General features: G+C 32.5%; 1 protein-coding gene across 1 annotated transcript; it reads left to right on the top strand.

Moving 5' to 3' along the window:
• Positions 1-15,239: 15,239 nt before the first annotated feature.
• LOC129231672 (uncharacterized) lies at positions 15,240-103,926 on the top strand. The gene is made up of 16 exons (XM_054866035.1): positions 15,240-15,361; positions 44,569-44,709; positions 48,994-49,066; positions 59,169-59,277; positions 60,538-60,703; positions 70,275-70,347; positions 75,394-75,589; positions 76,456-76,555; positions 78,111-78,244; positions 78,330-78,456; positions 82,100-82,213; positions 84,587-84,790; positions 86,613-86,782; positions 88,320-88,395; positions 93,818-93,984; positions 100,813-103,926. Exons 1-16 carry the CDS (start codon positions 15,307-15,309, stop codon positions 103,924-103,926), a joined length of 5,019 nt encoding a protein of 1,672 aa, XP_054722010.1. The 5' UTR covers positions 15,240-15,306.
• The last annotated feature ends 2,484 nt before the right edge of the window (positions 103,927-106,410 follow it).

Below are 106,410 nucleotides of genomic sequence, written 5' to 3'. Positions count from 1 at the left end.
TCTAACTGAGTGACCCGTCGTCATGGAGTGATAAGTGAGCACTTTCGGTAACTAAACTTTCGGTTCTTCCTCGACGTAGGATATGTTTGAAAAAATAACCGGTTAACCACTTATAAAGTTTTAATTCCAGTTTAGGTTCTAACCAAGGTTGCGTTCGAAGAAACTCACCGGTCGACCGATAAGTAACTGGTTACTAACCGAAGCGTTCTATGATCAACCGGTTACCACAGCGGTTACCATTCTAAGCAGTTGATTGGTTGATTGGAGCAAGTGATCATTAGCTGTCACGTGATTAATTAACCAGTCGAGCTCGTCGAACGCAACCCAAAAGTAAGGAGGATGACTTTTAACTGTAACCAGTTTCAGTTGTTAGTCTTTTTGCGCTGCTGTATTGTTTTTGCTCTTGCAAGCGATACCGGTTCTCATTTCTTTTTTGTTCTCTTTTGTTTTCACTGTTCATTATACTCAGGTATGATTCTTTGTTTTTTCTTTTATTTCTCTAGAGAAATTAATGCACCATGTTCTTGTCTTTTGTACTGAATAAATAAAATATATGTCATTGTGTATGCTGTTTTTATGTGTCAATCTCTTTTTACCATTAGTAATTGAACATTTATGGATAAGGTGTATAGTAGGACTCGACCGACGTATTTTTCACAGCTATTTACAATGAAGAATGATCAGAAAACATTTTTGGTTTTATCAATTTGTTGCTGGTTCCCTAATTGCATGGTTGATTTAATTTTTATTGGAAAAGGACAACTAGAGCATACCTTTCATGTGACGAAAGTTACAGATCTATTCTTTCTCGAGAAATCATGTGAATTTTTCAGAAAGATCTGAATTTTTTAAAGTGTCCCAATTATAGTGTACTTTCACGAAAAAATAAATATCTTATTTCAATTTCAGATTAAGGATATAAGATTTAAGGATATGATCAAAAAACATTCGTTGTTTTTTCAATGTGTTGCTAGTCCTCTAAATGCATGGATGATTTACTTTTTTATCGGAAAAGGATCGCTGGAGCAGACATTTTATGTGACATTATGTTACAGAATAATTAGTCTCTTACTTCTCGAGAAATCCGTAAAAATGTGAATTTTTGATTGGTTCAATACGTTTTGTGATATAATGTACATGTTCAATAGAGATAGTGTACTTTTATGTGTAGAAACATGTCATCAAAGTACTATTACAGTGGCGTATATATGTTTTTATTTTCGAGGGGGCCCAAACAACCAAGATTAGCTTTCCACCCCACACACTTTTTTTTGTAATTTCATTTTTTGAGGGGGGGGGGGGGAGTAACAGTGCCCTGATCTTCTCATTTTTTCGATGCAGGGAAAGGACTTCATACTGTCAGTCCTTTTTATACTGTCATACAGTGGCGCAACCAAAAAATAGTTTTTGGGGGCATTCTTAAAAAATTCTCGCTTCTGGTGGTAGTATAGATCGGTGGTCCTCACCCAGAATGTTTTTGGAATTGCAGTCCTAAGAACGCAGTTTTAGACGGTCTCTGGTGATGCTACGCGGAGGAAGAATTCGAGGGCCCTTCAGCGTAAATTTTTAGAAATTAAAATCTTAAAAACGCCATTATAGGCTATATTTGTTAAAGTTAGTGTAATGAGAGGAATAGGACTTTTTGAAGTTGCCCCGGAATGATTTTTTTTTAAAGTAGAGCGAAATCCATCACCCCTCAGCCCATTTTTACGAATTGAAGTTTTAAAAATGCAGTTTCAGACTGACTTCCATAATTTTACGGGCAGGGCAGTTCTGGAGCTCCCCCCAAAAACTATTTTGAAAGTGAAGTCCTGAAAAAGGAGAGATATTCAATTATACTAGGTGGAGGGATTTAAATGCTCTCCACCCTAAATTTTTCGAAATTGTAAATTTTTCATTTTCAGATTTCATACGTTGAGCAGTCGGACCCTCGTCCGAAATTTTTTCGTAATTGAAGTCTTAAAAGCGCGACTGTGGACCATATTTGCTAATGTTTGGGGCTTCAAAATTGAAGCTCCATAAAAGTAATCTTAAACGATTTTCGATGCTTTTAGCAGGCAAGGCGTTTGGTAATTGTCCCCTGGAAATTTTTCGACATTGAAGCCCTGAAAACGAGGTTTGAGAAGCTCTTTAGTGGGTGGAGAGGGCTTACGAAGTGTAGCACTTTGAAGACTTAGGAAAAAGAAAAAAATGGGGCGGAAGGGGTAAAGAAATAGGAAGTGTTGGACGTAATTACCTGATCAATAGTCAGTAACTATTGAAAATTTTATTTTAAGGTTCTTTTCAAAAGCAATTCAGATTTTTCCCAACATTAGGCAATCTTTGGAAAGGAATAGTTCGAGAATCCTCCCCTGAAAGGTAAAACGCAATTTCAGGTCGTCTTTGGAGACGTCTGGAGGTAAGGAGTGGTTTTACAGTTCCCTCCGCAACTTCTCAAAATTGAAATCTTAAGGCACAATTTCAAACTATTTTTGGTAGTAACCTTAGTGCATAGGGATTGGTTCGGGGATCCTCCTCCAGAAATGAACGAAAAACGCTTAAATAAATGCATTTTTAGAACATCCATTTCCATTATTAGTTCAACCGAACAACTAAAACTTGTTTTAAATTTCTTGCTGGGGACGGGAGTTAAAGAGAGATATTTTGAAAACCCTTCTTTTTAGAAAGACAAGGAAGAAAAAAATGGGAAGGGGGGGGGGGGCGAAGATAGAGGAACTTTTTTTCCCTAAGCAATAAACTGCATCTGTTAAAAACATTTTAATTTAAAGATTTATTTTGAAATAATTGATATTTTTCTCTAACATTATTTGCTTTTCTTTTTGTAAAAATAACTTCGCTTTCCCAAGACACGTTCTTTTCTTGAGTATGGGGTACAGATCCCCTGACCCCTTCTAAACACCATTGCCTGTTGCCATGTAACGCAGAATTCCCAAACTTTAACAATTCGCGGCAGCCTTTGAAGAATTTGAATTTTCTCACGGCATCCTAATCTAGTTTTATATACATATTATTGTTACCATGGACACCTCTTCCTGCGGCACCCAGTTCGGAAATCTCTGATCTAACGTATTATAATAGTTATTTCTATCATACTTATTTATTTATTTCTTTTTTTTTTTTTTTCTTTTTTTTTTGTAGCTAAAAATTTGGAAATTGTTTGTGAGCAACTAAAACCAAAAATAACTACCTTTACTTATTTTTTTTCTCCAGATTTTGGAGGGGGCCTGGGCCCCCTCAGCCCCTTCCTTATATACGCCTTTGTACTTTTACATCACTATTGAATATACACCTAGTGTAGAAAAAAAATAGAAAACGCTTTAGTAATACATAAAGAGGAATAGTTAAATTTTCAACTTTATTTCTACATGTTACTGTTATTTACGTATACACAACCTCCATTCTATTTTTTCTTTCAAACCATTTTTAATAACCATTTGAAGTCGGGGCCTCCTATAAACTACTACCTAACGTAACTGAGTGGGTTTAGTTTTAAAGACTTTCGCGTTTTGTTAAATTAGTGTTTAACTCAGGATTTGGTGGGTCGTCAGTTACGTTAGGTAGTAGTTTATAGGAGGCCCCGACTTCAAATGGTTATTAAAAATTAAGAGGTCGTATATATTTAGTTAGGTATTAAAATAATTCATCGTATAGTAATTAAAATCAGTGTTTATTTAAAATTGGGTGTTTAGTTTAGTTGATTTTTGTACTGGAATTGTAAAAAAAAAATTTGATTTATGCGTTTGGGTAGGAAATCGTATGTAAGTAAGACCAATTATTTTTTTACTTTTTAGTTCCTCTTTGTTTTTTGAAGTTGGTTCTTTATATATTTGAAAATAATTTTTTTTTACTTTTTAGTGGTATAAACATAAAATAAGTACGTAGGGTAGAGTATGCGGTAAATTCCTTACGTATATCTCGAGTGAGAAAGCGTCGAGCACAGGAGTCTGAAAATAGCTAAGATGAGCAAAATAGAGAAAGAAATAGAGCACAGCGTCTGGGAGACTTCCGAAGACTGAAGAAAGGCTTTTTCAAATGTGCAATTATTTACAAAGAAAGTTGTCTTCATCATCAGTTTGATCTTATCAAAGTATGCTTTCCGAAAAAAATTCACGAGTCAGTGAAAAAAAAAAAAAAAAAAAAAAAAAAAAAAAAAAAAAAAACAGAAATCGCTTTAACTTTGCCAGTAGAATTTGAAGAGTTTTCTTGATTTTTCAAGGATCCTATCTTCAGATACTGACCTGATGACCATGAAAGCTGTTGGGAAGTACTATATACCTTTTCAAGCGAGAAGAAAAAATCCAAATTGGTCTATACGTGTTTGAGTTTACGGGGCACATACATAAAAAGACTCCGACGAATTGAGAAAAATCTTAAGAAAAACCTTTAATGCGCATAACATTTTATACGACTGGCACTAAAAACTGATCTTTGTTCCTCTCCAGGATTTATTGGTGCGCTAAATTAATTAGAACCATTTAAACGTTAATGGTTTTCCTAACTATTTTATATTTCACAATAATACATGTCACATAACTCGTGAAAAAAGTCACATTTCTCTTTACTTGGCCCCGTTATAGATCAACAACACACTAGAAAATGAGTATCTACTGCGATGTTGTACATATGAAGATCAAAATACTACTAGAGCAATGATACTAAATGAATTTCCTGTTTGCTTCAGAGGAGTCTTCATTTAAAATTTGCGATATGACTACAATGATTAATACAGGGGAAATATTTAGGGGGAGGGGTACTGCCTTGAAGCAAGAGCCCCCCTAAAAAAGGAAAAATACCTGTCAAAACATTCCTCCCGACCCTTAAGGTGGCACCCCTGATTAATATTAAAGTTTTTTGGTACTTTCTTAAACACTGAGTAAAGAAAGTAACTTTGTTTTATGGGACACTTTCTTTAACAATGGGTTTTATTAAAATTTAATGAAGTTTATTGTGTTTTACCCATAACTCTTTTCTAAAGAACAAATATGGGGAAGTAAAGGTTTGGTATGTAAGTTAGATCACTCCTATTCATTAAACAAAAAAACCAAAAAAAAATGTTTCACTAAGTGAGACGCTATGAATTTACACACAACAAAGCGCGAGTATTAAACTTGAAGAGTTCCCTCGATTTCTCCAGGAACCTTCATACCCGGACTTGAAGACCATTAGATGACCGGGAGAAGTATACCGTTTCAAAACAGAAAAAGAATTTTCCTAATCGGTTCAGGCGTCTTCTAGTAATCGGGGAGCATGGTACATAAAAAAAAAAAAAAATTACAACGAAGTCTGTTAATTAGTATTGCCATAACTGTAAATTAAACTGACGGCGTCATGAAATATTGAATGTAGAATATATGTCAAACTTCAGAAATCGGACACCAGGTACGATATATTTATAAAAGAATTATAAATTTAATCGTCGGAGGGCAGGGGGATTTTTGTTTTCAATTCCCTTTGAATTAAACACTAATTTTCGAAACCGAAGTATTTTTTTAAAAAAAGGACTAAATGAAGTTATTTATTAGCAAAAAAATTTATATTAAATTAATTAATTCAACTATTTTCGTAGCAAAATACATTTAGTTTACTGGTTTGCTACATGAGTAATAAATACATTAGTAAGGCTATAGCTAAAATTAACAGACGGCACCGTGAAAATCAAACATCCCGATGCGTGAGAATTAAATATTGTTTAAGACAAGATTCCTCCGTTGAAAAAAATACACCGTTCACGCCAAATCCATCTGACCTGTGACGTTTTGCTCAGCTGATGAAAGCTGATCTACGTAGCCACAACTTATGAAATTTGAAGTTTCTTATATTTCTCTGAGACCCCTTATCAGATCCAGACAAAATTAACATGGAACCATCTGGAAAGTATACCCTTCCAAACAAAAATTTTTTTTTCAAATCGATCCAGTATTCTTGCAGTTACACGAAAACATACATAAAAAGCTGCAGTACGAAATCATTACCTCCTTTTTTGAAGTCGGTTAACAAACTATTGTTTAAAGTTAGTAGTCACATTTAAAATATCCACTATAATATTAAAATCTGTTCGCGTCCGTCTGTCTGTCTGAAGATCGATCTTCTCGAGAACCACTGCGAATAGAGAGTCGAACGAGATACCGATCAATTCGAAATTTTCCAAAGAAAAAACAGTAGGATAAATCTCGAAATTGTGCGACTTTAATTAGCGGAGTTATTAATTAAAACGTTAATTAACATAACGTTATTCAGGAATTTTTATTTCTTTCCTGTTGCCATTTTGCATATGGGTGAGCAAGTAAAATTCTAATAATTGTTTTAAAAGTGATTTTTTTTGGCTGATGTCCAAATCTTAAAACAACGTTTCCATCTAAAAATTTAAAATTGGTTGCTCTATACGGACATAGCCTTTATTTTATCGTCTGTCTTTTTTTTATTTTTTACATTCAACGTTCTTAACTCTTTTCAGCATATGAAAGTTGTTTCTTTAGCTATGTTTATTGATTGTGGTGTAAGTTTATCATTCACCGGCCTCATATTTTGGTATATTTAGGATGTGCGACTAATTATGTTCATTTTGTTGGACTTTTCCCCGTCACATGGGTGAGTTTTTGAATTGTAATTACTCTATTTTTCCTTCCTGTTTCTATTTTTGAAATACAGTTTGTATCGTTAAAAGAACATGTTAAATTAAGATTGTTTGAATTTCTTTAAGTGAAACAGAGTTGAACAAAAAAAGTTTTTAAGGATTTTAACTAAAGCTAATTTATAATCTGATGACTTGGCATTAAATTAATGCTTATTGATATTTATTTAGTCTTGGTGCTTTAGTTTCACGTAATCAACCAAAAATGTGTGTGTCTTTTTATGTAAAAAACTGATTCTAATTGTACATAAATATTTCAGGTATAGTCTATCATAACGTGAGCACAGATTATAGTTGATAATGCATATATTTTGATCTTTCGTGCTAATAGAAAATACACATAACTTGTATCATTGATAACTATGATTAACGTCAAAGAGATTTTTCCAAAAATATGCTCTACTGGTGTTTTGCAAACCTTGCATTACGCGTATTTATTTACTCCTTAGCGCTTTAGAAACTGATGTCAGAGCAATACAAAAATATCAATTGGACATCTTTTTCATTTTTTAACTAGCCCGTGCAACGCCGGGCACGCAGCTAGTAAATAAGTAATATTTGTACAAAAATTATGTGAGCTTTTATTTAAAAAATAAACTTTTACTTAAAAAAAATGTTTAGTGATTTTATTTCTTCTACTGTATGTGATGAAAATCATGAAAACTACACTTAAAAACTCCTAAGCATGTGAAAATCATTTTGGTATAACATGTTTGTGATATGACAAGCCAATTCAAGCAGAAACATATGCTTAAAAACTTGAAATTTATATTAGAATGTACTACTATTGAAATATTACAGTTTCAATATAATATTGAAACTGTTTTTACTTTCTTCTATATCTAATATATAGAAGAAAGTATTGGATTCGTGCAAATTTTCGAATTTTGATGGATTTGAATGTTTTAAGGTGTGCTGAGTCCATTTCGACTATTTTTGGAAAATGTCTGTCTGTGTGTGTGTGTGTCACGTATGTGTGTGACCGGTTTTTTGTGGCAGCTCTACAGCAAAAACTACTGCATGAAATCGAACGAGATTTGGTACATATATGTGCCCCTATGTGAACTTGTGCCCATTGGGTTATGGCGTGAATTTCTCCAAGAGGGGTGGTGCGATGGACGTTTTTTGAGTTATGCGTGCCTGCCCTGTTACCCAGGAAGTAACTGGCGGAATCAAACAAAATTTGGTCCATATGTTGCCCCTAACAAGAACAGGTGCTGATTCAATTTTGGTGTCAATATCCCAAACGGGGGCTGAGCTATAGAAAGTTGTTTGTGGTCATTTGTGACTGCTGTATCTCAAGAAATAATGAACGGAATCAAATAAAATTTTATCGACAAGTAGCCCTTAGAGGGTATAAGAGCTGATTATATTTTGGTGTCAACAGCTGAAAAGGGGTGGCGCAATCGCACGTTCTTTTTTTCCATTGTGAGCGCCATATCTCAAGAAGTAATGCTACGTTCTAGATGAAATTTGGAATAAATGTAAATCCATATGTAAACAGGCGTTGGTTCAATTTTCGCGCCAATCGCTCCAAGAGATGCTGATTTTTTTTTTTTTTTTTTTTTTTTTTTTTTTTTTTTTTTTTTTTTTTGCGAACAAAAATAGCTTTATTAATGAAACAATAAGAAAGATAAATCGTAATAGACTGTCGTCTGCGTATTTCTCTTGATTTTAATTGTATGGAAATGATCGGAAATATTATCTCAATGATTTAAAGTTTTTAACTGTTGCCATCTTATGTTTGTTAACAAATAAAATATTTGTAATTAATTCAAGCAAGGCTGTTAAAATAACTTTCAATTTTTGGCTTTTTGCTTTGCTTTTGCAATAATTCAGACATTGGGACGGCCGTCAAGTTTTTGCTTGTGTAATTTTATTTTTGTTTTGAACATTGCTTCTTCGTCAAGCATGGGGAGGGATCAGAATTATAAGAAAAATATCGAAGAAAGTTTCGTGATGGCCACAACATACTAGTTGGAAAATGTCTGTGTGTGTGTGTGTGTCACGTATGTGTGTGAACAGTTTTTTGTGGTTGCTCTACAGCAAAAACTACCGCATGAAATCGAACGAAACTTGGTACACATATGTGCCTCTATGTGAACTTGTGCCCATTGGTTTTTGGCGCGAATTCCTCAAAGGGGGGTGGAGCAATGGAACGTTTCTTGAGTTATGCGTGCTTGCTATTACCCTAGAAGTAACAGGCGGAATCAAACAAAATTTGGTCCATATTTTAGGCCTAACAGGAACAGGTGTTGATTCAATTTTGGTGTCAATAGCTCAAACGGGGGTTGAGTAATAGAACGTTTTTTGTCGTCAATTGTGACAGCTGTATCTCAAGAAATATTGAACGGAATCAAACAAAAATTTATCGACAAGTAACCTTTAGGGGGTATAAAAAATGATTCTATTTTGGCGTCAGCAGCTGAAAAGGGGGTGGCACCATCGAACGTTCTTTTTTTTTCCATTGTGAGTGCCATATCTCAAGAAGTAATGCCACGTTCTGGATGAAATTTGGAATAAATATGAATCCATATATTAACAGGTGTTGGTTCAATTTTGGCGCCAATCGCTCCATGGGGGGGGGGGCTGATTTTTTTTTATTTGTGTGAATAAAAATAGCTTTATAATTGCAACAATAAGAAAGATAAATCGTAATAGACTGTCGTCTGCGTATATCTCATGATTTTAATTGCATGGAAATGATCGGAAATATTATCTCAATGATTTAAACTTTTTAACTGTTGCCATCTTGTGTTTGTTAACAAATAAATGTTTGTAATTATTTTAAGCAAGGCTTTTAAAATAATTTTCAATTTTCATTCTTTGCTTTGGAGATAAATCAGGAATTGGGATGGTCGTCAAGTTTTGGCATGTGTAATTGTTTTTGTCGGGAATATTGCTTCCTCGTTAAGCATGGGGAGGAATCAGAATTATAAGAAAGATATAGAAGAAAGTTTCGTGATGGCCGAAACATACTAGTTTAGATTTGTTGCCACAAGTCACAGGAAAGGACTGTTGAGAGCATTGATTTAACCGTTAAACGCACTGCGAAGATATCAGTAAATTCATAGATCAACTTTCAAAAGGATGGAGAAAAAGAGGATCGAAAAAGATCCATTCTCATCCTGACACACAAAATATGCACTATTTGAATCCTGTAACAAGTTATGTTATTGAATGTAGTAAGTACTTCAACAAATCGAACGAGATTTCACTTCAAAGTCAACAGATTCTCAGTTATAAATAATGTTAAAAACAAAGATACTGCTGAATCAAAAACACCAAATCATAAGAATATGCCAAAGGATTCATTAACGTTTGGACAGGTTTTGTTAGTTGGAGGGAAGGGAAAGAAATTAATAAAGAGCAATGTTGGACAGGTACTTCATATAGAAGATGAAGGAATATAAATAACTTGTTTGAGAATGCATAATAACGTGGGAATGATCTTCGTGTTTGCTGAGAAAGAAGATAAATGTTCTATGGATTATGATAAAATTATTGAGTTTTTAAAGAATTCAGAATTGTAACAGATGCCTCAGGCCAATAGATATCATTGTTTCAGACTGCTGTATTAGCTGAATAAATGTTTTTTAGTTGAAATTTACCAAGTTTCATTGCTTTGAAATTCTTGTTCTTCCGTTACCCTTAACAAATGCATGATTTATATGCTTAAAATAATTATTTTTTAAAACTAGAGGTGGAATTGTAATGACTGAGCACTCCTGTATGTGCTCTAATTTTTATAGAATTTTCCCTTTCATTTCCCTTTTATAGTTTAGCTGATCTTTTGGGGAGAACATGATAGTTTAAAAACCATGTCGCAAAAATTTCCTTCCGTTACCGTTTTTCAAATTTGATTTTAATAAAAAGTTACTAGCAAAAAATTCTCGGCTTTGTCTTTTTTCAGCAACTCACTATGATGTGTATAAAAGTCTATGCATCAGTTTTTGAAAAGATATGTATTTTGATATGCTCACAGGCAGAAATACATCGATTTTTTTTTTTTGTAAAACTGTCCTTCCGTTACCACTGGAATTCACCCACTCTCTTCCTTACCTAAAAACATATTTTAAGTTAGTCAACTAATTCTAAAATTAACTATTGCAAACCATTATATGAACATTCAAGCAAATTTATGACAATGTTTGAATTTTTAATTAAATTAAGAAGTCTTTATTTTTCGAAATTGGTGAATTCCAGCGGTAACGGAAAGACGGTTTTTACAAAAAAAATCGATGGATTTCTATCTGTGAACCGATCAAAATACACATGTTTTCAAAAACTGATACATATGCTTTTATTCACATAAAGTAAGTTGCTAAAAAAGCCAAAAGAATTTTTCGTTAGTAACTTTTTTTAAAAATCAAATTTAAAAAACGGTAACTGAAGGACATTTTTGCGATATGATTTTCACGCTATCATGTTCACCCCGAAAGTTCAGCTAAACTATAAAAAGGAAAAGTTTATAAAAATTAGAGCACATACGGGAACGTTCAATCATTACAATTTCACCTCTAGTTTTAAAAAATAATTATTTTAAGCATATAAATTATGCATTTGTTAAGGGTAACGGAAGGACAAAAAGTTCAAAGCAATGAAACTTGGTAAATTTTAACTAAAAAACATTTATTCAGCTACTAAAGCAGTCTGTAACAATGATATCTAATGAAAGAATTATCTGTTACAATTCTGAACTCTTAAATACTCAATAATTTTTTCAGAATTTATAGAACATTTATCTTTTTTCTCAGGAAATACAAAGATCATTCCCACATTATTATGTGTTCTCACCAAACAAGCTATTTCTATTCCTTTTTTCTTCTATATGAAGTACCTGTCCAATATTACTCTTTGTTAGTTTCTTTCCCTTCTATCCAACTAACAAAACTTGCCCAAACGTTAATGAATCACTTGGCATATTCTTTATGATTTGGTGTGTTTGATTCAGCTGTATCTTCATTTTTAACATTATTTATAACTGTCCTCAGTCCTGTTCCCACTTTGAAGTGAAATCTTCTTCGATTTATTGAAGTAGATTTGTTGAAGTACTTACTTATATTCAATAACATAACTTATTACAGGATTCAAATAGTGCATATTTTGTGTGTCAGGATGAGAATGGATATTACTCCATCTTTGTGAAAGTTGATATTTGAATTTACTGATCTCTTCGTAGTACGTTTAACAGTTAAACCAGTGCTCTTAACAGTCCTTTCCTGTGACTTGTGGCAACAAATCTGAATGCAGTTTCAAAATATTGTATTGTTCCAATATAAATTTCAAGTTTGTAAGCAAATGTTTCTGTTTGAATTGGCTTGTCATATCACAAACATGTCATACGAAAATGATTTTCACATGCTAAGGAATTTTTAAGTGTAGTTTTCATAAGTTTCATCACATAAAATAGAAGAAATAAAATCACAAAACATTGTTTTAAAACCAAACATTGTTTGCCATCAAACTATTTGGAAAAAACAAGTTAAGATTTAAGAAATTCATTTATTTCTGAATAGAATGGTATATGGCAAGTGGCAGAAGATTACTTTTTAAAATTCAAGTGTCATGTCTCCTTTTTCCAGGAATTCACCGATTAGTTCAAAAGCAGAGGACGGGGCACTTGAGAACAGTTCTATATCCTCTCCGTAGTATAATATTAGTGTAGGGTAATTATAAATCTTAAAAAAAGGTGTAAAGTTTTATAATTAATATTTTCGTGCATTCAGCTTGTAAATTTATTGTTCATTATTATAACATCATTATTATTTGTTTATTTATTTTATTATTTTTCATTTTTTAAATTCTTTTCTTTCTAAATAGTTGGTGAACAATTTAGTGTTACATAATATTTATAAGTGGAAAAAAGACAAAATATTTTCCTTTACCTATAAAGTTTAAAATAGTTTTTAAATTCATCATCATATTCTGTAGGAAGTTTAAATAATGTACCATATAACAAAAATATTCTTTACATAATAAAATATTCTTTATCTTGTTTAGTCTTATAAGTTTTTTTTTTTTCTTGTCGATCCAGTGATTAGAACATGCTACGAAACTTTAAAATTTTGACGGTTAAAAGAGTTTTATAATTCGGCAGAAATATTTACTCTTGACAGTTACTACACAATTTAAACTGACACAGTGTAGATTACAAACCCTTCAATATAATTGGTATATACGTATATGTTTCATATTATAGAATTTTTCGTTGAAATGCGACTCTTAACCTGCATTTTTCAATCATGTTCATATCTGTCCTAGGCTTGTTCACATGTACTCCTCAATAGGGGTACATGAGAATAATTGAAGACATTTAAAAAAAAAATTATAAAGTAAAGAAATTTACTTTTTAAAAATCGGACAAAAAATCTAGGGCACATAGAAAAGACTGTTCAATCATGGGGACACTTTTGCTCTGAGAAATTGATAATAATTTTTGAAAAATTAAGAAATGAAAAAAAAAATTACTCTTATGGCTCCCTTTCCCGTACGTGTTTTTGGTCTATGCTCAAATTTTCAGTATTTTTCTTTTGTTTTACATATGAAACATGACAGAGTTAACCTAGAATGTTAGTACAAGTAAGTTTACGCATCCCATCAGCTTGGCTTTTATTGGTCCAGAAAGTTCTTAGGTCCAGTAGTTTCTCTACCTTATTTATCTGGCGTCAGACTGGGAGTTCATTCGTATGAAAAATGCGCTCCAAATGTTGCAGTTCCTTATTTATTTATTTCCTTTTTTTTAACACCGGCAATGACTCCGGTTTTTGTTTTACCGTTCTTATACGGAAGTGCCGTTTCACCCAACTGCTATTAGTTAAGAGATAGTAACTTTGTTCTTATTTAAAAAGATTTACCAGCGGTTGAGTTTTGAGTTACTCCCGTTAATTTTGAACGCAAAGCAAACAAAGAGCTGCACTTAGTTTTCTGATAGTATACTTCAAATTAAAAAAATTATAAGCAATCAGTATGCAATATACCAGACAGCGTAGTTCTGCCTTAGCCCTTGCTTAGGGGCGGTAACTTACTGCTAAGCAATCAGTAGTTAATTTATAACACGCCAAGCATCTAAAAATTCATCTTATGTGATAAACTATATACAGGATTTGCTTTTAGTTTATGTGAAAATGCACCAGGACCACTTTTTGTAGAACCGTCTCGCTTCAAATTTTATTAAGACTTATGGATGTATCTGAAGGTTTGTTTTCCAAATATCAGTTTAAAAAATTGATTTTTTTCACATTGAAAAGTGCGTTTTTTCTCAAAGTATTTTCAGTAAATAAAAGTTAAGAGAGCTTCAATTTTAATAATTAATTAACAATTAATTTGTTAGCATAACTTTGAGCGATGATTGCAAAAAATCTCCCGCAGATACAAAATTGATGATAAGTATTGCGCCATACGCTGCTCTATGTTTTAATCTTAATAATACAAATACAATTTATAGTTTTTGCAGCACGATAGAGTTCACAGTTCATATAGTCGTATAGTCGTATTGTTTTATCTGAATTGCCCTTGAAAGACCCAAATTTTTTCTACAACAGTACCTACAAACACTTAGCTTCAGATAGAATTATATTTAAAAAATGTTTCTTTTCAATCGCTCAGAATTTAAGCTCGAAACATCAAGCGATTTTTATAGATTTTTAAGCAAAATAATAAAAATATTATTTTAACTGGAATTATTACTGATGAATGGAATGCAAAACAGCAGAATTAACATTTTGGGAAGAAATAAAAATCGTTTAACGTTTTAAAAGAGCACTTTTCACAATAAAAGTGAAATTTCGAAAAAGCTAATAGGAGATATTTTGATATCTCCTATTAGCTAACGATTTCGCCCATATTTTAGATGATAAATAAAAAGGAATAAAATGTTGGCTTTTGCGATTTGACATCAGTTTGTATAAATGAATGCATTAAAAGTATCTCTTAAAATTCTTTTTTTGGGGGGAGGGGCAATGCGCCAGAGCTGAGGATTTTCAAAGCTGACATTGACTTCATAAGCATTAAGTTTCTGACAAAGCCGTAAAAAGACATAATCAGAGACCGACAAAAATTGTAAAATCATAGAAATCAAGAAAACAGTTTAGGTGCCAGTCAAATAATTTATCAGAGTTTTGGGTAAAATTCAGAGTAACATGACTTTTGAAAGATTTTTGTTCTGAAAAATCTAGTCGCCATGGTATTTTTTTAGCTACCCCGCGCGAACCCTGGTCAAAATAATTCAGATAACAGTTTTTTAAAACACAATATTGTACCCATTATAGTCCCAGCTAGGTTTTCTCGCTATACTTTACTTCTATGATTGTTTCTCGGCTTCCATTTCTTACGACACACATACCTTTAAATAGTGTCAAAAAATACGAATCGGCTGCATTGAAAGCAGGAATCGGTCAGTTTTTTATTTAACTCATAATCAATAAAAAGAATAACGCATCCTGCTATACCTTGAGTTCAATCACGAGAAAAAACTTGGCGCCTAAAGGTGCGGATTCGCTTGCGTATGATCGCCAAACCACACATTACGCGAGCTGTAATATAGGCCTTCACCGGCTCGTACAAAAGAGCAGGTTTCTCAAATATTCGGTCATTGCCTCCGTTATTTCGCGAATTGGCGGAGAAAGAGCGAATCCGTTTTCGCTCGTCGATAGAAACTTAGTTTCGGCGGCATTATGAATTTTCTACGGATGATGAAGAATAATTCGTTGATTTTTCTTCTATTGATAGGTATTTATAAAAAAAATTTCAAACTTTTCTGACTTTTAATTTCTATTTTATGAATTTATATTAGAGTTGCACCGAATATCATATTTTGCTGAAAACCGAAAACCGATAATTCGGTTAAAATTCTAACCGAATATTCAACCGAATACCGAATATCTCGTTAGTTTTGTTTTTATTTTATGCCAGTTTAAAATAGTTTATTAATTTTGTGCCGAACATGAAATTTAAATGTAGTTCCACTTAAAATCCTAAATTTATTTGCATTAAAAGTATAATTATTAATTTAAAATAAATCTTTCCAAAAAGCAAATTAATATATAGTAAATGATTAATTTGGTTTATGTTGATCAGAAATTCTGCTTAAACTGATCATTGGTTTCATTCCTGACATGTGATCTCATAACTGATCTCGTTAAGCTATAAATAAATAATTTTGTAGAAACCCTAATGTCCTAATGTTCACGCACCATAATATACTAGTATTGATTGCTATGATTTGTTTTTAAAGAGTATTTAATATCTCAGATGGTGTAAATATTCAGTAATTAAAATACTGCAAAATTTAATATCCAAGTGTTTGTTATTATTAATCACCTTTTCAATAATTTGTGAAATAGCTTTTTTTCAGCTCCAAATATGAAGAAAAAACTAGCAGTTGTCTCTTTAAATATGGAGCTGAATGTTTAAAGAAAGCTCCAGTGTTCATAAATATGTATTTGTCATTATATATTTATGAACACTTAATATCTCACTTTTTCTGGTACTGTTTCGTATTTTAATGAGTTTGTAATAGCATAGTTGATGTAATGTGTCATAAGATTTAAGAAGTAATGAAGAGCAGTAAAGTTGAAATACAACATCTGCGTGCTTTCTTTTACATTAAAATCACTTTGAATGTGATAATATTAGTTGTACTTTAGTGCTACAGTATAACTTTCATTTATTGTACATAAAAATATGTGTTCGCTTTTCAATAGTCAAATATTCAAATTTGTTTAATATTCGGTTACTGAATATTAAAAGTATTCCTCCGAACCAAGTATTCAGTTTGCCTACCAAATAGGCAGTATACCGGATACGAACCGAATATTCGGTGCATCTCTAATCTATATATTCATTTTTTATTTTGCTATGAAAAAATGTATTGCAAAAAATATCGCGAGCTACAAATAAATTTTATAACTAATTGTAATTTCAGTATTCTTACTCCTATAGTTAAAATTGACTCACAATAGTTCATTAAATTTACGAAAATAAAATTTTGTTTCTCTTAAAACAGAAATGAGTTAAATTAGCAGTAAACAAGCAAATTTTAATTGTTATAAATCTTTCATTTATAACGGCTTGCTTGCATGTATTTGAATTTATGAAAAGTAGTACTGATAATGTGTTTTAAGAATATAGTAGTTTCTTTATGTTATTGAATGCATTTTATATCTTACAATTATTTTATTTTATTTTATTCCCAATTTTTGAAATTATTAGTTTTTGCTGCGGAAATATTTGGTATTTTACGATTCTGTACAGTTGCACAGTTGCAGTATTTTTGCAGGAAAATTGAAATATATGAAAATAAGTTATATGTTTAAAAACAACAACAACTTTGTATGGAATCTAAATATGTATTGAGAAATTAACATTATGTTATACACAGTGGCGTAACGAGGAATTTTTTGTGAAGGGATGGTTCACTTATTAACTCACACACATATCATAGGTAGATTATATAAAATATTAACCTTGATTTCTTCGTTGCAACTGGGAAGTGTGAAACTGGGTTTTTGAATGAAAATTTTTCAAATAATATTTTTCTTGAAAATTAATAAACATGATAAAAATTAACACTTTTTTTTTTATTCAGTTTTTTAAAAACTTTGTAACAGAACGTAGTGATAATTGCATAATATTTACAACTTTGAATGCCATACTTGCGCAATATGTATACCAATAGATATTCTGGTTTCTGGTAGAATCACTATAGATGTTACAAAGAAAAGAATTTAAGAAAAAAATAAGTACTTAAGAAAATAATGCAAACTTTGTTGAACGAATTAACTAATGCTGAAAGTCTATTTCTCATTACAGACGTTTTTATAAAAGAAAAATTATAAAACAATTTTGTTACTAGTGGCAATGTATTTATGAATACAATAAATGATGATTCAAATCGGAGCTTTTATCGCATCAATATTTCTTAAATGTCATGAATTTGTATTTGCGTGAATAACATATACATGGCAATAAAACGATCGAACTCTAGATTTTCAGAAGCAAACATGTTCTTACATATACACATCCAAACAGTTTTCAGTCAGTATGAAAGCAGAAATTTCCAGCATGTGAGGGGGTAAGGAAAAGGTATAGGTATCTTTTCTTAACTTTATTTCATTTCCCAAAAAATATAGAGTCTAAAATTCTTAATTTATAGAACATTGTAGCTTTGTAAAAATTTAATTTTCCCGGAGAAGTTCTTTTAAAAGGAAACTTCTGCACGTATCATCTTATTAAATTATTTCGTTCATACATTGCTTTTTTGCAGTAGTAAGTATTTACGAGAATACTTTTATGACTTTCAGGCTAAATGAAAATGTTGCAATCAGATTTTATTTAACGTTATTGTAGTTGGTTAAATTAGCTGAAACTTACTCCCCAATCTGTATAAAGCTGATATTACCAATCAAAAGAAGAACATGTTTAACGTATTTATCGGCAACTCTTCCCTTTATATAAATGGCTTTAGAAGGCAGAAAAAACATTTTTTAACTCATGTGAATCATTTACAAAAGACTTTAAGGATTTTCCTTGACCTAATTTTCCTCTCATCTATGCAATTTTTTGCTCGTATCTAATTATTATGCTCTCTGCAAAAGAATCAAAACCGAAACTTCCAAGTCCAAAGATACTATGAAGGAGAGACGATTCATGAAACATCTTTTGTCTCAACCTTCCAGTAATGAAAAAAACTTTTGTTTATCCTTCACCGCTTAAAAGATAATACGTTATCCAATATCGCACCAGGAGGGAAACTTATGATCTAGTGATGCGAGAAACCTAATTGCTCGCTTTAAATGCAAAGAAATAAGTTATCTCTTTAGCAGACTTTTGTTAAACACCCTAAAGCTCTTGCGGCTTTTACTTCCTTCCATGATTCCGAAGCTATTACGGTCTACTGCGTAATCGGGACACTTCTTGCAGTGATAGAATCCGCACCCATGCTTCGTGACGAGCCGGCATTACGAAGATCCTGAATTCTTGTAGCATGAAACTTAGAGACGCCCACAGACCAATCTAGACGTCCTTGCGTCAAGTGACATATGACGATTGTCCACAAGTAAAAGCTATGAGGTAATACGATGAATTTTAAACAGAAACGTTCCTTGCTCATAGAAAAAAAAAGAACAAGTACGAGAAAAGAATGATGAAGTGAAATCATTTTTGAAATGGGAAGGGAATTGTAGCCACTTAACTCCACAACAGAGTTTGTATTTACCAACTGTTATGATAATTTTGAATTCTAAAGTATATGAAATGCAAAACATTAAGATTACATCCATGTTCTTAATTAGTGCCGTAGTGTTAAAACAATAAGATGACATCCGTATTGTTAATAAGTGCTATTCAGACCAAGTAAGTGTTAATAAGTGCCATTCATAACAAGTGAATGTTAATATGGGCCATCCATAAGTGATAAAACATTGATATGACATTCATATTCTTAATTAACGTCATTCATAACAAGTAAATGTTAATAAGTGTCATTCGTAAGTGCTAAAACAGTAAGTTGATATCTATATTGTAGACGCGTTTGAACTTGCCGTTGCAAATCAGGAGCAAGATTTGTTCTGTCTAGCTCGAGTAAGTTACCAACAACATGTTTCTGAAAACAAAAATTGCATAAAGTTAATTCTTGTTCCTTTGACGAGACACATATTCAACTATGTGCTCCAGATTATTAAAAATGGTTGAGGAAAACACGAGAATATGAAGCTTATGATAGTTTGTATTTTTCATCATGAGCAAAGTGCCAGGTCCTTGAGCCCAGGCTATTTATCTTTGAACGCGACCAAAAAAGAAAGAACGAGAAAGAAAAATCCTAACTTTAAAGACTTTCCCATACAGACGATATTTACACACACATTGATTTAAAAGTATCATGTCTGCTTGTCTTTTTCAAAGTTTCATTTATTACCCACTCAATTCTCACTTTTTTTCCCTTTTCAATAATTACAATGAGATTTCCCCCCTCCTAATCACTTTATTTTTTATTCCTTGATTTATATGTTGATTTTTGTTTTTTGATTCTGCTAATACTGTAAGCGCCCTGAAGAAAAATCTATGCGACATTAAGTTAAGATAATCTTTTTATGAAGTAATGGATTACATCATCACATAATAGTGTACATGATTCAAGCATAATGCCTATGTATTTTGAAAAGGGTGTAGTGAAGAAAAATAACACGCGGTTTTAGAAATGTTAAAATTATACAAGGTGTTCCGTTTTAACCTGCAAGACCATAATTTTCGCAACCGTTAGTCCTAGATGTATACTTCCAATTGCAAAAATGTTCAAAATCAGATGCAGAGTTAAGATATTGACAGTTTGAAGCAAAATGAAAAATAGGTCAAAAAATACGAAATTTAACTTTTTATACAGTTCTTAGGTCCTCTAACTAATATTTAGAGAAATATTCTCCATTGAAAACTATTACTAAAACAAAAAACTTCACATTTGTGCGATCAAAACTCAAGGAGATAGTCCAGTTTAAAGTTTTAAGGGATCATACAGAAGATGAGGTTGGAACTTATCGCTCTTTCAGAAGAATGACAGGTCGTCAAAGTAAGAAAATCAAAGTATATTTATATTTTTCTTTGCTATTCAAAAATAAATGCAAATGTTATGCAAAACACACTAAAAAACTTCGAATAATTTGAAAAATAACACAATGTGTACATGTAGTTTTAAACACTTGTTAACCACTATATTTTCCCCCAAAAGGTGTTATTGACGGCGGGTGAAAAGTGGTGTAAGTCACAAAACGCTGCGTTTCATATCTCGGTGAATATTGTTCGTACTAATTTCAAAATTGTTTTGTTGGAATTATTTTTCAATGGACATTATTTCCCTAAATATAAGTTAGAGGACCTGGGGCCCGTATAAAAAGTTAAATTTTGTATTTTTTGACTCATTTTTATTTTCACTTCAAACTTTCAATATCTTAACCCTGCGTCTGATTTTGAAAATTTTTGCAATTGGAAGTATACATCTAGGACTAACGGTTGCGAAAATAAAGGTCTTGCAGGTTAAAACGGAACACCCTGTATGAATTCATGTGTAGTAAATTTCAAAAAGAAAAAAAAAAACTGATGCGAATTGGTATGAATAAATAATATCATTTAAAACTGATATTTCTTTAATCAAGACTCTCGTAGGATATAACATCTATGACATTTCAAACCAACCGCATTCCCCTCACCTCTTAAAATTAAAAAAAATATACTCATTTCTTTTATATTTTAACAGAAATAAAATCTTTGTATTTATAAGAAAAATTTTTTTTTTGCCATAGTAGCTCACAGAAAACTATTATAATCGAAATAAAGACTATTTTACTATCTCCTTTTATTTCCGCTGCATTAAATTCCAATAAAAAAATGAAAAAAGCAAAGTTTTTGCAGAACTTTATATGTACTTATTTATTTATAACGTATTGCACACTACAGAAAAAATTCAATCACAGAGGCAAATAACATAAAACTTGCAATTAAAACAAATTATACACTTAAAATATGAAAACATCTATACTTAAAATTATAAAATGTCATGTTGAAAATATCTAAATCGCGGCAATAAATGTTAAAATGTTTGTAAAATTTAAAAAGACAAAAATATATAGTTAAATTTGGTAAAAATATTTTTAAAACATGAATGACGCCTAAGAGTTTTATTTGGGACAGCAAATTGAAAGGAATTAACAATATCGGAGCAGTCAATTAAATTATAAAGGATCATATAGAAAAAAAAAAACGACACAAAAGTTCACGGTGTGATTAAGGCATTATAAATATTACACAAATAAGAGTAAGAACCAATCAAAAATACGTGATTATCAGTTCTGTAACACAAGTAATAAATAAATTTGGATTGAATCTGCTCGAGAAGAAATTTAAAATTTGAAAAAATGTCAATGGATACATTTTCTGAACATAAAATTTACCGCAAAATATGTTTAATGAGGGATTAAACTGCTTTTCTTATAGCTTTTTTTTTTTTTTTTTTTGGTCAGATGAAATTTTGGCATAAACCTCTTTTCACTTAAACAATATATTTCATGCAAAAAAAAAAGTTGCTGCGAATAATGATAACTCTAATGTTTTTACTTTCTCAATGTGAGAGCTTTTGCTTTTGAGGAAAAGAAGATTTCGACAATAAAGTTTCTTTAAATGATGTTTTTCCTTTTTACACTGCTTTAAGAAATTTGCGATGAATTTATCAATACGTTAGAAAGCTCAAAGCAAATTCCACCAAATTTTATGTGTTGCTCAAGCTCAAAAAGAATTTAAAAAATAATCGACACTTTTCATACAATTTCAGAATTTAAAAAAATTAGTAACGTAAATGTTTAACTATTAATCATTAATTATTTCATGAGTTATGCTGAACACTTTTCAGGAAATCTCAAATAATCATTAGTATTTTGGTATTACTGTTGTTTCCGGAGAGAGACAGACGCTGCTTTTAATTAAAATAATATTTGGTGTCTAAAAGTTTTTTTCTGATGTTTATCCTTTTTTATTGCTTTAAGAAACTTAAGATTAATTTGTTAATTCGTTTACAAGCTAAAAGCAGAATCATTTCCCACCAAATTTTATGAATTGCTGAAACTCTAAAGCGATAATAGTAAAAAAAATCTGCGTATAAAAACAATACAACTTCGGTTTTTAATAAATGTAAGGTAAAAGTTCCTACTATTGTTTTTAAAACTAGTTTATGGGTAAGGTTTTAAAACTTTTTACTACTGCTTTTGATGTCCAAATTTTTTGTCTCTATGCTTATATTTTAGTAATAGTATAATACGGAATTTTCCTCGAATTTAGTATAATCAAGTGTGTTGAAATATTTCGGGATATTTTTCTAGATTGTATTTTCAATTGATGTAAGCTGCTATTTACAATCAAAAATATTGTTATTGTAATTAACAATGCATCAATTTGAGAACTTTAAAGCTCTTAATAAAAATATTAAAGCCGCAAAACAAATGTTAAACATTACTCTACGCACAATTAATTTTCATTGCATTTTTTCGTCGGTATTTTTCACAAATAGCTCTCAATAATTCTCAGACTAAAACTTTATAAAATGGTTCTTTAGAGATTCGTCCATTTACATACAATTTTTGTGGTGATAATTTGCGATTTGTTAAAATTAATATTATTCTCATTCATTCAAAAAAGATTTTATCTCTAATGATTCATTAGACTTTTCCTCCTAAGAGCTGAAAGTGAGTTTACATAACTTAAGTGCCAAAAAAAAAAGTGATGACTTCTTTTGTCTTGTAATACCCTGTTTAGCATTCCTTGCTGGATTGTAAAATACTTGCATTTTCTTACTAACTCGCATGGAATTTGAAACGAAGACCTTGAGCTAGCGAAGGTTTTAAAACCACTTGCAATTCCGTCGGTGTAAGGATTACTTGACAACTGATTGTTTTGCTTCTTTAGTGCCAGCAAACATTTCTTTTTTACAACTAGTAACAGAAACACAGCAAAAAGACAAAACGAGCGAATTTGATTTTCGTACTAATGGTAAAATATAGTATTTTCTGCATCATGTAAAATTATTCTCACTTTGGATAGAAAAAGACACAAAGACAAAATAATTCAATAAATTAGCGTTTCTATAAATAATGCAATAGCAATTTGTAGATTAAAAAAGGTCTCGTCTCTATGCAGGATTTAAGGATGGATGGTTTTATCCAATTTCTTCATATTTCTTTTATGTTAGCAACAGTTGTTAGATAAATAGATTTTTTTTTTTTGCATTTTTATTGAATATTTGTAATAGAATGCTGTTAAATACTGCCTCTTAATCATTACTATTATCGTTTTGAAAAGAGAAAGTGAGTTTTCAGTAAAACACTAGAAATGTTTTCACTCTGTTCATAAATTTTATGCAAGCAATTTATTGTGGTGCTAATTTGATGTTTAAATTGGACAAATGTGTGTGTGTTGTTTAGTTTTTTAAAAAGCATGAAAAGTATGAATTATGCAGTTGTCATTCGTTAACTGAAGAGAGAGAGGGGGGGGGGGGACAGAGAGAAAAAAAGGAAAAGTTTAAGCGAAAGAAAAAACATACAAAGCTCTATGCAGAACGTCTTCTATATAGGATTTCAGAGGCTATTTTGATCGATGATTTTATCGAACTCCGACTGGCTCCTTTCCTATGTTTGCAGTCGTCTTCAGCTATATACATATATATATATATATATATATATATATATATATATATATATATATATATATATATATATATATATATATATATATATATATATTGCATTTTAATTCAAAATTCTATGATTAACTACTGTTTAATGTTGCTTCTTTCTTTCTTTATTTTTTTTATTATAATTTCTTTTCTTTTCTTTTTTTTTTAAGTAAAAATGTTTTTCAGATAAAGCAGTAAAAATATTTTTACTCCGATCATAGATTTTACAAAATTTTATTAATTTGATGCTTAAGCTACCCAGCGTGTGATTTGGATTTTTAAAAACATGAGAACGTATTGCTGAAGTCTTTATTTCCGTTGTCACTAACAATGGGTGCTTTGAAATTTCATTTTCCCCTGGCTTCTTTCTTTTTTGTTTTGATAAAACTTTTGCGGAAAATTTTGAAAATCAGCATTAAACATCTTCAACCAACCGATAAAGATTTTTACTGTTCCATTCGTACATTCGCGTGCGAATTTTTAAACGCTAAGAACCAATGCTGTTGGTTATAAGTCATCACTTCCTTGTATTTAATATTATAAAGACGACATTTTTTTCACCGTTTTAAATGCAACAAATAACATTCACCGGTTAACTTAAAGATTGTTGGGAAAAAGAAGCTCCCATAACCTCTTATCGAAGGAACTCGGTAAATCATGACTCATTTCCAAATCTATGAACGTTTAAAAGTGGCACAGAGATCAACCGATCCGCATATCCAATGAAAATGCTATCACTTCTCATTTGGACATGCATTAAACAACAGTAACACAAGGAAGGAACTCAAGTTTTTCCTAGTATTCTTAATTTATCAGAAACAGGACGCAACCTTTCTTTTGCTACACATTTGTAATTATCGTTACCTAGGGCTATAGGTGAACTTGTATTGGCTCTTAAAACTCACGACTGTTATTTACCAACAATTCTAACCCTAAATGACTACAAAGGTCAGGTTTTTTTTTTTCTTTTTGTTTAGGAACTTATGAAATCGAGGTTGAGAATTTTATATGAAACTATTTATTATGTCTAGTTATGCTGGCATTTTCATTTCGGTGCAAGCTAAGATCCTCTTGAATAGGAAATGGGTTGGGAAACTAAAATACATATTGTCTCAAACAAACTTCCTGATACATTTCAAAAGCAACGTGACCGACTAAAAACGAACCTAAATGTCTAAAAGATTTAAGAGGTTAAAGTTTAAGTCGGGGATTTGACATAAAATTGGGAAAAATATCTCTAATTTTTTTAAAATTCTTCTCAAGAAGCCCAAGTAAACACATTTATTTTCACTCCTGATAAAACGTATAGAAAAGGTTTTATACTATTTTTATATCTGTATTTTAAAAAAGTTTGATATTTTCTTTTATCTAACTAAGATGTCCTAAATATAGTGCCCACTTTTAGTGAATACTGTTTTTCGCATTCAGTTTTGTTAGAATATGATGGACGTAAATGTTATTATAATGAGCTCTATCAAGATCATTATTAAATAAATAATTTTATAAATAAACAATAAGATTAAAAACTTTAATTTAATACATTATTAAATTTTCATTGTTTAAAATCACTAAAAATTAAAAAAAAAAACTGAACAAAAACGAACAAACAAACAGTGGAAGTAGTGTTGAAACGGCAGCTGTATTGAGCGTAATAAGAGAAGTCTAAAACTACCCTGACAGAAGTCGGAACTAAAATTGATGGTTTACTACCGGCATATTTTCATTACACAACTTTGTGTTGTTAATTATGCATCCGAATTTATTTTTTTTTCTGTGATCTTTAACAGATCATTGTCTGTTTTTACATCACCAAAATTAAATTTTGATGTAAAATTTTATTTTCATAAAGAGAGAAAGACTGAGAGAGATAGAGAGAGTGCGGAGGCTAGCAGACACTTTTTGAACTCGATTTCTTCTGTTTAAGAGTTTTTCAAATAAATAAATAAATAAATAAAAATAAAAAAAAATCAGGGTTTTTGTGAGCACAATTCAAATACAAAAACCATTGGTCATTTTCTCAAATACTTCCTTTGAACTAGAAACCAGTTTTCATTGTGTTTGCTATCTTAGTGCGTTTGCGATTTCAATCACTATATGTAGCTGACATTTTCATACACATTTTTAAGATTTAACAAAAAATCGCTCTGCTAAAATAATTATTCCCTTTCTAAAGTCAGTCAGAAGCTTTAATGTTCCTTGTGACAACTTATGCAGATGAATGATATAAGTCTAAATATGACTGAAAATCGCACTCAAAACATAGCTAACTTAATTTAGAATTTTAAATAAGTTATTTTACGGTTCTCAGCTGTGAACTCGTTAATGAATTACTGTGTTGTTTTAAAAGTTGTGCAATTTTGGGTTTCATCTATCCCGGATGTAAGAAGAAAAACACTATTACGAAGTTGCATTGCGATTAATTGAAAAATTTTGGACTGCTCTTGAATCACAATATTAACTATCCTCTGCTTTTAAAGTTTTTAACAATTTTATGCCACATCTAACTGTGCAATGCATTTGCACAAGTATTCTGCACACATTTGGGTGGGTGAAAATCTCCGAAATGTTTTGCAAGAACTTCAATAAATATAGCATGTTTGTTTCTTGAATACTAAAGTGTAAAATTAATGTGCTTCATAACTCATTTGTTGCTAATTAAAAGTCATACTCTTGTTGTATGCACTATGTTAGTATATACATAACATAGCATATTTTGCATTTGACTTTTAGGTACTGAAACTCAAAATGCAATAGATGACTTTGAAGGAATAATTTAATTTAGAAATTTTACTTCACAAAGCTTTTCTCTACTAATTCAATCTTTGAGTGTCAAGTATTACTTCATTATTACTGTGTTTTGGTAGATTTCATTTCTCTTCATTTGTTTTTAACTATTTGCTGTTACATTTTTTCATAGAGTTTGTTTCATTTTTATTAGTAATTGAACCAAACTTCGGGAGGTTAGAAATCGTAAAAGAGCATTAATAACGATTTTGATATAATCAAATTACTTTAAAATATAACCACTCTTCGTATTATTTTTTCCGACCGAAATTCTCCTGTATTTACATGAATAATTATTACAAGTCTGAAGCAATCTGATAAATTTATTATTATTGAGCAATCACGATTGCTTATTGCTTTCACTTGACTGTTTTTTGATGTCCTATGATTTTATCCCCCCCCCCCGCCACCCTCTGCAGCATCACCGTCGACCGGCTCCTCACGATGCTGCTCCTGTAGCGAAACCCGTCTCCAGGTTGCATCCATATCCTACACACACGCGCATACACAACTACACACATACACACACAAACACATACACACACATACACAAACACATACACACACAAACACATACGTACACGTATACATACAGACACCTACACATACACACATACAAACTCACACACACATACACACAACTACCCACAAATTCATGCCTGCACAGGCGCAAACACATATGCCTACACACACATACACATACCGCGCCCCCACGCACAGAAACACTCATACACACAACTACCCACACACTCATGCCTGCACACAGACACAAACACACATGCCTACACACACATACACATACCTTCTACACACAAACACACATACCTCCCCTCAACACACAAACACACACGCCTACATACACAAACACACTCGTGATTGCGAAAAACATAATTTGAATTCAAGATGACAAAATTCAATTTAATTTTTTTTTCTTGTTTATGTTTTTAATCTGGTTTTCAGAAAAAAAAATTCCTGCATAAATCTTTATACTTGTTTTTTTCTCTTTTATACGTTTTTGATTTTTGGTCTTTTGATTCTGCATAAAAAGAAAAAGGTCATCTGCAAAAAGAGCGGAAGTTCGTTGATTTCAGCTTTTATGCTTCGTTCAAAACGAAAGAATAACAATGATTGAAATTTACAGTACCTTGACAGCTTGAAATGCGGGTAAAAGTTCAGAGGTTCAGGGAAGCGAAAAGTATTCTTTTAAGAAACTGCGCTTTTCGCAGTTTCCTTAGACATACGCGAAGCGGGTACCACTTAAACAGTTTAAGAATCCAGCAGGAATCGTTTGTTACGATGCGTAATAATAGTATCTGACCTCACGGGAAAGGTTTTAGATATATTCAATATTGGGATTTAGAGGTAACGCTTTGAAATTTAGATTTCTTAATAGGAATTCTATTTTATCTCAGTAAACGAAGTTCTTGAAAAAAAAAAAATCAAGAATGATTGAAATTATGTACTTTATAGTTGTAACATACTTTTACTTAGCCACCTAAGAAGTCAGTTTTATTTTTTCTTCTCAATCTTTTCTGCTTCACGTTGATGGCCCGGAAAGCATTCAGACCATTTCCTGATCCATCATAACGTAAGACGTTCCGTTAACTTATACGTGTTTACCTGGACCGTAGCTTTCTAAAAATAAATAAAGCTAAACGTTTCAATTGTTTTCATCGAAAAACATTCAGTTTGGTCGGCATAATACTATTGTTATTTTTTTGGGACTGGGTTTTGCTTTTTATACTTTTTCTTGATAAAGCGTATTGCTTACAGAAAATCCATCGTTTATGAACGTGCGAGCAGCAGCTAGCGATTGTGTACCCCAAGAAGATCATTTTACAAAATCATGAGAGTGAGACAACATGAAATGTACAAAAGTAAAATTAGTGATTGCTGAAACATATTCTGCTGTAATTATTTACAGCAGAATGATAAATGCATCGAAACAAAAATAACGATTTTCCCGTGACTCCCAGAGAACGTTTAGGTTATTTTCAAGAAATTCGGAAAACCTTTCTTTAAATAAGTTAAAATTTCAACACAAGTTTTAAAAATTAAACTTTAAAAAAAAATTGTTTTTGAGAAATAGTATGCCATCCATTTTCATCTGAATTCTTTCCCACTTTCACAAGATATGTTTCCCTTTTATTTTTTTTATTCAATAATTTTTAATGGAGAAAACATTATGAGTTAAAATTATTACTTTTTTCCACAATTTTTGCTTTCCAGTTGAATATTAGTAATAGCTTATGTTTTAACAAAGTTTTATCTCATGCTTCATCAGTGGTTCTTAACCTTTTTGAGCCCATCGCTTCCTTTAGAGATTGACTAACACGTATCACCCTCTTTTCCTCGGGAAAATTTAACTTTACGCTAATGAGCATCGATGCTAATGAAAACATAAATTGAAGTAAAATGTAAAGGGTGTTCCAAAATTAACACAAGATTTGAATATGCCGCCATTTTTGTAGTAAATTGCTGGCAACTCTGACAAAAGAACAATTTTACTGCTGAGAGTTTAGGGTTATTAAAAATGGAACGTTATACGATACAATAACGCGCTTTCATTATCGAATTATTATTTCAAAAATAATGAAAGTTGAAGCTGGTCCAGCAGTTACTGATTTTGGCGCTCGATATCACAACACAGTAATGCACGGGTGGTTGTGGGCTTGTTGACATAGACTTTTGACTTCAAATAGCACCATAAAAAGAAATCTGAATTCTAATGATGTTAAATCACACGTTCTAGGGTGCCAATTCTGATCACCAAAACGAGAGAGTACACGACCACGAAATGCCTTATGCAGTATAATTAAATTGTTTCTCTGGCTGTATGCAGGGCCCGACTAACTAAAAGTGAGGCCCTAGGCTCACAATAATTTCGAGGCCCCATGAAAACTTATTTTTTGTGGGCCCCTTTGTCTATCACAAAAATATATAATTCATTTATCACGTGCATTCATGGATCCCCTTCGGGGCATCTTATGATTGTAACGTGGTAAACTCACTACTGGTAGAATTAATAAAAATTATCCTTTAAGTAAGTTCTTTTCCAATAGTTTTTAGTAGTACTTTAAAAATACATGTATTTTTTGTGTAGTTGTAATGCTATGCATAATTCTTTGAATAATTTGGGGCCCTTTAAGAAAGATGGGGGCCCAGGCCTAGTTGGCCTGTGCGGTAATCAGGCCCTGGCTGTAAGGTAGCATATCACTTCATTTTTACTAACCCTAAATTCTCAGCTGTCAAATGTTCTTTTTTCATTGCTGCCAACAATTTACGGCAAAAATTGTTGCAAATTTAAAACTTGCGTTAATTTTGGGACACCCTTTATGTTTATATATATATATATATATATATATATATATATATATATATATATATATATATATATATATATATATATATATATATATATATATAAATTTCATCCAATCACTCTTATACTATATAAATAAAAGTACATTTTTTACGATTTTATCTTTATTTATTTATTTTCTTTCTTTTCCAAAACGAACTGATATGTATTTTAAGGGAAATACTTAACTAAGATCAATGGGACTTCCTGTTCAAAAACAGAATTAAATGTTTTACGAAATTATTTTCTCTTTTAAATTGGAATCTGATGGAAACACTGACACTAAAAATTTTAAATTGAAAATAAAAGAAAGAAAAAAATGAAAGTGAAAATTCAAACTTGGGGATGAATAATGAAGTAGGGGAATGTGTGGCAAAGTGAAATGGTAAAATATTTACTCTGCTTTCAGCGCCTCCTATCTGGTAATATTTTAGAAATGATAAATTATTTTAACATTTTAATTGAAACCTTCTAATAGTCGGTACACTATTGATTTAGTTAATATTAAGCTTATTTGTATTTTGAATATTTTGTACAATTAGTCAAGTACATGCAGGGCAAAGTGGAATAGCTTATTTCGTTTACTCACTCATTCATTTATTAAATCACTTACATATTCATTTATTAATTAATTTTTTTTAACAGTCCTTCATTTAGTCTTATTTATTCATTCATTCACTAATTTTCTTATTCATTCAATCTTTTACTCACTCGTTTATTTTTCTTCATATATAATTGTTAATTAATTTATTTAATTATTCGTTCATTGTTTTATTGTCTTTTCATTTATTCATTCAACATTTTATTTACTGATTCATTTGGTCAAAAATACTTTTGATAATTGAATAAAAAATCATTCATTAGATAAATATTTTCTTTTTCACTTTGCCCTATGAAAAAAAAAGTGAAAATTTTCCACATTTTTTTGAAGGCGCAAATTTACTGCCAAAAATAAAAAATAGTTTTTCAGTGCAAGTTTATTATAGAATACAATGTTTCCTTTGTTTTGTACTGTAATTTTCAAAACAAATGTCCAACATGTTAATTTTGAAAAAGGTCAGTCATCTTAGTTTGCCCCACATTCCCCTTAATGCTTGAAGTTTAGTGTGAGGCGGAAGCTACTGAGCTTTTATTTGTTTCTGTTTTAACTTGTAACTTCTTGATTTTCGATTTTAACGTGTGATTTCTTGACTACAAAAGTGTAAAGTTTAGAAGTTTCATAACTCATTTGTTGTTAATAAAAAGTCAGACTCTTACTATGTACATTACGCTATCTATATTATACATAACATAGAATTGAGTTTTAGATACAAAAACTAAAAGTGCAAGAGGTGACTATGTAGAAATTAAAACAATACATAGTAAATAATAGGCTTAATCGGAAGTTATGAGTTTTTTCTTCGTGATCCGGACTGCCATTTACTCAAGTAGCATCCACAAATGATGTCTCGCTTTGAGGAAGGAGGGGTGGGGGTCCATGAAATAGTGACAGTTTTGACATGAGAGAGGAAGGGGTCAACAAGAAGTGTGACATCACACATAACGTGATTTTACTGCCGAAAAGATGCATTTTTAAATAACAATATAATATTATGTGACATGTGACAAGGAGAGGGGATAAGATCAAGTGTGACACTTCGTGATAGAGAGGGAGGACATGAAATAGTGAAAATGAATAGTGAGAGTTTTGACACGGGAGAGGAAGGGGTCAACAAGAAGTGTGACATCACACATAACGTGATTTTACTGCCGAAAAGATTCATTTTTAAATAACAATATAATATTATGTGACATGTGACAAGGAGAGGGGATAAGATCAAGTGTGACACTTCGTGATAGAGAGGGAGGGGGTCAAATATGTTGGGAAAAAAAGTGATATCATTTATTAACAACCCCTAAGTTCAGTATTGCAAGCACCACTCTCCTTGTGATGCTAAAGTAAGTTAGGATAATTAAGACTTCTTCTTCCATTTCAAGCTTTGTTGAAGAGTTTAAAATTTATAAAATGTACTGGAAGTAAAAGGAAGTGATAGCTCTAACGCAATTATCAATGGAACTGTAGCCTGTTTTTGAAGGACTGACTGAAGGACCTTGGTTTTCTCATTTTACATTAAACAAGGATTACCTTTTTCTATTAAAATGTTTGCCATAAATTGCTTGCTCTTTTCTCTACAATTACACATAAAAAAACTGATCTTTCAATTAGTTTACTAATTTCCTGCCCAGATTTGCTACAATAAAAGTATGCATTAATGCTCTTGCAAGGGCGTATCCAGCTCAACATGGAAGGGTGGGCAGGCCCAGGGGATCCCCGATGGAAGGTCACGAAAGGTCACTGTGACCTCCAAAAATTTTCCTCATTCAGTAAATGTTGCCCGACGATTTGGCAAAAATATCATCATTCGGCAAAAGTTGAAGTTCAATCAGGCAAAATTATCATCATTCGGCGACAATTTGGAGTTCCATTCGGCGAATTGAGATTTTCAGCCCTCTCAAAAATGTAAGTTCGGAGCGCCCCTGGTCAGGACAATGATTTGGGCAATTAGAGGAATACCCCCTCCCCAAGCCAAGGTTTTGAAAGCAATGTAATTCTAAAATGATAGCGGTATTAACCCATCTAAACACCAATAACTTTCTCTTTTTAATGAACTCCCAAAGAAGATGTATACACCTTCAAACGCAATGACCAAATTACTACAGCTGAATTCATTGATAAATTTAGAAATTGAAGCAGCCGTCAATTTGAACTTTTTTTTTTTTTTTTGTTTCGTTTTATTTTAAACTATTTTATATTCGAAGGGAGGAGGGGGGAGTTGTCCCCTCCCCCCTTCTGGAAACGCTCATGTGCTCTTAGACTACATCTTTCGTTTATCGATCGCGAAAAATGTGATTAAAAAATCTTGAATTCTGTACATAATAACTTTCATGTAAATCATGTTACTTTGTTTTAAGCAATTTTTTTTTACCACAACATTATAATAGTCACTCAAAAGGACAGTGATATTTTATATTTTATTGAGCAATTGCCATGTTTACATGTTAAGAAAAACCTAAATTTTTATGCTTAAAGCTAGTTATAAACGAAATTTTATTGTTATTATTATTATTTTTTTCAATCTTTTTAATGCATAGCGAGTGAAATACATGAAACTTTTTTCGATTTCACCTTGAAGATGTTTTTGTTTTGCTAATAAACCATGTTTCATAAATTAATTTTTGCCACTGCATGGATAAAATGCAAAAGAATTAAATGCCTTTTCGATACTCGGCATGATTAGGCTGCTAACCATTTTGCAATTGCCTTATTAATACGTATGAAGTTGTTTACTTCCTGATTTATTTGTCTACGTATATTTTCTCGCATTTTAGGAGACCAAGAATATCATTTTTTTTCAGCAGCACAGCAGTTTTTATTCGTCTCCCTTAGAGATCTACACGGAAATAAAATACCTCCTCGTACTTCCACAACATGGAATATTTTATAAAACTCAACAAGTGCGCTACGTTCAAGGGCACCCCGATGGGGGGTTGCAGGTTGGTGTGACCGCCCAGAAAATTTCCTTATTCGGAAAGTTCTGTTTGACTGTTCGGAAAATTTGAAGGCATAGTATTACAATGTTTTTTTTTTTTTTTTTTTTTTTTTTATAATGATCGTTCTTTATTATTTGGTAAAACTTTGTTTTGTCTGGTAGATTGAGATTTTCCTCACTCCCAAAAAATTTTAGTTCGAAGCGCGCGGACTATTTTTAATTCAGATTTTAAATAATAATTTCATAAATTAAAATATGTTCTCGGTTATAATTTCATCCAAACATCTGTGGAGTTTTCAAAGGTAATACTTAAAATAATATCTTTTTTCCTAAAAAAGAGGCAACAAGTATCTAGCTAAGAAAAGTTTAGTCAGTTCAATATTTGGCTGTTTTTACTTGAGGGAAAGCTTTGCACCAGTTTTCATAGGTTTTCATTTTTTAAGAAACTTGAATCTAATACAAAAAGTAATAATTGATAAAGAGATGTAACTGACTGAATATGTTTAGCAGAAATAATATTATTGATGACTAGGACTGAAGAAAGACCTACTTTTTCAAATTCAGTGTCATAAAAAAGAGGTTTCTAGTTGCGCGCCGTTACATTCTTGAACTAATTGACCTCCATTAATATCCGCTTTGATAACTCAAAGAAACTGGTTATTAATTACAAAGGTTACGGTTTCTATTTTTTGCGCCGAATAGATTCATAAATTTTACTATCGAAATGCAGAATCTTTACTTCAAGGTAATTTTAGCAATAAAGAAACTTCATTTCTATTTCAAAAGAGTCGTTGGATGTTGTGAAGTAAAAAGCCGGTAAGAACATGCATCTTGGAACATGTAAAATGTTTTTCAAGACCCCTCGTGCCCTTCTCTTGGAATGATTCGTTAGAGATTGAAAGGATGAAACCTGTTAAGGATATGATGCATCCTCGAAGCTCTAGACGAAAATCTGACATATTTTGTTAGAACTAGTACATTATTAAATGTCGAGACAAGAGGGAAGAGGAGCTTGGTAAGGACTTAATTTATCATCGCAAATAATACATATTTTAAAACTTGTCACTCCTTTCACTGGGACTATTTAACCTGTTTCTTATAGCGATTTGTTTTCCTATGACCATTAGTCTATATAATAATGAAAAGTTATAATGTTTTTATTAATTTATTAATTATAATAATAATTATTATTATTGTTATAATAATGATTGTTATTATTATAGTATTATTATTATTATTTAGAATTAAGACATACAAAAAAAATGTGTATTGTAATTTTTTAAATTGTGAATGTCTCAGGATTGCATAGTTTTAAGAAATGTGTAAGTCTTTCAAAAACTGACAAAGTTTAATATTAATCAAGATTACTGAAAGTCATTATTGTTTGTTGATTTCATTGGGAAACTTTAAGATTTAAATTTATGCAGTTCTTTACTTTCAATATTAAGTGAGTAGTTATTTAATGTACGTATTATAATTACTAATTTTGGGTTGTTCATTCCACACTACTAGTTTCATAAATATCTGTGAAGCAAAGTTAAAATTTAGGTATGTTTTTTAGTAAAAAGGTGTAAACTGAGCAGGATGACTTTTGCTGAAGAAAGCATATTTTGAGGCTATTTTAAGACCAGTTGATCGCCACTTACGCTATAATCCTTCGACTGCAGGTAAAATATATTTAAAAAGCTATTTTTATTTCATTAAATTAAACTCGTTTATTCTAGTTTTCGCAGCAAGAAATCATGGAGCCTGGAGGAAAAAGTTTTGAAATTAAATTTATAACCTACTAAATAAAATTACAGTAAAAGCGAAAGAATAATGTATAAATGGGCTTTTCTCTTTTACCTCTAAAGAATAAAAAAAAAAAATAGATACTGACATCATCCTTCTGTACTGAAACAAAAACCAACGTATAGCATTAGGATCATTGGTTTGCCCATCGGCGATCTTTCAGAGAACGAAAAACTTCAAAAACCGGAAAATAATCTAGCGAATAACAAAAATTATTCTTCGCTAATTTTATTCACTTTCACCTTAAAAAAAGTTCTTTTTTTTTTCTTTATAAAATATAAATCTGAAACTGTAACCTTTACTGTTTAAGTACGATAAATTAGCAATAATTTTAATTTCTTATAACTATCTCTATAGAGAGCGATGAAAGACATCCTGGTACGTAACATAGAATTTCCTATCATTTGAGATATATTTAAAAAAAAAAAAAAACTGCACTGTTTCATCGAAGAACTTGCGCCCACTCATCGAAGATTTTAAAAATTTCTGTCAGGGCCTGGGGGGTTCTTCTGTCGGGGTTCTGTCGCCGCACTAATTTCCTTAACAGATGAAAAAATATGAATATTCACTTAAGGCTACTTTAAATTTGGATTAACCAACTTCTTGAATTCTGCACGTTTGAAAATTTTCTGGTAACGAATTGTTACATTAGGACACATAACGTTACAAACATTCAGACTTATGAGAGTTACAGAAGACGTACCGTACTCATTTATCAAGAATTTTCTCCAGCTCACCGATGATCCGACAGTAAATACACAACACCAATGTAAACACAATATGAATGAATCAGCACGAAGGTATTCAAAATTTTACCAATCAATTTCTTCCTGCATTCTAGGGACTGAAATATTTTTCTCTTAATTGATAAAAATATTTGTATACGTAACGTGTTTAATTTATATGGGTTAAATAAAAAATACCACTCTTTCATCCAGAAATTTGTGCTCTGTCAAGAAACATAAAGCACCAATATGAATACAATATGAACGATTAACACAAGACTATTTCTAATTTGGACTAATCAATGTTGATCACCGAAAAAATGGGAGTAAGCAAGGGCCTCCGGGTGTTCCTCGACCTTCAACCGTGCTTTCCGGAAGTATATTGCGACGATATTTTGCACTGTTCAAGGTCGACAGGTAACAGAACCAGTCGTTGACTTCGATCTTCGATTTATGAGCAAGGCTATTTACAGGTGAAAGCTGATCTCAAACAACTATTATCATAATTGATGTGGTCAAATTGCTCTTGAATTGAATTCGTGCTCTTTAATGGATCTCCAATGCATTATAAAAGAAAGACTGAAAAAGTATAAATTTTTTAACAACTTCAAGAGTCACGATATGACATTTAGCACATTCATTGCGGCAATAAAGTCGTATCATCTTGTAAAAATTTCGTAAAAACATAATCCGGTCTAGTGGGGGGGGGGGGGCACTGAGAAGATAAGAAATGAGTCACTAGGCAAGTTAATGCAACGGGCCCAGCTTCTGGTTTTGAAGGGGTCATAAGTGTACAAATTCGGAATCTGGTTGAATTTTTCGCAAAAAAAAGTCCTCAAAAGGCAGCTTTATGCTATCTTTGGTCGTTCAGAGGGAAGGTTATGTGCCATGACCTCCCTCTCCCTATTAATATGAGTTTGAATACAATACAGAAAACCATTGTATAGAAGACATATACAAAACCATCCCTAGCGCACACATCGACACACACAATCAGGAAAAAAGAGATATCTGGTCCTTAGTAATGAAAGTCTTGATAGAAATTTTATTCTTTATTATCGATGAATCCAATAAAATTTAAATCATATAAAACTTACGATTTTTAATCATATAAAACGAAAGTTTAATGTTTTTGTGTTTGAAAGTTTCATGGTCTCTTTGTATAAAGCAGCAGTGTTAATTTCGAAGAAGAGATGAACCTTTAGCTCAAAATGTCCGATTGAATGCAGGGCTCTTTGATGACAATCTTAAACGATCACGGTTGGGTGTATTTATCGCTCCTACTGTCATTTTGTCGATTCGCCGTGACAGAAAATAAATACAGAAGTGATACAAATGTTTAACAGCTTTCGATAGAAGAGTTACGTATTTTCGTTGAAAGTTCTGTATTTTAGTACTTTACCAGGGCTTTCCAAATTATAGTATTATTAATTATTAGTATTTTACATGCGCAGTTTCAAAAGTAGTTGTTCATCAGTGTATCTCAAACAACTGTACACTAAAAATCTATTGTATTGATTGAGCTAGTACTGTGAATGCTCTAGATTAATCAATACAATGCAAGCTATTGTATTGTATAGAATATTGATAGATCTAGAGCCTTAGGAAATCTTTGCCCAATAGAGCACACTATGTGCTTCATATGTACTAAAGATCAATTTTGTACCTTTTTTTTTAAACAAATTTTAAGTTTGTTTTTGAAGCCATTGTCTCTTATATGATTTTAAAAATATATTTCACCAAGAAATAATCATTTTACTAATTATCATTTTAGCGTTTTTTTTCGTTAATGAAATTTTGATTCTACTGTCTTGATAAAATTATTTATTTTCGTCTTTACTGTGCAAAAATGCGTCGTGTATTAAGAAATATTCAAACAAAAATATGTGGCAATTGATTTTTCAAAAACAGCGAATTTTTTTAACTTGAGATCTTCATGCTATCGATGTTTCACATTTTATTTATTGATCAAAAGGAAACATTGTCTTCATAAACACGAAGTATTTCTAGATAATTTCATTGATGCATATTTTACATTTGCTTAAAGCTTGAGAGTGAATATCGATACACATGGTTAACCGGCTGTGAATAAGATTACGAAAAAATTCAAGTAATAATGTAGTACTAAATATGAGTTTGTTTTATTTTTATTTATTTCCAAAATCAAAGCTAAGCTTATAAAGGTGATTCAGGTGATATTCTGATATTCCGGGCCCCAATAGTCTGTTATTTTGAGCCTTCAGTAACACGACAGGAAAAGTGCAGAGTAGGGATAAATTGGAGTTTAGCAACTTTTTTAATTTTTTCCTTCGTGAAAAACAGAAAAATATCGTTTGAATTACCGTTGTTTGCTCTTCATTTTGCATTGTAATGAAACTTTATTGTTTGCTTTTTGATTGCATAATATTTGCATTTGTTGGACTAGTATTTAATGTTGTTTAGTTAAGTTGTTAGATTATTTTACCTTTTAATGGATAAAATAATTTTTTATTTGATTATTTTACAATGAATGGAGCTCTTAAACCCATATGACTTATTTTATTTAAAAATAACTTAAAAAGACAAAAAAAAAGGGGGGGGGGGATATCGTCAAATAAGTAAGATAACGGCACCAGTCACAGACATGCTTAAGACATCCCTTTCAGGTTAACTCAGTTTTCTGAGCCTTTTAATGTATTCAGACTTTTAAAACTATTTTCCTCTCACGCAAAAACATCATCTCTAACGTTTGGCAGCTTCTCGGTCCTCTGAATTAGTTAATTCTATTTTTATTTGCTCAATTTCGAAAAAAAGTCCGCCCACCAGTTACAGACACCTAAAAATCTGATGATACCCAGCAACAGACAGGATGAGGAAAGGATGAGCAATAGACAAAATTCCCCTTTTCTCTTCAAAATGTGCAAAAATTCTTTATTTTTAGAACTAAAGCCTTATTAAATTCAAATAAATATGAAACACCAGCTGATCTCGTGGTGGCTGTTCAGAACCTTTCACCACTGCCTTGCAAATACCACTAGCTCATGAAATTCACTCTGATAAGACCAGATGACTACACCGTATTCATGGGCCACTGAGACATCAATTTTACCCGCCTAAAAAGCTCATTATTTAAATCTAAACTTATAACTGTTTGTTACTGGATCCTTGTCTGTTAATGGTGACCTTACCCTATATACAACACTATACTAAAAGAACTACGAAAGCAAGGTATCATTTTCTCACTGTCATCGAAAAAAAATGAACAAACAATTTATAAGTAAAAATATATATTACAACGTATTGTACATGTACAAATAAAATCAATTGAAAAGAGTTTAAGAAAAAAAAGTTTTTGAGTTGCAGAGTTTTTTTTTTAACTCGTTTTAATTGATTTAACTCTTATTAATTGATGTAAGATTTGTACACGTACACACAACACGTCCTATATTTTTACTTATTTCATTGTAGAAAGTTTTCGACTGTTTCTTTTGCATAAACAATTCATACTTTGGCTGTTTTTCGAAAAAATACCCCTTAAAATCGGAGTTTTAAATTACCGCATCCAAAGGCAAATACTGCGCACGAGTAAGCTAGTTTACTAATATTTGCATATTTTGCTTGCCAATTTAAGTAATTTTTTTCATCAAATTTAATTTAAAAAGTTTTCATTTCTTTCGCTTTTTATTAAACCAATGTCCTTTACTCACTCTATAACCACAAGACTTCATGGTACCATACAGTATGAAATCGTTTTCATTCTGCGCGTGATTTCATCTTACGGTATTATTTCATAGAGCAATTGACAGCGTAAAGCAAGATAAGAAGCACTTTTGAGATGAATACATAATTTATGCATTGCTACAACAAGTAAATAAAAAAAATAAATATATAATAAGAAATAGACAAAAAAAAATCGTAATAATAGTGTTTTGGTTTAAATCAGTATATTGCATCTGAAAATGGTCGTATAGTTTTGTTTTCTAAGGATCAAACTTTATTAAAAGCATGTTTGTTCACAGACGCCGGAGTTAAAATTCCTTTTTACATTTGAAAGATAGTGAGCATTTTTATTTCTGAAATGTACATATGTGCATATGAGATATAAAATACATTATCTGCATTAAATTTTACATGCTTTGTTATTGCTGCTTCCAAAGAGTTACATTTTAATGCTTAAGTAGGGGCTACGTTGATTTATGTTTTTGCTTGAATTTTTAGTACCCAGCGTTAATACTTGTGCGCATTTGTGTGCATTTGTGCTCTTTTTTCTTGGTACCATAAGTAATTGTACTATTTGTCATGAACTAGACATGTTAACAAATACTACATATGTTAATTAATAACTTTGAAAAAGAGTATTGTAAATACTGTTGATTTATTAAAACTAACGTACTTTGAAACCATACATACATGTTTATTTAATCCTTTGTTAAAAAATGCTTTTAAACAGAGAAAGACCTAGCAGATTTTACCCATCCGTTGAGTGATAATATTTGCACAACTTCACTTTGATCAATGCTGCAACTGCAGGTTCTTCCTGTTGCGCATTTATTTACACATTTACTGACTGCGTGACCTGTTATGTTAACCTCTTCAGGGCCCCTGACACGATTAAAGCATACGACTTGGTTTCTCATAAAATTCCCTTTTTTTTTTCTTGTGAAACTGATTCGAAGAAAAGTCAGTTATTCACGATTTAAAAGGAGAAGCTCCGTAGAACCTCGTTTATCCGGCCCCCGTTTATCCGGATCTCCGATTTATTCGGATAAAATTTGTAGAGTTAAAAAAATATATATATATTCACTTAAATGATTATTTTAAATTGTCATAGCTAGACCGGAAATATAAAACACCAAAAATTCGCATTTTATGTTGATTAAATGTAGAGCTCCTGCATAGTACAGTATTATAGTAATGTAACAGCATGGCGTACTTTGGAGAGTCAGTTCGACACCACTGCAGCTGAACTATAAATGATAAAGTGTTTGTGAGAAACGATCTTATGTAATTTTCATTTAAAACATTGCTTTTTGCTCTAATAAATGATAAGTCTGCTTATTTAAGAGTGTGTTTAGCTTATTTCCCATCTTACCCAGATTATCAGGATTTTCGTTTATCCGGATTGCATTTGGCCCCCCGTTAGTCCGGATAAACGAGCTAGTACTCTACACGCTTTGCTAAGCCGAACGAAGGTATTCTTGTTCATTTTCGAAAAAAATCTTACTCTAATGATTACTACTGCTTTTTAGTTAGGGTTTTTAATTTTGAAATCACTGAGTTTTAGTTGTAGTTGCAAGCATAAAAATACGACACAGTTGTCTTACATGCAAAGTATTACGTACTATTTTAGAAGCAGTTCCTTTTAACGATGTAATGCGTATAGCATGCATTATGTTTTTTAATTAAATTTATTTTTTTATACTTTTGTTCGGTGTTTGCTGATATTGCTGAATTGAAAGCAGTATTAATATATGTCTCTCAAAGGCGTTAAATGTGGAATCATAATTTAAAAAAAATATTTATATTGCTCTTCAGTCTCTTCCAGGAGTCCACATATATTATGGAGTCCCCTTGACAGTTCGTGCCACTGGCCTGTCCCATTTTTATCAATAGGTGTACAAAAATATGTTTTAGTTACTTTTTCTGCATCCCGGACCTCTTTTCAGTCCGGGCCCCATTGCTGAAGTACTTCATCTCCCCTCCCCTCATGTCAAGGCCATTTTCTCTACAAAATAACAAAATTTCTGCTCTAATTCTGACTGTAACAAAGTACTAGCTAGAAATTACCGGTGATCAAGAAACAAGAATATTTCATCAATGATAAGTTAAAAAACGAAAGTGTGATTTTTTTAAAAAAATAAAATGAATCTACACCAAATTTGAGAAATGTTGTGTGTCAGAATAGCAACTGATCAGGAAAGTGATAAAATTTTTGCAATCAATTTTTTTCTCCCTCAATTAAACTTTTGCTCACCCACAAGTTTTTAATTTTTTTCTGGAAAGGCTCAAAAGTTCGATACTCAGTGCGTATTATGTCGAAAAACAACAAAAAAACGCCCACGTGCTTGTAAAGACATTAATTTCTCAGTGACAAGCTGGGGCGCATTTATGGCCTCAACGCCGTTCTGGTACTGGTTTTCTGGAAAAATAATTTACTTGCGACAGTAAAATGTTAAATTACTTGCGACTCAGGGTAAATATAAAAAAAAATTATTAATATTACGTTTCCGATTTCTGACGGAGATCAGCCTTTTTGATATGATACCAGATATTTGTTTCATCCTGAGATTTTCCTGAATGAGTATTTTCTGCTTGAAAAAGATAATGACTGACAATGCTTTAAGACAGTGATTCCCAATCTACGGCACGCGGGCCACTTCCGGCCATTAAAGCTGATATGAGTGGCCCGTTGTTTTGTTCCATGTTATGAATCTATAAGCACGATTAATGAAAAGTTCAAAAACTTGGAGCCAAATATTCAGAAATTGGTTTCTGAAAAACAGATGCATTTAATAAAATGAGCATCAAGTTATTGATAACAATAATAATTGATTTTAATTTTTTATCTTTTTCCATATTTTCCCACAAAAATATGGAAAGTATTTCATGCAAAAAAATGAAATATATTTTAAAATTTAATTTGTGTTCTGGCCCGTGGAAATAATTTTAATTTGATGCGCGGTAATCAGGCAGAAAAAGGTTAGACACCGCTGCTTTAAGGGATTTCCTTTTTTTAAAACATCAATGAAAGCTCAAAGTATTTAAATCAGATAAAATTAAACGGATGCAAATATGTGTCAATAAGAAGCCTAGATATGCATTTGGAATTTGTCTGAAGTACTTTTATCAACTAACATAGTTTTTCACCTATATTATTGAAGACCTACTTTGAAGTTAATAATGCATTGCATTTTCAATCAGCTAATCTGAAAATGAAAGTCAAGAAGCATCATGAGCTAACCTTGAAATAGTTTTGAGATAATCTTTAGGGAATTTACTTTTCGCTACTTGCTTTCGGCAAAACCTCACTCATGCGGAAAACGGGTCTTCCTTTTCAAACTTCCTTTGCTTTTGTTTTTAACTTAAGTCTTTCTTTTCATTCATTATTTATAGGTACTTTTAAACTATAGTGTTTAAACACAAGCTTTATTTAACTGTTCTCATTCGCTATTTTCGATGATATTGATGAAACATATATATGATGATATCTATTTTAACTGAAATGTTAAGATCTTAATGGATGAACTTATTTGCTTGCGTAGCTTTTGAGAAAGCGAAACTAAGTGATAAAACAAAACTTGATTTTATTTTAGTAGTCGAAGAAATCCTAAGTACTTTTAAGTGCACCCTAAGTACTCAAGTAAAATTAATTTATTCCATGTTTAAAAGTTGCACAAAATAGGATCTTTAACGTCAACGAAAATTATTTTTTAGCATCTTATTTAAATTTGTTCTCTGAAACTTTTTGAGCTGTAAGCGACAAGCATAGAGAGCCTTTCCACAAAGATATTTCTGCATAAGATGGTCGGAAGGTTGATATCAAAGCAGAGGCAATCTCCACTGTTCTTATTTTATTAAAGAAACTATTGTAAATATGAGAAAGCATTCACAGTTAATGTATTTCATGTTAGATCAAATATAGAACTTGATCTTTACGATTATTAATTATTTGCAAGAGATATTTTATAATATTTCAAAGATACATTCAATAAGGAAATTTTTCAGTATTTGTCTTAGGTTAAGCTTTATAAATGTTCAATGAACCTTTCATTAATGCTAAAATGCTATTCTTTAGGCGAATGCATTCAATAAATGTTAATGAAACGCCCAAAGTACATAAAGTAGGTTGTCCCTAATCGCTATAAAAATTATAATAACAATCTCCTCCGTGGACAACGAACTTAGTTTGCTCAGTAAAAGTTAGTAACGCATACCAAAGAGTAAATTATAGCAATTTATTTTATGAGGCAATCCTGTTTTAAGTAACTCTTTCCTATGCGCGGAAAAAGAGAGAGAGAGAGAGAGCGAAAGGGCTAAAAAGTTGCGTGTACCGTAATTTCGTACAAACTTTTATGTTAAATAAATATTCGTTAATAAACTCAACTGTCGAATTATAAGACGTAGAGTTATAAGAGAAACAATACAAGGGAGGGAATTAGTCACTTTAAAAAATATTACTCTGATAAAGAAAAAACAGCTGTTTAAAAGTTTTCTTTAATAAATATGAGTAATTTTTTTTCTATAAACAGGGAATTTTTTTAACAGAAATAAATTACAGATAATCGTTTCTGCATTTTCTCGGCATCACTTAATTATGTCAGTATTATAATAAACCACTCTAACGTAGAAAAAATATTTTATCGAGCATATTCAGTAATTTTCAATTTTAAGTTAGATTGAATCATATGCAATGTAAAAAATTTAATTTAAATGTGATTCTCGCAATTTCGGAAATTTTTAGACGTATTTAAATATGTTAGCTGAAAATGTGTTGCTGCTTTGTAGAAATAAGAGCACGATAAAAATGTACTGAAGCAAATATTTTACTTTTGCAGGAGTAGTGACATCAGTACCTTATTATGGAGCACGAATTGGAAAATTCAGCACTCATTTTCATGACGTAAGAGGAGAAGTGTATGCTGTAGATGACAAAACTTTGTTCATTAAAGGATTTAATTACGGTGGAAAAGGACAAGGTAGGTATCATTAATTAAATAATCTCCAAAATATATTTTACTTGTTCTCTGAAACACTTGGAGTCAAGTCACTGAGGAATTTCTTTTTCTTTGAAAACTGAACACATAGAAAAAGTTTGATTTAATGCATTCGCAGTCCTTCTGTTATATACTATGAATATAATACAACAAATTTCTTAACGTGTTAAAACAAACCTGTTACTTTGGTAATTGCTGGCCTAGCGTCGTAAGTTCAAGACTTTTTCTACATTGAAAAAAGTAATAGTTTCTTATTGGTAAAACACATCCGTGTGGAGCAATTTTGCCGATTTTGCTGTTTAGCAAGGTGGATATTATCCCATGTTTTAAAGCAAACTGTTTCAAAGCATTTTGTACCTATAGTGAAAGCTTTTGGCTTTCGAACTCTTGCAGTAACCCCTCTGACGCATGTTGGAGCTAATGTCCTCCGGATCGTCACTGTGCTCCCTACACCTAATATATATATATATATATATATATATATATATATATATATATATATATATATATATATATATATATATATATATATATATATATATATATATATATATATCAAAAATATCAGTTTTGCGAAGGATGGTAGAAGGGTTTCTTAATTTTTTCTGACTCTGTGTAACATTCACGCCCGAGCTGAGCGAAAGTTTGAACACTTCTAGAGATTATTTTCTCATGCTCCGTTGAAAAATCTAAATATTAATTCAATCTGATTTAAATACACTCATATTACGATGGAAATTGATTATTTTATATCTAAATAAAAATACTGATAGTTGAAAAAAAATATAAGAAAGGATTGATTAAGGTAGTCTCCATATTTCGTCTCGATGTCCGGTTTCGTTTCCTCCAGTTTCACTGCTCTGACGATAGGCGTCGCCACCGGTGATATTATTTGTTTGCTGCGCTCTAGAACACTAGTTAGTTGTGGAAATTACATAAATCTTGTCCGCTGCGTTGCCGTTTTTGGAAGCACTTTTCCTGATTTTTGTAAATGTGATTGTTTGGAACACGTTTTGTAAATGCTCTTCTTTGTTTTATTTATAATACGTTTAGTTTGTGGTATTTGACATATATTCTTAAGGTAAGCCATAAACTGAATGATCTGAGTGTTTTGACATGGTTGGTGTCATTCACGAAGGGCAGATGCCGCCATAGTGGCAGATAGGATGTTCCTATTTTCGTCCCATACCAAGATTTGAGTGAAAACAAAGAAAGTGACGATGGTGGAAAGTGTCATATATGCAACAAATGCTTTTCTGGAAGCAAACACGGAGAAATACGGATGTGTTGCATTAAATGTGTCTCGTGCTTCCGCGCAAAGAAAAAAAATAATTTAGTGACTCTTGTTTACAAGGTTAAAAATGAAATGCAAAATTAAAATTTTGGAGATAACCAGTACAAAAAGTAGGGAAACCTCTCCTCTGTCTTGGGGCAAGAGAGAGTACTAGTAGCCTTGATAGGTTCTGCTGTACAGCATGATTCAGTAAAAAAAAATCAATGAAAGCCGAACTAGGACGTTATCTTTAAACGCATTTTACTCAAAACATGAACATGTCAACTTACATCCCTTTGCTTCTCACTGCCTCGTCAATTAAATAATTTGTACTAAAAACGTACAAATTGTTGATGTTTTTCTTCAAAACAAGTCTTAATTTATTTTTTAATGAGTACTTTGTTTTTAAACCACTGTTACTTCTTTTGAAAGGTGTATTAGTAGGGGCAACGAAAATAAGAGACGTTTTCTTTTTTTCTTTTTTTTTTTTATACGTATTTTTATTATTATTTATTTACGTATTTTCTTTTTGAAATTTTTTTAAACATAATACGAAGTGTTTTTCATGTATTTAAGCCTAAATACCATACGTAAGCTTAGATGGTGGTGCCTATTAATATATTACATAGATACATATCAAAACGAAAAATATCTTTTAATAAAACTAAAAACAATTTCACATTGTGTAAACAATATATTAAATTCGTTTTCTCCAGCTATCACCAAGTTACATTTCTGTACTGTCGAATTATTCAGCAGAGAAAACTTAATGCCAAGCACATTTTTATTAACGTAGGGAAATGTGTAGAATGAAATCTCAGCAGAAATACCTTTAGTTATCATAGCTCGAAGCTGAGAAGATAAAATAAATCAATAAGCGAATTAAAAGCAGTACAATACTGTAAAAGGGCTCTTAATTTATAGCAGAATATGTATAGCATGTAATTGTGCCAAGTTTATATGAAGTCGATCGACTCATTTATAATGCTCTTTACACAGTCAAAAAGAAGAAAGTCGCTAAAATCAAACATTTTCTTTCGGCAATGTTGTGTATTACAATCAATCTTCTCGTAGTAAAAATAAAATAAAATAAAATAAAAGATAAAAAAAAATGTGTGCATTAAAATTTTAGAGAATGAAAATCTTTTTCTTTTTTTTCATCTCAAAAATCATCAATCGTTTGCATCTATTTCTATTTCATGGAAAGTAAATGAAGTCACTTCACTTAGATTCAATCCACCAATCTTTAACTTTTGCCAATAATGAGTTCATTAAGAAATATTTTTTTTTTCAACAACTCTTTTCTTTCTTGGGAAAAAAAATGAACAAAAAAGCAAATAAAACATAAACAAATAAATACTCAGAAGCTCAGCAATTTTCTGATTAAAAGGAATAATTTTTAGCGATATTGATTATTGTTAAGATAAAAAGATTGAATTTCTTTCTAACGTTAAAATTAAAACTTATCGAATTGTTAAAAATAATATAAAACTTCACGTAGTAAAAAATATATATATTTAAGAAATTAACAGCAATTTACGTTTTATGTTAACGGTATGGATTAGGAATCCGTACTTGGCGTAGCTTGTTTTGACCAATGTTTAATTACTAGGCTGAAAAATTTCTATATCTTGGTGTTTTATCGAGTTATAAAATTTTTGCTAAATGGCCAAGAATTTCTAATCATGGAAAAAAGTAAATTGGATAAATTTATTATTGTGGAGCTTTATATCAAATATGTCGTGAAGAAATATGTGTTAATTTTTTTAATGTACTTTTATTTTGCATTGTAATCAATTATGACTACAATACGAAATTGAAGTGCAAGAATGGATTCCAAACAGGGTGTGAATTCGTAAATTTTCCAGTTAGAGATAGCCGATAAGAAGTAGTACTGGAAAAAAAAAATCGGGTATATAGGACTAGTAGGAGTGAGGTCGATGCTTTGGTTTTGCCCCGAGATAGAGTGAAAAAATTGTGGCAAATACCACAGAAACAAAAGATAGGTTTTGGTGATTTTTTAAATATTTAGGGAGGAGGGGCGCACTCTCCTAAGTCTCCCTTCTTCACTTCTCTAGCAGGTTAGAAGAATGTTGATTAATAAAATAATGCCCTTGCAAATCAAAATAACGGCTATCAAACTGTAGAAAACTGAAAAGGGGGGCTATCTGTCTCCAAAAAAGTTGTGGGTGGTGGGGGAAATAGGATTCAGGGAGTCATTTTACATAACAATCAGCAGGAATAATGTTAGAAGCATTTTTTTTTTTTTTCTTGCCGCGCAGCGCTAATATAAGAAAAACTCCGTAGCTTATGTTTCCCATTTTTTAAAATGAGAAGTGTTTTAAGCATGAAAAGTGCTGTGAGTGCTTTCTGAGCACCCTCGTATATATAATAGCCAATGATCGAGTAACACTCCTGACGTCATCAACAATCAAAAGCGCGCCACGACATGATAATTGATTATATGTTATGATCACGTTTAAAATGCAGGGGACAAGGCTGAACTCGATCCGGTAACTCAACTGTTTTACTGGTAAGACTCATTTCAGGGGAATGAAGAAACGAAATAATGATCAACAATGAAAGCTACTGGAGTTTAGGGTTAATCTACTGGAGTTAGGATCAACATTTCAACTGTCTAAATATCACTAAACAGGCACAATGGCTTCGTTCAAATGTAGAAGCAATTTTCACCCGTCATATCTTGACGGGCGATTTTCTAGTTGTTAATAATCTTTAATAATTACCGAACTTAAAAACGTATTTCTCAAGGCATTATTTTACATTTTGCCTTGAGTTGCCTCCGTCCTTTTTCTTAAAAGCTCCGTTAATGCGCTTTTATTGCATTATTTTATTTAAAAAGAGTTAAATTGTGATGTAATTATAGTGTACCAAACCTTGAGTTGCATTTTCACTTCCATTCAAGACGGTGCTAATTGGCTTTTATTAGTTTTTGTTGTTTTGTGAAGTAAGATTGTTTTTTCCTCTTTCAGATGCTGTCTTTTGGTCTGGAAACTCGATCAGGCCCGACACCACTGGATTTATCATTCCAAATCATAAGGCTTCGTATGTATTGTGAAATATTTTTAGTTTTAATAGTCATTCCTTTTTATTGTAATTAGCTATTCCAAATGAAAATGTAATGCAATTTTAGTATGGTTTTTGTGAGTTAGGGCAGAATGAGTCACCGGGCAGAACAGTAAATGCCAGTTTTTATTAACTAATTGCCCTCGAAATAGCATTGAAAATAGAAGAGTTTTGCTGAAGTATAAGTTAACCTAAGCAGATATTTAACTCACTTTTGGAAAAAAACTAATGAAAATCCTACGATTTAAATAAAATGTAACACAACTTCAATGAAGCACAAATTGTCAAGATTAACGCCGCATTATTTTCTTCGTACTTTTTTTTTTTTTGTTTCATTTATATTGGTTTTTTTTCTCCCTTTTCAACATTTTGCGCATATTTTAGTACAAAGTATTTTTAATAATTTTTCATTTTATCTACTATATGTTGTATCTTTGCTGTGGGTTTTGATACTGTGTAACTACTTCCATTTAAAGTAAGTCGAGTAGTGATAATTATGATACCGTTAGTTAATTTCATGTAGTCTTTGACTACGTTTACGCAATTGTAGTTGGGTGTACTTTTTAATACAAAACCGATTCATATTATTTGTGACACAGTTTATTTTACGGTTAAGTATCGATAAAATAAATGTTTTTCTTTTGATAAACTGCATCAAAGAGACAAATGTAAAAATCTGATGTCAACTTTGTTCTATCGAATGAAAAACAATAATTTCATGATAGTTGTTCTGCCATTTGTTTCAGTGAATTATATTTATGAATTAGACACTTGACTGTTCATTTATTCCTAGATTGCACCATTTAGAGAAAAGTAAGTAAAAATTAAAGTATTTCAAGTAAAATGCTCAAAGTTAGTAAAGGTTTAAATTGAAGCAGTGCAGCTAAAACAAAAAGGTATGAAAGTTTAGAAACTTTACTGGTACATGCCCTTTTTTTTTTTCAAAAGCAGGGAACCTGCCAAAGTGGTAAGTAGTCGCTGAAGTAAGGCAAATCACTAATCATTTTTGTTTTAACCGTAATCTTAAGACAACCTACATATGTTCTTGATTGATGTAGGTTTGAAAATGATAACATATTTGGAATTTCCTGAAAAGGTCCAAGCTTCAAATCAACCTATGTCAAGATATTTTTTCTATGTGTCATCTTTGCGGTTTTTCAAGCTTTTTATAAACTATGTCATATACAAAGAGCAAACTGAAGGTGGCAAATTTTTGTAATTATAGCTAACTACAGCCACATAATAAGAAACTGGGATAAGTTTTTGTACTAAGAAGTAAAGAGTACGGAAATAAGGCATTGGTACGGGAATAATGCATAAAAAATGTCGCACTGAACGCGCAAATATTAGTATAAATTACGTGCTTTGTGGTTACAGAAAACTTCTTTTCCAATGCTATAAAGATGTGAGTTTCTGAATGAGTCGTTCTGGTGAAGACTTGATTCGTTGACTTCACTCGGATGAGTTTCATCCAAAACATATTTTGAGTTTAAAAAAAAAGATTTTTTTATAGCCGTAAATTCATGCATGCATTTTTTATTGTCATTTAAGAGTTCGACTAAAAGTTTAACATTGAAAAAGAAAAAAATCTCTCATTGCTTTTCAATGCTATTCGTTCTTACTTGTTAGTTACGATACGGCTCGTGTGAGGAAAAAAAAAGGATAACTTCGTTTTGTGTCTTAAACACTTTTTCTTGACTCTCATGCCATACCACTCCCATAAGTTTCAAAATACATTCATCATGACGGTTCTATGATTTTTTCTTACGAAAAGCTCTCATTTAGTGTATTCAACTCAAAAGTAATAGCCATATAAGATAATACATAACGCTTTTCTTTCCTATTAAAAAAGGATATTGATATATTTTCCTTTTGTTTCATGGACAATTACATTTGGAGGGATATTTAATAAACATTGTTTATCTCAAACTCTTTTCTTAAAAAAAAAAACCTCTTCAGCGGATAATGATTTCTCCAAAATACATAACTATTTTGAAACAAAGGTTTGAAACATAAACATACGACTAACAAATATAATGAGCATTTAAAAATATCATATCAGTATTTCAGTAATAATTCTCAAACTCAACAATGCGTATCGAAGTAAGATCGTAAATACCTTTATTTAGGTTTGTGTAGCAAACGATAATTATCCCTTTTCTACGAAATCATTATAAAGCTTAACATAGGTTCCGGTTCGCTCGAAGCGCTTTTTGTTATTCTTGAGTGTTTTTTCTTTTTTTATCTACTTATCATTACTTTTGTAACAACTGAAGTCTATTTAAGAAAGGTAAATTTAATAATAAGGATGTTTTAACAGGGAATAGGAAGACATATATCAGATTAATGACTTGCGCAAAAAGTACTAAAGCTTTTACTTTCATAATACGCTAGTGTAAGGGAAATAATGAGATATTGAACTAACGATTCAAAACTGAAAGCAGGGAATTTGTTTTTAAAAGTAATAGCTATCGCTTTCGAATAGCAATAAATATGATTTTGTTCTGTAAGTATTTAGTGTTTGAATGGTTAAAAAAAACTGAAATGTTTTCACTACTATCGTTATAAACGAGTGCTAGTAAAAAGAGAGTTCGTGGGAAAAAAATCTTAAAAATTCATCACAGTTGCTTTTATTAAAATAAATCACTACAGTTCGAAATAAATTGGGCACTTCACTTTGAACTGTTTGAATGTCTCTATTTTATGTCATTGTTTTTGAGGAATACACATGTACGCATATATAATTTTTAAATGTTTCTTTACTCCTTTGAAATGTTAAAGAAATTTTACCAAAAAAGACTAAGCAGAGCTGGAAGTCAACAGAAATTTTACGAATCACAAAAATATTGCTCGCTTTAAGCGGGATTTGCTCGTTAAAACCGAGTTATGTTCATATAAAGTTAACATTGTACCAACCAAGTATTTCTGATTTCTTCGCTACATCCGGGTTCTCGTTAAATCGGGGTTCGTTATAAGCGAGTTCGACTGTATCTTTAAAATTGGGCAGGATGATAGAGGATTTTCTTGATTCTCGCATATCAAGTAGGGACAGCTTGGGTGACAGGAAACATGGGGTGAGTGGGGGAAACCAATTCTATTACCCCACTTGTGGAAATTTGTGAAACTAAATTATTGGCGAGTGAAGATTCGGTAGCGTATAGAAGAGGATCTAAGGATTCCGCATGTTTTCAAGCAATTGTGCAATTGCCATCATTGTTCGAAGATGACTCTGTGAAAAAAGTAGTTCTTTAAAGTTCTCAGATCATACATTTTCCTCTCCAGTAGGTATAAAACTACGAGAAACTACTGGTTTCAAATAGATTTACTTGTCATGTGGATGGGCATTTATTTATGAATTTCACCTTCCCAGACATTTTTTGATGTGCTGGTTAGGTGTTCTATTTACCCCAAAAATACTGTATTATGGGGTAAATGGAAAAAAATAAGTTTTGTCCTACGTTTTTGGAAGATTAAATTTTGATGCAACTTCACACTTTTCCGCCTATTTTACACAAGTTTTGCGTATAGTCGAGTCCCGACTTACGCGAGAGATGCGTTCCAAGACTCCTCGCGTAAGTTGAAATTTCGCGTTGTGGAAAAATATATGCATATAATTTTTTTTAATCATACCAAATACTTTTAGGCACTTATAAACACCCCTCAAACTGCTCTAAAGCATTCCTTAGCCATTACAATTTCTTCTATGAAGAACTGAACTTTTACTGTATTTAAAAAATAAAAAACTGTTATTCAACATGAAATACTTAAGATGCACAAAATGAATGACCAATGGGAATAAAAGATATAAAATAAAACAACACGGTACGCACTGCATGCAATAAAATTAAAATGATGCACAGAATAGTACTGCACAGTAGATATAGTAGCAATATTTACGAGTTAAAAAATGAGGATACTAGTGATGATTTATGCTCCAAGATCAGATCGTTATTCTTATCTAATACATTTTTAAATACGCTTCACCTTTTATTTAAAACGTTTCAATTTCTGGCTACATCTCCTCTACCTGATCTTTTTAATTATCCACAATGCAAGAGCTCGCGTAGCTTACATTTTCATAATTTTTACTTTGCTAGACTGCTCTGCAAGCTTCAATATTGAAACTAAGTTCTATACTTTTACGGACATCTTTTTGTTTTGACTTTTAATTGTACATATGGAAGATTCACTCATACTTATTGTCGCGTTATCTTCGACGTTTTGTAATTGTTCAAGCATATCGAGAATCTTAGCCTTTTTAATCTTTTTATCAGAAACTTTCTTTTTCTTCACATTTTCAAACTTTAGATGAAGGTGACACTAAAGTGCCATTATGGTTATTTAATGCACTAGACTAGTTAGGCGTGGGAACTTTGGCTGTCAGTGATGCTCAAAGAGACGTAATAACATTCACGAAATCAATATTTAGTAGCCAATAACGAAGCTGATACTTCCTTATAAAAAAAAATCATGTTGTGGGCGAAAAATTCGCGTTAGCTATAAAATTCGTTACTCATAAAAACTTCGAGTTATAGCCATTTCGCGTAAGTCGGATCGCGTTGTAGCGGGAGTCGACTGTAGTTTAATTTTTTACAAGATTTTTCTTTTTAAATGAATTTAGAGTACATTTGGAGAGTTCAGTGTATCGCATGTGACTTATAGGCCACAGATTGATTATTGTAGGGATATAACTTCTCAAACTTCTTAAATAATAGTGTATAATTTGATTATCTACCTACATCACACTTCTGGAGAAATAAGTGTTTTTATTTACCGCATAGTTTCTGGAGTAAAAGGAAATATGCTGGAAAGAAAACATGATTTCATTCCCTATCAAACAGTCATAAAGTTAAACTTTTCATACCCAAATACTCTCAGAGAGTGTGATCTTGGACTTGGACACAATGCTGAATTTTTTTTGTCTTAATTCATCCAAAAGATATGAACGGATCTAAAGTTCAAATATTGAAATTTTGTTTCCATTTACCCGAACTGACTCTAGTACATTATAAAATTCATAATGTGTAGTTATAAAATTAATAACATGTTTATAAAAGTAATAGAAAAGTACTGGTCACATTTTTTTTTTCTTGCAATCCATGTTCACTTTTTTCAAGAAAAAAAAGCCAGCAGAGAACGTTCGCGTTAAATACAACTTTACTTATATTTGACTAAGTTTTTATTATTGCAGCGTGGTAATGACTGACAGGAAATGAATCAATGATTTAAATTAAGGCTTAAGTTCCTTTAAAGAAAATGGGGCTTAGGACATTTCCAAAATTATCGACTCAAATGTAGTAATAATATTTATGAGCAGAGAAATGACTATCACCTAAATAGTTAAGCTCACAATGTAATAAAATTTGCTGAGGAGAAGAGTGATTCGAATTGAACATTTCTCCCTTTACCTCTCTCCTAATGTTAGCTGGACAGGAACAAATCAGAGTAAAAGCTTTATACTGTCTGTTCACATGTTAAGCTCATAAACTCAGTCTTTTTTCGTCGGGAGATAAAAATCATAATTAACGATAAAATGACTTCACTGTTTATTCAGACTACTACTGAAAAATGTGCTGTTTCAGAACCGCACATTCTTACTAAACATTTTTATGCACGTGGGGTTACCGTAAGATGGCGTACTGGTGTTAAGTTTAAAGGTACACTATAATAAAAGATTTTGATGATGATCTGGTGTTTTACGAATTATTCTATGCTTGAAAGTGACGTCAGTGAAAACATTTCTAAAAATTAAATAGTAATGGAAAAAAAGGAGCATTTTCAAAACTTAGTATTAGTACTTAATACTTATATCTCAATGCTTGGATTTAAATACGTATAAATTTAGCAATTTCAAATTAGTAAATGGTCTCAAATTGTGATGTTGTAATGTACAGTGACTCTTAAACAGTTGATTAAACAAATAATTCAATAAAACAAGCATTGAATAATCAACTTGGTTGTATAAACGCTTCAAATAACAAGAAAACAAATTTTCTATTTACGTTACCTCTAGCTCAGAATTTTTTGCGAAATAAATAATTTTGTGTTTTGGAAAATCCAGGAGTGATAAGAAATAAATAAATATATTCGTAGTAAAAAATGAACGTTAATTAAACATTATAAATGTACAAATTCGTAAAAGATTCCACATTTTGCAATTTTTAGCACATTATTAGTGCATTTAAAAGGTTGTTTAAATTACTTTTACTTTTACTAAGGAAGGATAGTTATGTAGATAAACGACTGATTTCTTAGAAACTGGTTCACGTAAGAAATTCCGTGGTTTCAGTTGTGAGTTATTGAGTTACTCACACAAAGCTTGCTGTCTGTAGCCAGGGGTGCCCCCCCCCAATAGCAAGGGCCCCCTAAATTTCGGGAAGACCCCACCAAGAACAAGAGCCTCCCAAAAAAGGAGACAAATACCCCTCTAAACACCCCCCTTAAAAATTTCAATGGCGCAGTCTGCGCCATGACCCCCCAGGTGGGCACCCCTGCTGTAGCATTCACTATTAAGGAAGTTGTAGAATTATAATAGCTCTGCGCTTTCAGGTTGCCTACTAAGTCAAATGTGTAGGTTTTCCTGCAAATATTTTACAACGACGAGAACTACCGGTTATATTACGTCTGTACACAGATTTCTCGTTCGCTAAAAAGCGAGAAACTATTAAAATTTTCTCCAGAAGACACAGATTGAAAGTTTGTAGTATTCTGAGTTTGGTCAAAAGAAAATGCTTCCAAAACAGAGCATTTCATATGCAAGTGTTAGCTTGTCTTTTATATCCAAAATTATTCATAAGATCTAAATTTAGGTGATGGAATAACACTGATTAAATTGCATTTAGTATTTGAAACAGGGTAAATTTGGTTTAAGTATCAAAATTCAAAGTACAATTTAAAAATTTTCAGTGTTTCTGTATGCTAAAAAGTAAAAAAAGGTTTATTTGTTTTAAAACATAAAAATCCCCTCCCTCCACACGATATTGCTTTACATGTGTGGGACGTAAATTAATTTTATTGCTTATACTTCAGTTAATTAGTTTTTAAACATTGTTCCTAAAAGACCATCTTGTGCTAAAAAAAAGTACAGTTCATGAAATTCCAGCTCATTAATACCAACTTAATATTAATACCAACTTTATAGTTTTAAAAATTACTTCTCTTAATGCTGGTTCAGATTTCTATCAATTTATGAACAAAATTAATACTTTTAAAAATTTTATGATTAGTTTTAAAAGTTGAGTCTGAACTGGTGCACTGTATTAAGCGTATAATGTAGTGAAGTGAAAGATAAAAAATATAAGATATTAGCTTTTAGTCTTTTTTATGTACTTTTAATCACGTAAGATACAACGGACTACTTGTTTTATGTTTCGTATACACAGACGTAAATGGGTCATTCTCCAGAAAACGTAACTTTTGAACGCAAATAATTTTCAATTTCGAAACCTTTTGTTTTCTTTTTTTTCATTCTTACATGAAAGTGTTACCTACCAGAAATAACCATAAACAATAGCCCAGCTAATTTCCAATTATTTTTCTAATAAATAATAAAAAAATAATAATAATAAATCCCTTGTTCACGGAAATAAATAAAAAGAAAAAATAATAATGTTTAAAAATCGAGGCCAATGTAATATCAGAGTAGTAATTTTGTTAATTGTGCAAACAATGAGTTATTTTAATCATTAGTGGGAATCTAATACTAAGCTCTCTTTTAGTAGTTATCCTTTTAATTCAAGTGAGTGTTAAAAAACAGTATTTAGTAATTTTGAGAATATACTGGAAATTTATAATTGTGGTAAAATGCCTAAGATTGATATTTCTCCTCCATCATTTATTTTCATCTCAGAAATAATGATTTTGATAAGGTCTGTCACGGAGGTGAGATTCACGGAGGTGAGGAATTTTCCATTAATATAGGCCTAATGGATACATTTTTCAGGGAAATATGTTCTTTCTTCGTTGCTACAATCTGCACATGTTAAACATATGAAAACACGTTCACTTCTTTTTTTACATTAATTTACATCCCTGAAATTAAAGTTCACGGAGGAGAAAAATCACAATAACCTCGCTTAGTTTTTCGAACAAAATCTGTCTCCTTGTTTTTCGACAAAAATCTCAGAACTTCTTTATGGCTGAAAATAAACAAGGGGGCTCCTTTGTATTATGAAAAAATAAAATTTGATGTTATTACTGCCACGTGTTAAACAGGAATGGCATTTTGTGTTTAGGTAACGGAGGTGAGATTTTTTTGTGTGACATGACTACTTATCCTAAAAAAACGAACTAAAGCACAATACTAAAAAATTAAATATACTTAAACAATTAGTATTTGAAACTCTTGTGAAAGGAATAATATATATATATATATATATATATATATATATATATATATATATATATATATATATATATATATATATATATATATATATATATATATATATATACTTTTAATTAATCAAGTTATTAAGCAACATAAACAGTCAAACAAGGTGTGTGACATGCCACGGAGGTGAGAATTTACACATTGTGACCCAAAAATATACTAAAATAAAGATGTTGGCAGATTTAGATAGATATATTTTTGATGAAATTAAAAAGCATTGTTAAATGAAATGTTCCTTAAAGTTTTTTCTGTAAAAGGCTTGTGACAGAAAAGTTACACTTTTTGACCCAAAGGGGATATTATTAATTAAATATTTTACTGTGTGTGTACGTGTATCAAAAAAGTTAAAGGACGAAACTTTATTTCGACACATGGCAAAGTGAGATTTTGATTTGTATTGCGTATTTGTATCTTAAAATAGATCTTAACTTTTATATGAAATTGCTTAAAGTATGGCTTGTTTTAAATTCTATTAAGAATAATTACATTAAAGAAATGTAATGAGTTCAGACTAAAAAGTCACAAGAGTGAATAAAACATGTGACAAAAAGAGAGGCGTAACTAACATGAACAACTAATGATTTTTAACTTTTGGCTCGATAAAGGTGAAATTTCAACATGAACCAAACTGTTAAAATGAAAATAATAGAACTGAAAGAACATTGCAAATTGGCTACCAATTGGCAACGTTTAAGAAATATCTTGCCAAAATTTTGTGCTAAAACGAGAAGCAAATTCACTGCCAATTTGGAAATATTAGCGATATTTCTGATGTTCCCATAGAAACTTCAAATTTACACTATACAACCAAAAGGATTGGAACAATTTCAAAAATTCACTTTTTTACGATTCTCTCAAAAAACTAGGTATTCTGAAACATTTCTCACATAATAGTTATTCTTCGGCTGACATTTTCCAATAAAACATAAATCACACATGCATTCAGAGAATCAGAAACAAATTGAAGAAACAAAGAGAAAAGGCTTTTGATCATCCTTCATCATAAAAAGTTGGGCATAAGCTGTAAATTTGAAAAATTGCGGTTCATACTATGCACAGTTTTTTTATCGATTCCCGTGAAAGTATCATTTGTATTCACGAAGATATAAGCATTTTTTTTTTTTTTTTCAAAAATACCAGTTTAATTCGTCGGTTTTCTCCACTCATGCGCTCACCTTTTGTCGAACCGTACCAAAATAGTAATTGTTTAGGATCAAGTGAAAGAATTAAAATGATTTCTCTCAATAGTCTCTATAGAAATGACTTCCTAACATTTGTTCACAACCAACTAAGGATGTAGACGATTATCATATTTCTTTATTCACTTCGAGGCACTTTCATACTGTATTTTTGTTCCTTAACTCATCCCTCTTAGTTACAATCGTTGAAATTTCAGATGCCAACATAGACATTTAATTTAACTTAGGTTTCAAAGCCCCCTTATATTTCTATACTTTTAACTAGCTACTATAGTTACTTTACTTTACACTCATATGCATAGGTCTACACTAAAAAAATTTTGTGTAACCTTACCTCATTTTACGCATGACATATACTAAAAATATACAATATGAATTTAAGTTTGACAATTTCGATTGCACATACATGAGCGCACCTAACCCCTTTTTTTTAATTTTAAATTACTTTATTCACAAAAATGCTTTGAATTCAAGTTATTTTTTCTTTTAGATTTCAACCATTATCCCAGTATAATAATCAGGATTTGATACTGCGTTTACCAGAGGGGAAGAAAGTTAATGATATTCATTGGCTATCAGTTTGGAGCAAAAAGCACTCTGTAAGTTATATACAATATTTTTACAATGTTCACTTTTCTAAGTTTTTATTTCACAGTCTTATAAGTATGATGAGCGATTCACAATCTAAACATAGCCTTTTTTCTTATTAGTTATTGTTCAAAGGATATTGTTAACAAAAATGTTTGATATCGGAAGTGAAATAATTAAAGATGATTAGAGAGAAAAATAACCCAAATAAATATTGCTTGTAGATGAAACTGTGTCAATGTGATGTGAAACTTTAGAAGACAGTGGTTACAATCGATCCCCTCTTTTATTGGAGCTTATAACTTTTATTTGAATCAATGGAATCATATGATCTTATGTTACACATTTAAAAGTATTCAGTCTAACAGAATGCTGTTTTTTTTAATTAATAAGTTAATAAAATATTTATAAAAAAAAAACTAAAAATAGGTCAAATGATCAAGTGACCTTCCTTCAATTAGATTTAATTCTGGGAGAATAAGCGTTCTTATAAGTGTTTCAAACGGAAGTCAACATTTATTATTGCTACCTGTTAATCATTCATTCAAAAAAATAAATAATAATCAAATTCTTTGATTTCGATTTAGCAAAATAGCTAATAAGCAGTTTCGTTCTTCGCCCTTTTTTATAGTTCAGTCAATATATTACTGCCTTTGAAGCAACAAATGTATGAATCAATAATTGAATTTTAATAGTGAAACTTTTTGAGCTAGTGTAAATGTGTCTACCTTTACCGCAATTAATATAATTTATTGATTGATACAGGAACATTATTTGAACTACTTTTAGTGCTATGAAGATGAGTATCTGACCCTTATAAAAACACAATGTTAATCACTGAATTGGTTGACTTTGAGTTGCTTTAAAAAATCCAAATTTGAACAAGTTGAAGAATTCCATGTCCCAAATGTGGGTATTTTTTTATTAAAAATGTATGGAATATTGTTAAAACCATACATAGTAATGCGCAAAAGGTTTTAATAAATTTAATCCAACCCCCAAGCTGGATATTCTTTCTTTCTGTCTTGTACAGGTCTCTACTGTAAATCTGCTAATTTTAATCCCTCCCGAGCCCAAATCTGGTAAAAGCAAAACTGCAAAATATCTTGCCAGTCGCTGTTTACTAAACTAAACATTTTTAGATGAAAATTTGGCTTTAAACAAATGATCTGAAAAACAATTTCAACACACTAATTGCATTTTTGCTGCAATTCTATATTGTTGATATTTATTTTGCATCCTTAATCTTATTTTTTGTCTTTTTAATCCAGACAAGCTTTGGAACTTTAATTTTTCCCAAAAGTCTTGTACCTCCACGACCAGTAGTGATTGGACCTTTGGTGAATACAAAGAAAGGAGTCTCTTCCGGAGATATTTTGGTATTGGATACACAAACCTTTTTAATTCCAGACTTCAGCTATGATGGATCTGGTAAAGGTACAGTAAAAGGATTTTTATTTAATTGATTCGCAGCATAAAACTTAAAAAAGTTCAATTCGTATATAAGTTCTACCAGAAATAATGAGTTTTAAATGTGTAGAATCAAGTATTAAAACTTTCTTACTTTGCCGTTTTGTTGTGCAATTCTCTAGGTACTGGCCTAGTTATTAGAGCGATTGATATTTGTACAGATCATTAGGTCGCCAATGTATTTTTACGTTTTTATGATCTTATATATATATATATATATATATATATATATATATATATATATATATATATATATATATATATATATATATATATATATATATATTGTAAGTTTCCAAACCTATTTGGCCACGAAAGTTTGAAAGTTATAAATTGCTATCTTTCGCGCATGCGCAGAAAGAAATTTATTGCTTTAAATGTTCATATTTCATAAAATTTTCAAAGTTTTTATTGCAAGTTTTAATGTAATGATTCCCTTGTATACTTTCAAGTGCTTTGAAAATTTGGTAAAAATTGACAGAAAACTCTGCATGTTATGAGCCAAAAACAAGCGAACAAAAGTTATATTTTTGAATGAAATGCTAATATAGACATGAATATATGTTGCTTTTGTGAAAATCTATTAAGTTATTGTGCGTAGTAAGTAAACTAATTCACTAATTGCTGAAATTTATAGCTTATTTCCAGTTATTTACGCAGAATTATGATCCAAAAACCTTTTATGTTTTTTTTTCCATTTGTTGCTATTCCCCTAAATGCATGGTCTTTGGGATGTGAATTTTTGCAAGAGATGTAGTTTTTTTTTTTTTTTTTTTTTTTTTTTTTTGTCCGACACTATGCATGCGTAAAATATTGGAGGAACACTGCATGAAAAAATAAAAACAGCTGCAAATTTCTCTTTGTTTTTTATACTAGTTGTATCTACCCGATACCTGTGCTATTAGTTCAAAAGAAGTCTTTTAAGTTAGTGGAAATATCTGTCCTGCGCTCCCCGAAGTAAAAAAGAATCAATTTCAAATACAGGGTCATTCCACAGTGACTAACGTAACATTCGCAACTGATTTTCAAACTCTTTTTACTTACACCGGGAGTAAAAATAAATGTGTTTTGGTTTAATATGCAGATTTAAAATGTACAAGGTGACTATTTTGCATTTCTACCGAGAATTTGAAGCAAAATAAGCGCTGGCAGGTGCTTTTTCACCGAAAAAGCCATCGTGACTAACGTAACATTTTTGCAACCCTGAGAAACAATGCTTATGTTACGAGGCAAATTTTTCTGAAACTTACGCAGACATTTAAAATTGGCCGATATATTTGTAAGAGGTAAATAATCTATTTTTAAAAATGTACTACAGATTTATTACAGATGAATCTTTTTTGGCCTTTAATGATACTTTTACGAAAAACTGTGTGTGACTAACGTAACCATCGAATAACAAGCAATGAATGCATATAAAAAACTTTTTGTAATTAATCTCTTGCTCTTATATTACTTTTGCACTTTTTAGGAACCTTCTTTGTGTTGCATTATGGTTCTTTCTTTACGTTTTTTCTATATTAGTGTAATTAATTGAATGGAAGTTTTCAGTTCAATTAACTCAATTTGAATGTGCGAAAAAAAAATAAACAAATAAAAAAAACTGCTTTTACAAACTGAATAACATCATTTTGGGGTAATTAATTCTAAGTATTTCTTTTTTAAAAAATTAACTTTAAGCAAGTTGATAGTTTCACCGAATTCTAGTATTCTGCCGTATACTAGTTATCGTCATAAGAAACTCCGTAGTACTTTTCAATGGCATATTATTTTTTAAGGTTTATTGATTCATCAAACGAATAGTGTTGTGCATCTTTTGAATTAAAATGTAATATTGAAAAAAAAAAAATCGAACGTTTTTGCAGAATGCCTTTTAATTCCAGATATCACCTCAAATGTTTGAATTTCTAAATGATCATTCTTGCATTTTCTGAAACATATGGCAGCAGCGCTTATTGTCACTGTATCATGTAACATCTTCAAATGTTTTCCAACGAGCAGCCATTACTTCATTTTAATAATAGGTGGAGATGTATTTTCTAAAAAATAGAGACGTTCTCCTTTTTGTTAAGACTGTATTTCTATTATCTTAATTCTTAAGCTTGGATTCTTGTGTTGAATGCACATTCAGCAGAGTACTCATTTTGTTTTACTCCCCTTTTTTCTTTTTTAATAATTCTTTAAATTGGAAGTATCTTTTTAAAGACCTTTAAAAGAGTATTTTTCTAAGTACACAGAAGGTCTACAATTTAATATTACTAGTATTTTTCACCCTTTATATTTTTAATCAATATAGAATGCCTACATATTCAAAATTGTTCATGAAAATGTACATTAAATTAAATAAGTTTCAAATATTAGCAGTCATTTTTAAAATGTTTCGTTAGTCCCATGCAAACTGTTACGTTAGTCACAGTTCAAATGTTACGTTAGTCACACTAATTATTTTATATCTACTGATACTAAAATAAATATTTTGTCCTTTTTAAGTAGATGTGACACAGATGTAAGAAAATTCCAAGTGCTGTTTGGTTCAATCATCTGGTTTAGTTTTTAAGGAGAAAATAGTACATTTTCGTGACTAACGTAACTCAAATATTTTCAGTGAAATAACCGAACTAATTAAAATACTTATCTTATAATGTACGCAAAAAGAACAGTCAATTTTATTGGGCCAACATCTAATCATTTAGAATAAATATAGTACTTTTAAAAATTTGCAAAAATCTTTACATTACACAAGAAAACGTAGACGCATGTTTTTTGCACATGCTAAGCCTTTTCTACTACCTCGCACGTTTACATCCATAAGAAAAACACCGAATGAAATTCTTGCAAACTGTTATTGGATTTATGTACTAGGAAGTATGCTGAATGAAATGATAGGTCACAATTAAGGCTTTGTGGAAAAAAAATTTCTGAGGTTGAGGTTGACATTTCTATGGAATGACCCTACATAATTTGACCTGAGCTCCAAACGTATTTCATGAAGGAATAAAAAATATCCGTTAAAGTCAAAATTTTCTCTCAAAGCCTCTTCCCGAACAAAAAAATTTAAATTAAAATTGTGCATATCAATTAAAACGATCATGACATCATTAAAACGAACATATCAATTTCTTACCTTCCTCTCCAAAAAAAAAAAAATTCAATTAAAATACATATTACAATTAAAACAAAATGAAACTCCGCCACCGCAGAACGAAAAATAATTTCATTAAAATACACCTAGATCAGAATACAAATATCTTTATCTGGAAAAAAAGATATCGACCAAAATGTGCACAAAAAATAAATAGGATTCTCGTAATGATAATGAAAAATATCACTCTCAGAACTACGGACAAAATTAGGAAAAATGCTCCTCCTCACCCCTGAATTTTTTGTTCTAATTAAAATGTGCATTTAGGCACACATAATTTAATCTAAGCTCCAAGTTCATTTCTGGTGAATAAAAGCGAACTATTTAGAAGAGCGACATGAGTCCCTCAAAACTCTCATCGCAATTAGAAAGAAGAAAAAATCCCCTTTTATCCGAAAGAAAAAATACATTTCAATCATGGACAGTCAAAATAGTGTGCAAACACAATCGAGACTTTTATTTCTTAAAATGATCTCAAATAATTTAAAAGAAAAGAAAATATGCAATAAGATATTTTTAAGCAGATTTTACTGGGAAAATATTTCAATTGAATTAATTTTTCTTGTGGGTTACTTTTTATATTGATTATAACTCCCGTACCGCTCAGGCAATACGAAAATTCTTTTAAATTCTCTTTTAAATATTAGTCTTTTTTTTTTAAATATTAGTTTTACTATCTTAAAATATTTATAACTCCTTTTCAAGTTAGCTTAGACGATTTAAGTTTCGGAACATAAGGAAATTGTTCGATTGGGAATTTTTTTTTAAGGGCTTTCCAAATTAGAAACTATAACATCATTTTCTTACACAGAAAGAACAATTTGACACAATTTCATTTTTCAAAATTGAAATTTGAAAGAACAAAACCGAATTTTAGAAAAAGAAAACCTCTTTGAGGAGCGCACCCCTGTGCTCCTAACTGTGCACCAAATTTTATGGAAATCGACCGAACGATTTCAGCGCTAGGCGAATCAAAGACAGACATACATACATCCAGACATCCAGGGCCCGATAACCGCATAGGCCAACTGGGCCTGGGCCTGGGGCCCCATCTTTCTAAGGGGCCTCAAGTGTTTCAAAAACTTATGCAAAGCATTAAAAAATCATGTATTTTTCTGAAAATACCAAAAATTAATGATTTATTAATTGAAGACATACCTCTTTTAAATACTGTTAATCCTCTTTTAGTAAATGGTAAAATTATTTTAAGATTGTTTTGCGTTGACTCAAAATGATAGAATGCAAAGGGGGCCTCCAAAGCATTGTGGACCTTGGACCTCACGTTCAGTTAGTCGGGCCCTGCAGACATCCAGAAACATATCCGAATGCTCTGCTTTATTGTTAACAAAGATTTACAAGTTTATTTCTGAGCAATCGACTACGTAAATGCTCTGATTTAGTGTTTAGACATTGAGTGTTTGATGTGACGAAAAAATGCTTATTTATTCGAAAGACACTATAAAAGGTTCATTATATTTTCCCGCTTTCAATTAACCTACATGCCTCTGGAAATTAGGGAATCCTTCTTGTCCGACCGGAAATCGAAAGCGAAACCAAGAAAATCCATTCGACAGATACTTAGATTTAATGCTAAAGTCAGGTTATTATAACCCCAGGGTGTGTCAAAAGTGAATGTGTGTCATATGTGTCACCATATTAACAATCTGCGGTTTCTTGTGTTTGTGGTCGAATTTTAAAGAGTTCTGAATAACCTTCCTCAACAAGAGAATGAAAGGTGAGTCGCGTGGGAGGGACTCCTGAGTACGGAAGGAAGTTTTAGGTCAAAGCCAACCAGTGGTGCCGTTAAATAGTTGACCTCGTGTGACCGAAAAACTGAACGTCGATCAGCACAGTGCCCAGATTCTCTGTAAGGATTGTGTGAATATCTCTTTATCAAGTGAACATGTTGATAGACTTAACAGTTGGGTCAAACGCAGCGAAAGCAATTAAGAGGATTTTGATAATGTTAGGAGAAAGTGGAAAATATAAAAATACACCATTGAGATGCATTTATAATTGAGCCAATGAGTTTTCAGAATTTATGAAAAAAATGCTGCAGCTTTTTTCAGTAATGAAACATTTCGTGTGAATTTGTTTGCGTTGAATCGTATTGTGTTTTCAGTAATGAAACATTTCGTGTGAAACAAAAACCAACAACCTGTTGGTTTTTGTTTAATAAATTTCTTAGATATAATTCGATAAATTTTCTGAAAGCAAACGGAAACTATTTATATTTTAAATGAAATAAGCAGTAGGAACTCAAATTTTCATGTAATTAAACATATTTTTTAACTTGTAGGAAAGTTTCTACTTGTGAAACATTTCTATTTTGACATTTGAATATTATTAAGGGATTCACAGAACTAAAATTCATCAATGCCAAGCTCCGAAAATGAAGCATTGATTTGTCAGGGATCCCCACACTCCTAAGGGCAAGGGCGCACCTCCCCTAAATATCGTGAAGGACCCCTCCCCCCGAAAAGTAAAAAATACCCCTGAAAACAACCCCCCTAAAAATTTTAATGGGGCAGTATGCGCCATGACCCCCCCCCCCCCGGATTTGTAATAATTTTCTGAAATTCTCGCTCGAAAAAGCAAAAAGTGACTTATTTTCATATCCTAAGATGTTATCGTGTACCTGCAGCTTCCCCGCCGTAACGCTTATTCCTAAAGATTCTTTCCATGACAGCTTTAATTAAGCAATACTTTGAATTTACTGGATTAATAATTCTTTAGTTATGTAGTTTTTGTAAATGCTCAGTCAAATAACCTACAAAGGCTACGTCGATGATGTTATTTGTTTTCATAATTGCGCCTTTTAAAAAACTAGAGGATTCTATTATCGAAGTTCTTTTCATTCCCACCCTTCTGCCGTATTGCTTATACGAGTTTACAAGTAAATTTTGTAGACGTTGTTTTCGTTAGTTTTTTGGCTAAACGTATTTAGCCAAATCAAGTTTAAAAGCAACGTTTGTTGCTTTTAAACTTTTCTCGATAGCGAAGAGTTTACGGTTCGTTGATCCTAGTGTGAACTACGTAAAGCGTATTTCGTAAGTTTTCTCCCATTCGGAAATATAACTTTCAACGTAGAAACATTATTTTCAACAATCTTAGTATTTGTATTTCCCTTTTAGTTATCTCCGCTTTGACTTTGCTTAAAAACAAAATTTTTGAAATTTTTGGAAAAAAAAAGATTATAAGTTTCAAAAAAAGTTCTAAATTTAGAAGAAAAAAAGTGCTGTATTATTATAAATCTATAATGTATTAAGATATATTTCTGGTAAACCATAGACTATTTAGTAACATTCAGTATAAATGCCTTTGAAGCAATTTTTTCCCTTTAGGAATAATGATTCTAGATTCTCACTAAACTAGAATAATTGTAACAATAGGAAGCTATTTTCATTGTGCTCAAAATGAAAGTAGTAAGTTATTAGTTACTAAAAGTCTTTTTACTTTTAAGTCTGTGCTAATAATTATGAGACTTAATTTTCCTTCATTTATTCTTCATCAAATATTTTTCTTTCTTGAATATTTTTCATAAAATGAAACTTCGGAGAGTGTTTTGAAAATACGTTTTGATCTCTTATTACATTTCTATGTTCATCTTAAAATAGACTGTACTTTGGAGAAAATGACATAGTTACTGAGCAAATTCCAAAAAAAAAAGAAAAGAAAAAAAAAAAAAGGAAAAAAAAACTTGGTGTGTCGTAAAGACACAGGACAAAAGTGAAAATTCTGTATTACAGGGGAACATTTTAATTATTCATCAATTACTTTTGAATAGCATAGATTGGGTTTATCTTTCATTTATTTAATTAAAACTACATACATATGTGTCACTGTGCATAATCTTTTTCGTTATTTCTAAAAAAATATAAATAAAAAACTGAAATCCGACTACGGCAAAAAACACTAAAAGGTAAGAAACAAGGTAGGTGTTGTTTGATATCATCGTCTTATTGAGTAAAACAAGTCATTTGATATGTTAGATATTCCTATTTGTTTAGTTCTATTGAAAGCCTCTGTCACTCTCACATTAATAAAATTATAATTCAATTCAAATGCTGTACTCGTGCGTTGATTAAAAAAAAAAAACTATAGTTGACAACGCACGACAACGGCATTTGAATTGAACTATAAAATTATTAGTGTGAGAGTGACACAGGATTTCAGTAGAACTAAATAAATAGGAGTATCTAACATATCAAATAACTTGTTTTGCTCAGTAAGATGATGATATCAAACAGCATCTAGCTTGTTTCTTACCTTTTAGTGTTTTTCGCCGAAGTCGTGTTTAGGTTTTTGAAACATTTTTATTTTTAATTTTCCGTTTTAACCTGTGATAAACAACAAAACAATTGCGTGAGTAATACACACTTAACAAGCAAGCATTTTAGTTCGATATACCTACAAGAATGGCAAATTTAATTTATTTGCTGTTACATATCTTTAACTAATGGAATTCTTTTGTTATAAAAGATTTATCTTACTTAATAAGACTATAATAGTAATCAACGCCTAACTTGTTTCTTACATTTTTTCCCTTACTCGGGTTATTAATAAATTTAATTAAAACTCGCGCTAAAAAAAAGCGGTTAAAATCGAGATTTACGAGGAAAAATCGACTCTATTATTGAAGTCGGTTAAAATGCAGCCTATATTACTCGGACCATAATAGCAAATCGATTCACACCTTATTCATAAAAATTGGATACATAGTTTAGGCACTACGGTAGAACATACGTAAATACAAAGACTGCTAAAATATTAAAAATAATCAAAAAATCGTTCCTTGCTATTCTGCCGTGCTAAGCACAGATGTGGTATCTGCAGTACAGCTCAAAATGAGAAATTGATGATTAAAGTTTTACAACTCGTTTCTTTGATGTATGATTTTATTATTAAATATTCAAATCGCGGTAGTCGTTTTGTAAATAACTTATCTAACCTACGTAAGAGCGTATTTTTGCAAAAGTCTTTATTTAAAATTAATGAATGTAGTTACGACAAATTTTTTTTTTTCAATACCTTTTCATATACTAGGTTAATTTCACCGTAAGTGACTATTACTAGTGATTTTTAGGGGTAACTGCACAGTTACGACAAAAATAGCTTAGTAGAACGCCCTTAATGTATCATTAAATAATACTGTAAATATCTGCTTTATTTGGGTTTTGCTGTCGCTTTATTTTGTTAATACAAATCTAACAGAATCTGCCTTCTGAAAATTTCCATTTTCAAAAGTTTGGACATTTAAAACTGTAAACCATAATCATTTTCCGTTCTTTATATTAAAAGAATATGTTGATGCTATCATTTATAATATTTTATTTTCTAGATTCATTTTTACTGAGTATGAAGATAATTTTGATAGCAGACGATACTTAAACAAAAATATAATTGGCTGTGGAATGAAATGCTTTTTTTTGCATAAAAGAATTAGATATGGATATTTTACATGCAGTTCATTTTTAAGAATTTTTGCATTTTAAATAAAAATTTAAATAGAAAAATCTGAATGAGGTTTACTTGAACATTTATGCAAAGTTTTATTAGTTTTTATTATCGACCTATATCAACTATTCAAAGATAAATTAATTTTAATACTCAGTTACAATAAACTGCTACATTATTAAATATGCTGCTTTACTAAGGTATAAAAGTTGTATCTACATAATTACTAAGGGAAAAAACGGCAGTATTGTTGAAGTCGGTTAAAATGTAGCCTTTGTTACCTTGGCTATAATAACGACTCGATTGACACCTTATTCATCAAAATCAGATCAATAATTTAGGCGCTACGGTGGAACATACATAAATACAACATACATAGACTCCTAAGATCATAACCCCTCCTTTTGACTTTGCCGCAGTCTGGTAAAAAGAGAAATTTTCCTTTTTGTACGCTAATATTGCGCACAGCACATTCTGATTGAAAATCCCAGTGGCCCAATCGGCAGAGCGCTAAGCTTCGGACCCCGGATTGAGTCCCGACTAAGACGTTTCAGGCATATTTACAACAAAAGTGTATATTTCAATGAAGAAAATAGACTATGAACAACGAGAACACTAAACTACACACGAAATGCGTTGATTACACACACGTGTTTGCTCTGTTGATAACCAACATCTGTACTCAACTTAGTACACGCAAACCATGGACAACGAGAAAGAAAGCGAGAGAAGCACATGTGTGACTTTTCGTCACATAACCGATGTCATTCAACCAATTAAATGAAAATCAAAAAACTAAAAACTTCCGTATTGCACTGTTATGACCAACAGGATTTGAAACAGTATTTGATCCGATGTTTGTTTTTTTATTCAAGAATACTGTTTTAAAAGTACAACTTTTTTTTATATTCGTGATAAGTGCAAAATATTCTCTTTTAGGAGCTGTTTGGTGGGTATCCAGAGGGTTAAAACCTAATATGGGTGGCATTCGTCTCAGAGAAGAAGGTGGCAGGTAAAAAAATATCATTCATAAATTATTATTCTATACCAAAGGATTGAACTTGTTTTCATGAATATATTAATAAAATTAATCATATTCACAGCCTAGCAAACTTTGTTCAAACGTAGTAAATGTGTTAAATCATATTTGCTGGCGTGAATAATTTTTCTTTCTGATTTAAATCTTATTCTGGTTTTTATTTATAAATACGAAGTTTAAATCAGTCGGATTGAATTTTCGAAACAGGGGTCGTGTATTGGTATCTTTCGACTAGTAGACAGATCAAAGCGCAACCCTTCCTCTTCGAGGCAAATCTTGATTCGTACAAATCACTGCGCTACTCGTGAAAAGGAAGGATTGCACATTGATTTGTATGCTAATAGAGATGCACACTGCAAAAAAAAAAAAAAAATGCTGTAATATTTACCACAACTTTTGCTGTACTTTTCCAATCACACAGCTGTAAACTTATCTGAAAGGGGCCGTTCATTAATTACGCAAGGGTCTCAAGAGGGAGGGGGGTTAGAAAAATTTCTACATACCCTTACTTTGTGACGGAGAGTGCTGAAACCTATTCTTACGTGATATTTTCCAATTCGATATTTTGTATTAAAAATCTCCCGGTCAAGTCGTTTGACAGAGATCATATTTCATTTGCATCTGGAAGGTAAAAAACGTATTAGGATGAGTAGTTTTTTACTTGTTTTACAAAGAATGAATAGTGCGAAATATAATGAAAGAATCGTACTATGTATGGCTTGTTTTATTTTTAATTAGTATTGCATAATATAATATATTTTAGAAAATAATAATCTTTGATTTACGTCAAAATAGAAATTTAATGTAACTGATCCTTTTGTAAAAATATATTATTGTTTTGAAAGACGAATTGAAATCTTACGTAAGAATAGGGGAGAGAAGTTTGAAAAAGCTTACGTACCTTTACATAGGGGGGGGGGGGTGTCAGAAATTTCCAAAATCATCCTTACGTAATTAATGAATGGTCCCAAAGCACTTCGTGCTGCTGCTGTCAAATCTAACAACATGTACGTGAGTAAATACTGATGGCGCCATCTGTGATCCAGAGTTCTCATTTGTTAAGTGCTCCGAGCGTTGGCTTGATACGCTTAAGATGGTGGGTTCGACTCCCACAGTCGCTGGAAATGAACGTTCTCTTCTTCGAAGCGAAATTCTTCCATGCAAATCTGTATCAATAAAGTTGCTGTTATAATGCGTAACGGGAGCTAAACTTTTGCACGTTCTCGCTCTTTTTTTTTTTTTTTAAGCAGCAGTTTGAGAAATTTACAGCAATGTGCTGTAATATTCACAGCACTTGCCAGAAACAACACCTTGTGAAATTAGCAACTAGGCTATGGCAGACGTGGTGCCAGTAACTTTTGCTGCATACATGGGATTTTTTTTTTAGTGCCGCACACTATGCCACAGACTGGTCGTGCTAAAATAATAGAGTTGAATGCTGCCTGTTCTCACTCTTGTAAATTGAATGTGAAATTTAAATCTTTACCTAAAGCTCAATAATGAAGCTGAAGTGCTAAAGATGAGTTCTTGAATATAGCTCTAAATATAGTGAGTAAAACATGCTATGGGATTAATAAATGGCTGCTTCATTTGCCAAATCGATTAACTCCATAAAACAAAAAGTCGAGAAAAGTGATGAAGATAGTGTTATCTATGGGAGTGGATGGGCCCTCGTGTTACATTTTCTGCCATCGCAGGATCAGAAATGTACTAAACCAAAAGTTTAATATAAATTCCTATTCTAAGCATTGATTAAGCACTATTAAAGCAGAAATGAGGATGTTTTTTTTTAAGTGGAGTTAATCGATTTGGCAAGTTAGGCATCCAAATATTACTATGCTTTTCTTTTGAAATGCAGTGCAACCGTTTTGTTTCAGAATGTGAGTAAAATTATCTCATGATTTTGTAAAATAGAGTGAAGCCGTGATGCATATGCTACTGGTGCACCAAAAATTGAGGGTCAACGGAGATAAGGGGAAGGGTGGTGCCCCTTAAGCTGACTTTTGTTCCGGAAAGTTGAATATATTATTGGATAAGATAAATAAATACCTTTGTGCTGAAAAGTAAAGTAAGAAAAAACAACGTCAAAAAGCACAAATCGAAAATTACTGCAGACACACTTTTGTCGGATGTCTTTTCATCCATAAGCTCATTACTTTTTTCATTGAAAAAGGCGTTCCTTGTATCGCCGAAACACATGTCTGCAGTAATCTGCAATTTGTGCTTTTTGAAGTTTTATTTTTTACTTTAGATTACTGGATTTTAATATCATCACTGATCAAATGAGGCAAATAGAAGCAAAGGGATGATGTAAGTGGACGTTTTCAAGTTTTGAGTAAAACGGGTTTGAAGTTCCTCTCTAGGTAGTCTTTCATTGGAAAGTTTTTCTAAATCATGCTGTATAGCAACACCTACCATGACTACTAATTAGGGTTTCCAATGCCGAAATCCCGATCCCGAATCCCGCGGTATCCCGGATGATTTTTTAGCGGAATTTCCAGTTCCCTCACATTTTTTCCTTGGAAACATTTTTCAACTTTTGCCGCTCATAAAACGACTATTTTTAAAAGCATCATCTGAAATTTGATTCATTTTCCCTGTATATCTGCAAAAAGAGCAAGAAAAACGATGAACGGTGAATTTACTATTTAAGAACAGAATAAAAATGTAGCATATTTTTCTGAGAGTGAATTGGTATTTTCATCCGAGGTTTCAGTTTTCATAAGCTAAGTAATTCAGAAAATGCGTAGATTTTATACACGTTTTTAAAAACCATCACTAAAATTTTAAATCCAGAAAATTACGCATTACCAAAAATGGAGAAAGTGTATCACAAATCCCGCTGGGGTAGCCTGAATGCAATGTTGGAGCACTTCTGCAAGCTTGTGGAACGCACTCAAAACTTTTAACTTAAACGAGCTGATGTGTGCATCACATGACTTCCTTTTACTCCAATATAATGTCATTTTCTCATTATTGGCAGTTTTAATGTGATTCAATAGTTTACTCTCTAAATAGCACAGCAATGGCTAAACTGAAACCAGATTTAAAAAAAAAAAAAAAAAAAAAAAAAAAACGTCACATTTGTCGCCAAGTTGGCAACAAAACTTGGCGATATATCGCCAAGTGTCCGCCAAATTATAGCATCACTTGAGTTATCGAAATTAACAATGATTTCCCCCCCCCCCAAAAGGGGCAAAAGACCCCCTTTAGGGCATCCGAATGCAACCAAAAAGGGAGGTGCACAACTAGACCCCACTAGGAGTCTACTTACCAAATTTCAACTTTCTAGGGTATTCCGTTCTTGAGTTATGCGACATACATACACACATACATACGTACATACAGACGTCAGGAGAAAACTCGTTGTAATTAACTCGGGGATCGTCAAAATGGATATTTCGGGTGTCTGTCCGTTCCTAGGCATATATGCACGTGTGGTCGGGTTGAAAAAAAAACTCAACATTCATTCGGGGGTGAGTAAAATGGAAATTAAGGACGATTTTTGAGTGAAATTTTTTTCGCGAATACAATACTTCCTTTTTTGTAAAAGGAAGTAAAAAGTGCACTACATTTTTCTCCAAAGTCGAAAGCAATGAAAAACCTGACATTATTTATATGTTCGTCATGACTATAAAAGACATAACAAAAACTTAGGTGAAACACAGGATGACTCGCATGAAAGTACAATAAGTTGAGTGTCTCAAGTTTTTGCATGTCTCTTTAAAGTGAGAGGTTAGAGAAGTTATTCAATAACATTTACTGAGACTGTGACTTGGTGAAACCAAGCAGCATTCATCCTTTGTTGTAATAAATCAAATGCACTGATACTGATACAGTTACCGACGTTAATGACGCAACAACGATGTTTTTAATGCAAATTAAATTGGATACAGCAAAACACATATTCAATGGGCATCTTTTTTGTCCGAAATTTGCAGTTCTTTAGCAAAAACCAAGCATAAGAAAAGAAAAATCTATTTTAGAAGATGACATAGTTAAGGGGATCTGTTGTTAAACGTCCACAATTATGAATGTAGGTAAAACCGACCGCAACGATAATTGCTATTTGGGATCTGACTTTGTAATGCTCTACAATTAATGTACGGAATTCGATAAAACTACTACATAATTCAAGTAAAAAAAGTAGTCCTTCCCAAAAAGCACAAATTTTCATACTGACATTAAAATTCAATTTTTAGAAGAATAAAGTCAATCCCGCGGGATTGGCTCCTTTCAGTCCCGAAATCCCGCGGGATTGAATTCGGCACGGGATTGGAAACCCTACTACTAATGCTATCACTTGCACCAAAACAGAGGAGAGGTTCACCTACCGTTTGTTATGGTTCTCTACAAATTTTTAATTTTGGCACTTACACCAATTTGCTTCTCACTGCCTCAAATTATGTTTGAAAAAGTCTAGACACTTCCTCAAAAAACGGAATGGATGGTCAATAGGCGACTCCTTCCTTTCAGTTTAAAGTTCTATTTCAATTTGAGTGACATAAAAACATGAAAAAAGGGAAAAAAATCACTTGTGAAGTTGAGTCTTCTTTCTTAAAACATATCAATCAACACTACATTTTTCACTGACTAGTTTTATAGTTTTAATTACTGATTTCGTGTTTATGTAAATTGTGGTTTAATTCAGGATTCGGTGGGTAGTCAGGTAGTAGTTTATAGGAGGCACCGACTTCAAAAGGTATTTAAAAATTAATAAATCGTATAAAATTAATTAGGAATACAAATACTTTATTGTATAGTAATTAAAATCAGTGTTTATTTTATAATTGGGTGTTTAGTTTATTTTTGTACTAGAAAAGTGAAATAAATTTGCTTTATAGGTTTGGGTATGAAATCGTATGTAAATGCGACCAATTATTTTTTTGCTTTTTAGTTCCTGTGTGTTTTTGAAGATGTTTTTTTTTTTTTTTTTCAATTTAAAATTAAATTTTCAAACTTTGAAACAACCACGTTTACGTTTTTAGGCTTACACAATAGTAACTCTTGATTTTTCAGTGATGCTGCTTTAGAAGCTCAAAAGAATAAAATAGCTGTTATTACCCTGCCTGACGGACATTCTGTATCCGATTACACCATTTTGAGTGTATTTAGTGCAGAAGATATAGATGATTATGGATCAGTGAGGATACCTCAAGATCTCAAAGTGCCCCCGTCCCCACGCACATTAACCACTCAAGAAGAGCTTGAAACGGTAAGTAGCACAGAGCATTATGCAATAAATGATCAAAAGTTTGTAAGATATAAAAAAGTAAAAAATCAAAGTTATTGAAATACAAAATTTTAAAATACGCACCAAATAGCTATTTCTTGAGGTGAGTGCCACACACAACTAAATTCTGAGTGAATGTCACTCAAACTCGAAAAAGGTTATGCCAAGCTTAATGAATATAAACACTAAAGTTTTGGGAAAACATTAGTGCTGACGCTTTACTGACGACCATACTAGTTGATGCACATCGAGCGAGGGGATTGAATCCTGGTAGGTATAGTGCCTAGAAAGAGTATAGTGCTCTTTCTAGGCACTATATCGTATGCTACTCTCTTATCTGATTCGCACTGTAAGTCGCGTGGTGTATCAATTGGCGCTGCAATCGTTTGTTCTTTTCGGTACAATTTACTGTCCGTTTTTTCTATACTATAAACACTCTATTTTATAGTAATATTTACCATAAAAGTTTCCTGAACTTTTAACAGTGCACCTACTTGAAAATTAGAGAAGTTGTATCAACTTAAACCTGCATTTCTAAACTGTGTACCCAGTCTCTCCTATATTTATATAATTATTGTCTCTCTAGTTAGAGTCTAAAGGTTTATGTCCTACTTTTAAGTACCCAAGCTTTGACTAGAAGGACGAAAACAAACAAAATCACATCAAGATACAAAAGTACTGAAGAATCATGATATTTTTATACAAAAGATTGAAAAGAATTTTACTTTACTTTCTAAAAAATATCAAACGCTTATTTTAAGTACGTAATAAAGTATTATTACATTGAAAAAATAGGGGCTGCATGAAGCTTTTTTTTTTTTTTTTTTGAAGTTTTGATTTTATTTTAGGGAAAATTTAATTGCGAAATGCTAAACGATAATTTGGGATTGGAAGTGAGATGGCTTATCACTGGAGATGAAATCACCATACGACTTGTTGGAAACATAGGTAAGATCCTCATGATTACTGAATTCCTTTTAAATAACTGTAATTAGTATATTTTAAGCAACATTTTGTCAAAACAATATGAAAGGAAATTCTAGCACTATATTCCAACTGCATATATGCAAATTTCTCTTCCGCAGTTGAGATTACCAAGATGATTAACACAGAACTTTTTAAGGCCACCAAATGTTGAAGAAGATGTTTTTTATTTCAGTACTGGAGCGGCGTTCAGGGCATTATTTATATATATATATATATATATATATATATATGTGTGTGTGTGTGTGTGTGTGTGTGTGTGTATATATATATATATATATATTTACGTGTATATATGTATATATATAGAGAGAGAGAAAGAGAGAGAGATATCATATAAATACACGATGCAAATAATGCATTTAAATGTGATTCCTTTCTAAGAATAAGCATAGGCTCTACCTTTTTTGGGTGGCACAAAAGATATATAAGCAACCAAAAATGTGTTTTTTTTTTTTTCTATTTTTGTGCTGCTGTGTAGATCTTCGCTGCGTATACCTTTGATTTAGTGGTCCTCCACGCAAAAAAAAAAAAAAAAAACTCAGAAAAATCCACCTATCGAATATATATGTTGGCAAACATGCAATAATTGTCATACATTTAATCTGTTAAAACATAATTACAGTAAAAACCTCATCATCCAATATGGGATTCAGGTTATCCGAATTAATGAAGGATTGGATTTAAAAAATAGCCTATAAATTGAGCAAAAGTACGTAAACAAACCTGCTGTACAGAATAAAAATTGTATTTTGAATTCATGAGGATGAAATCTAAAACTGCATCAGAGAAAATTACAATACATTAGAAAAACAAAAACACGGCCTACAAAAATACTTCATTTCTCTAACGCGCCTTTTATTATACTATTTTTACCGGACATCTAAATAGATGTCCGGATTAAGCGAAGTCCGGTTTAATATTTTACTTGTTTTCTGGTTTTCCAGCCTACTGCATAAAAATGTTCAGTTTTTTTGAGCAATCACGATTGCTTATTGTTCTCACTTGACCGTTTTTGGCGTCCGTGCCTTTTTCAGCTTGGACCAGGCCTGCAGCACCACCGTCCACCGGCGGCGGCGCGGCTGGTCCTGACCACTGTCCCCCGGAATCCACTTTTGCTGGGCGGTGGCGTCCATGTCCCACACACACGAACGCCTACACACACACATACACACACGAACGCCTACACACACACGAACGCCGACACACACACACGAACGCCTACACACACACACACGAACGCCTACACACACACACGAACGCCTACACACACACGAACACCTACACGCACACGCACGTACACAACACTCACACACATGCATACATACACTTACGCCCCCACGCACCCACACACATGCGCCTACACAAACACACACGCTCGTGATTGCGAAAAACATAATTTGAATTCAAGATGCCAAAAATTCAAATTAATTTTTATTAATTTTTTTTTTTTCACTTTAAAAGTGTGATGAGGAAGTTCATTGTTCTTTTTTTTTTTTTCTTTCACATTTTTTTTTAGATTCATCTGAATACATGGCTTTGGGTTTAAGCAAAGATGACACGGAAACTAGATTTGATGCATCCGATGCTGTTGTTGCTTGGCTCGACTCAAGAGGCCACGCTGTGGATTATTTTCTGGAAAATATGGAAAAGGTAGATTCGTACGAGTGGAAGGTAAATTCGTGTTTTGTAGGAAAAGGGGAATTTTAAAATACTTAATAAAATGTCATGTTTTCAGTGTGAAAATGGATATGGAATGTGTCCCGATGTTTTGCGGGAAGGATCTGAAGACAACCTAACGCTATTAGATGCTATCAGGTTAAATAAGACAACAATTATTACTTTCAAACGTCATCTTTCAACAGGTAAATTTGCAACTCTTTATTTCTTACCACTTGGTTCTCAATAGTGTCGACAGTATTTCATTTCAAACCGTTTATTTTCCCACAAAATGTTTAAAATGCACAATTTTCAAAAACATTAGAATAAAATGACTGGGATTGATAGGGACTGAGCGTATAGTTTGGCTCCGGTAACTTGATGCTTGACCTTGGAGGAGCTCACTTACGATTGGGTTGAAAGAAGAAAACTTCCTAATTTGGTACAACGTCAACAATTGTTATCTCACTCACACAAACTGGTTTTCCTCTCTCTAATTTTAGTAAATGGAATCGTTTAAGTCTCAGCGGATTAGAATTCAACCTCTCAGAGTCAGGCTGACTGCTGTGTTATATTTTTAACAGTAGTTTGAAACGTTAGAACATTGGAAACTTAAACTAAAGAGTAAACAAATACATAACACAGCGCAAAAAGTATAAATAAATAAATACATAAATAAAAAATCAATATTGTTAATTAGACTCGAAGCGAAAATAAAATAAAATATAATCTCAATTGTTTACAACTAATGTAAACTCTCTTCTCAAGGCAATAGAGTAACTACAATCGACATATAGTGCGGCTCTGAGAACTTGATGCGTGACCTTGATAATGTTTACTTCTTTTTGGGGAGCTCAGTGAAAAAGGGACGCGCTACTGGCGCGGAATTGAGTTGGAATACCTTCGCAAAGCTACTACGAAAGCCCAACTCAACTCAGCGTCAACCAACCTTCCCATATATCCTCCAAAAGTACCATTGTCAAGGTTATGACTCAACTTATCAGAGTCACACTATGGAATTACTCTCATTGTTTCTAACTCATTGGAATACCTTCGCGAAGCTACTACGAAAGCCCAACTCAACTCAGCGTCTCAACCATCAACCTTCCCAATAACTCCAAAAAGTACCTTTTGCCAAAGTCATGCCTCACCTTATCAGAGTCACACTACGGAAATGCTGCTGTTGTTTCTAACTCGTTTCTACTTGATTTCATCACGTGGTATTGAGGCATTAACTCGTTTATATTGCACTCCTAGATGTGCAGTAACGCGGTAGAATAATTATAATATGAGTATTATCCCTTTTGTTTTCTATTAAAGATCAGTTCATTAATGCGGTTGCCAATCGCAGAATAATGTCACTGATTTAAACCATGACCTTAAGTTGACACTGAAGGATTAGTGTATTAGTGGATGAGAAGATGTCGTGTGAAAGAAAGATGGAAATTTTTGGAACTGAATTTGTGGAAATGGAGTTAAAGTTTTTAACTTCAATGAAAGCTGAATAACTTCTGCTTTCATTTCGCTCCTGCTATTGGTGATTTATAATTCATCTTTTTAATGTTGAACAGTTCATTGAATTATTGAAATAGCTTTCTTTAAGAGTGCTAACAAAAGGAGAAAAAATACTATATACTTAAGAGACATCAAAAAAAGGGTCACAAATGAAAATGTCTAACATTTTATTTATTTTGAACAAAGTTAACATGCGCCCCAGTTTTACCAAAATTTAACGGGAAGTATACTGTGTAGACATTCCTTTTCGTAGTCGGTTTTCATAAAAAAAAAAAAAAAAAACTTCATGATGGTTTTTATGCTATTTTCTGAAATATAACGAGCTGATGTGTGCATCACATGACTTCCTTTTACTTCCATTAAATGTCATTTCAATTGGCAATTCAAATGTGATTCAATAGTTTACTCTCTAAATATCACCAACAGTGGCCAAATTGAAACCAGATAAAAAAAAATTAAAAAAAAGAAAAATGTCAAATATGTCGCCAAGTTGGCTACAAAACTTGGTGACAAGAAGACTGGCGATATATCGCCAAGTCTTCGCCAAATTATAACACCACTTGAGTTTACATCGAAATTAACAATGATTTCTCCCCAAAAAGGGACAAAAGACCCCTTTAGAAACACCCGAATGCAACCAAAAGGGGAGGTCCACTACTAGACCCCCTAGGAGTCTACGTACCAAATTTCAAGTTTCTAGGACATACCGTTCTTGAAAGGCGTACATACAGACATCACGAGAAAACTCGTTGTAATTAACTCGGGAATCGTCAAAATGGATATTTCGCGTGTGTATACGTCTTTGGCACTTTTCCACGTGTGGTCGAGTGGAAAAAAAAGAACTCAACATTCATTGGGGGGTGGGCAAAATGGAAATTAAGGCCGATTTTTGGGTGAAAAATTTTTCGCGAATAAAATACTTTCTTTTTTGTAAAAGGAAGTAAAAATTTTGAGCATTCTCGAACTGTCTAAATATTTCTTTTCTTTTTCATGTCAAAATTTAAAAAGCGGTAAATTTTCCGACTCGGGAAGAACATGTCATGATGTTGCGCCATACATTTAAAGTCGCAAGTCAGTCGCAAATTTAAAATCTTTGATCAAAGTAAAATATCTCGTTCTGACTGATTTATACATTGTTAGAAAGCATTGAAATATTTTAAACTGTGGTAATTGCATAAATGCGGCTGCCCATTGAACACAGAACATCCAACAGCAAAACTAGTTATTTAATAGCAGTTTTAATTTTTTCTTTCCAGAATGCGATAAAATTTCTGAGTGTACAAATAAGTTTTTTGAAGCCTTTACCTCGAAATTTCAAAGTTTTGCTTTTAGCAAGCTAACGTAATTTTTCAACCTATCAGTGTGTACATTTTATCTCACTTTGAATTACGGAGCACAAACTTAAAACTCGTATTATTAATCCTACATAAAAAAAATGCCTCGTTTGTCTTTATACTTCCTTTTGCAAAAAAGGAAGTATTATATTCGCAAAAATTTTTTTACTCAAAAATCGACCTTAATTTCCATTTGCTACCCCGAATGAATGTTGAGAGTTTTTTTTTTTTTTTTTTCGACGCCACCACACGTGCATGGATACCTAAGAATGTAAAGAAGTCCATAATATTCATTTTGACGATTACCGAGATAATTACGAGTTTTCTCGTGACGTCTCTATGTACGTCTGTATGTGCGTATGTATGTCGCATAACTCAAGAACGGTATGTCCTAGAAAGTTAAAATTTGGTACGTAGACTCCTAGTGGGGTCTAGTTGTGCACTTCCCCTTTTGGTTGAATTCAGGTAGTTTTTACTAGGTCTTTTGCACCTTTTGGGGGGAAATCATTGTTAATATCAATGCAAACTCAAGTGGTGTTATAATTTGGCGGACACTTGGCGATACATCGCCAGTCTTTTGGTCACCAAGTTTTGTTCCCCACTTGGCAACAAATTCGGCAATTTTTTTTAATTTTTTTATCTGGTTTTAATTTGGCCACTGTTGGTGGTATTTAGAGAGTTAACTACTGAATCACATTATAATTGCAATAATGGGGAAATAACATTAAATGGATGTAAAAGGAAGTCATGTGATGCACACATCAGCTCGTTTATATTAATATTTATTTTTTCCTGTTATTATTATTATTATTATTGTTCCTAATTTTTATTATTGTTCCTAATTTTTATTATTGTTCCTAATTTTTATTATTGTTCCTAATTTTTATTATTATTACTAAATTTTGTATGCGTGACGGGAGAGAACGTCACTCAAACTGCTTTACATTGTTTAAAAATTACCTTGAAAGTTATCATCATGAATTAAATATTTCATTTCTAGATGATAAAAAATATGATCAGAACATATACACGGACGGCCCACAAGCTATTTTATGGGCCGTTGGCTCCATTCAAAATGATGGATTGGCTGGTCCTCCAAGACTTCAAACTCGAGGTAAATATGACTTAAAATTTTTCAGGTGAACCAAATTTTTTTTAGTTTTTAATACCAAAAGTATGATTAGGCATTACGTGACAATTTAGTCACAAGGACAAACAGTCCAGAACTAAAAGCTTGCGCCTCAGTTGCTCAATTATGTAGATTTAAGCCAGTTAAAGACACTGGACATTGATCCAATTTAATCAATGCTGTGTGTCGTGACTAGCACAGGCTTTTTCCAGCAATATTCGCCATTGTAAAGTTTTAAAATTGAAGAAAAAAGTTTTAATTCATCAACAACACTTCGCATAAACAGAAAACTGGTATTTGGGATTAGTGTGAATAATATCTAACTATTATCATTTCGTTAAGAATATTTCTTTATTTACCAGTAACTATAACCACGAAAGAAAGTTTTTTTCTGTGAAGTTGTAAGCACTCAATAGTTCTCAACTTATTTTGACTCAGCATAAAAGCGGTGTTTTAAATAATTGCGGAAACTCCAATGAGAACGAAGTTTTGTTAATTATTCTGTTCAACATCAAAATATCCCAAGTTAAAAATAATTTAGTTATTTATGGCTGAATCTATTTACAAGTAAAATATCAAGATGAATATATTGATAAACAGAAAACAAGCTCTCTAATAAATTATTGCTCACAGAATTAAAACTACTTCTTCCAAGAAGGCTAAGAGGTTGTACTTGTAGCAACATACCAAACATGTGACCATCTTAAACGATTTACACTTGAAATAATAGCCTAAACACTTAGAGCTAGAAATACACATTGAAAGCGATGGGTCGAAACTATCGGCCAACCAGGCAGACTCAACCGAACTACTAAGAACAATTGAGCAAGATTAATTTTTTTAAAAAAGGGAATGAGACAAAGTTAATGGGTTTTATACTTCCGGAAATTCGCATATTCTGTTATTCGGCGTAATCTTTCCAGTTGCAGTACGGAAAATCAAATTTAGTTAAAACGAAATGCAAATTATTGCTAAAGGTACGATTTAAATGTAACTTAGCTTAAATCCGTAAGTTTCAGTAAAAATACTATTAAAAATCATTACGAATTAATTATAAACCAAGCATGATACACTTACCAAAATCATTTTTTGAACTGTCATAGGTAATTTTTCCAAAGCAAAAGTACGAAAAGTTGAGCTTCCGTGATTGCTTTTTCAAGATAAATTTTAGTTATTTATTCTTCGAAAATATTAATTATTATTTTGTGGACTTAAAATATGTTGTCAACTAAAGTCTTTTATCTATGTAAATTTTTCAGTTGCATGCATAGATTTAGTGGATTTTTTTAATTTACATTCTTCATCACCACCGAGGGTCCTCCGTGCCTATCTCGTGGTGACTTACCAGGTAAGTTACCCTCGGGAAACATATACTTCACCCCAGGGGCGTGCACAGAAATTTTGGGGCCAGTCACAAATGACTTTTACGATCCCCCTTCCATATTGTTTACCCTACATCCCAACATATATTTCACCACTACTTTTAAAAATCTCGGGCCCCTTCAAGCTTGGGCCCGGGCGAACAGGTGTCCCTTCACCCCCCTTGTGCACTCCCCTGCGTCACCCCCGAGGGTCCCCCGTGCCTGTCACATGCACATGGTGACTTACCTGATGGTAGTCCCTCGGGAAAAGAAACATATAACAGGCGACTTAGGTTTTCTTGGCCATAGGCGCCTTTCTCCAGCTATGTTAATTATATGCCATTACATCACTATACTTAAACAAAAGATTCGTTGCTCAGTGGAAACTGAAAACACAGTTCAGCGTTAAAACTAAGAAAGATAATTTTCGCGTCTCAAATTCTGTCCGCTACAGTACTGAGAAGAACATAAATCTTCTGTGAGGATTTCGCTTAGTACAGTAGAACCTCATTAATCTGCATTAATATGGAATCCAAGTCGTCCGAATCGATGAAAGTACGGATTAAACAAAAGAACCTATAAATTGAGCCAAGGGTCATACACAAACAACTCTAAACAACAATATTTTATTTTGAATTTAAGAGAATGAAATATAAAACCGGCATAAGAGAAAATTGTAGAAATGAATCACAAAAAATTTGAAATACGGCTTACAAAATTACACTATTACGCTTTTATTTATGCATCTAATATAGATAATACTCAAAATATATAAATGTCTTTCCGGGCTAAGCGAAGTCTGGTTTAATTGGGCTCGGTTTAAATGAATGTTTACTGTATATAGAGCAAGATATTATGCAAATCAAGTAAATTGTAGATCATATAAATAGTCATATTAATAATTATTTTAAATTTACTTTTTCTTCCCTTGAATATGATATTATATCTTCGTTAAAAAGGAATAAAAGATTTAGGTGCTTTTTTCCTTTTCTCGCAGGAAATCTACTCTTGGATTTTGGCAGAGAACCTAACTGGAATTGTCCTCCACCTGAGGAGGAAATCTTCTCTGCTGTTAGAACACACGAAAACGATTTTGAGTCGTCTCTAACAAGGGAAACTTTGCAGTCAAGCCTTGATAAGCATAACGTTATCCATTGTCCGAGTGATAAAATTTTCCGAGCACAGATGGGTGTATCGCCCAGTAAGTGAAGTCGACATTTTTTATTTTGTCATCTCTATTCTAACACTTCATTGCAAGCATTTTTTTTTCCTGAAAATGAGCTATAGATGCTCAAATTCATAACTATGCATAAGAATTTTTCACAGCGAATTACATTAATAGTTAATTATAATAGGACGTATTAGCATCGATATTAGTATCTATAATTATGTGGTATATCCAACTTTTGCAGTATCCCATTAGGCCTTTGGTATATGATGCGTTTTTATTGTTTAGTTCAAAGATTATGTCCTTTTAATAGTAACATAATTTTCAGTACCAACACCAGCATATAAAAAATTGTCTTTGGATAATTTACAGTAGTTTTAAGGGCATAACCAATCCCAGTGACTCAGTACGCTCCCGCGCCGCAATTCCCGGGATGAGCACGATCGACTCAGCAGTTCATCCCTTCAGTGGGTCGATAAAAATGAGTACCAAGCGTGCTTGGGAACTAAACCTTGGGGGTTTACGTTCGGCTGACCACCTAACCATAATATCTACCTAGCACCCTAGAGCTCTTGGTCAGGAAAACTGAGATTAGCAGAGTAGGTTTAAAATATCTTTAACACATTTTCTAGCCTCCATTGCACCCTGAAGCACCGATTTTTTCACCCTAGGGTGAACATTTGCACCCATTGGTAACCTCTAGTTATAACAGTGCACTGAGTTAGATTTTTGAACGCATAAATATTTTTCCTAACATTATCTTAACATAATTAGTCTCTTAAATTGCTGCATTGAAGTCAGTTTAGACACTAACTTTAGAAAAGCTTCTTAATATGTGCTAGCAATTGGTTAGTACTTTGTTAGGATTGTAATATATTTCAGAAAACGAGTGAACTGTTTCTCCAAACTATGATTTACTTCGAAAAAAAGTAAATTTTTTTGTAGCTAAGTGCGAAGTAATAATGCTACTAATAAGTTTTTTTTTTTTTTTTGAAATAGAGACACAATTTTTCTCAAAAGGGGATACATTGAAACACTGAAAAGGAATTGTGAACCTTTCAACAATCATAATTCCTTTGTGATCAGGAATTGCTATTGTTGAAAGGTTGTTACATATATATATTCTAGTATGCTGTTTTATTTATTTATTAACCAATTAAATGCCACCTGATCCGTATGCTAGTACTTTCCGTTCATGCCCCAAAAGTCAGTGAAGTTCATTGCGTCAATGATACTACATGATATTTTAATAACTAGTTCATTTAAAAAAATCATTGGTACATAAATTTTAAACTGCTATAAAAGCTCGAATGACTGTGATAAAAATGGAGTACAAGGAAAACCAAAGAAAAAAGAAACTTTATTAAGTCTATTCGTAATTGAAGGTTCTGTTATTATCAGCGCAAAATACGCACTCTCGGAAATGCATCCTCAAATCTCGCAACAGGTTCGTCGATATAGTCGAAATGGCTTTGCAAAAAATGCTGCAAAAATCGTCAAATCGACGAAAAATTCGGAGTTCCATGCTTGAGTTCCTGACCCAGCGAGAAAAGAATCGTCGTAAATGAAGAAATTTGTCTTACAACGAACCCTGGAAAGTGAGCAATTTATTTCTGAGAGTGATACTAAGTTAAAAAAAACATTTGACACCAAACGAATATTGATGCTTACAGTGTTCCCTTAAGTTAAGTGAAAAAAAAACATATTTCATCAGGCATTAAAGAAAAATTACTGAAAAATAGCTGTGGTTTTTAATAGTAATTTTAATTCAGATTATAATGTATAACAACAACTAGTACTCAAATAAAATTGTGATTTATTAGCTTTATCTTAAAATACTCTTTTATCACATCAGGCACAGGACATAAAGTTTGGTTCATAAATGGTCGTCCTACTCCTCATTTGACTGTTCAAAGAGGAATGACCTACACTTTCATTGTAGAAGGAGGAATGAGTCCCCCGAATCACCATCCTCTATATATAACAAACAGTAATGAAGGAGGAATCTATCAAAATATTTTAGAGGTAAGGTACTTTACATTAAATATATAAGCATGTTGCTATATGGGAGGTAAAAATTACGTGCAACCCTCTTTAAGGTATAGTGTGGCTCTGAGAAGTTGGGTAACGACTTATTAGTCTATGTTTGCCTCCGTTTCGGGTAATAGGCAAGGGCAATTGACAGTGAGTTGAGTTGTGTAACTTTCGTAGTAGTTTCTACAAAATATTTCAACTCAAATCCGCGCCAATAACACGTTTCTTTTTCACTGAACTTCCCGAAAACTAGGTAAGCATTTTCCAGAGTCGGAGGAAAAAGGACCGACTCCGACTCCTTTACCTCTAAAACAATCGCATTTCGACTCCGCAAGCACTAGCAGAGTTGTTGACTTAAAGGAAAAATAGCCGACTCCGACTCTTGAAATTTTAAACCTTCTACTCCTTTACCCGAATATTAGCCCGACTCCGACTTCGCAGCCCTGACATTGTTAAGGTCATAGCTCAACTAGAGTGTAGCTCCGATAAGTTAAGTTACGACTTGGACCATGTTTAACTCTCTTTCGGATAATAGGGAAGGGTAATTGACGCTGAGTTGAGGTGAGTTACTTTCCTAGTAGTTTTGAAAAAATATTCCAACTCAAATACGTGCCAATAACGCGTTTCTTTTTCATTGAGTTCCCCAAAAACAGGGAAACATTGTTAAAGTCATAGCCAATCTAACTAGAGCCGCAGTTTAGTACTTCATTTTTGCGGTTGACATTTTCCAGTTTTGAATAAAACGCATTTAAAGTTGCAGCCCTAGGAAGGCTTTCATTGATTTCTTTTTTCTAAATCATGCTGTATAGCAGCACCTACCAGGGCTACTAGTACTATCTTGTGACACAAAACAGAGGAGGGTTTCACCTACCGTTTGTACTGGTTATCTCCGAATTTTTAATTTTGGCACTTACATCATTTTGCTTCTCACTGTCTCATATGAATAGTTTGTACCAAAATCTGTTAATTAAATACGCGTAAGACGCTCTTCTTAAAACTTCTAAATCTTATTTACATACATTATTGTACATCGGCATTTAAACAACTGTAAAAATGTGTTTCTCTTTTCGCTTTAGTTATTTATTTAAGGTGCCAGGTGGCTATACTTTAGGCTAAAAATTATCGCTTCTTTAATCGTTGACGATTGGAGGGAAAGAAATCCTTACAAAAAATAAATAGTAAGATTAATTGCGCGCACTTTTTTTTTTTTTTTGAATTTTTACTTCATTGAATATTCTGACTGCTTAACAGGATTGAGAAACCAAAGTTTTAATCATCTGAATCATCAGTTCTTGGTTTATTTCATGAATTTGACTTTTCAAAATCACTGCTTAACAGGATTGAAGAACCAAAATTTTGAACTTCTGAACCTGTCAATTCTTTATTTATGCTATGAATTTGACTTCTCAATATTTGCGATTAACTTACTTACAAAATAAAGGTTCGAAAACTGAAAGTTACCACACAACTATTTTTATCACATCACATTCCGTTCGACAGATAAGATAACATTTATTTTATTCTTCAGGCTAAGGAAGGTTCTGAACAGTTATATGCAGGTGTACAACGAGATCCATTGACGGGTTCTTACCTACCAACTGCTGGTTAGTATTATGTATTTTTTTTTATTCTTGGAATGAAATTTTTATACCATCCATACTTTTAAAAGATGCAAAGGAAAACTGACCCATTCCACACATTTCAAGGCGATCTTCTTTACTATATCACTTTTAAAACACAACACAATTAAATAACTACTTTAAAAATAATATGCAAATAAAAACGTACTGCCACTTCCTTTTTTTTTTCCAAAAATGACTTTAAGAAACGCTTAATATTACTTTAGATCAAACCCCTTTTAGAGTTGTTATTCAAAAGGTGAGAACTATATACTAACTAAGGAATATGAAACATTATGGATCTTAAGATTTTTTTTCGTTGTGTAGTTCACAAAAGGTAACCAAAATGAAACAAAAATAAAAAAAATGTAATTTTAAAGCTACATATTTTCGGATTTTTGCAAAACAACCTTATACACTTCGAAATACTCTCCCTTAAAACTAATACAATTGTCCCCTGGTGCTTCCGTTCGAAATAATTTGTAAAGTCATCTTTAGGAATGGCTGACCCCCAGCTGCTCCCTCCTTTTTTTTCTCTCTTCAATGTTGTCAAATCAGTGTCCTTCATGCCCTTTTTCATTCGCTGAAATAAGAAGAAATTGTATGGAGCCAGGTCAGGTGAGTAAACTACGGGGAGCAGCATCTTACGACATATAACATTTTTTTTTTTATTGTCAGTCAAAACCCGAGGAACAAACTTAGTAGCATCCCTTTTCATTCCAAAATCTTCGGTTAAAATTCACTGAACTGAGCTTTTTGATATCCTTTTTTTTTTTTTTGGCGAGAGGAAACCAAAATTTCACAGCTGCATTGTTCACTAAAACTTACCATCGTAAAAACGGAAGAAGAACAAAACAGCGCTAACAAACACAATCACTGTGAATAAACTGTACAAGCCAGGTCGGCAACACAGACAGCACTCAATTGGCAATGACTCAGGGGCGGACTGGGTCCCCCAAGAGGGTGCCAACACGTGTGCTAAAACATATTAAACAGGAGTTAACCCTTAACTGGTATGATGTACCTATTGAGCTCTAATACTTAGTATTGTTACAAATTCTGTAAATAGTAATTATTTGATTAATTTATTGTAATCTAGCTAAATTTGGCGTTTATTCCATTACCTTTCATCTAAAATTATCTTAGTAATGTAACCTGTAAATAGTTTCTTGTAATGTACATACAACCCCCTATCATTCAACTGAAGTATACGGTCCCGCATTTCTGAACGATAAGATTTGTGAATGGAATAAAAAGAAAATATGAGAAATTTGTAGAACTTTGAAGGATTTTCTAGATATTTCTTCGCTCGGTATAAAACGCCGGGCGTCTTGAGACTGGAGGAGTCAGTTAGTTTGTTTTCTAACTGTAGAGTCTCGTTTTCAACGTTCCACTGGAAGTGTGTATTAGCCTTTGCGCTGTGTTTTTGCGTATTTTGATGTGAATACGTGTGTGACCGTTGAGTTTACGGTGTTAATTGATATTTGTCTAATTGCTATGGTTAATTCAGCAGTTGTTAAGGATATTTCTTGTACATAGTTGTAAATAAATCTCCTGTGTTTTCTCAAGAACTGTGTCGTCATTTAAAGAAAGTTTGAAGTTGCACCGAACGCGTAACAGTATTGTAAAAAATAAAATGATGACAAATAATGCAATTGATCACTTGACTCTCTATCTACAAAAGAGATCAAAACATCGCTAAGCCTAAGGTATAATCGCCACTTAAAGCAATGGATTGCGTTACTCACTATCAACTGATCACAATTAGAACAGAATGATAATTGTCAAACCACGACGAAACCAAATCAAAAATCAATCTTGATTGTTCAATGAATAAAATAAAATTAATAAGGAAATAAATCATGGAAAACATGAAAATAAAAATAATAAATGGAACAAAATCCTCAAGAACAAAATGCCAAACACGGTATTAATATTCCTGTGCATATTACTCGTTAGGTCTAAGGTTAAAATATGAATTATCATCGGCCCCTTATTTATGAGCAATCATGAATTGCTTGACCAATGTTGATGTTGCTCTGATTTTTCAGATCACCATGACAACGAGAATAAGTCTAGCCGTTATTTTAACATTTTTTAAGAGGACACATTTTCGTTACCAAGATTACAAATCGTCTGCGTTCATTTAAGGATTAACTTAAGCATAAAACTGAACTGCTAACTACACTATCCACGCGAGCGGGACCATTCCTGGACGGTGTCGTCTATGCCCTACACACACACGCGCACACAAATGTTCGCATACATACACACACACGCGCATACATGCCTACACACTCACACACACGCCTACAGGAACACACATACACACGCACAAGCATTCCTGACTGCTCTAAAACATATCCCGATCTGGGAGCGATATTAGGTGGCTAAAAACGTCCTTTGTTCAAGGATTCACTGTCATCAATCTTGTGTTTAGTGTGTTTTGTAATTTTGTATTTCATTGATGTACAGTTGGATGTCCTAAATCAGAGATTCCCAACCTTCACACCTCCACGGACCCCCTCCAGAAAAATTACGAACTTTGCGGACCCATCCCCCTTCCTTCTCGCGCAAAAAAAAAAAAAATAATAATAATAATAATAATAATAATTTGAAAAAGTTAAATCTATTTTTTTTCCAATATACACTGGCCTCAAAAAGGTAAGGTACAACCAGCTTTTTGCGTCTCATTTGCATATGAATGAATGTAAAAACAAAAAAAATTTGACGATAAATGCATTAAATGGTTTTTTATTGAATGCATCATAGAGATTTGTATAAGTGTATTGCAAAAACGATTTATAACAAAAAAAAAGCAATCTTTGCGGAAAAGTCCATTCTTGAAGAAGAACAGAACATCACAGTGTTATGTAGTAAAATGTCAGAGAAAGAATACAAAAATGAGTTCTAATAAGAAATGTGTCCCCCTTTTTCCATGCTGTTTATTAAGTTGGACACCGGAATAAGAAGCGAAGACCAGACACAGAGTAGGCCTTGTTCCAGTTCATGTAACGATCTTGGAGAAGGAATTTAAACATCAATCTGTCTGCCAAGATAGCCCCAAAGATGTTCTATTGGATTCAGGTCTGGAGATCGAGCGGGATATTCCATTCGTCCCAAACCATGATACTCAAGATACTCCTCAACAATCCAAACTCGGTGAGGTAGTGCATTATAATCCATCGGAAAAAAGTCATCACCAATAGCACCAGCATATAGGCGGACATATAGATCAAGGAGCTCATCCCGATATCTCAGGCCAGTCACAGTTCCTTCATGGAACACATGCAGGTCAGTTTGACCACCGAGCGAGATCCCTGCCCAAACCATGATTCCACCACTAACATAACTGTGGTCTTTCAACAGTTTTGGATTGATGGTATCTATTGCGCTGTTCCCTTCAGATCAGTAGATGCCCTGAATTACTCTCCAATGTAAATCTAGACTCGTCTGTGAACAGCATAGAAGCCCGTTGCTGCTGGGTCCAGGAAACATGTTTTCTTGCCCAGCATAAGCTGCATAGTGATAACTGCATTGTGAAGACTATTTCCCACCGTAGTAGCTGAGATTCTTCTTCCTGTTGCTACAAAGTGGTTTGCAACGAACTGCGACACAGTAGTGATTCTTCTCCTTCGGACCGAAAAAACTAGAAAACGGTCTTCTGCAGGTGTTGTAGCTCGTGGTCGGCCTGGAGCAGGTCTTCCGGACACAGAATCTTCGGATTGATATCGATCCTAAAGTCAGCAAGCAGCACTACGAGACACATTGACAATCCCCTTTCCATCCATCCAACTGCCCTCCATCTTAAAGAAATCGAATAAACGACGTCTCTGAGACATTTTCCAAACTTTATTGACTATTTTCACCGAACCTGCCAACAACAGTTGAAAATTGACACAACTTACACACAAAAGTACGAAAGCTCGATATTTTCATATTTTTTCTCACTCGTAAAAATATGTTAATTTCTATAAAATGAAAGTGTTAGCAACTTCTTTTTTTTTTATAAATGGATTTAAAGTTCGTTATTATCATTCATGAAAACTGTGCATTTTATTGTTATTGCCATTTTTTTCTATGATGAGCTTCGAAAAACATGTACCTTAACTTTTTGAGGCCAGTGTATTTTTGCGTTTTTTTTTCCTTTAAATTTATTTATTCAATTTTCTGTATATTTTTCAGAGCTCTTGTCTGGTTATCATTTCTTGCATTATTATTTGAGTTATGGAAGTAAAATTCTATTTCAAATTCAATTAGGAATAAAAATGTTATCACTAAATTTCTACAAGAATTTTACTAATAAAAATGAACTTTTGAAGTTAGTGCACTGTTAGCCTAGTTTAAGTGTGCTAATTTTTCATATGAGTTGTATTTTTATGGCGTATTAGGGTTTTAATTATTAACTATGTTTCGGGCAAACGTACCCTGGCAGCGTCGTAATGCTGTGATTAGGAATGTGCTTTCTTTTTGAATTAAAATATCGATACTTGTCCTTCAATCTCAATTATACCTCACGTTTTGGCTGGATAGCACCGCGGACCCTCGGGGGTCCGCGGACCGCAGTTTGGGAAACTCTGTCTTAAATAATTGACATTGGAAGTAATACAGAAAATAAAAAAAGATTCATTTCTTGGAATCTTGCTACGACAAATATTCCGTTAATTTTCATTCAAAATTAACCCAGTTTACTATGCTTTTACCTGGAAGTAATTTTTCCTTCGTTTTAGCATTTTAACATTGAAGTCTATGAGTTTGGTGAAAAATTAAAGAGATATCGCTAAGCTGGTATCATTCTTTGCGGTGAGACATCGCCAAGTGTCGCCAATCTTTGCGACTTTCCTAAAGGATATTTTGACCAAACTTTTGTAATAAATTATGTCAATTATTGTTTCACATGATATAATTAAAAACTCTCTGCAGGTAGAAATGTGACCAATTGGAATTGACTTTATTTGCTGTCGAAACTTAAAACGTTAAAGTTTGTTTAGCTGCCATTCTTGAAAGCACCCCAATAGCAGTTATTGTAGACAATTTTTTCGATCTTCTATTTTACGTAAGAAAATGAAAACTGTTTTAAATGAAGTCTGCTGATGAAAACGCTATTAAAACTTCTTTGTTATTCGAGGTTTAAAAATTACACAATTGGCACAACTGGCATTCTGAAATGGGAGTGTTAGTTAAAAAAGTTAAAGAAAGTAAAACTGAAGGCAGCTGAAAAAGATTTTCTGCGACTAACAATACGTTTTTCATTTCATATGAATTCGACGATAAATCTTGAATTATAATTATTTTACTGATTTTTTTTATTTATTTTTTCATATAAGTTTGAAAATTGTTGGTATAAATCTAATCAAGTTCGCATTTTGTACATTACATGCATCTTAAATTTATTTTCCGAATGTAGAAGGCAGATTCTGTGAATGGAGCGTTTCCGACCGAGATCCAGAATTTGCTGTCATTGCTGACTCTGATACACAGTCTTCAGCTCTAATACTCAACTGTGAAGACGGAAAAGCTGGAACACTAACATGGACTCCAAATGCTGAAACTCCTGACACTGCTTATTATCAGGTACAGTTATGAAATACTACACATTGTACAATTGTGTAATACAAAACAATCAAATCACGATCAAGTCGTGCTAAAGTCAATTGAAAGTTAATGAAACGGAGTTAGAGTATGGAATTTGAGAGAATTTGAACTATCATATCATCTCACATATGCATCATTTCAAATAACATATTTTCTTAAAGAAATTTATAACTAGTTATTACAGTTACAGGGTGTCCAGCAAAGGACTCCCTGGTTTCAAAATTAAATATCTCGAAAACAAAGGACGATATTGGAATAAAATAAACGGTATGTTTATTATGAAACCCATAAAAATCATATACAGGAACTTGTAAATTAGTTTTAAAAAGTTCCAACAGGTGGCGCTGCACGCTGTAATTGCAATAAAAGTTTCCGTAAATAGCGCTGCGAAGAGGTTGGACGATAATTTGTAGCGTATATGTAAGCATATCTGAGAGACTAAACTACTCCTGAAACAACTAACCTCTTCGCAGCACTATTTATGGAGACTTCTATTGCAGTTACATTGTGCAGCGCCACCTGTTGGCAATTTTTTAAATTAATTTCCGAGTTCCTGTATATGATTTTTATGGGTTTCACAATAAACATACCGTTTATTTTATTCCAATATCGTCCTTTGTTTTCGAGATATCTAATTTTGAAACCATGGAGTCCTTTGCTGGACACCCTGATATGTTATGGCTTGACCACGAAAAGAAAGCGGATGACCTTGAAGCAAAAACATCATTTGTATGATTTGCAATAGGTTGTTTGTTATTATTTTGGAATAGATAGGATTAGCGAGACCATGCCTCTTATTATTCGGTGCTTTCTGGCAAATTCTACCTATTACAAATGACACAAATGATGTTTCGCTTCAAGGTCATTCGCCTTCTTTTCGTGGTCAAACTTTACTACCAGTTTCCTTTTTATGTTTTAAAACCGAAAATAGAATGCTGATTTGTTTAGTTTTGCAAATTTTATTGTTCTTAGAAAAATATCTAAATTATAAAGAATTAGTATTTTTACAGTCACCTGGTGTGCATTAAGTACAAAGCTGTACTTAATTAAACTGCATATATTTGAAACCCAAAACTGAACTTGAAAAAATCGTAAATTTTCTGAAGTATCATTTGAAGAATGTTTTTTTTTTTTAACCGAAAAAGAATATTAGTTTCAAAAACCACAAACGCATGGTGTTTAATACGAATGTTCAAACAATACATAGCAAGTCCACGTTTAACCTGAATTACCCCTATTTTCGCAAACGTTAAGTTCTAGATGTACATTTCCTATTGTAAAAATGATCATAATCAGATGCAGATTTAATGCCCTAAAAGTTTGAAGCAAACGGAAAGAAATATTGAAAATATAAAGAATCTAACTTTTTATACGATATCATAGGATCCTGAAGTCACATTTAAGTAAATCGTCTGCATAAAAAAAAAATAGTAGCACCAAAATACAAACTACCAAAAATAGAGATAGTCGAGTTCAAAATTTTAATGTACATAGAGACTATCAGAAAATGAGATTGGAAATGATATGGATCTCTCCCTATCAGAAAACTCACACCATGATGAGGATCCAGTAAAAAAAACGAAAAAAGTTATCCTTTTCATTGCTACTGAAAACTAAATGTGAATGCGAAACTGTGATACTTAAAATCGCGCCACAAAAACTAGTGAAATTGGAAAGGAAAAAGAAAAACACACTTAGTACTCACATCTAACAAGGAGACGGCACGACCGTGGGGTCGGAGATTTGCGTCAATTTTTCTTGTGATAAAAGAAGACCCCTTGTACCTTACGTGGTTTAAAGTAATACGACGCAATACTCAGAAAATTATGAGAAAATCGATTTAAAGTCGCCATGGAATCTCCTAGACACCTTATGAGTTTAAAATGTCACTCTCTTGACGAGCTGCCGCTACCCTGGTTGGTTAAGGCGCGATCTTGTGCTCCAGAGAAAGCACGATCGAATACCACTCTGGACCTTTTTCTTTTCTCTTCTCTTTTTTTTTTTTTTTTTTTTTTGCTACCACAACAATTAGTGGTAACGAAGTAGTGGTGGGATGAAAAATATGAGTTGTGTTTAATTGTTTTGCTGGAAGAAAAAGAAAATAATTTCTAAAAAAATGATGTAAATAAATTCTTAAAAATTATGTTGGGAAGAGAAACTATTTTAATAATTGCTGTGACAAAAAAAAAAGATTCGAATGTCCTATGAGCAGATGTCCCTTATAACCGTAAGAGGATCACAGGTGAAAAACCTTTACTAGGCAAATCAAACCTTACAAAATAACGAGCAAGAATGTTTTTCAGGGAATGAAAAAGTTTGCAATCCTTGCAAAAAATAAATTTCAGAAAGTAATATAGGGGTGAAACGCATTACCACTAAGTATTGTGATAGCAAAAAAAAAAAAAGAAGAGAGAAAAAAAAAAGGTCCGGAGAGGGATTCGCTCGTGATATCTCTGGAACACAAGATCGCGTATTAACTAACTAGGCTAGCGGAGACTGGTCAAGAGTTTGACATTTTAAACTCATAAGGCGTCTAGGAGACTCCATGGCGACTTTAAATCGATTTTTCTCATAATTTTCTGAGTATTGCGTCGTATTAATTTAACCACATAAGTTACTAGTGGTTCTCTTTCACTACAAGAAAAATTGACACAAATCTCCGACCCCACGGTTGTGCCGTCTCCTTGTAAGTTACACCATTGTTTGCCTCTGAAACTGAAAATGTGTATAAGTCCATGAGGATGAAGTGGTATGAGTCACAAAACGATATGTTATCGTATCTCAGTGAATATTAGTCATACTAATATCAACTTTTTTGTGTTTGTATTGCATTTTTATGCTTGTGATTTCTACTAAAGGGAAATGACCTGAAGAATGGATAAATATTAGATTTCAAATTAACTTCCCGTTTTTTTTTTCACTTCTAACTTGTAATGTCTTAGCTCTGCGTCTTATTTTGACCATTCTTGCAATTGAAAGTATGCGCCTGAGTCTAACGGTTGCGAAAATAGCGGTCCTCCGGACACGCTGTCAACAGTGTCCTTTAAAGATGAAATTGCAGAATGTGACAGCTATCATTGTCTGTTATCATATGGACAAGTAACACATCATGTTTCATGGTTGGTTTCAGCATTAGAATGTTATTGCACATAACTTGCTAACCGGTTGAAAATCAGATACTGTTCAGTCCCAGTACATCAAATCTGATGTGTCCAGAGTGGGTCGATTTTAACTTTTTTTTTAATCGAAATTGCCTGTGGTGAGAAAAGTTATGTATTGGTATCAGATGTTCTTGTAAAGAAAATTTTATAAATCAAAGTATATTTAGATCCCTCGCCAGCCCCTTGAAGTTTCGCCAAATATGTAAAAATCGTTATTAAAAAAAATTAATTTCATATGTATAATGTTTTTAATCGCCTGTGCTGGAAAAAGTAGCATGTTGACATATGCTGTTCGTTTAAAAAAAAATTGGTAATCAATAAATATTTAGACCAACAGTCAAACCCTTGAATTTTCGCCAAATCTGAAAAAATTGATATTTTTTTCTTGCTTTTTAAATTTCTAACGCCTAATTTTTTTTAATCATTTGTGATGAAAATGGTTGCCTGGTAAAATTCTTTGCTCATGAAAAAATATATACTGATATCGTAAAATATTTACCCCCCCCCCCCAAACCCCACTCGACTGGTGAAATTTGGAATATTTGCAGAGTTTTTATATTTTTGACCTTTTAAAGCATAATTTTTACTAAAACACTTTTTTTTTATTAATTAAAGCCATTTCTACACTTTCTGCTTCTACAGTAACGCTACATAATTATTTCGGATTAAAACTGAATTTTTAAAAGATGAAAGCGTCAGAGGATCATTGATACCTGCGTCGCTGTTTTATAGCAGCTCTTCGCTTGTTTTCCAACAATTAGGGGAAAATAACTTCGAATTCTCCTCGAGGAGCGTGGCTGCATCCAAACTCCACCACAGCACCAAATTTTGGCACAGTTTCTATTTCTTTTTTGCAATATAGAAATTTTTAATACTTTGCTTTATTTTCAAAATTTTGGCATTAATCTTCGGGTGCCTATGATGTGCGTATAAAGCCATCACGACTTGTTGCTTCATAAAAGATGAAAATGCTCTCTTTCTGCCACTAATCCAACTTCTCTTTCGACCTCTTGTGTAAATTCAGAACTCACTTTCAATATTATCACTCGTTTTATCCACCTTCTCAAGTTCTGCACTAATCCTATGTTTGCTCAATGTTGTGTCTGTAAGTACACAATTTTGCCAATTAATCATTTCTGTATGAACGTTTGTCTGAAAATTGAGAGGTGAAATGACAAAATCACGAACAATAATATTAGTAAAATTTCGAGTCTTCAATTTCTTCAGTGTGTTGCCACTCATGATAATCAACAGTTTTTTATTTATTTTTTTTAACCTGCTGGCTTGGCGGACAATGATTTTAGACACTATCCGGAACATATCGCTTGAATCTAGAACAGATCGATTTTTATTTGCTTGCTAAATGCCAAGATCAGGCCGATTTGTGGCACGGCGGGTGAGTGATGTAAATAGTTTCATCTAATCACAGAATAAGAAAACCAAGTATATTCTGCATAATCTCCCCATCTGTCCCCGACAGTCAAAACTAGGCAGAAAAAGTTAAGAAAAATAGCAAATTACTCAAATTTCAAAGACTTGGCGGGTGCAGTAAATATAGTATGATATAATGATTATTTTGTCCACAAACTAGGGTCTTATTGTTCAACTATGTTAACTACAGACGATTAAAAAACAAAGTAATACATGAGAAATAAGAAACAATGTTTTTAAAAATTGGTTTGGCGAAACTTCAGTTACCTAGCGGGGAGTCTAAATATCTTTTAATTACCAAAAAAATTTTACACGAACATTAAATGTCACTGCACAATTTTGCACCCACCCTATAGTACCCATCCCCCCAAAAGCAAGAGAACACCCAACTAAATAGCACCAAGACCCCCCTCAAGATTGAGGCCCCAAAAAAAAGAGAAAAATCCCCCCCCCCCTTATAAAAATTTCAATGGCGCAGTCTGTACCATGACCCTGCCCCCCCCCCCACACGTGAGCACCCATGCTGTTTCCATCGACTAACAGTCGCTATCAACATGGGAGACATCTTTCATAATTTAAGTCAATAACAAGCAAAAATAATCACTAGATATAATTTCGATATCAAAATTGACATGCATGTTCAATGACGAGTTTTCTGGGAAGCAGGAAAGAAATCCTAAGTTTTTCAGCTATACCTAAGTGGATGGAATATCAATAAGGTCCGGAGCGCAGAAATACATTAACTTATTAGTATTTTATTGACTGTTCAGTAAGAATACAATTGGTGATACAGAAGTAGAATTAAAACCAATTTGAAACTTATCTTCTTTGAAAATTGAAGTTGAGTTTTATAAGAATAGCAAATGAGGTTTCTTGTTTCACACAAGCCACTAAGCAAAAGTCTAAAAAAAAGGCTGGGGGGGGGGGATAATAGTGTACGGTTAAATTAAATAATCAGTTTTTATGTACTAAACTCTGTCACACACACGTAAACTGAAACTAAAATCACGTTACAAAATCTCGTAATATTTAAAAAGAAAAAAGAAAACACACACGCAATACTCACATATAAATTTTACCATCAGGGACCGCTTTATGGTCCCTGAAAATGTGTAAATGACCATCAGCATAAAGTGGTATGAGTCACAAAATGATACCTACGTAATTTGTTATTCGAAGATGTAAATATAAAATATTTTATACTTAGTATACATTTGATTCTCAATTAACGAATTCAGAAAATATAAAATGTTTTTAATTTTTTAAATCAATTTATTTAACCTGGAATTTTTATGATATTATTGTTTGAAGAAATCAATTAATTTCAATCAGTTGAATAAACATTTATGAAGTTCAACTCCTCTAGTGCGTCAATAAAATTTCTTCTAGTTTTAAAAATGTTCTTTTGACAAAAGGGTCTTGCATTTCCAATGATTCTTCACACTGCATTTAGTAAATTCATTTGACATGTTTACATTTGATGCTAAAAGGCGCCAAGAAAGAAACCTGTCTACTCGAAGTCAAATTAATTTTACAATGTATGTAAATTTGGCGCTTCACTAAAGGGCCCGCGTCTAACATTAAAATTTCGGATGACGGTGAACATTGCAAAGGAAATTCGAAAATATGAATTACTACTAACCAGGAGAAATGTTTTTTAACAAAAGGGTTTGATTTCTTTTTTGTGGTTAAAAAGCGAAAGACACTAACTTTACTGTTGCAGCTTGTTTCTCATAAACTGATGAAAATTGTCATTTGTTTAAGAACTTAAAAATATAGTGACGGAACCAGAGGGAAAATTATTTACAGCTCATTTAACATAATTTATTTTCTTTCCTAACTTAAAATCCATACGAGAAAAAGAAGAAGAAGAAAAAAAACATAAATGAATCGCTTCCATCCTTTCTCTCATTTTCTCCCTTGTTCGAGTAGAAGTATCCTGTTCATTTTATCCATTAATAACAATCATAATAATGTTATTTATAATCGTAGAAATAACTCATTATCAATATTAAACACCACAGCATAAACATTCGTCGAACTTAGGAAGAAAATCTTTAAGAGCAGTTGTTCATATTCTTTACAATTTGAAATTACCTCTTATGGTTGTAGATAATGTTTTAATATATTCTCTGTGTTTGGCAACTCATATTCGCAAATAGTAATTTTGAGGATAGATGTTCTAACATAGTGTTTTCTTTCTTTAAATTCACAGAGTTTTACGGAGAGGAATAGAGGGGGAAAGATTAGCATAGTAGATTTTTGCGAAGAAACAAATCCGCATTATTACTTAGAGAATGAACCTGAAAATGAAAAAGGATACACACAAGGCAAAAAATGGATTAAGACTGCTTTGGAAAGAGAGGACGACGCAAGTGATTTAACATTTCTCCTGAATACAAAGGATATTGTGGAAAGTTCCAAGAAAGACAACATTGGAAGAAATGACAACTTAAGCGTCATTGCAGGCATTCATAACTTCCCTGATATTATTAATCATGGAGATTCAAAAGAGATTCAGCAGTTTAGTAGTATTGAAGATATGATAAACTATTTTGGGATACCTGACAAACATGGTTCTAGTCGTGAGGATCTATCAAAAAAGCCTCTAAAGTCAACTGATGAAATTGAAAAAGACGGTTTCATTGCATCTGATTCCTTTAAATCTTTAGTACCAGATTCAGCAGTGAATTCTCAACAACCACACGATGAATCTGAAAGATCTGATAAAATTTTTAATCAACGCTTGAATTCGCAAGGCACAGCTGCAAGTGTCAACAAAATCAAAAATTACCATGCACCTGAATCTTCACGTGCAAAAAGACCACAAAACGTTGCTGTACCACCAAACCGTCAGTCACATATAACTCAACCACCACCAGATTTTAAACCACAATTTGAAGGTGGCTTTGTGCCTTTGGTTATGAATTCAGAAAAAGAAAAAGAATCCGTTATATCCAAAGATTTCGCTCTGCCACCTGCTCACTTACGAAGACCTCACAGACCATTTCTTTTCAATGAATCAATCCCTTTTCATGGCACTTTCAAACCAGGAGTCCCGGACTTCAGTGGTTTTAATATCTCAAATTATTCTCAAGAAGACTCATCTTACCCTCTAAATCATCTCCAAGATAATCTGCCACTTCTTTCCATGCCAAAACCTCAAATTATACAAAGACCTCTCACGATTGTAAATGGTTTGCCTCCAGAGCTGATGCACAGACCAAAGGGACCATTTGAACGACCACAAATATTTCGTTATCCTCCACGGCAACAAAATCCAGGTTTCGGAGGGCATCAACAGAGAATTTTTGCTCAACTTCCATTAAGAAATCACCCATCTATTCGTCCTATGCTGATTTCCCATTCTAGTGACGAAGACCTAAGTGAAGGTTCTTCCCAAAGGGTTCAAGTAGCCCTTCAGCTACCAGGAACTGAAAAGAAGAATAACGATTTATCTATTTTGCAAATAATGCGTGTTCCTGGTCTGAAACATCAACCTGAAATTAAAACAAACAAAATAGTTCCACCTATAATTCAGCGTCGGCCTGATTTCGTAGAGGATACCACATCTGCACTAAATTCCAACAGACTTAAACGACCTATGCAAGGTAAACCCTTCTTGCAAAGAGCGCCAAATAATAAACTGATTGAGCCTCAAGGAATGCAAACACCTTCTCAGTCTGGAAATTTACGACTTCCGTTAAATATACAACGTCCTCTTCCTGTTGCAAAGCAGAATTTCAATGCCCCAGGAAACGGCTTTCGTCGCTTACCTTCAGTACCACCTAGACAACGGCATCCTTTCTTACAAAGACCTTCGCAAGAAAGATTCCCTAATCTATCGAATTTTCAAAAAAATGTTGCACCAAAACAACACATTGCAAACGTCCCTGAAATAGAGATTATTGAAATTCCAGATGGTCCAAAAATTTCAAATAATGTAAAGATGCTAGGAAATTTAGACGAGCTTATGGAAACCATTGAAACTAATGCTTTGTTATCTAAAGAAAAACATGAACATCCCTTATTTTTAAAATCAGACCCAGAACCTACGAAAAACGGGCAACCGCAGCTATTAGTTTTGCGTCAACAATTAACGAATCCAGGTTCAGTATTTCCATCTATGCATCAAAGCTTTCCTGGAACAATCCGCTTGAATATTGATGAAGAAAAGAACATTAAGCTTGTACAAACCTCATTTGCCAATCATAAACCAAATGTGTTCCCTCACTCTTCATCAAAAGATATTCAAATAGACCCCCCTAAAGATTTGCCGAGTACAAAAGTTGAAAATATTCCAACAATATCACCTGTAGCGTCCTCGAAGTTAGAATCGGCACTAGAAACATCTAGCTATAAAAATGAAAATTCCAAAAAAGTATCAATTGAACAACAGTCGGTGGATTTAATAAAAAATGCATCAGAAGTTTCTGAGCAATTTATAGATGCTATTGTCAGCTCCAACAAACAAAAAGATATAAACGAACAAGCTGGAGTTTTGCACGAGGAAGGGGATAATGAAGAAACTAAAGCAGAACTTCATCCAAGTGAGTTCGGGAAGCCGAATTTGAGTTTTCTCAATTCTAAGCTCAAAGGTACTAATATTCAGTCAGATGAAACAGAAGCATTGAAGCCTGAATGGGAGATGGTCAGTATTGAGCAAGATGATACACAAGATTTTGAAGACGATGAGTCTACTGATTCGGATTATATTGACTATAATGTTCCATTCGGAGCTCGATTAAAAACTACTCTAAATGGAGCAATATTCCATACAAAACCTTCATTTGAAATTCCTAAGAAACCAGATTCGTTTAGGAAGCTATATTTACCTATTCCACTGGCAAAAAGTACCAATTCAAATGCTGAAAAATTCCCAACTTCAACCACCATCACCAACATTCCTAAAGCTGCTTTCGATAAGACTCCTGAAGGCATTGTTTTAAAACCTTCACTCCAGTCCAACATAGAATTTCATTCGGAAATAAACACAGCTAATGCATCACCTTCACTTCTTGGTTCAAACTCATCATCACAAAATAGTGCATTCAATTCATCTTTGTATTTTAATTATGAATCGCCGTCAAGAGGTCCTTCTAACGTGCCATTTACATTACCAGAAGATTTTGTGTCAAAATACCCAGGTAGAAAAAATATTCTACCAAGTGTTGACAGTCCAGGTCAACCCAGCTTTCCAGCAAAAGTTCCTGATAACATAAATCTTCCCCATATCTCTGAAAATCCGCCAACACACGATAATGGCACAGATTACTCGATATTAAATCATATACTGACTCTCATAGGAGGTTCACCCAACCATAACTAGCCTCTTCTCAAAATTCTAATTTTTCCCGCCTGAATGATGAAGCGTGGTCACTAGTTTCGATTCATATTTATTGTTGGTGATATCATTCATTCTTTGTGTTCCGTTTATTTAAAAATATTGGTGATGAACTTGATATTTTCATTGATTTCAGAAATCATTGCTACTTTCACTACATCGAATCGATTTTTGTACATTTGGAGCAAGTTTAAAAACGATGGCAGGTCCATCGATTATGAACATTTTAAAAGCAGTATGTGTTCTTCATGTATATTTAATGTATTTGTTGTTATCGTTAAAATGTACAGTAAAAATGCTTCAATAATAAAATATTTAGTAATATTTTATTTCATTCGTTATCCCTTATTTTTTTAAGTTTCTAATTTATGCATTGGGAAGTTGATATACTAGAATTTCTAGTAGCAAGAAGAGTTTATGGCCAAGATGCAACACAGCATATTTTTAAAAACTTACAACAATTGTTTTCAAAAAGATCTGCAAAACTTGCAAAAAGTACTGATATACACTTAGTTGATTCATTGTACTCCAGCAAACTCTTGATTATCCGATGGAGGATTTTACACTTTGCGGATCATCAGCGGTCTATCACATTCTCGAAGAAAATAATTTTACGGTGATAATTCACTGAACGTAGCAAAATGGTCATTTTAATTTAGCAAAAGAAAAAAATCTATTTTTACACATTTCCTTTTCTCCCCCTTGCATGATCCCCCTTAATGGCATCAAACCTTCCAAGGTTAGAGAAGCCTGAGTAGCTGAAACCCAGTTGTTACATCTACAGTCCTTACGCTTGCAAACGAGTGACCGGACCAGTTTTGTTCAAAAGAAAATTCCCATTAGCTACTCTGCACGTTTTTGACACACCCAACTCAATCTGCTTTGGTTGATCTGCTGATTTGTTTGCACTATTGGCTAGCGTATGTCTGTAATTCGTTTGCAGCAATGAGCAATGTATGTGCAAGATTTACTGATTTTTTTTTCTTTTTGGCTATTGCAAACACTAGTATCGTTTCTTACCTTCACTATATGACCAAAAATATTGGGATACTTTCAAAAATTCACATTTTTAAACATTTCTCGAGAAATAAAAGACCAATTGAGGCAGTGAGAAGCAAACGGATGCAAGTGACAAAATTAAAAATTTGGAGATAACCAGCACACATTCACGCAATTTATTTCTATTCATGCAAAAAAAATCAGCCCCCCCCCCCCTCTTTGGAGTGATGGGCGTCAAAGTTGAACCAACGCCTGTTTACATATGGATTCACATTTATTCCAAACTTCATCCAGAACATAGCATTACTTCTTGAGATATGGCACTCACAATGGGAAAAAAAAGAACGTTCGATTGCGCCATCCCCTTTTCAGCTATTGACACCAAAATTGAATCAGCTCTTATACCCTCTAAGGGCTACTTGTCGATAAATTTCTGTTTGATTCCGTTCATTATTTCTTGAGATACAGCAGTCACAATTGACGACAAAAAAATGTTCTATACCTCAACCTCAGTTTGAGCGATTGACACCAAAATTGAATCAGCACCTGTACCTGTTACGGGAAACATATGGACTAATGTTTTGTTTGATTCCGCCAGTTACCTCCTGGGGAATAGCAGGCACGCATAACTAAAAAAAAAAAAAAAAAACATTGCTCCACCTCCCTCTTTTGGAGGAATTCACGCCAAAAACAATGGGCACAAGTTCATATAGGGGCACATAAGTGTACCAAATTTTGCTCGATTTCATGCGGTTGCTGTAGAGCGGCCACAACAACTGGTCACACACATCATACGTGACACACACACACACAGACAGACATTTTCCAAAAATGGTTGAAATGGACTCACACACCTCAAAACGTTCGAATCCGTTAAAATTCAAAACTCGAAAATTTGCACTTATCCAATACTTTCTTCTATATATTAGATATAGAAGAAAGTAAAAAAAAGAAGAGGCACAAGTTTGAAAAGACACATGTACGAGGGCGCAGAGGAGGGAGGGTGATCAGGCCGAATAGGGGCGGGCCAGCCCATGCACCGGCCCGTGGGTAAATGGCGCGCAGGGCCAGTCCGCCACTGATCGTGGTGTACGTTCTTACGTGATTGCAATTTGTCCTTTGCTTAACATGAATTGAATTCTTTTTTATTTTCTTAAAACATTATTTTAAATTTATTTCAAATGTATTGAAAAGTTTCAAACAAAAATTTATTAAAATAAAATTCCTCCCCCTGCCCCAAAACCAGGGGGAACAAAGCCACACCCTTAAACCCCGAAATGGGAAGATTGGGCGACGCAGATTGGCCACCGGGAACACTTGGCGCCGAGCATTTTGGGCGCCAGGAACTTTGGGCGCAGGGAACATTGGGTGCCCAGAACATTAGGCACAATGTGCTCGGCCCCCAAAGTTCAAGACGTCCAAAATGCTCGGCGCTCAATGTTCCCTTCGATCAAAATGCTCGGCGCCCAA

This window comes from Uloborus diversus, chromosome 10 (genome assembly GCF_026930045.1).
Source record: "Uloborus diversus isolate 005 chromosome 10, Udiv.v.3.1, whole genome shotgun sequence".
Taxonomy (NCBI): Eukaryota; Metazoa; Arthropoda; class Arachnida; order Araneae; family Uloboridae; genus Uloborus; species Uloborus diversus.
The sequence above is the reverse complement of the archived record's forward strand: the minus strand, read 5'-3'. Positions and strand labels throughout refer to the sequence as shown.

Excerpts from the sequence above, each read along its gene's own strand:
- LOC129231672 (XM_054866035.1), top strand. The coding sequence starts at position 15,307 with ATGAATTTTCTACGGATGATGAAGAATAATTCGTTGATTTTTCTTCTA. Across the intron at positions 59,278-60,537 it reads TTTGGAGCAAAAAGCACTCT|ACAAGCTTTGGAACTTTAAT; the intron begins GTAAGTTATATA and ends TTTTTAATCCAG. Across the intron at positions 78,457-82,099 it reads CAAACGTCATCTTTCAACAG|ATGATAAAAAATATGATCAG; the intron begins GTAAATTTGCAA and ends TTTCATTTCTAG.